Raw genomic sequence first — 129,410 nt, 5'->3', positions numbered from 1 at the left:
ATGAAAACCCCAAATTCAGTATCTCAGAAAATTAGAATATTGTGACGAGGTACAATATTGAAGACACCTGGTGCCACACGCTAATCAGCTAATTAACTGAAAACACCTGCAAAGGCCTTTAAATGGTCTCTCAGTCTAGTTCTGTAGGCTACACAATCATGGGGAAGACTGCTGACTGGACAGTTGTCCAAAAGACGACCATTGACACCTTGCACAAGGAGGGCAAGACACAAAAGGTCATTGCTAAAGAGGCTGGCTGTTCACAGAGCTCTGTGCCCAAGCACATTAATACATTAATAGAGAGGCGAAGGGAAGGAAAAGATGTGGTAGAAAAAAGTGTACAAGCAATAGGGATAAATAAATCAACTTTTTCATGATATTCTAATTTTATGACCAGCACCAGTATATACAGTATATACAGTGTATCACAAAAGTGAGTACACCCCTCACATTTCTGCAAATATTTCATTATATATTTTCATGGGACAACACTATAGACATGAAACTTGGATATAATTTAGAGTAGTCAGTGTACAGCTTGTATAGCAGTGTAGATTTACTGTCTTCTGAAAATAACTCAACACACAGCCATTAATGTCTAAATAGCTGGCAACATAAGTGAGTACACCCCACAGTGAACATGTCCAAATTGGGCTATAAGAAGATTGCTAACACCCTGAAACTGAGCTACAGCATGGTGGCCAAGGTCATACAGCGGTTTTCCAGGACAGGTTCCACTCGGAACAGGCTTCGCCAGGGTCGACCAAAGAAGTTGAGTCCACGTGTTCGGCGTCATATCCAGAGGTTGGCTTTAAAAAATAGACACGAGTGCTGCCAGCATTGCTGCAGAGGTTGAAGACGTGGGAGGTCAGCCTGTCAGTGCTCAGACCATACGCCGCACACTGCATCAACTCGGTCTGCATGGTCGTCATCCCAGAAGGAAGCTGACGCACAAGAAAGCCCGCAAACAGTTTGCTGAAGACAAGCAGTCCAAGAACATGGATTACTGGAATGCCCTGTGGTCTGACGAGACCAAGATAAACTTGTTTGGCTCAGATGGTGTCCAGCATGTGTGGCGGCGCCCTGGTGAGAAGTACCAAGACAACTGTATCTTGCCTACAGTCAAGCATGGTGGTGGTAGCATCATGGTCTTGGGCTGCATGAGTGTTGCTGGCACTGGGGAGCTGCAGTTCATTGAGGGGAAACATGAATTCCAACATGTACTGTGACATTCTGAAACAGAGCATGATCCCCTCCCTTCGAAAACTGGGCCTCATGGCAGTTTTCCAACAGGATAACGACCCCAAACACAACCTCCAAGATGACAACTGCCTTGCTGAGGAAGCTGAAGGTAAAGGTGATGGACTAAACCCAATTGAGCACCTGTGGCGCATCCTCAAGTGGAAGGTGGAGGAGTTCAAGGTGTCTAACATCCACCAGCTCCGTGATGTCATCATGGAGGAGTGGAAGAGGATTCCAGTAGCAACCTGTGCAGCTCTGGTGAATTCCATGCCCAGGAGGGTTAAGGCAGTGCTGGATAATAATGGTGGTCACACAAAATATTGACACTTTGGGCACAATTTGGACATGTTCACTGTGGGGTGTACTCACTTATGTTGCCAGCCATTTAGACATTAATGGCTGTGTGTTGAGTTATTTTCAGAAGACAGTAAATCTACACTGCTATACAAGTTGTACACTGACTACTAAGTTATATCCAAGTTTTATTTCTATAGTGTTGTCCCATGAAAATATATAATGAAATATTTGCAGAAATGTGAGGGGTGTACTCACTTTTGTGATACACTGTATACACTGTATATATATATGGTGGTGGTGTGTTAGTGTGTGTTGTGCTGGTATGAGTGCTGCTGGAGTTTTTAAACACCACTGTCACTGCTGGACTAAGAATAGTCCACCAACAAAAATATCCAGCCAACAGCGCCTCGTGGGCAGCGTCTTGTGACCACTGATGAAGGTCTAGAAGATGACCAACTCAAACAGCAGCAATAGATGAGCGATCGTGTCTGACTTTACATCTACAAGGTGGACCAACTAGGTAGGAGTGTCTAATAGAGTGGACAGTGAGTGGACACGGTATTTACAAACTCCAGCAGCGCTGCTGTGTCTGATCCACTCATACCAGCACAACACACACTAACACACCACCACCATGTCAGTGTCACTGCAGTGCTGAGAATGATCTACCACCCAAATAATACCTGCTCTGTGGTGGTCCTGACTATTGAAGAACAGGGTGAAAGCAGGCTAAAAAGGTATGTAGAGAAACAGATGGACTACAGTCAGTAATTGCAGAACTTCAAAGTGCTTCTATATGGTAAGTGGAGCTGATAAAATGAACAGTGAGTGTAGAAACAAGTAGGTGGTTTTAATGTTATGGCTGATCAGTGTGTTTTGTTTATGCATTTTCTCCCCTTTTTCTCTCGATTTTTTTAGTGCGTCCAGTTACCCGATGGTGTCATGCTTCCTCTCCACTAATGCCAACCCCTGCTCTGATTTGAGAAGAACGAAGCTAACCCACGCCCCCGTATGCATTTTGTCACCCACACTAGGCGAGTGCATATATACCGTATATATACATATATATATATATATATATATATATATATATACAGTGTATCACAAAAGTGAGTACACCCCTCACATTTCTGCAGATATTTAAGTATATCTTTTCATGGGACAACACTGACAAAATGACACTTTGACACAATGAAAAGTAGTCTGTGTGCAGCTTATATAACAGTGTAAATTTATTCTTCCCTCAAAATAACTCAATATACAGCCATTAATGTCTAAACCACCGGCAACAAAAGTGAGTACACCCCTTAGTGAAAGTTCCTGAAGTGTCAATATTTTGTGTGGCCACCATTATTTCCCAGAACTGCCTTAACTCTCCTGGGCATGGAGTTTACCAGAGCTTCACAGGTTGCCACTGGAATGCTTTTCCACTCCTCCATGACGACATCACGGAGCTGGCGGATATTCGAGACTTTGCGCTCCTCCACCTTCCGCTTGAGGATGCCCCAAAGATGTTCTATTGGGTTTAGGTCTGGAGACATGCTTGGCCAGTCCATCACCTTTACCCTCAGCCTCTTCAATAAAGCAGTGGTCGTCTTAGAGGTGTGTTTGGGGTCATTATCATGCTGGAACACTGCCCTGCGACCCAGTTTCCGGAGGGAGGGGATCATGCTCTGCTTCAGTATTTCACAGTACATATTGGAGTTCATGTGTCCCTCAATGAAATGTAACTCCCCAACACCTGCTGCACTCATGCAGCCCCAGACCATGGCATTCCCACCACCATGCTTGACTGTAGGCATGACACACTTATCTTTGTACTCCTCACCTGATTGCCGCCACACATGCTTGAGACCATCTGAACCAAACAAATTAATCTTGGTCTCATCAGACCATAGGACATGGTTCCAGTAATCCATGTCCTTTGTTGACATGTCTTCAGCAAACTGTTTGCGGGCTTTCTTGTGTAGAGACTTCAGAAGAGGCTTCCTTCTGGGGTGACAGCCATGCAGACCAATTTGATGTAGTGTGCGGCGTATGGTCTGAGCACTGACAGGCTGACCCCCCACCTTTTCAATCTCTGCAGCAATGCTGACAGCACTCCTGCGCCTATCTTTCAAAGACAGCAGTTGGATGTGACGCTGAGCACGTGCACTCAGCTTCTTTGGACGACCAACGCGAGGTCTGTTCTGAGTGGACCCTGCTCTTTTAAAACGCTGGATGATCTTGGCCACTGTGCTGCAGCTCAGTTTCAGGGTGTTGGCCATCTTCTTGTAGCCTTGGCCATCTTCATGTAGCGCAACAATTCGTCTTTTAAGATCCTCAGAGAGTTCTTTGCCATGAGGTGCCATGTTGGAACTTTCAGTGACCAGTATGAGAGAGTGTGAGAGCTGTACTACTAAATTGAACACACCTGCTCCCTATGCACACCTGAGACCTAGTAACACTAACAAATCACATGACATTTTGGAGGGAAAATGACAAGCAGTGCTCAATTTGGACATTTAGGGGTGTAGTCTCTTAGGGGTGTACTCACTTTTGTTGCCGGTGGTTTAGACATTAATGGCTGTATATTGAGTTATTTTGAGGGAAGAATACATTTACACTGTTATATAAGCTGCACACAGACTACTTTTCATTGTGTCAAAGTGTCATTTTGTCAGTGTTGTCCCATGAAAAGATATACTTAAATATCTGCAGAAATGTGAGGGGTGTACTCACTTTTGTGATACACTGTATATATATATATGTATATAGATATATATGCGAATCAGCCTTGTGTACGGAGAGACACACCCTGATCTACGCTCTCTGTCCCCGCCTCTGTGCAGGCTGAGCTGAGATTTAATACGATGTACGAAGTATTGTGCTAGTGTGTGTTTTTATCGCTGCATGTTCTTTTGTAATGAAAACTGATGTATAATACTTGATGAAAAACAAAGTAGACATCAGGTTTTTTTTACTTTTTTATTGTACATTAGCCATTGCTTTGTACATCACTCACCAATTGGCAGCTGGATTTTACACATAACATTCCTAATGCAACTATTATGTAAATGTAAAAAACACAGGACACAGGAATGAGCATCATGCCATTGGCATTAATCAAAATAAGTAAATTTGATTATTGTTAACATAAAGCATTACATAAAACAATTTCTAAGGTATGTACAAGCTTGGAAATGAGGAATGTGGTTTGTGTTTTTGAGGTGCATTTTGCTAGTGATGCCAGGATCAAATTATCATACATTTTAGGTGTCTATAAGTTTCACTTTATTTCCTGTTATTGTAATACAACCTCAAATTACAAAAAGTTGGGACCGTATGGAAAATGCTTTGGAAAGTATGGAAAGTGCGTATGGAAAGTGTTTTGTTGATATTCATTTCTTTGCAGACAGTATGAGCCCACTATCTTGCAAGACAATTAAAACCACATACTGCACACATTACAAAGGCATGACTGCAGAATAAGAGGGTACGGGTGCTGAACTGGCCTGTCTGTAGTCCTGACCTGTCCCAGATAGAAAATGTGTGGAGACTATTTAAAGGAAAAATGTGCCAATGACAACCTGTATTGTTGCACACCTTAATATGTGTTTGCAGAAAGAATGGGACAAAACACCTTAAACACTTCAGTGCTTGGTATCAACTGTTCCAAAACGTGTTGCGAGAAAGATTGGGAACATTACAAAGTGGTAAATGCTTCATCATCCCAACTTTTTTTGGAATGTGTTGCAGGCCTAAAAGCAGGAATGGATGTTTATTAACAAATAAAATGAAGTTGACAAGGCAAAACATGAAACAAAAAATTGTAAAGTACAGCTGGTAAAATACACTGATCAGCCATAACATTAAAACCACCTCCTTGTTTCTACACTCACTGTCCATTTTATCAGCTCCACTTACCATATAGAAGCACTTTGTAGTTCTACAATTACTGACTGTAGTCCATCTGTATCTCTACATACCTTTTTAGCCTGATTTCACCCTGTTCTTCAATGGTCAGGATCCCCACAGGACCACCACAGAGCAGGTATTATTTAGGTGGTGGATCATTCTCAGCACTGCAGTGACACTGACATGGTGGTGGTGTGTTAGTGTGTGTTGTGCTGGTATGAGTGGATCAGACACAGCAGCGCTGCTGGAGTTTTTAAATACCGTGTCCACTCACTGTCCACTCTATTAGACACTCTTACCTACATAGTTGGTCCACCCTGTAGATGTAAAGTCAGAGACAATCGCTCATCTATTGCTGCTGTTTGAGTTGGTCATCTTTTAGACCCTCATCAGTGGTCACAGGACGCTGCCCATGGGGTGCTGTTGGCTGGATATTTTTGGTTGGCAGACTATTCTCAGTCCAGCAGTGACAGTGAGGTGTTTAAAAACTCCATCAGCGCTGCTGTGTCTGATCCACTCATACCAGCACAACACACACTAACACACCACCATCATGTCAGTGGCACTGCAGTGCTGAGAATGAGCCACCACCCAAAGGGGGCTAACAAAGCATGCAGAGAAACAGATGGACTACAGTTAGTAATTGTAGAACTACAAAGTGCTTCTGTATAGTAAGTGGAGCTGATAAAATGGACAGTGAGTGTAGAAACAAGGAGGTGGTTTTAATGTTATGGCTGATCGGTGTAATTATAAATTAGTGATCACCACATTGTACAGAAAGTGGGGCAACAGTTTGGGGAAGGCCGTTTTCTGCACAAAGCTAGGTTCATAAAGACAATAGATAGTTTGGTGTGTATAAACTCCAGGGGCCTGCACAGAGCCCTGACCTCAAACCCACCTAAGCATCTTTTGGATGAACTAAAACATCAATTGCAAACCAGGCCTTCTATTCCAAGTCAAAACATCAAAATAATCTGCATCTACAGCAACAATGACAAACAAGATTATTTACAGATTATTTGCTGTTATATACTTATACTATATACTGTTATTATATGTATTGAGTACTTGTGGTGCTGGTAGCCATTTCTGAAACAGACATGCTTCTAAACCATCTGCCACATAGCGCAGAGCCACAGAAGGGCACATGTTTTGTCAAAAATCTTAAAAGATCCTTTCTGAACCTCACTCCTACAAAGGCATACAGGATTGGATTAAGGCAGCAGTGGATTACGCCAATGCTCTGAGTCACCAGCAAGCCCTGAGCCAATGTACTGCGAGCCAGGCAGGTTGTCTGTGTCACAATGTCCAGCCTTATCAAAGTGTCCACAAAGAGGGTGATGTTAAAGGGTAGCCAGAACAAGCAGAAAACCAGGGTCACCACTATGGCTAGGCGAATAGCCCCCTGCTTTTCAAGGCTCTGCTGACTGTGGTAAAGGGTGATTACTATAGTGATGTAACAGTAACTCATGATAACCATAGGCAAGAAGAAGCACAACAGGTTAGTTAGCAATCGACTAATGAGTAGCCAGTGGTGAGCATGAATGCCATGGTTGTTAAAAAAGCACTGTATGTTATTTGAGTCATTCCTGCTCGGTGCAACAGAGAGAAACACCATGTTGGGCATTGAAATACCCATACAGAAGAGCCAGAGCAGAGCACAGATGAGGTGGACACACTGGGGCCGTCGGGTATGGAGACTGGAGATGGCATGCACAATGGCGAGGTAGCGATCAAAGCTGATGAATGCCAAAAGCAGACTTCCACACAGTTGGTTCAGGTAGTTCAGCATGCCTATCAGCTTGCACATAAAATTGCCAAAAACCCAGCTGGTCAGCAACTGAGTAATGGCAAATGGCAGGGTAAAGAGCAGAAGCAAGTCAGCCACAGCCAGATGTAACAGGTAGATTTCAGTCATCCGGAGGTGAGCACGACGCTGGAGGAGGACCATCAGGAGGACACCGTTTCCTATGAGGCCCAGGAGAAATACCATGCTGTAAAAGAGGGGCTGTAATACTGTATTATACAGGTGCATAGACTCTTCTTCACCGTCACAAGTGTAGTCACCATCAGGGTAGATGTATGAGACATTTTCGTAGTCAGCAGTGAAGTCAGTAAAAAGCTGATGAGAAAGCACATACATACATATTTACAGTTTCGGCATTTAGCAGATGCTTTTATCCAAAGCGACTTACAGTACTGTGACAGTATACAGTCTAAGCAATTGAGGGTTAAGGGCCTTGCTCAAGGGCCCAACAGTGGCAACCTGGCAGTGGTGAGGTTTGAAACGGCAACCTTCTGATTACTGGACCAGTACCGTAACCACTAGGCTACAACTGCCCTATAATGAGCTATAAGTCAAATCTAGTGCTACTATGGTGCTTGCTTCAGGCACCAACAAATTCTAATGAATTAGGCTAATAGAGGGTAAAAATGTGAGGAATTTTAACTAAAACACAACCTACACACATCAATTCTGTTTGCTTTTAGATTAAAACTAATAAAAAGTCCATGGGAGGGACCTGGAATATTTTCTTGACATGTGAGATCAAGCTACTTCATACTTTCCCCAGTTGTCATCCCAATCTAGTTGTATCCAATTACCTGATTGCATTACGCTTTCTCTCTACTGATTTTGACCTCCACTCTGACTGAGGAGAGCCGAGACTAACACGCGTGTGCAGTACCCGACTGCATCTTTTCACCTGCATGAGGCGAGTTCATATGTGTATCAGCTTTGTGTACGGAGAGACACGCCCTGATCAACGCATTATCCCTCGACTCTGTGCAGGCAGGGGTTGTAATTGCATAAGTTATGAAGAATCCCCTCTGGCAAATCCCTCACCCCACCTCCTCAACAACAGCCAACCACTGTTCGTGTAGGCGCCTGGCCTGCCGGATGGCAGAGCTGAGTTTCGAACCGACAAGTTTGAAATGTCAGCTCTGGTGTGCTCGGTGTTTTACCGTTGCACCAGCTAAGCGCCCGCTGAAAAAGCATATGTGAAAACCCCTCACTGTTTTCGGCAAGAGCAGTTCTGGTGGCTTTGGCTCATTATCAACAGACTTCCTTTTGCTGAGGTGGATCAAAAGATTTTAAATCATGCATTTGTCACTTAGCTCAAGCAAGCAGTCAGAAAAGTACGTGAATAAACTAACAGAAATAATAGCAGCGCTATTAGAAGAAAAAGTATCCCAGCTTGTTTGGAAGCAGGGGTCAGAGTGCAGGATCAGCCATTGTAAAGTGTCCCTGTAGCAGAGAGGGTTAAGGGCCTTGCTTAGGGGCCCAACAGTGGCTGCATAGCAACTGAATGATAGCCCAAAGCTCTACCCACTAGGCTACCACTGTCCCTATTATTTTTTAGGCTAGCCATCTGAACCTTTAAGACCCCCCTAACATTGTGAGTTTTACTTTGCAACTGGTGACAAATGTAAAATGAAGTGCAGAGCTGAACCGTTATAATGGGTAATCGTGGTCAGCATTACAAATCTACTCAATGGACAATGGTCACTTAAAAAGAAAAATGACAAGGCTCCTACAATAATCTTGTATAATCACATACTGGGGGAAAGGGGGTTTATAGAATAAAATGACATGAAATGTTAGTAAGCTGTTGGGCCACTACTCGTTTACATACGATTAGATTAAATAAAGGAAAATAATTTGAAAACTATTTAAAACTTAAACAGTAACTAATCACACAAGGGACAAGGGTGTGTTATTATCTGGTAGTGTTAAGTGCTCTTTTAAAATTCCTATATTTATAGTTTTAAAATAATTAAGTATTGCAAAATGATTCTTATTATAAATAATAATAATTATCATTTAAAATTATTATAAGTATTAATAATTATAATAAATTGTGAATACAGAGGTTAGCCAGCTGACAGGAAACCCTGCAAAGGAAACATTCTCATCCTCCCTTGTGTTAAAAAAAAACAAAAAAAACATGTAAAATATTTTAAAACATGTATAAATATATATTTTTTATTTTTCTGGTGTATTTGTTTATTTATCTGGTTGTAATAAATAATATATAAATATACAAAATATTTATAAAATATAAAAATCCTGAGCTTTTTTTTCCTTCAGTAAAAGTATTCTATTGCAATATTAAAACTGTCTGTGCATAAAGTGTATTACAGTATTTATAATGCCTTTATAAGGACTACATTAATACATGTTGACAAATGCTGAAAAAATATAGCATTAATTAATATTTACAAATGATTTATGGTGATTTTAAACATTATTTAATAATAAAAAATGCATATCTATTTTAAAAAAAGAGTAAATAGCTGTACTCACCTCAGAAAACTTAATATGTTCAGTTAACTGATTCATCTTGTTTTTGATAATTAACAAATTTGATATTTCCTAAGAGTGAACCCAGACACCTACCACAACATCAAAACTTCAGCCAAGCGTGTTTCCAGGAAGCATTTTTTTTTCAGCTGCAGTGCTGTTTTGTTCTTTTTTTTACCCACTTATTGTTCCGCTATTGTTCTGTGATTTTTTTTAACTACAATAATTCAAATAAGCTAATGGTGAACATGAAACTGTAAGCATGTATGAACGTTTTTCATTTTCCGTTAAACGTATTGTACCGTATGCTGGAAGAAATCCAGCTTTTGGGTTAACCAAAGATTTCATTTTTATTGCATACATATTACATTTGGTGAACGATGCACAGCTCATTTAAAATGTGTATGCCAACTCAGTTAATAATTCTAGATATCAATCTGTGCAGATATTGTAAATTCCAAATGACAACTGATGAAAGGCATAAGCAATTTGTTTAACTATATATAATGTGTTCAAGACCTTAAAGTTATAAGTTGATATACAGTATCTATATCTGTAGGAGTTATGCACTTGTGTGGAAAAAATACATCATAATTTCACCGTATGCTCACAGGAACATTTATCTAGATGGTCAGAGGTATAAATAAGATGAATCAGCAGCTTTTGGGGCTTGTTTGTTCACACTCAATACTTGATGGTTCTTTTGTTTTGGACAGATTTTTATCTCAGTTTTTACCCCTAGACCTCATCAAAGTACTATTTTTCATGTTCTTTTATCATGTTCACACTCAATACTTGATGGTTCTTTTGTTTTGGACAGATTTTTATCTCAGTTTTTACCCCTAGACCTCATCAAAGTACTATTTTTCATGTTCTTTTAATAGCACAAAGAAATTCATTTATAATAAATTATAATCACTAACAAACAAATAGAAAATCACGCCACTAAGTTAACTTACATTTGTATTTACTCTGTGTATATGTACTGCTCTCTCTACGTGTTATACTTCCGAAGCGTTAACATAGATTAAACAGCCAGCCAAACTCTTTTTAAGAGCCAGGAAGATGAACGTTCTTGTTCCTTTAACCCTCCTATTACCTTCAAATTTACTAACCTTTTATCCTTGGGGTCAATTTGACCCCAGCAATTTAAACCTCCAGAAAATGATTATAATTAAAATTGTTACCCAAGTTTATGTCACATACATTATGTTTGTTTGTTGACCACTTAAATAGCCTTTAAAAGCACCGCACCCACCCCTCTTATACATCCAGAATACCTGTTGTGCGACTATGGAGAAATATGCAGATCACCATAAAATCCTAAAATTGGACCTAAAATTGGAAGTAGAGATATTTTTGGTGTTTTAATGGATTTAATGTGTTTTAATGGATTTATATAATTTCTAAGTACATATTTTTGTTTTCTATAACATTTGGAATGTACTGTATAACAATTTCTGTTAGCAAGAATAGTAACATGTATTATGTTTGAGGTTAATTTCACACACACAATTTCAAAAATTTAGAAGGATTTTATTTGTAAAACAGATCATCATCATCGTATTGTCTAGGGACAGCGGCCACGAAATGCAACCAGACATTCATCCACAGTCACGTGGGGGCCTGGATTGTAAAATAGGGTAGTCGCTGAACCCACTTGTCCCATACATCCCATATTGCTATTGTTTGTCACGCTCTCGTCGACCCTGCCTTGTTTCTCTGTCATCAAAGCGTATGACATGGAAGAAAACATGGGATGTGTTTAGAGACATGGTGGCTGGAAATATTGCCCTTCCAGTGCCAGCAGCCCGTAACCGATTATCAATTTACATTACATTCGAGTCATAAACATCTCAGAATCATACAATACTTACATTCATTGCTAGTGATGTTGCAAGTGACACCGTAGCTTGCGTAAAAAAAAACAAAGCAGTGGTTGTATAGCAGTGTATCGATGCTTGATTTGTTTAACCGCAGTCACGTGACCAGTGACGCCTGAAGCTTCGTTCTGTACGAAGAATGTGACTGCTTTGCCCCGGTTTAAAAGGAGCGCGAACCCCCTCTAGGGTTTCGACCTGTTTCGAGCGTTATCATTGGTAGTCGCGGTAGTGAAACTCTTTCTATTGAGTGGAACCAGCAAAGAAAAGAGGGAGGTCAGAGGTTTGGGAACATTTTCGCCAGATATCCACCAATAAGGTAAATGTTAATTATTGTTATCATCATAATCATCATAATTTAAATAATATGAAAAATAGGACTGATAATTTGGGGTGGAAAAAGAAAAAAATATTTTTTTGCTTTCTGAAAGGTTAATACAACAGGTTGTAACAGATGAAAGTAGTATAAACTTATGCAAAAGTAGCGACCATGCTTTCGCTATTACATTCGGACCTCCTGCTGTGCAACAACTTTTTACCTCCGTGGGCGTCAAACAAAGGTTCCGCTGTCAAATATAAACGAATGTAAACAAACACTTCAAGTTTTTTAAGTTATTTAAGAACATAAAACATATATAATCAGAACACTCCCCGTCTGGCATTTAATGCCACTTTAGATTTAACAGTCCGCTCTTGACCTTTGGCCTTCTTTAGGCAAGAGTAGGACAACATCCGTAATAGGTCTGAAAAAAGTCTTTACTTTTCCTTGTGATGCAGTGTTTATTTCAGTCTTTCTGACCTTCCCATCTCTGCTTGGAAAGGTGGCAGTGATCAGACCCATAGGCCACTCGTTACGGGGAGACTGCGTCTCTTTAAGCAACACAACGTCCCCGACCTGAAGATCTCATGTTGCTGTGTGCCATTTGCGCCTTGGCTGAAGAGTGTGGAGGTATTCTTCTCTCCATCGCGTCCAGAACTCATTTGCCAGAGCCTGCACTTGTCTCCACTGACACTTTAACAGATCCTTTTCAGTAAAAGTGCCGGCTGGAGCAGACACCCCTGGCTTTTGAGTTATCAGCATAGCAGGAGTCAGCAACAGCTCTCAGTAGGGACTCCAAAGTGGATATAGAGGGTGCTCAGATCTTGTAGCGACTTTTTCCACATTTCCCACTTGTTCAGCTGGTCTGCAAGGAAGTTCAGCATCCCATTCTGGGGCCTCCGTGCTTCTATCTGGAAACTGACTGCTTTCCTCCCAGCCATTTTAGTGGTGCCAGCGCAGGTCCTCATCAGATAAGGAGCAGGGCTACCGTGGATGACAAAGAACTGGAAAAACTCAGACCTGGCCAGCATCTTCGGTGTTCTTTTAATAACCTTTTACATTCTTTGAGCGGCTTCATTTTAAAACCTCTACATTTTTCCAGAAGGTGTGGCTTGTTATGAAGTGGACAGAACTTAGCTGGTTCATTTACCTCATTCTCTTTTTCACGTTCGTCGGCTTTTGCAGCCACGTCGGTTTTGTGGACAGATATGGCAGTCCTCGTACCCTCGTGTCTTCCTGCAGCTCTCTCGTTGCGGTGATGACCATGGTTGTTGTTGGTCAGGATAAAGCTGGGGTCATTCCTGGCCTTTGCTTCACCTCGGACAAAGTCAGCAAAGAAAGAGAATGGGGGAAAGCAGACTTTGTGATGTTCTTTATATCTGGAACCAGCAGAAAGCCATTTCTCTTGTAGGTTCTGTGGCAGGTTTTCGACAATGGGATTGATGCCTCGTGGTGTATCGAGATAGCTGAGGCCAGGTAAGTACCCGTATGTTTTTGCTAGGAGTAGCTCTATGTGCAGGTCACTTAGTTCTCTCAGCTTGATGTTTTCTTTTCAACTGATGTAAGGGAAACCGTCCAGCCGCTTGAATAGAGCACTCTCTATTACTTCAGGGGTGGCATAGCACTCTTGAAGTCTTGTTCAAGATGAATACAATGCAGCTTGGGGATCAATGACATAAGCTGCTCGGATTCTCTTAACGTGGTCTGAGGACTCTTTTCCGAGCCACTTAATAAGCAAGTCTAGCTCTTCACTGGCTGTTAACTCTAGGCCCTGTGTTGCGTTAAAAAAGGAGGATTGCCATGCTCTAAAACTTTTGGGCCGATCGTCAAATTGATATAGCCCAGTGGTTAACTCCCTGCGAGCCAGATATTTAGCAAAGTCTAGCATATCAGAGGCCTGAGTGACAGGAGGGCTCGGTGTTATTCCTAGGTGAGTGGTTTAGGTAGCTTACGTACTTACATGGGGAGCAATCTTGCTGCTGACGGGCTCTGGATGGACAGTGAGAGTACGGAGTGGGAAGCCGAGGTGAATGTGGCTGATTCTCCGACGTGGGTAGGCACTTACTTTGTCGTGTGTCTGAATAAACAGATCGGGCATCGCGGGGGGATGTATGGCTTACCACGGAGGCTTTTCTCGACGCTGGTGACTCTTTGATACGGAGAGGAGACTAGTCTGGAGGGGGGGCATCGGGGTTGAAGCTAACCTGTGCCAGTTGTTCCACGTACGTCTCCGTCCACTGCTGTACCTCCAGAGGTGTGACGCCACTCCTTGGACTAAGCATGTCCTCACACTCCATTTCTGCTGCCGCTTCTAAGACTTTAGGCTCTGCATTGGCAGCAGCCGCTGTTTTTTCAAGTCCAAGGGCTTGCAAGCTTGCTTCCAATGAAGCCTTTTCCAGAGCCAATCTAGCTTTCTGCTTCTTTATTTCTAGCTCTTGTTGTGCAAATGCAGCTCTGGCGTGCGCGGCTTTAGCTACAGCTCTGGCTCTTGCGGGCCCACCAGCTACTGAGCACTTGGAAGCAGATGTGTGCCTAGATCCGGACACCGATTGTGCATTTTCTACTGAATAGTTCTCCATATCTGTCGAATTAATCGTTCTGACAGTATGACTTTTCACTGTACTGCTCTCTCTACGTGTTATGCTTCCGAAGCTTTAACATACAGTAGATTAAACAGCCGGCCAAACTCTTTTTAAGAGCCAGGAAGATGAACGTGCTTGTTCCTTTAATTACTCAAATCAGAGTGAAACTACAAATCAGAGTGAAACTACAAATCAGAGTGAAACTACAAAAAAGGCTCAAAATACATTCCATAATCGTAACCGATCGATTATCAATTTACATTACATTCGAGCCATAAACATCTCAGAATCATACAATACTTTGCTTTCTGAAAGGTTAATACAACAGGTTGTAACAGATGAAAGTAGTATAAACTTATGCAAAAGTAGCGACCATGCTTTCGCTATTACATTCGGACCTCCTGTTGTGCAACAACTTTTTACCTCCGTGGGCGTCAAACAAAGGTTCCGCTGTCAAACATGAAATTGTATAAAACAGTGCAAGAGTAATGTAAACAAACACTTCAAGTTTCTAAAGTTATTGAAGAACATAAAACACATATAATCAGAACAGTATATGTTTTGTCCCAGCAGTCTGGGAAGGTGGGGTTGGTGCAGCAATATATTATGCTAGCCCACCATTGCTGAGAACCAGGTTCGAATCTCAGTAAAGCTTTTGCCCGACCAGGTTTCTAAACAGACATAATTGGCTATGTTTGATGAAGTGGAGGTGGCCAAAGTCCTGTGATATATTGGTGCCATGTCCAGTGTGTTCCTGCCTTGCACCAAATGTTTCCAAACCAAACCTGCTGCAGCCTTTATATGAGGGTTCTTCAAAAAGTTTCCACACTGTATTTATTAAGAATTTCTACGATGCCCAGGTGGCACACCAGTGCAGAGATTCTGAACTCCTCGGTTCGAAACTCTGCGTTGCCACCGGTTGGCTGGGTGACATCCGCTAGCACACCAGTGCCGAGATTCTGAACTCCTCGGTTCGAAACTCTGTGTTGCCACCGGTTGGCTGGGTGCTATCTGGCAGGCACAATTGGCAGTGCCTGCAGCAGATACTAACTGGCCACCGGATCTGCAGGGTGGGGGCCGGACTATGTGTGGGGTGGGATCTTCATACGCTGTGTAAGGACCCTGATTGGCGGAAGAGACACCTGTGCAGAATGCAGAGGCAAGAAGAGGAGGGCTGTGCACGTGTCAGAAGAGGCGTGTACAGCGACGTACTCTCTTCGGATGCAATCGGGTATCCCTCAGTAGCGGAAGACAAATTGAGTGTGCTAATTGAGTGCACAAATTGAGTATAAAAAAGCCAGTATCTCCAGAAATCAGTGGATTTGTACCAACTTTGTATCAGTAACATATTCTAATAGCTGGTCCAAACACATTTAACAAAACAGTTGACCTCCCATACCTACATGCAGTCATTACGTGTGACAGACATGAACCCTTTTCACTAATACTTAATTGCACAACCTTTGACAACAATGACAGCCTCCAAACATTTTTCTAACCATCTGTAAGCTTCTTGCACCTGTCTGCTAGTAGGTTCTTTCACTCTTCCACTGCAGTTCTCTCAAAATCTTGAATATCTGCAGGGTTTCTTATCCCAGTTGCAGATGCCAGCTCGTTTTGAAGATTTTTCCCTTTCTAACCATTCTTTTGTACTTTTGGATGTGTGCTTTGCATCATTATCCTGCTGTAGGACCCTTTTTTTTACTCAAACCTACTTTTCTTACACTTGGGAGCACATTTCACACTAGAATGCTCTGATAATCTTCTGATTTCAGTATTTTAGTAACACATTTAAGGCCTCCAGTCCAAGAAGCAGCAAAGCAGCCCCACAACATTATCTTCCACCATGTTTCACTGTATTCAGGGTGCACTTCTGTTTATAGGCTTTATTTCGTCGTCTATAACCAACAACGGTGTGCATTACCCAAAATCTCTAGTTTGGTTTTGTCTGTCAGGGGAAAATGTTGATGTCAGGATGCTGAGGTCTTTGGGCTGCAGTATTGTACTGTATATAAATTTTAAGGTCTCACGACAGTCATTCATTGAGGTTGAGATCAGGGTCCTAACTGGGCCACCTAAGGACATCAGTTTACTTTATTTTGAACCAAGTTGGAATGTGGAGTGAGGATTGATGTATGTGACCCTTGTTGTTCAGCTGTCTGATGGACCTGGGAAGAAGCTGTCTTTGAACCAACTGGTTTTCTAGACTTCTTGCTGCTTGGCAGCTGTGAGAACAAGACTTGGGTAAGTGGAGACCTTTATTATCCTCTTGTTCTTCCTCAGACAGTGGCTGGTGTCTAATTCCAGGAGGATTGGCAGCTAGACTTCAGTACTCTACTGTAATGTACTCCTCAAAAACAGACCTCAGTCTGTGAGGTTAGGTGGTTAGGTGTCCTCTAGCCCTACTCTGAACACTGGTGTTCCATAGAGCCATCTTCTTTTCCCTGTTCACCCATCATTGGGTGCCGATGCATGGATCCAACATCAGCATCAAGTTTGTAGACAACACCACAGTGGTCAGCCACATCAGTGACAATAGTGAATTGGCCTACAGGGAGAAAATTCAGCACCTGGTTGTATTTACATATCTGAGGATCTTTCCTGGACCCTCAACACCTCATGTCTAGTTAAGGAGGCACAGCAGCATCTTTACTTCTTAGAGAGACTTTAATAGGACCACCTATCTCCTCAAATCCTCACAAGCTTTTCCTGCTGCACCATCAAGGGCATACTGACCAGCTATGTGACAGTGTGGTTCAGCAGCTCTGCTGTGGTTGACAGAAAGGCCCTACATAAAGTGGTGAAGACTGCTCAGTGCACAGTTCCCTACAATCAAAGACCTTCACCACCAGCGCTGTGTGCACAGAGCATGCACGATCATCAGGGACTCCTCACATCCCAGCCACACCTGTATAACCTCCTGCAATCTGAAAGGAAATACAGTAGCAGTAGAGTTTATTTTAAATTGCTTTATTTATTATTTGCATATGCACATACACCGATCAGCCATAACATTAAAACCACCTCGTTTCTACACTCACTGTCCATTTTATTAGCTCCACCTTTTTAACCTGCTTTCACCCTGTTCTTCAATAGTCAGGACCACCACAGAGCAGGTATTATTTAGGTGGAGGATCATTCTCAGCACTGCAGTGACAATGACATGGTGGTGGTGTGTTAGTGTGTGTTGTGCTGGTATGAGTGGATTAGACACAGCAGCACTGCTGAAGTTTTTAAAAACAGTGTCCACTCACTGTCCACTCTATTAGACACTCCTACCTAGTTGGTCCACCTTGTAGATGTAAAGTCACAGACGATCGGTCATCTATTGCTGCTGTTTGAGTTGGTCATCATCTAGACCTTCATCAGTGGTCATAGGACACTGCCAATGGGGCGCTGTTGGCTGGATATCTTTGGTTGGTGGACGATTTTCAGTCCAGCAGTGATAGTAAGGTGTTTAAAAACTCCAGCAGCGCTGCTATGTCTTATCCACTAATACCAGTACAACACACACTAACACACCACCACCATGTCAGTGTCACTGCAGTGCTGAGAATGATCCATCACCCAAATATTACCTGCTCTGTAGTGGTCCTGGTCGAGTCCTGACCATTGAAGAACATCATGAAAGGGGGCTAACAAAGCATGTAGAGAAACAGATGGACTACAGTCAGTAATTGTAGAACTTCAAAGTGCTTCTATATGGTAAGTGGAGCTGATAAAATGAACAGTGAGTGTAGAAACAAGGAGGTGGTTTTAATGTTATGGCTGATCGGTGTCTAAGTTCACGAATATTCCTTTCTTTGCACAGTGCTACTATTTACACTTCTGGTGGATGCTAACTACATTTCGTTGCTTTGTACTCGTACTGAGCAATAACAATAAAGCTAAATCAATTTGTCTATCTATTTATCTGTCTGTCTGTCTATTTTTCACTCTGTCTTTCTGTCTGTCTATTTATCACTCTATCTTTCTGTCTGTCTATTTATCGCTCATTCTATCTGTCTGTCTGTCTATTTATCATGCTATCTTTCTGTCTGTCTATTTATTGCTCTGTCTATCTTCCTGTCTGTCTGTTTATCGCTTTGTCTATCTGTCTATTTATTGCTTGGTCTGTCTATTTATCGCTTTGTCTATCTGTCTATTTATCGCTTGGTCTGTCTGTCTATTTATTGCTCTGTCTATCTATCTGTCTATCATTCTGTCTATCTGTCTGTCTATTTATCGCTCTGTCTATCTTTCTGTCTGTCTGTTTATCGCTGTGTCTGTCTGTCTGTCTATTGCTCTGTCTATCTGTCTGTCTGTCTATTTATTGCTCTGTCTATCTGTCTGTCTATCATTCTGTCTATCTGTCTGTCTATTTATAGCTCTGTCTATCTGTCTGTCTGTCTATCATTCTGTCTATCTTTCTGTCTATTTATCACTGTCTATCGGTCTGTCTGTCTATTTATTGCTCTGTCTATCTGTCTATTTATCACTCTGTCTATCTGTCTGTCTATTTATCGCTCTGTCTATCTGTCTGTCTGTCTATCATTCTGTCTATCTTTCTGTCTATTTATCACTCTGTCTATCGGTCTGTCTGTCTATTATTCTGTCTATCTGTCTGTCTGTCTATTTATCGCTCTGTCTATCTGTCTGTCTGTCTATTTATTGCTCTGTCTATCTGTCTATTTATCACTCTGTCTATCTGTCTGTCTGTCTATTTATCGCTCTGTCTATCTGTCTATTTATCGCTCTGTCTATCTGTCTGTCTGTCTATTTATCGCTCTGTCTATCTGTCTATTTATCGCTCTGTCTATCTGTCTGTCTATTTATTGCTCTGTCTATCTGTCTATTTATCGCTCTGTCTATCTGTCTGTCTGTCTATTTATCGCTCTGTCTATCTGTCTATTTATCACTCTATCTGTCTGTCTATTTATCGCTCTGTCTATCTTTCTGTCTGTCTATTTATCGCTGTGTCTGTCTGTCTGTCTATTGCTCTGTCTATCTGTCTGTCTATTTATTGCTCTGTCTATCTGTCTGTCTGTCTATCATTCTGTCTTTCTTTCTGTCTATTTATCACTCTGTCTATCTGTCTGTCTATTTATTGCTCTGTCTATCTGTCTGTCTATTTATCGCTCTATCTGTCTGTCTGTCTATTTATCGCTCTGTCTATTTATCGCTCTGTCTATCTGTCTGTCTGTCTATTTATCGCTCTGTCTATCTGTCTATTTATCGCTCTGTCTATCTGTTTGTCTTTATTGCTCTGTCTATCTGTCTATTTATCGCTCTGTCTATCTGTCTGTCTGTCTATTTATCGCTCTGTCTATCTGTCTATTTATCGCTCTGTCTATTTGTCTGTCTGTCTATTTATCGCTCTGTCTATCTGTCTGTCTATTTATTGCTGTCTATCTTTCTGTCTGTTTATTTATCACTCTGTCTATCTGTCTGTCTATTTATTGCTTTGTCTATCTTTCTGTCTATTTATCGCTGTGTATGTCTTTCTGTCTGTCTATTCATCACTCTGTCTATCTGCCTGCCTGTCTAGCTGGTCATGTGTCAGGTGACCAGCGGTGGGCGGGTTAAAAGAAGGAGCCATGTTGGTCGATCGGATTAGATCCCTAGTAATATCTTATAGGCCTAACGCTTCACGTAGCAGTTTGGAATTAATAAATCTCGAACCTGTCGATGAGCTTTAACTAATTTGGTAAGTTGTGTGAAATTAACGTCTCTGGAGAACCTAGCTGAATATGTTAACTGCAAAGCAAGCGCATTTTAAGCTTTCATGTAATGAAATAATGAATGTTCCAGCGTCCAGTTCAGCTGTTCAGTGCCTTGTTTTGCAGTGCTCTCGCTTTATTTAGACCGGTAGCGGTTTTAAACACTTTTCTCTTTGTACGTGTTTAATTGTTTTGTCTTTATTAAACAACATTATGTTGATTATGTATATTTGCGTGTTTAAACCATAATGACAAACGATCCTTTTGTTTATATTGAAAATTTGCGCTATGGAATCTCAGCTGATTCGCTATGCGGCCTGTGTACTGGTTAGCTGATTAGTAGCTAGCTAACAGACATTAGCTAACTGTTCAATTGATAACTAGACCTACGTAACTTCCACAGGTTTAACAACTCTAACTGGTTTTAGCTTTAAATGTAAACTATAAGAAGCGGAGTTTCGTTTTACATTTAGTTTTACATTTTTTTATTGTCATGACTTGCTAAATCTGGAGACTGTTTTGTTTTACGTAGCGGTTTATGATGCTAGCGGTGCTAAACCATCAAAAAGAGCTAACTAGCTAAGCGTTAGCACTCTGCTAGCTAAACTAATATCTTTTAAAGTAATGAAACGAACTATGAGCTGTATGGTAAGTAGCGGGTAATGTGAGTTATAACATACACGTCAAGTAACCGAACGAATTTATTTAAACGTGATAAAACGTTCACTGAAGACGGTTGCAAGATAGCATTAAGCCTATACGTTCTGACAGTCAGCAGCTTGGTTGCACATGCTAGCTGACATTAAGCTCTGCTTGACATAAGCTCTAGGGCTAATTGGTTTCAGGTATTAATGATGTTGACTGCTATTTACCTATTTAAACCTATTTATTCTGCATTTGGTCAGTGACTTAATGGTGCATGATTCCGTTGCTAGCTAATCTTAGCTTAGGCCTTGTTTTTCAGCTGTTTACTTTCTTCTGTCCTAATCACTGCTAAACCTCTCTGCAAACTATTCGTTTTCGTTCTGAATTGCATTAAATACATTGTAATGTTAGTGAATGAGCAGTAAAATTGAGGGGGCAAGGATTTTAATTAAATGTAAATTATGGTTCAGATTAAATGATGCAGTACTGATTCCTGATGACGTCCTTTTTTATGTTTAGTTTTGTGGCTCATAGCAAGACTGTTAACACCGGTTTAAATTCATTATGAAATGATTAACGCTAGTCAGGAAAAACACAGGGCTTCTGCAAAATGACATGCATTTATTTGAATGGCTGTCACATCTGACTGATGTCCGTACCAAGGACAGCTTGGTCGTCCACATTGGTTGTGGCACATTGTCGTGTCACAGCTGGTCTGTATGTTCTGCACCACTCAATCATTTAGTTTGATCCCCTGGTGAGTACAGTGTATAAAATGTATATACAGGTCACATCAGCTTTTCTATTGTTTTTGGTTTGATTACTTTATTGATCCCCGAAGGGAAATTGCGGTGTTGCAGGAGCAATATAATCAGTGTTTCCTGTCCACAGCTTCAGTCAGTCAGACTCCAAACTCAACCATGGCCAAGACCAAAGAGCTGTCGAAGGACACCAGGATGAAAATTGTAGACCTGCACCAGGCTGGGAAGAGTGAATCTACAATAGGCAAGCAGGTTGGTGTGAATAAATCAACTGTGGGAGCAATTGTAAGAAAATGGAAGACACAAGACCATTGATAATCTCCCTCGATCTGGGGCCCCACGCAAGATCTCATCCCGTGGGGTCAAAATGATCATGAGAACGGTGAGCAAAAATCCCAGAACTACACGGAGGGACCTGATGAATGACCTGCAGAGAGCTGGGACCAAAGTAACAAAGGCTACCATCAGTAACACACTACGCCGAGAGGGACTCAAATCCTGCAGTGCCAGGCGTGTCCCCCTGCTTAAGCCAGTACATGTCCAGGCCCGTCTGAAGTTTGCCAGAGAGCATATGGATGATCCAGAAGAGGACTGGGAGAATATCATGTGGTCAGATGAAACCAAAAATGGAACTTTTTGGTAAAAACTCAACTCGTCGTGTTTGGAGGAAGAAGAATGCTGAGTTGCATCCCAAGAACACCATACCTACTGTGAAGCATGGGGGTGGAACCATCATGCTTTGGGGCTGTTTTTCTGCAAAGGGGACAGGACGACTGATCCGTGTTAAGGGAAGAATGAACGGGGCCATGTATCGTGAGATTTTAAGCCAAAACCTCCTTCCATCAGTGAGAGCATTGAAGATGGAACGTGGCTGGGTCTTCCAGCATGACAATGATCCCAAACACACCGCTCGGGCAACGAAGGAGTGGCTCCGTAAAAAGCATTTCAAGGTCCTGGAGTGGCCTAGCCAGTCTCCAGACCTCAACCCCATAGAAAATTTGTGGAGGGAGTTGAAAGTCCGTGTTGCCCAGCAACAGCCCCAAAACATCACTGCTCTAGAGGAGATCTGCATGGAGGAATGGGCCAAAATACCAGCTACAGTGTGTGCAAACCTGGTGAAGACTTACAGGAAACCTTTGACCTCTGTCATTGCCAACAAAGGTTATGTTACAAAGTATTGAGTTGAACTTTTGTTATTGACCAAATACTTATTTTCCACCATAATTTACAAATAAATTCTTTAAAAATTAGAGATGGAACGATCGATCGGCTATAAATCGGTATCAGCCGATTTTTAATCAAAATATGCTATCGGCGATATTTCCCAAATGTAGCCGATTCGATCGTGTGATATATAAAGACCATGTTAAGCTTAACAGCTCAGTGGCTTGATCCAGACTTTGAGCTACAGAGCACCAACCATCACATCACCATTCATCAACAATCGTACAGAAACCATCGTGAAAGCTCTTCACGACCTAAAATAACATAATTAACGTTGTGCATCATACATAGTTCAGGATCATCTGCTCTGACTGACAGAAAACTTTTAGCTCCACAAACGGAACGAGTCTGACTCGGTTACAGATCTGTATTAATAGCAGTTTAATTAAGCTTTTTAATGAAGCTTTTTAATGTAAGAGAGTCACACAAAATGTTCTGTAGTAGCTGGTGTTTATTTAAAACCACGACATTAATTAATAACAGTAAACACTGAGAGATAACTGAGAAAAGAAACTTACGCTTCGCATAAAATGAATGGACTCATGAATCACTTATATCGATACTGTGAACAGAGCGTCTCTCTTAAAGGCACACACACGTCAATGCTTCTGTCAGCGGTTTATTTTCACTGTTCGTCCTATTTTTAAGTTTTTTTCAGACTGAACTGTATAACATCTAACGTGCGTGTGTGCGTGGTCAGTTAGACTAATGAGATGTCTCCTGTGGGTGAAAAATGAATTGCTTTAGTTAGAGATGTGCTTTAGTTAGGTTTTTGGCACCGATTCCGATCTGCGATCTCCTTTCAGGGACATCGGCCGATAGCCGATTGCGATCGGGGGGAGGGGGGGTTGGGGGGGTTTAGCAGTAAATAAAATAAATAAACTTAAAAAGAGCCTCACAGTGAAGATAAACCGGAGCAGCGCGCGCGCGCGTGTGTGTTTGTGTGTGTGTTTGTGTGTGTGTTTGTGTGTGTGTTTGTGTGTGTGTTTGTGTGTGTGTTTGTGTGTGTGTGTGCCCTTAGAAGAGACGCTTTGTTCACAGTATCGCTATAAGTGATTCATTGATTCATGAGTCGATTCATTTTCGCCAAGCGTAAGTTTCTCTTCTCAGTTATCTCTCCGTGTTTACTGTTATTAATTAAATGTCGTGGTTTTAAATAAACACCAGCTACTACAGAACATTCTGTGTGACTCTCTTACATTAAAAAGCTTAATTAAAAAGCTTAATTAAACCGCTATTACCACAGAGCGGTCACCGAGTCAGACTCGTTCCGTCTAAGGAGCTAAAAGTTCAGCAGATGATCCTGAACTAACGAATTTGGTAATGAATAAACTTTTGCCTCGGATTGGCTCTGTAACATTTTCTGTTCTCATCTACATCACAAGTAAGAACCGCTTACGATTTACCAAAGTGAACCAGGAGTTTATATAACGTGCTGATAGAATCGGCTCAGATGTGACCGGGTTGAATTATCTTTTTAAAGTAAATATTACAATCAGCAAAATTACATCGTATGTATGATGCACAAAGTTAATGATGTTATTTTAGGTCATGAAGAGCTTTCACTGTGGTTTCTGTACGATGGTTGATGAATGGTGATGTGATGGTTGGCGTCTGGATCAATCCACTGAGCTGTTAACTTAACATGATCTTTATATATCACACGATCGGATCGGCTACTTTTAGGAGATATCGGCCGATCGCCGATAGCATATTTTGATTAAAAATCGTCCGATACCGATTCATAGCCGATCGATCGTCCCATCTCTAGCTTTAGTTTTTGAAGTAAAAAAATCTCGCAATGCCGCCACACCCCCTGGTCAGGCACTCGCGCCCCACAGGTTGAACAGTGTGCAGAAAAAGCGTAGTGGTGAGAAAATCAATTTATTACTATTCGTTATAAATTATAGGACGAATTTATTACTATTTGTCGGGCAAGCTGTAGCCTAGTGGTTAAGATACTGGACTAGTAATCAAAAGGTTGCTGGTTCAAGCCTCTCAACTGCCAGGTTGCTGCTGTTGGCCCTTGAGCAAGGCCCTTAACCCTCAATTGCTCAAACTGTATACTGGAATGTAAGTCGCTTTGGATAAAAGCGTCTGCTAAATGCCAAACATGTAAATGTTGTTGTATAATTACTCTTACCAGTAGCTGTCACTGTATATCAGAGAGAGGGGACAGTGAGTGAGAGAGAAGAAGGAACTTGTAAAGTATTCTTTTTTTTTTTTTTGTGCAATTACACCTACAAAATACAACACTACTGAAATAAGGAAGGAAATAATAGAGAAATACTGATATGTGGTGTGTTTTTTTATGTACAGTACTACTGTGTATTGTTCATTATTGTTTATGACAGGAATTTCTTCTATAATTTAAGATTTAAAGGAAAATATACTTGTATTTATAACAAAGACCATTTAAGACAGAAAGGTTAAGCGGGTGGTTTGGGAGGTCTGGCACAGATTAATTCTTTTTACATTTTTCTTATGGGAAAAATAGGTTTAACTAATGAACATTTTGACTTAACAGCCCTTTGGAACCAATTAAATTCGTAAGTCAAGGGTCTACTGGACACGTAAGATATAAAAAAAATATATAATATAAAAAATAAGAACATAAGACATCTAACAGAACAAAAACTAAAGGGGGGGGGTTTAGACTATAATATATTTAAGTGGCCTATTTTATTAACGTTTCAGTATAATATTCTTCTTAAATGCTGTCACCTCGCTCTAAGAATATCATTCACACTCAAAGGTATAACTGTAGCTTTGCCCAGGACATTAATTTACAAGCCTTTTAAATTATGCATTTATATGTCGAGTGCTTAAAATAGGTTGCTGGTTCAAGCCCCACATCTGCGCCCTTGAGCAAGGCCCTTAATTCTCAATTGCTTGCAATGTACAGTGTATCACAAAAGTGAGTACACCCCTCACATTTCTGCAGATATTTAAGTATATCTTTTCATGGGACAACACTGACAAAATGACACTTTGACACAATGAAAAGTAGTCTGTGTGCAGCTTATATAACAGTGTAAATTTATTCTTCCCTCAAAATAACTCAATATACAGCCATTAATGTCTAAACCACCGGCAACAAAAGTGAGTACACCCCTTAGTGAAAGTTCCTGAAGTGTCAATATTTTGTGTGGCCACCATTATTTCCCAAAACTGCCTTAACTCTCCTGGGCATGGAGTTTACCAGAGCTTCACAGGTTGCCACTGGAATGCTTTTCCACTCCTCCATGACGACATCACAGAGCTGGCGGATATTCGAGATTTTGCGCTCCTCCACCTTCCGCTTGAGGATGCCCCAAAGATGTTCTATTGGGTTTAGGTCTGGAGACATGCTTGGCCAGTCCATCACCTTCACCCTCAGCCTCTTCAATAAAGCAGTGGTCGTCTTGGAGGTGTGTTTGGGGTCATTATCATGCTGGAACACTGCCCTGCGACCCAGTTTCCGGAGGGAGGGGATCATGCTCTGCTTCAGTATTTCACAGTACATATTGGAGTTCATGTGTCCCTCAATGAACTGTAACTCCCCAACACCTGCTGCACTCATGCAGCCCCAGACCATGGCATTCCCACCACCATGCTTGACTGTAGGCATGACACACTTATCTTTGTACTCCTCACCTGATTGCCGCCACACATGCTTGAGACCATCTGAACCAAACAAATTAATCTTGGTCTCATCAGACCATAGGACATGGTTCCAGTAATCCATGTCCTTTGTTGACATGTCTTCAGCAAACTGTTTGCGGGCTTTCTTGTGTAGAGACTTCAGAAGAGGCTTCCTTCTGGGGTGACAGCCATGCAGACCAATTTGATGTAGTGTGCGGCGTATGGTCTGAGCACTGACAGGCTGACCCCCCACCTTTTCAATCTCTGCAGCAATGCTGACAGCACTCCTGCGCCTATCTCTCAAAGACAGCAGTTGGATGTGACGCTGAGCACGTGCACTCAGCTTCTTTGGACGACCAACGCGAGGTCTGTTCTGAGTGGACCCTGCTCTTTTAAAACGCTGGATGATCTTGGCCACTGTGCTGCAGCTCAGTTTCAGGGTGTTGGCAATCTTCTTGTAGCCTTGGCCATCTTCATGTAGCGCAACAATTCGTCTTTTAAGATCCTCAGAGAGTTCTTTGCCATGAGGTGCCATGTTGGAACTTTCAGTGACCAGTATGAGAGAGTGTGAGAGCTGTACTACTAAATTGAACACACCTGCTCCCTCTGCACACCTGAGACCTAGTAACACTAACAAGTCACATGACATTTTGGAGGGAAAATGACAAGCAGTGCTCAATTTGGACATTTAGGGGTGTAGTCTCTTAGGGGTGTACTCACTTTTGTTGCCGGTGGTTTAGACATTAATGGCTGTATATTGAGTTATTCTGAGTGAAGAATAAATTTACACTGTTATATAAGCTGCACATAGACTACTTTTCATTGTGTCAAAGTGTCATTTTGTCAGTGTTGTCCCATGAAAAGATATACTTAAATATCTGCAGAAATGTGAGGGGTGTACTCACTTTTGTGATACACTGTATGTATAAATCGCTTTGGATAAAAACGTCTGCTAAATGCCAAAAATGTAAATGTATGCTTTCATCTTTGCACCATCAAGTTATTTAAACGGAATGTAAATTTTTACCCAAAACACCCGAAAAAAAGGAATGAATTTAGCAATTTGAAAATTGACCGACTGTGCACAAAATATGAAAACTGTACTAGCCAGGAAATAACTAAAGGTGCTGAACAGGCTGTTAAACTATAACAACAAAAAAAATCTCGTTGCTTATGAGTAGCTGATTGCATTCAAGATACCAGCTCTTTGCAGTCATCAGCCTGGCATTTTCAAATTGTGTATTAAAAAAGACAATGTTATTATAAAGCAAAGTCAACTGTTTTTATTCATATGTGTATGGTTATGTTGTGAGCTATATACACATGAGAATGTACAGTGTATCACAAAAGTGAGTACACCCCTCACATTTCTGCAGATATTTAAGTATATCTTTTCATTTGACAACACTAACAAAATGACACTTTGACACAATGAAAAGTAGTCTGTGTGCAGCTTATATAACAGTGTAAATTTATTCTTCCCTCAAAATAACTCAATATACAGCCATTAATGTCTAAACCACCGGCAACAAAAGTGAGTACACCCCTTAGTGAAAGTTCCTGAAGTGTCAATATTTTGTGTGGCCACCATTATTTCCCAGAACTGCCTTAACTCTCCTGGGCATGGAGTTTACCAGAGCTTCACAGGTTGCCACTGGAATGCTTTTTCACTCCTCCATGACGACATCACGGAGCTGGCGGATATTCGAGACTTTGCGCTCCTCCACCTTCCGCTTGAGGATGCCCCAAAGATGTTCTATTGGGTTTAGGTCTGGAGACATGCTTGGCCAGTCCATCACCTTTACCCTCAGCCTCTTCAATAAAGCAGTGGTCGTCTTAGAGGTGTGTTTGGAGTCATTATCATGCTGGAACACTGCCCTGCGACCCAGTTTCTGGAGGGAGGGGATCATGCTCTGCTCAGTATTTCACAGTACATATTGGAGTTCATGTGTCCCTCAATGAAATGTAACTCCCCAACACTTGCTGCACTCATGCATCCCCAGACCATGGCATTCCCACCACCATGCTTGACTGTAGGCATGACACACTTATCTTTGTACTCCTCACCTGATTGCCGCCACACATGCTTGAGACCATCTGAACCAAACAAATTAATATTGGTCTCATCAGACCATAGTACATGGTTCCAGTAATCCATGTCCTTTGTTGACATGTCTTCAGCAAACTGTTTGCGGGCTTTCTTGTGTAGAGACTTCAGAAGAGGCTTCCTTCTGGGGTGACAGCCATGCAGACCAATTTGATGTAGTGTGCGGCGTATGGTCTGAGCACTGACAGGCTGACCCCCCACCTTTTCAATCTCTGCAGCAATGCTGACAGCACTCCTGCACCTATCTTTCAAAGACAGCAGTTGGATGTGACGCTGAGCACGTGCACTCAGCTTCTTTGGACGACCAACGCGAGGTCTGTTCTGAGTGGACCCTGCTCTTTTAAAATGCTGGATGATCTTGGCCACTGTGCTGCAGCTCAGTTTCAGGGTGTTGGCAATCTTCTTGTAGCCTTGGCCATCTTCATGTAGCGCAACAATTCGTCTTTTAAGATCCTCAGAGAGTTCTTTGCCATGAGGTGCCATGTTGGAACTTTCAGTGACCAGTATGAGAGAGTGTGAGAGCTGTACTACTAAATTGAACACACCTGCTCCCTATGCACACCTGAGACCTAGTAACACTAACAAATCACATGACATTTTGGAGGGAAAATGACAAGCAGTGCTCAATTTGGACATTTAGGGGTGTAGTCTCTTAGGGGTGTACTCACTTTTGTTGCCGGTGGTTTAGACATTAATGGCTGTATATTGAGTTATTTTGAGGGAAGAATAAATTTACACTGTTATATAAGCTGCACACAGACTACTTTTCATTGTCTCAAAGTGTCATTTTGTCAGTGTTGTCCCATGAAAAGATATACTTAAATATCTGCAGAAATGTGAGGGGTGTACTCACTTTTGTGATACACTGTATGTATATACATATACATATGTATACACACACATACATAGACATGCACCTGCCCCATTTTTATTAAATTTGGGACATTTTGTAAAATGCCATAGCAGCAAGAATCTGTGATTTGTGAATACCCTTAAATTACAATATTTAAGTTTTTCACTGACCAACATGTATTTTGTAGTTCTAGACAAATTTAGCTGCTCAACAATCCATGGTCACTAGCCTGCAGGCAGGCCAAACAGCCACACACACACTCTGAATCTAGGAAGCCCTGCTGTTTTGGTGTATGCTATATGGTGCCTGTCATTGTCTTGCTGAAATAACCATGGACTTTCCTAGAATAGTCGTTGCCTTGATGGCAGCATGTTTTTGTCATGTCCCAGTATATGCTTCTGTGCCAGTGGTACCTTCACACATACACAAGCCACCCATGCTGTGGGCACTGATGCTCCCCTAGACTATGACAGATGTTGGCGTTTGCACCTTTTGTTGATAACAGCTCAGAAGTTTCTTTTCAAAGTCCTTAACATCTGTTATTACTCAAAACAAGCTGAAACAGTGACTCGTCTGACCACAGCACACATTTAGCGGTGCTTCTGCTTTTTTGCATAATTTCTTGAGGTTGCATTTTTTGACACAGTCACTGACTGTTAAGTAATAACGGTTTTCTAAAGTGCTCCCAAGCTCATGTGGCTATATTTATCACATCAGCATGATGGTTTCTTATGCAGTTCCACTTCATGAGCTTCAGTGTCTTCAGTATTCAACAGTAGTTCCTAGTCTTGCTCTACATGGATTAAGATTTTACCTTATTCCTTAAATTTTTTCACCATGTAGATGAAGACCTAAAATATTTACCATTTTGCCTTGAATTTTTTTTTTCTTAAATAATTGTGTAAAACCTTGGGTATAAGGGGAGCCTCATCCATGAAAGGTTCAGTCTTTGCAATCACTTCATCTTGGTGGTGGTGTTTTGGAAATTAAACAGTAATGGTATTTATATGTATATATACACTGATCAGCCATAATATTAAAACCACCACCTTGTTTCTACACACGTTGTCCATTTTATCAGCTCCACTTACCATATAGAAGCACTTTGTAGTTCAATTACTGACTGTTTCTCTGCATGCCCCCTTTCATGCTGTTCTTCAATGGTCAGGACTCGACCAGGCCCACTACAGAGTAGGTATTATTTGGGTGGTGGATCATTGTCAGCACTGCAGTGACACTGACATGGTGGTGGTGTGTTTGTGTGTGTTGTGCTGGTATTAGTGGATAAGACAGCAATGCTGATGGAGTTTTTAAACACCTCACGGTCACTTCTGGACTGAGAATAGTCCACCAACCAAAAATATCCAGCCAACAGCGCCCTGTGGGCAGCGTCCTGTAACCACTGATGAAGGTCTAGAAGATGACCAACTCTAACGGCAGCAATAGATGAGCGATCATCTCTGACTTTACATCTACAAGGTGGACCAACTAGGTAGGAGTGTCTAATGGAGTGGACAGTGAGTGGACACGGTATTTAAAAACTCCAGCAGTGTTGCTGTGTCTGATCCACTCATACCAGCACAACACACACTAACACACCACCACCATGTCTATAACTGCACCACCCAAGTAATACCTACTTTGTGGTGGTCTTGTGTGGGTCCTGACCATTGAAGAACAGGGTGAAAGCAGGTTAAAAAGGTATGTAGAGAAACAGATGGACTACAGTCAGTAATTGTAGAACTACACAGTGCTTCTACGTATATGGTAAGTGGAGCTGATAAAATGGACAGTGAGTGAAGTAACAAAGGTGGTTTTAATGTTATGGCTGATCGGTGTATATTTAAATGTCCAATCCTATTTTACTTTCAGCACCCCTCCCCTAACACACAATGTATATTTATTTATACAGGCATTGCAGATTGCACTCACAGTTAGCATTACACACCCTTAAATATTTCAAAACAGGAGTGTACATAACATAAAATCTCAGGTACAGATTGTGTGCTTGGCTGATTATGACCGTGTGCTCATAAACTGAACGTTGGCTTTCTTGACCACAGTGGCACAAGTGGATTGTAATTGTGGTTACAGCTCACATCTGAACTTGAATGAAGACACTACAGACTTTGGTAATACTTCAGTTTCTCAACAACTGTTTATCATGTGTTAAGGACAGTTTAATTAGTATTATATTTTTTGTAAGTGGCACCTGTTAATTTTTGCGCTAATGTATATGTGTAGCACCATTAAGATTTATTCGAGTACAAAGTGTTTTTTGAAAGGAAAATTACATTAAGCATATGTTCAGATTATACAGTTATGTAATTTATCATTGCCAATTTGTGACATTGTGTTGTGCTGCAGTCCCTATTTGATCTCATTATAGTGCCACCACTGTAAATACAGGCACTACAGGTGTTTTCATATCTGTGGAAAATTACAATGTGCTGAATAAACACAGACTTGGTGGCAGCAATTGTAATTCAGTTCTTAATAGGTAAATGTTAGGCGTAAGCTCTGTCCCTTCAAATCTGAACTTAAAGTGAAAAAATATACGTGTGTGTAGAATGAACCGTGGATTTTTTTTGGTAAAATGTGATGACATTTTGTTTTCTTTACACAGGTTGAAAAAAAGCATCATTCTGAAAAGTAACAAGTGGATGCGAAAAATATCTGAAGTGACTGTCTGGTTGTTTAGCCTCTGACTTGTTTTTGAGGCTATAATTTTCAGCGGGTGGAACTTTTTTCAAAGAATTCCAGTTTATTTTCTGTGTGCATAATCTTCAGCGGATTCCTTGAGTGACATTTGCATTCGCAAAAGACTGCTATCTTGAGGAACCTGTGAAAGTTATTTTTTGGACTTTGTGTATTGGACTGTGGAAAGGACAACTTTAAATCGTTTTGAAAGCTTGTTGAACAAAAGAAGATATCTTCCAGTGTTTAGTTCACTCTTCTGGGGAGAAAGAAAAAACAAACTGAGCATACATGAGTACAGCCAGAACAGAAAACCCAGTTATTCTGGGCTTGAATCCAAATGGCCAAATGAGAGGCTCTGTGAAGCCAGTAGGTGGACCTGGTGGGGGTGGAGGGGGCACTCAGATGACGCAGCCCACTCAGATTAAAGCTTCCAGCACAATCAACAACGGAAACTCTCAGCCTGTGACAACAGCAAACACAGTCATTAAGTAAGTACAGTTTTAGGCATAATACTACATTGTGATTGTGGGGGCATTATTTTTGCTAATCTTTTTTTTAACATGCCTTGTCTATGTATTACACCTATGACTCCATCACTTTCCTTGGAATAGCTATTAAATAATTAACTACATTTTAGAAATCAAGACGAGAACATTTTCTAAATATATTGTTTTAATTATGTTTTGTGATTTTAAGGTTGTGTTCTCCTAGAAATCACGTTGTGACTTTTTCTGCACATTTGTAAGCACATTACATCAAGTAATCTAGCAAATTAGATAGTCTGCGTAAGTACAGGGGTCGGAGGGGAAAGACATTGTTTACACATCTTGGCCTTTACAGTGGAACATTCATATTAGTAAAACTCATATAAAAAATATTTAAGAGCATTAGAAGCTTTACATTAAAGCTTACATTACATTAGTCTCTGTAGCTGCAATTGTACTCTGCTTGCACTGTTAATAAATCGTACCATAATTTCACATCCAGACACATTAAGAGAGACACAGCGATTAAATAAGGGAAGTAAATGCGGTTCATGAAACCTGTCACAGATAATCCTTACTTAAAATGTAATAAATTATAATTTTTTTTGTCTATCTGTCCAGCATGGTGGCTCGGTGGGTAGCACTGTTGCCTCACAACAAGAAGGTCTTGGGTTCGATTCCCAGGCGGAACAGTCCGGGTCTTTTCTGTGTAGAGTTCGCATGTTCTCCGTGTCTGCGTGGGTTTCCTCCGGGAGCTTCGGTTTCCTTCCACAGTCCAGAGACATACAAGTGAGGTGAATTGGAGATACAAAATTGTCCATGACTGTGTTTGACACTAAAGACTTGTGAACTGATGAATCTTGTGTAACCAGTAACTACATGTCCTGTCATGAATGTAACCAAATTGTGTAAAACATGACATTAAAATCCTAATAAATAAAATTTCTGTCCATCTGTTTATCACCACTTTGAAATGATTTTGTCATATCGGTTGCAGATAATCTTTAATAAATAAATGATCTGCAACAGCACATAAATAACCCCCCCCATTACATTGGCCCAATTTGGATATATCTGATTGCTCTGTGCACTCAGGCAATTCTCAATACTTGCGTGACTCCATCGTTGACTGAAAAGGACCACGCTGATGTGCACTGCCACCTATAACAATAAAACATATTCTGATTGAATGGAAAGTACACCAAGGAAAGAGAACAAGTGCACATGCCTGAAACCATAAAAGAAGTTCTTACACAAGACGACATGAGAACAGTCTTAACTTGCCTCACAGCCATAAAAATAAAGATGAAAATATTGAATGGACCAAAATATAAAGACGGATACATAATACCTATTGTTGCCATTAAATGACACACGTGTTAAACATGTTGTTAAAATCCAAACAAACATCCTTGCTCTTTTGTTTGCGATTGTGGGCTGGTCTTCAACTGCATTGCTCGAGTGCCATGATGATTGTTTTTCAGTTATCGCCTGCCAATGCAGATAACATGATTCTCAAGTTCTCAACTTGCATCCCCATGCTAAAATCATTATGTACTAATCTTGGACATATGGAACACAGCTGACAGATGTTTTGGTTGATTTTTGGATTTTTGGTTTTGACTTATTTACAGGTTTACAGTTTGACAGCTAGGACGTCATTTTGTTTAGTCAGATCAATGTGTATATTATAAACATATATATATATAATCTGAGTTATGTATTTTCAAAGGCATAATTCACATTGATAAGCTAATATTGGAGTTTAAGCTTTGATAGCTATATATTTTCTTTTTCTGTGGTTTCTTGGGTAAAAGCATAACACATTATTTTAATGTCTATTTTTGTGCTTAAAACTTCTTTAGACCTGGGGATGACTGGAAGAAGAATTTAAAGCTTCCCCCGAAGGATATGCGCATGAAAACTTCTGTAAGTCCATAAAAAAAAATTCAATTATGCCAAAATTTGCAACAACTTTCTAAGCATGGATCAATTTTTTTTTTTTTTTTTACTTAATTTATTAATCTGATTGTTTTTTTATATATAAGTAACCTTTTAGGTATAATTGTTTTTGAGCAAAACATTGACATGGAGGTGCTTCTTAGGTTTATGATCACATGCTATTATAAGGGTGATGTCTTCCATGGTTATTTAAGCAAGACAATGCCAGGCCTTATTCATCCTGCCTGCAGTTCAGATCTGTCTTATTGAAAATGTGAAATAAAAACAGTCCTCAATTATTTAAAAAAATTGGTCTAAAAGAGCGCATCTAAAGAACAACACTCTACAAGGTCTATAAACTGAAATGAAAATGACCTACCTTTCCTGCCATGAATATAACCTCTGTAAGCATGGCATAAAGCATCAAAATAAATAAATAAATAAATATCATAAATGCCATTAATTTAGCCCTTGATGCCGTCATGTCATTTCAATGCTTTGACTTTCCTGTCTACAGGATGTGACGGCTACCAAGGGAAATGAATTTGAAGATTACTGCCTAAAACGAGAACTGTTGATGGGCATTTTCGAGATGGGATGGGAGAAACCATCGCCTATACAGGTGTGTATAAACCAGATGTTAATAAATAACTACTAACATAGAAATGTCTTGATAAACAAAACTATATTCCTATTTTAAACCTTTTCACTTACTGCTTGATCTAAACTTAGCAAATAGTTTTAATGATTATTTTTAAAATACACACATGCATACATGTTGACTTAATAAATTATATATAGTTGAACATTAAATTATATAATTATAGTGAAAATAAATCTGATTTTTTTACTGTTCTCTCTGTAAAATCTGATTTCTTTGTGGTATTGTTTAAGTGATGTTAAGGGTGTTAAGGATGGTTTGATGCACAGGTTTTTTTTTTTTTTTTTGGTTTTTTTTAATTAAGTGACTAAACTAGCCAAAATGGTAAAAGAGGATCTGCTCAGACTTGATGATAATAATAATAATAATAATAATTGACTATGGCTTCATCCTGAGCATGTAGTTTGTATCCTGAGGTGTTGATCTGCTGGCTCATCTGTTTTTTGTCTGTTTCTTGCAGGAGGAGAGCATTCCTATTGCTTTGTCTGGAAGGGACATTCTGGCTAGGGCAAAGAATGGCACAGGCAAGAGTGGCGCCTACCTCATTCCCTTACTTGAACGTATTGATCTAAAGAAGGATAGCATACAAGGTAAGCATTTTTAGAACAAACTTGCTATTTATGCTAAAGATACATACATAAGCAGGACAGTTAGAGATTAAATGCTTATTTTACAACTGTTTTTGTCATTTCAGCGGTGGTCATCGTTCCCACTAGAGAACTGGCTCTACAGGTAAGCCAGATCTGCATCCAGGTCAGCAAACACATGGGTGGAGTTAAGGTCATGGCAACCACAGGTGGAACCAACCTCCGTGATGACATTATGAGGCTTGATGAGACAGGTGTGTGATTATTTTTATTAATGTTTAATTTGTTGTACTAAAAAAAATAAAAGTTGGCTCTTTTGTGAAAATGTTGACACTGAAGTAACTGCACAGTTTACTTGACGGATTTGTTTTTTTATGCAGTACATGTTGTCATTGCTACTCCTGGAAGGATTTTGGATCTCATCAAAAAAGGTGTGGCCAAAGTTGGCCAAGTGCAGATGATTGTATTGGACGAGGTTAGTGCTGGACAAAAGCATTCTTTTTTCTGCATATAGTGTACAACAGTGTTTTTCAAGCTTTTTCAACCATCATTTTGTCCATGAATTTTACTGTGACCCAGGCAACACAAACAATGCATCAAAACAAAATATACTTACATTTAAATTGGTGGCAATCTGGTTCCACTTACAAGGTGTAATGTAAAGCATTCACAAGGGGGTGTTCAGGTACAGGTAATTTGTTTATTTAATTAATATTTTGTTTGCGACAATTATTATTATTTTTTGAAAAAACACTGCTGTACAAGCAGTTAAGCAGGAGATGTACAAAATTAGCTCTATGTAGATACAGCTTCATGTAGATAACAATAGCAGATATTTTGACCTAAAAGAGAAATAATAATAAAATCCTGTTTGTATCTATTATGTATGAAAGCTTTTTGGTAGTAGTGAGCTACCTGTCTAGCTGTAATACTAATGTTTACCATCCAGCATAGCAATGTAGCAGTAAGTTGTGTCAAAACAAAAAAGTTGGTCAGCTAGCAGCATTGGTTGGTTCGCCAGCTACATTTGTTTTAGCATAGCTTGGTTTTTGGTAGAGATGCATGAGTACCGATACTGGTATCGGGTATTGGCCCGATACCGCGCTCATTAACTTGTACTCGTACTCGCAAACGAGGCTCCGATACTAAACATCCGATACCGTGTACCTAGTGCACGTTGCTGCGTTATGCCTGGTTCACACTACACGATTTTCTGATTTGTCAGGTCGCTGTACAGTTCACACTACATGACTGAATCTTTTGCACTCGGTAGTCTTTGTCGGTGTATATTTCACACCACACGACTGATCGGTGATAGGGGGTTTCACACTACACCATCTATCACCAACTGGAATCTCAGGCGAGCTTCTCTGATCTCCCAAACTACGTTTTTTTTTGTTTTTTTACAAAAACATTCATGAGAAGTGATGAGGGGTTTGATACCACGTCCAAAAATGCACGTCAACAAGTAGCGAGTGATCAAAGTGTTTGTGTGCTGATGTGCAGCGTAAAATCAAAGAGGAAAAATAAATGAATCTGAGTGGATTTGGCAACACGAACAGTATGGATGTTCTGTAGTGAGTTGGAGGTTAATAAATATTTTTGCAATGCAGTGTTGGTGTTATGTTTTGTAGAGAATCAAATCAGAAATACTGTAAAGCGTGTGCCGGTGTATTCTGATATAAACTATATTAAGCCCCTGTCCCACCTGTTTACACTCCTCTCCTGCGTTTCCCCTCACACCGTATCCTGCGCTCTTGAGAGACGAGTTTTGATCGCCGAGCGAACAGAGTTGCTCCCGAGCCGGCAAATCTAGCGCTGAGCTCTGGAGCAACTCGGCGTTTGCTCGGCGATCAAAACTTGGCTCTCGATCGCCAGGTGTGAACTATCCAACAACTCGATTTATTTTTCCTCCTTGATTTCATCACATCAGCGCACAAACACTTTGATCACTCGCTACTTGTTGACGTGCATTTTTGGACATGGTATCATTAAACTTCTCATCACTTCTCACGTGTGTTTAAAAAAAAAAAAAAAACGGTATTCTAAATATGTATCGGTATCGGCAAGTACAAAAATACATGTACTCGTACTCGGTTGGGAAAAAATGGTATCGATGCATCCCTAGTTTTTGGTACTTTAAGCAACAATATTTGTCAAAGTTTCATAACCTGCTCTAGACACTGTACACATATTTATAAGTTAGAATTTGATCCAACAAACAGCATTAGTCATTGATTTATTAGTGCTTATTCATTCATCGTTTAAGTAGAAATGTAAATATTAAGATTGTCTGTAATGTCCACCAACATGTTTCATTTATGTTTCATTGTGTGTGCGTACAGGCAGACAAACTCCTGTCTCAGGACTTTGTGCAGATGATGGAGGAGATTTTGAGCTTTTTGCCTAAACAAAGGCAAATTCTGCTGTATTCTGCAACCTTCCCACTAAGTGTACAGAAGTTTATGGTAAGTATGCTTATTAGGGTGTGAATTGTCAGAACAAAAACATTCCAATGTTCTCAATGTATGCAAGTAACTCCTTTTTTCTTAGAGAATCTGTAATTTGATAATTCTGTTGAATCTTTAAACTGACAAGTACAAATAATTGACACTTAATGTTTGTTGACCACTAGGCCTAATTCTGCACATACAACACCAGTGCTTAATTGACAGAATGCATGTTCTTGACTGGTCCACCAGCAGTCCTGATCTGTTTCCTATTAAAAATGTATGGTGCATCACGGAGAGAAGAATAAGACAACAGTAACCATGGACTGCTGTGCAGCTGCAGTCTTGTATCACGTGGGCAAACATTTTACTTGCAAAACTGCAACCAGTAGTATCCTCAGCCTACCAACTATAATGGACTAGTAATTGAAGGTTGCTGGTTCAAGTCCCACCACTGCCAGTTTGCGCCAGTTTGCCACTGTCAGGCCCTTGAGCAAGGCCCTTAACTTTTAATTGCTTAGACAATATATACAATCACAGTACTGTAAGTTGCTTTGGATATTAGCGTCTGCTAAATATACTAACTTTAATGGTTATTGGGTTTGAATTTCACTAAACTGGACTGTGAAAGTTTATGCACCTTACCAGATATTAAATGTTTCAGGTCTTCCAACTAATTTTTTATAAAATAAAGACAACATGGGTAAACACAATGTAGCTTTTTAATGTTAATTTTTACTGATAAAGATTGTCGCTAATAACCTGTTGTGCCACCCATGGCATTAGCAAATGCAATCAGATGTTTGTGATAACTTGTGATGAGTTTTGTACATTGCTATTGAGGAATTTTGGCTAACTGCTTGAGCTTTAGTCCACAAAACGCTGGGCAAACTTTCTTTTTTTTTCTTCTTTTTTTTGATTTTCTATTAAAAAGCAGAATTCATGGTTCCATCAATTTCAAGGTTTTAAATGTTTAAATCAAATGTTTTATTGCCTTTATAGTAATGCAGATTGTTTTTTTTCCTGTTGGCCTTTGTCCATTGTAGACCTCCTATCTGCAGAAGCCTTATGAGATAAACCTCATGGAGGAGCTAACACTGAAGGGTGTGACCCAGTATTACGCATATGTGACAGAAAGGCAGAAAGTTCATTGCCTTAATACTCTCTTTTCTAGAGTAAGTTGGTCTTCTGAATATTTGCAGATACCTCAATCTGCTGGATAAGAGTGTTTTAAAAGATGCTTGTTTTCCCCTCTCTGTTTTTAGCTCCAGATCAATCAGTCCATAATCTTCTGTAACTCATCCCAACGAGTGGAGCTCCTGGCCAAAAAGATCTCACAGCTGGGTTATTCTTGTTTCTACATTCATGCCAAGATGAGACAGGTAAACATCTGTCTAGGAATTCCCTTCCTGTAGGTTAACTTCTATCATTTGGGAATGCACAGTTAGTGTAGTTACCAACTTCTGTGTTGCAACCACTGGTGTAGCTCCTGTGTGTTAGACATACGGTGCTCCAGTACTTGCTTATTTTTTGGTGGGACATTGTGGAACAGCGCAGCAGTTTAAAATATTTGTTTGTCCCAGAGAAGGTGCTCACCATCCCATACTATAATTACACTGGCATAGGGCCACCTCTGAATGGCTCAAGATAAGGAAAATTCAGGTCCTGCCTCAAGTCTTTTAGGTATTAGTTAATTGGATCTGTCTTATCATATTAGCTGATTATAAAGGTAATTAAAATTAATGATTTCCTAACTGTCTATTTTAAACATTAGAGAATTATATTCTCTAACATAGTGGGTGTAAGCACAGTATTCAACCACTTGTTTTCCCCATCCAATGTACAGCATGTTGGTTTTAAATTTACATGCAAATGTTCTTGACCTTGTAAGGCTGCATAAGTTACATAGTTATAAATTAATAAAGTAATATAATAATGTAAAAGTACCCATTCAGCAAACAGTTTATTGCTGCTTATAAAAACACAGCCCACTTCTCTGGGCTCAAGCTCATACAAGGTGAACAGAATTGAAACGTGTTGTGTTCTGACAGGTCAATAGTTAGTATAGTAGCCAGCATCTGTCATTGTATAGGGGTGTGCATGTAATAGCATGGGTAACTTGCATATCTGTAAAGACAGTGTAAATGCTTAGGGCTATATATTTTTACATGAGATGTAATTGCTGTCATCTAAAACATCATACATACCTCACATAATTGTGATTGGGTGATTTAGCAGTCTTTGTGTTTACAGTTTACTAAACTTTAATATTGATTAGTCACAATAATTGGTACAAATACAGAATTGGTTTAGCTTATTTTACAATTTAAAATGCCTTTCATCAAATCAGAATAAACTGTGTACTTTTAAGAAGTTTCTAACATGGTTTACTACCAGCAGTGCTGTGGTTATTAAACAACTAGGAAAATAATAGAGGTACACCATTTCATGAATCTAGCCCAGGCTTTTATTTATTTATGTTTTTTTAAATTTTCACATAGGAACACAGGAACCGCGTATTCCACGATTTCAGAAATGGCTTGTGCCGAAATCTTGTCTGCACAGGTATGTGATTATCAGATTGTCTTCTTCTCATTTTTGGTTTAAGAGCATTGTTAATATTTTAACTCTTTTGTTCAGATTTGTTCACGAGAGGAATTGACATTCAAGCTGTGAATGTGGTCATTAACTTTGATTTTCCTAAACTGGGCGAGACATACCTTCATCGTATTGGCAGATCTGGTAAGTGGGGGAGAAAGTACTTTATAAATTTTAAATCAAAATACAACTTCTGATTGTTATTTAGTTTGATTATATTGATATAAAGTGTGCATGTATGCTATTGTATTATATATTTATCTTTTTCCTTAGGTCGTTTTGGGCACTTGGGTTTGGCCATTAACTTGATCACTTATGATGACCGCTTTAACTTGAAGGGCATTGAAGAGCAGCTGGGAACAGAAATTAAGCCCATTCCCAGCAGCATTGACAAGAGTTTATATGTGGCAGAGTATCACAGTGAAAGTAGTGAGGAGGTCAAGCTGTGAGAAGAGGTAAGACTAGCGAAAAATGGCATGAAATGAATGCTCTGTACTGATAAAGGTTAGTACATTAATTTGAAAACACAAAGTGTACAAACTTGTGACTGGAGTATTGGAGTAAATCTGCATTTCATCCAATTTAGAAGAATAATTCTACACAACAAATTTAGGATCTAAAAGCATATGAGTTCAGAATGATCTTCAGAACATACTCCATGTATAGATGTAAGATACTGTTTTTGTCTCTAAGAAACATCCAAATCCTTATTTTTCATAAGAGGATAAGAGAAAGCATAAAAGAAATGAGGGGATTTATTACATTGGCTCTAGGGCATTGCTGATCTTGTAACCCAACTTTAGGTCATGTCATACACATGCAGCAGGTCATAACAGGACCATAGTGAATTCTGTAACAACCCTTGATATGCTTCAGAACCAGCAAACACCAGGATACAGTTTTTTTGTTTGTGTGTTTGAGCTGTCATAAAAGCTGAGAGTAGACATTTACATTGCACCAAATGGGCAATGGGTATTAGATTTTCAGAACTAAAAGTTCTAGATATATCGTCAGGGGTATTGCCTTTAAGTTCCAAGCTTCTGGTGCAGCAGCAAACCTACAGGGGTTGGACAATGAAACTAAAACACCTGGTTTTAGACCACAATAATTTATTAGTATGGTGTAGGGCCTCCTTTTGCGGCCAATACAGCGTCAATTCGTCTTGGAAATGACATATACAAGTCCTGCACAGTGGTCAGAGGGATTTTAAGCCATGCACATGGTCCTCCAGAATGGTTCGGTAGTCCTTGGTAGTGACGCGCCCATCTAGCACAAGTATTGGGCCAAGGGAATGCCATGATAAGGCAGCCCAAACCATCACTGATCCACCCCCATGCTTCACTCTGGGCATGCAACAGTCTGGGTGGTACGCTTCTTTGGGGCTTCTCCACACCGTAACTCTCCCGGATGTGGGGAAAACAGTAAAGGTGGACTCATCAGAGAACAATACATGTTTCACATTGTCCACAGCCCAAGATTTGCGCTCCTTGCACCATTGAAACCGACGTTTGGCATTGGCACGAGTGACCAAAGGTTTGGCTATAGCAGCCCGGCCGTGTATATTGACCCTGTGGAGCTCCCGACGGACAGTTCTGGTGGAAACAGGAGAGTTGAGGTGCACATTTAATTCTGCCGTGATTTGGGCAGCCGTGGTTTTATGTTTTTTGGATACAATCCGGGTTAGCACCCGAACATCCCTTTCAGACAGCTTCCTCTTGCGTCCACAGTTAATCCTGTTGGATGTGGTTTGTCCTTCTTGGTGGTATGCTGACATTACCCTGGATACCGTGGCTCTTGATACATCACAAAGACTTGCTGTCTTGGTCACAGATGTGCCAGCAAGACGTGCACCAACAATTTGTCCTCTTTTGAACTCTGGTATGTCACCCATAATGTTGTGTGCATTGCAATATTTTGAGCAAAACTGTGCTCTTACCCTGCTAATTGAACCTTCACACTCTGCTCTTACTGGTGCAATGTGCAATTAATGAAGATTGGCCACCAGACTGGTCCAATTTAGCCATGAAACCTCCCACACTAAAATGACAGGTGTTTCAGTTTCATTGTCCAACCCCTGTATGTCATCATAGGAGAAAGTCCAAAATTTTGTTCAGATGCCTTACAAGTCTCATCAGGACAAAAAAAACCCCCCTGTGTTACTGCAAAAGACTTACAGCATGATCTGATGAAGGCTAGAATGACTTAACCAGTGACTTCATGGCCAGACCCCACTAAGCACATGACTCTTGCTCATGAAGCGCATAGGGGTCAGCTGGAATATGCCAGAAGGAATTTGGACAGGCCTTCGGAGTTCTGGAGTGAGCAATCAAAACTGGAACTTGTGTGTTCATGTGGGTCAGCAGTGAGACTGGTACAAGAAAGTTATTATTTGTTTACGAGTTCATTTTATTTAGGATTAATCCATGTATTTTGTTCAACAATCTGTTATTCAAGCTAAAATTATAAAGGGGGTCATTTTAAAGGCACTGTATGAGCAATTCTTGTCTCCTTGATTGTCCAGTTTGGGTGACCATGAATGAGACAAAATGATATTCACAGTTGTTTAATGTTTTTACATTTTTCTTTCTTTTTACAGGTTGTTGGTCCCCAGCTTTCACCAGACCCTTCACCCATTTCCCTTTTTCTCATTGTGTCTTGGGGACTTTTTTATCTTTCATATGCCCCCCCCCCCCTTCCTTTCCTTTTTTGTGCCACCATAAGTAAAATTCATTAAAGCAGGACAGTTATGAGGGGGAAGAAAAATCATGGCTATTTAAAAGGACTGCTGCACTTCTCAACATTGGAGGTCATAAAGGACTGTATGAAAAAGAGAGAAATGAAAAGAGAGCAAAAGGCACTTTTTTTAATTTTATTTATTGTTTGAAGAAAGTGTGATTAATCCCCAAACTGTACATCTGCTGACCTTCACACCCAGGTCTTTTCATCCTGCTCTGCAGCACGGCTTCTGTTTCCATGGATTTGGTTACTTGTATGAAGTGCCTTAACAGTCAAACTTGTTAAATGTCATTTTTTTCTTTCCCTCGTCATCTGGCACCAGCCATAATTTGGAACCTTTCTTTTTGTTTTTATCTTCAGAGAAGTTTTTTTTTTTGTCCCTTGGTGCTTTTGTGCATTGACTAACGAATAGACCAAGTAAATTTTGTGGCGAGTGCTGTCACAAAAGCATATCTATGAAATAAGTGGGGCTAAACGTTTTCCTGAAAATCTTTTGTTAGTCCCAAAACTGGCTTGTGTTGCACTTTTCTCATTTGTCGTCATGGAACATCTTCGTGCTTCTAGAGACCCAGACATCTTTTTTTTTCTTCAGTGCTGCAATACTGCGAGAGACTTACTTGAGACTCAAGCCAGCCTTTCCTCTTGCCATGCTTCCCTGGTCAGATCAGTGTGGAAACCTTTTTTTTTCTTCATTATTGTTCCTGTGCAATTTTTTTTTATTCCTTTTGGGTGGCTTAACCATGTCCTAGATGTGCCATTGAAAGCCAGTTCGGCACAGTGTAAACTTTGTAAATACTTACTTTTCTTTTAAATGAATTATTTTTAAAACAAGCTGAAGGGCTGGAGGGTTATGTGAGCAATCAAGATGCGGTATTCTGCCAGCACTGGAAGGCATTTGCGCAATTGGCCCTTTTTCCATTTTTCTCATCCTTCTTAAATCAAGTTAAAGATTTTCTGTTTTTAAAATTTGGATTGGATGTGTGTTAAAGTAAAATTATTTTGGTTTCCAGCACTATATAACTTTAGAGTAATATAAAGTTTGAAAGAGCAAACTTGAAACTTCTGAACAAATGCCTCGATTGGATCACAACCCTACCTGTGTTGATGCATGAACGTCATCTTGATGTAGCTCAGTTAAATGTTTATTTGAAAGACCCTTGAAAAAGGATCTGCCCTCCACTCCAGCCTTTGCTTGTTTCGCTGACTTCCAAGGCACTTGTTGGGTCCTTGGTCAAAGTGGAGAAAAATTTAAATATGTAGTAAAGATTCTTGCTGCAATGCAGCTATAATTGGCAGTCTTTTAGGGTGGGGGGTGGGTTCAAGTATGATTTATGTTTACCGTCATTGGCACTAGTTCACGATGCTTTCAGGTAAAGAAAATATGTACTTTAAGTGGAGAGATCATTTGAGTTCCTAACAATATGCTACAATGATGATTGTGACAAAATGTAGCGATAAAGAAAAGTTGCAGAACATTGTAAACCAGCTGGTTGTATATATAATGTCCAGTTTCTCACAAGAAGCTGACGAATCAGAATGAAACCTTATCAGTCTGTGCTGCACTTAATTTTTTGGGACTGGGCCATAATACTTGGCTGTAGTGACCTGCTGTCTTTAACCCTATATGGGCCAAAATGTTAATGGGTGTTGGGAGGGAGGGTATAAGGGTATAGAACATTGGTAAAAAATAATGAGTGCTAAGAACCAAAATGTGTTCATTGTATTAAAGATCTTTGTCATTTTGTTTAAACACTAAAATGTGGAAGGATGTTCGGGGGGGGGGGGGGGGGGGGGGGAACAGCATTTTGTACTCAATAAGGTGATGGTGGCTTTTGAATTTTGCCACTTAGGCTTGGGAATGTGGGTGGGAGTCTTATAACTTGTGGTCTTATTGTAATCTCAACTCCCCTTTCACTGTGCAAGCTGATGCCAGTGACTAAAAGTTGCCTGACAATCCATAGGCATACCAAGTAAAGGTGTAATGGTGAGACGTTCCTTTTTGTTGGGTCAGCCTTGTACGCTAGGTGGTGTTGCAGCTGTAGTTTGCAAATGCATCTACCAAGATTACACATTGGATACTTTGATAGTAGGATTTTAAACAACTCAAATCCGTGAAGCTGGAGCACCAGTTAGTGACATGGCTTGAACTCTGACTCTTATTCTCTTTTTTACAGTGGGGTTAAAATACACACATGGCACACTTATTTTAATTGGCTTTTTTTTTGAAGGGGGGGGGGGGGATTCTAAAGAATTTAAAAGCTATCTGTGTGGCTTTAGAAGAGAGAATAAGAGTTATATCAAGATTTGGCAGCCGTCTTGCTTTTATTTATTTATTTATTTTTATTTTATTAAAAGACTACAGCATATCTCTTGAGTGTTGAAATCGATCGTCACCTGTATGTATTTCCATGTGTAATTAGATGTGCTGTAGTCTTTTCTATAGTGCGTTTATATGAAGATTGAGCTGGAGAGCGTCTCGCCGTTATTATAATTCGACTACATTATCACTTTCCCTAAAAGATCTCAAGCTCAATCTTCATCTTCAATTTAGGGTGGTCGGGAGGGAAGCTGCTGCCCTGATGCATCTTTACCTTTGCTCCAAAACGAGATCTTGTCATTCTGGAGGACTGCAATAATAGACGTTTAGTGGGTTTTCCCTACAAACCTGAATTTTGTTTGGTGAAACAAATCAACAAATGAACTTAATAAATCAGGTGGAAAAAAGCAAAGAAAAAGCTGCAGTTCAACTTCTTAGTGATCTGACGTGTGAACAGCTGGATGGTGTTTTTGGTTGTAAAGGAATAAAGGTAAAGATGAATCAGTTGGGATGATTGGGTGGGTAAGCAATGTAATTGGAAATGAAGAAAATTCTAAGGCAGTTTATGGGAGCAGGAAAACATGGTACAATGTGCCCAGAATTTCTTTTTTTATTATTAATTGAGACATTGAAAACCAAAAGATATTTTTATTTCTAAATTATACATTGGGATTCAAGTTTCCTCAGTGATGCTAATGGACAAATGTGAAATATGGCTAATTAAAATTTGGTTTAAATAAAGCTCACTGATGTAAAGCTATGTGGTGGTTTTGATTTGTTATTGTGTTAACTCATCTTTTTCTCGACTGAACCTTTTTTTTAATGCATTGTTTCCATCAGGTTCAACTATGAATGATTAAAATTGAAGGTAATGTAAAAATTGTGCTATTTTAAATGTATGCCAGTTGCCTTAGACCTGTAATTTAATGCACTATCATTCCTATTCATTCATTCAGAAATCTAAAGTGATTTATAACAAGAACACATTCAATAAGGACTGCCTATAAAAATTTTAACTGAGCATTTTACTACAGTTTGAGGACGCTGCAAAGTCTATGCACGTTTTTACAGGGAACAGTTGTCTCCACCATGTGGTAAATTAGTGAAACTAACAGTACATTACTGTCAAGATCATGGTGGCATTCATTCCTTCTGTATGACATGGCGTTTTTAACCTTTTTCAGTGACCTAATTCTATTTGTTTGCTCATTTTGGATCACCTACTAACAATAGAATTATAAATGTGATTAGAGAGTGCATAAATGTATCAACATACAAGAACATTTTTGGAATTGTTGAATGACATCAGGTTAATTAGGAGTATGTGTAGGGCCTTGGGGAGGACTGGCTCATTTAGCCAGTTTACATTTCTTTTTTTTTTTTATGCATTTTCTCCCTCTTTAGCGTGCCCAATTGCATCATGCTTCCTCTCCGCCTATGCCGATCCCTTCTCTGACCGCGGAGATCTAAACTAACCCATGCCCCCTCTGACACATGGGCAGCAAGCCGTATGCATCTTATCACCCATACATTGACGAGTGTTGTGCCACCTAGCGTTGTGTACAGAGAGACACACCCTTAGAGCACTCTTTCCTCATCTCTGTGTAGGCGCCTCTAATCAGCCAGCAGAGGTCGTAATTGCACCAGTCTGACAGAGAGAGACCCGTATCCGGCTTAGTCCCGCCCATCTGAACAACAGGCCAATCGTTGTTCATGTGAACAAGGCAGAGCTGAGATTCGATACGATGTATTCGAGATCCGAGCTCTGGTTGCAAAGTGTGTTTTTACCCCTGCGCCACCTGAGACTGTATGCTTAATTTAATTTTCACAACAAATCACATCACTTTCCTACCATTTTAATGCCATTAGCAAAAATGTTTTTAGTTAAGTGCGTAGCCACTGATGCATCGCTGCTTTCACATCATCACATGAAAATCTTCTTCCCCTTAAAGCTTCTTTGAGTGTCTAAAAAGGTGGAAATCAGATGGTGCTAAATCCGGACTATAAGCTCTCTGTCTGTCACGACCAATTACTACTCCCACCCTCACCGTTTCCACTAAAAAATATAAAAGTGTGGAAATCTGTGATATCTTGTGTCAAGGCATTACCAGCAGGTCCCTTAAACTTTATGATGTGAACTGAATAGTCCTACAGTGCATCCTGTTGATGTCTTTTTTTTTTTGTGCATAAGCATAGTACGCTTGTCCTGTTCTCCACATGATACTGGGGAAAAAAACAGAATTCGTTAGACCATGTGACCACCTGCACTGATGTCATGTCCGGTGGCGATGGACTGCATAGCCTTTGGATGGTGGACAGGCACTTTCTACTGTCCGTCAGGCTACCTGTGACCATGTAGCCTGATAGACAGAAGAGTTCTGTTGGAATGCCATAGCGTTTATGTTCTTTGGCATCAATGGCTTTTGGCTGCTCGAAACTTGGCTTGTTTCTCTCCAGACCAACTATGGTAAGTACCAGTGGTGGCTGCTGGTCTTTCAAAGAGGGGAAGCTCATTGTCGGCTTACATTATAAAATTTGTCAATTTATTTATACATAAATTCTGCCCTCCGTTCCTTTTTAAGAAAATGGCCTGAAATGGGTTGCAGTTTGTCTTTCGACTTCACTCGCAAAATCCGCGATGGGACTGAAGCTCCCAGTGATTAAGTGATGGTGTAGATCTCAAAATAGCTGTCAATCAAAATGGGATTCGGCCTTTCGACTGATCCTTCAATCATCTTGCAGAAGCTCCGCGTCCAGACCCGCCTACAGCTCCATTCACCCCCAGAGACGCTCAGTGTCCGGGGGCGGGACAAAATCGTGGCATTTATCCAATGACCGGCGAGTTTCGAACCAATGAAAAAAACCATTCCATGCAGTCCCATTGAAGAGAATAGACGCTCAGCTTCTGCGGGCAAATGCATTGATGCTGCGGGAATGTATGAGAAGTTAACAAAATCGAGTCAGTCGATTTGTGATAAGTAGCCGATTCTGAACGAACTCGTCTTCGAGATGAACGTGTTCTAACGCATTTGTAGTCAATGAAATGTTAACACAACTGTACATATTTGACCATTTAATTTTTGACATTCTAGGGGAAGCTGAGCTTCCCTTGCAGTCTTAGAGAAATCGCCACTGGTAAGTACTCACCACAGCTTCCTGTGAAGACACTTAAGAGTTTTAGAGATAAACCTACCACAACCCTGACCGGATCAAATTGGTAAGTAAAGAAATGAAAATATAAATTATATAAAAAAAAAACATTATAAACTATTAATTGAAATCATTAAGAAATGTTTCCAAACTGTGGGGTATTTTGCTCACCGTTTGAACCTTGCCCATCCTTGAACATATAATTTCTTATGAACTTGAATGATTAGGTATTTCATTATTTAACTTCAAAAAAAGTTTAAATGTAAAATTATACTGCGGTTACTTTAAGTGTTTCAGTAATTTTGGTTAAAAACAGTAAAGACCTTTCTAATGTGTGCTTACTGAGCATTAAGGGAAACCAAAAAGACATGTAGTCTGGGAGGAGCTTAACCTGAGGACTTATTAACACTTGTTATTCATAGATCATTTTAGATATGTTGGCCGCTGCTGTTCTATGCAGTCACACAGAGTCTGCAGACAACTGATCAGAGCTGGTTAGTGTAATCCTGAATTGATTTCAGACAATGGCCTGCTTATGGATCATTTTACTCTCTCTTCTGAATGCAGCTGGTGCTGCTCTCCCACCGCCATGCGAGAGGTAAGGTCTTTATTCTTGTAAACATTGTGTTAATCTGTTTGATTTACTGTAATTTGCTTAACATAACATATACCTCTGTCATTTACAGCAGCGCTTCCCAACCTTTTTTGCAGCACAGACCAGTTTCATATAAGATATACTTTGACGGACCGGTGGGGGCGGGAGGATTCAAAATAGAATAACTATAGAATGGAAATTTGGTGGGAAACTGGGAACTTTAAGGTTTTTTTTGCTGCAACGAGACCTAGTGGTGGTTAGAGACACTAACACTCAAAGAGTATTGGAAATGTAAAGTTTCTTGTAGCGATTTATAATTATTTATTCTTTCTCTGTGGCCTGGTAATAAATGACCAACGGACCGGTACCGGTCCATGGCCAGGTGGTTGGGGGACCTCTGATTTACAGTGTAAGAGAACAAGTTTAACCACTTTTCTTTCATTTATCTTTTTATCTTTTTCCAAAAAATTTTCTAACCATGTATGCCAAAACAACTGGTATGATTATTTTTTATGTTTTACCGTTTCATTCTGGTAAGGGTTACCGTAGGTCCGGTTTCTGTGGGATCACCGGGCGTAATACACTAACACCCCAGACAGGACACCTATCCATTGCGGGGCCTTGGCCGCCCCTGTAGACACAGCCGATCGTGTCTGTATTTAGACACTCAACAAGCCGATTGCGCCACTGGGGATTCAAACCCGGGACTCCAGCAGTAGTTGGATAGCCCTTATTTATGAGTGCCACCTGAGTGCCTGGTGTATTAATCTGCAATTTACACAGACAGCTGTTCCAAACAATAGGCAATCATCTGCATTGCAAACATCTCTGTTCTTTCACCCAGTGCAAAACCTACATGGTAAAAACAAAGCACAGCGAATGCACCAAAGCAATTAGACAAATCAGAAGCAAAACAGAACACTTAGTGGGAGCATCATGTCAACAGCACTGAGCCATTACATGTCCGCGAAAGAATTAAACATTGGTAGGTCTATTTATTTGTAATTTATATAGCTCATTTGGAAGCTGAGGATAGAGTGCAGGAAACCTAACAAGACAAGGATTTGCATTTAAAAAAAAAAACAAATTGATGAATTTGTGTCAGAACTGAATATAAATCAGCTTGAAATGAAATCATCTAGCAGCTATATAGTATTTTTTTGTGTTCTGCTTTAAATGTGCATTGTACTGTATATTTGTATATTCACACACACTTCTCTCTTTCAAGCTCTCACACTGATTCAACTCACTGTAGCTTATACAACCCTGTATTTATTATAGTTCTTTATCACAGTTTTTTATCTGCACTGTGTATACTGTGTTGCACCCTGATCTTGGAAAAATTTTGTTTCATTTCAGTGTCTACTTGTGCATCAGCTGCCAGCTGATTGCATTTCAAGCTGATTTGTATTCAATTTTGGCACTAAATCAGCATTTGTTTTTAAATGCAAATCCTTGTTTTTCAGTATAGAGGTCAAGCGACTTGAGAACAATGAAATAGAAGTTTTGCTTTTATTTTGTCATCTTTACCGCATGTCACTATGGAAAAGCAATGACGTGTGTTGCATTTCACATTCATCCACTGAAGTAATTGCATTTCAAGTTGTCACTGGTTCATCTCCATATACGTTAGCCCTGCACCTATGAGAGTTACAAAATAAATCAAATTTGCAGGATACTATATACTGTGGGGTAAAAGCCATGAAAAGCCATGAAAAAATGGAAGAAATTAATAACAAAATATAAAATGGATGAAGTAATATAGTATAAAGAGAAAAAACAATAAATATCTGCAGCCTGAAGTGGGAACAGAGGACAAGCAAGAGATAGGCAAGCTGCCTCCAGGGCCAGAGTTTAGCAGTTTAAACTGTATTAATTACAAGCATCACACTGCCTCCGCCGGCTTGCCTTCTTCCCATAGTGCATCCTGGTGCCATGTGTTCAGGTAAGCAATGCACATGCACTTGGCCATCCACGTGATGTAAAAGGCCACGTTCTTCTATTGCTCCGTGGTCCAGTTCCGATGCTCATGTGCCCATTATCAGCATGGGCATCCTGACTGGTCTGCGGCTATGCTGCCCCTTACGCAACACACTGCGATGTTCTGTGTATTCTGACATCTTTCTATCAGAACCAGCATTAACTTCTTCTTTAACTTAAGCTACAGTAGCTCGTCTGTTGGTTCGGACCACACGGGCCAGCCTTTGCTCCCCACGTGCATCAATAAGCTTTGGCCGCCCATGACCCTGTCGCCGGTTTACCACTGTTCCTTCCTTGGACCACTTTTAATAGATACTGACCAATGCAGACCGGGAACACCCCACAAGAGCTGCAGTTTGGAGATGCTCTGACCCAATCGTCTAGCCATCACAATTTGGCCCTTGTCAAACTCGCTCAAATCTTTACGCTTGCCCATTTTTCCTGCTTCTAACACATCAACTTTAAGGATAAAATGTTCACTTGCTGCCTAATATATCCCACCCACTAACAGGTGCCGTGAAGAAGAGATAATCAGTGTTATTCACTTCACCGGTCAGTGGTCATAATGTTATGCCTGGTCTGTGTATGTATATATGTACTGTATATTTACACACACACACAACTTTATCCAAAGTTACTATTGTCTGTAAGAGCTGCCAAAAGAGTTTTTTTTTTCCACACAAAACACCTTGTTGCTAAAATATCAAGCAAATTATTATTTCAGTTTGTGACAACAGCAATTAATGAGGAAAAAGTTGGCAGATTATGAACTTTTCCACTAACATCATCTAATGTTCTTTACTGAACTGTGATAAGCTTTATAATCAGTATATATTTTAAAAGCATGAACTTTGAACCATGATTAAAGCTGTTGAGAAAGAAACATTATTATGTTGTTATCATCTCAACCTGGAACATGGTGTGGGTGGATGTACAGACTAACTGCTGTGTTGCCTGGTTATCTTTGTGTGTAATAGCAAAATCTACTGTACTGGGGAGCTCTTGAGACAAGTACAGATGGCCAAACTGTTTGATGACAATAAAGCCTTTGTGGATATGAAGTTGACTGCAGCACCTGGTGAGAGAACTGTTTGGTTTGTTTTTCATTCTTTTTATCCCTGATACACTATATGTACACGAAAGTATTGGTACACCCCTTCAAATGTTTGAATTATTGTGTTTCAGCCACAGATGTTGCCAACAGATGTAATAAATCAGTTATATAAGGGACATTATGTGGTTCCTGCTTAGGAAATGCCCTGTCCTGTTCAAGCATTACTTTATCCCTGTGCACAAAGCAAGGTTTATAAAGAAATGAAGAAAACTCCAGTGGCCTGCACAGAGCCCTGACCTCGGCCCCACTGAACAGCTTTGTATTACACTGCCTAACATCAGTGCCCAGCCATACCAATGCTCTTTTGACTAAATTGGCACAAATTCCCACAGAGATACCTCAAAGTCTTGTTTGAAGCCCTTTGAAGAGTGGCTCTTGTTAAAATCACACAGAGGTCACTCTATTTTAATACCATTTCTTTTCAAAATGAAATGTCCTAGAAGTTCATGGTCACGTGTCCAAATACTTTTGGCCATATAGTGTACCTTATACACAATGAACTGTAGATCTGCACTTAGAAGAGTTTAAAATAGTCTGTCTAGTGTTATTTACATGTTTTTATGTGTGTATGTGTAAAATACATACATAGTAACATACTGTATACACATAGATAATTAAGGGTGTATTAATGTCGTGTGGTGTTCTTCACTCAATAAGGAATGAATTAGATGCTTATAAATGTTTTATTCACTATACATTAAATCTATTCAGTGTGACCTTTGGGGACATTTGAGGACCTTCATTAGTATGCCCATAATTGGGGTCTGTTATGCCAAAATTAAGAATAATCACTGATAATTGCTCTTATTCAAATTATTAAGCATGAATTATTAGGTAAATGTACATTATTAGTGTGTAATAATGATTCATGTGGATTCTAGATACTGCCAGATTTATTGCTGTATGTAAGTTTATTGGGTTAATAAAAGTCACTAATAGACCACCCTGCATGCTCTAGGCTGTGACAGGTTTATTGCTGTATGTAAGTTCACTGAGCTATTAAGAGTTTAATAAGTCACTAATATGAAGCTGAGCTGCACTGCACTCGTCAAAGTGTGGGTGACTATGCATACGGCATGCTGCCCACGTGTCGGAGGGTGTGGGTTAGCTTTGTTCTCCTCAATCAGAGCAGGAATCGGCATTGGTGGAGAGGAAGCATGACACAATCGGGCAATTGGATGCACTAAAAAGGGAGAAAAAGGGGAGAAAATGCGTTTAAAAAAATTAAAATCTGTAATTTGTTAAATTGTTTGAACTTTTAATTACCTGATTAAAGTACAAAGAAAACTTTTTCAATGTTTCAAAGTTGGGATAGAGACTAATAAGACTAAGATTGTAACACTGTTCTGGAAGGTTCCACAATTAGCAATTTAACTAATAACACATAGGGTCATCCAGGCTTGAGTATAAAATGAGCATCCACCAAAGTCTTGCACAGATGGGTTTTTGGTTCACTGATTTGCACCAAACTTTGTGATAGAATTGTCAGTCAGTTCAAAGACAGTGCATTCTCAGTGCAAGATTGCAAAGAATTTAAGCCTTTCACCATCTACAGTTCATAATATCCTGAAAAGATTTAGGTAGTCTGGCGAAATCTCTGCTGCTGAATGTGCGTGACCATCGAGCCCTCAGGTGGTATTGGGAGTACTTTGAAAAATCCATGGTGACCTAACACAGTTCGCCTTTGTATCAGGAACAGCAACCTGAAATTGTATTTTGCAAAAAGAAAGCCATACATTAATTTTGTGCAAGTTTTCTGGGTCTAAAGTCATCTGAGATGGACAGAAAGACAGTGAATACTTGTTCTGTGGTCAGACAAGTTTACATTTTAGCTTGGTTTGGGGTAAAACTGACATCAGATTTTACGTGCAAGACTATACGATCTATAGCATAGTAATAAATTAACACACATCCAATATAAAGGTAAAACAATCACAATAAATAAATGAGCTTTTAACAATGCAGGAACCAACTAAGGCTTCACAAAGGCTGCTTTATATCACCATGTTTCACACATAGGAAATGTGAAACTCAGCTGAGACTCATTCCCCCATGTGGTATTCACTTACCATGTCTGAATATACTTTCAGTAATGTTATCAAAAGTATTCAGATTGGATATTGCCAACAGATATTATGTAAAAGTATAAGCAAAATGCAAATATGTATTCTGGTGTTTCTTGTGTACCTCTTGGCTATAACTATTGTTACTGTTTATACATCCATGATGCCTGGGCCTTCTATTAGGTATCCTAGGCTGCTTGCCTAGTTTGATTTTTTTCTACATCATGCTACAGCTTTATTCTTAAAATGTAATCTAATCTTTATGCTTTTCATTTTGAATCCCTCTAGATGTTGTTGTAGACATCTTTTCTAATCTAACAAAAAGCTTTCCAAATGAGACTGTACCTCTCTCTGAACTACGAGTGTTTGTGAGTAATTACTTTGTAAATAATGGAAAAGAATTTGAGCCATGGAGTCCTCCAGACTGGCCTGACAAGTAAGACATTACATCATTTGGTGAAGTGCATTACATACATTTAAAGTCATAAGTGTACATACATCTTAGCCACATTCAATTAAACTCACTTTCTGAGTGGCTCAGAACTTTAAATACACTTGGTTAGTATTTGGCAGCATTGCCTTTCAATTGTTTAACTTGGGTCAAATGTTTCAGGTAGCCTTCCACAGCTTATCTCTTTTAGTTGCAACTAAGTCAGGTTTGTTGGCCTCCTTGCTCACACACACTATTTCAGTTCTGTCCATAAATTGATTGAGGTCAGTGCTTTGTGGTGGCCACTCCATTACCCTGACTTTTTTTTTTGCCTAAGCCTTTTTGCCACAACTTATACTATGGGTCATTTTTTTTATTTTAAAGACCAATTTTTATAAGCTTTCTACAAATAGTTGGGTCAATCTTTTAATGATCTTTTATTTCATTGCAGACAGTCTGGTCAACCTTATTTTAATTTTTAATAAACATCCATACCTTCTTGTCAGGCCTGCAACACGTCAAAAAAAGTTGGGGCGATAGATCATTTACCACTTTGTAATGTTGCCATTCCTCACAATATTTAAAATACATGGGAGTAATGTGTTCCAGGTGTTATTTTGTCCAATTCTTTCTGCAAGCATGTCTTAAGGTGTGCATTATGAGGTTGTCAGTGTTGCATTTTTTCAGTTTCAGAATTCTCCACAAATTCTCTATTGGGGACAGGTCAGGACTGCAGGCAGGATGTCCCTGGAAAAGATGATGTCTTGAAGGCAGCATATGTTGCTCTAAGATCTCAATGTACTTTTCTGCATTAATGTTGCCATCACAGAAGTGTAAATAACATAACATAATAATAACATAAGGCTTCTTTTTTGCACAGGAAAGTTATAAGTGGTATTTGTGCATGTAACTCTGTATTGTGGTGCTTGACAAAGGTTTGCCAAAGTAATCCCTCACCCATGTGGTTATATCAGCTATTGTTGAGTGGCGGTTCTTGATGCAGTGCTGTCCGAGGGATTAAAGTTCACAAACATTCAGCTTAAGCTTGCACGCTTGGTCTTTAAGCACTGAAATTCCTCCCAATTACTTGAATCGTTTAGTGATATTATGCACTGTAGAGGAAGAAATATGCAAATCCCTTCCAATCTTACTTTGAGGTACATTGTTTTTAAACATTTCAATCATTTTCTCAAACATTTGTTGACAAAGATTCATCAAAGACTCAGCCTTTCCTGGATGCTGCTTTTGTACCAAACCATGATTATAATCACCTGTTGACATCACCTGTTTGGAATTACATCATTATTTAGTTTTTTTTTCATGATTTAGTTCATTCTTAGCCCTAAATTGCCCCATCCCAACTTTTTTTGGAATGTGTTGCAGGCCTGAAATGCAGGAATGGAGGTATATTAACAAATGAAATATCTTGGGTTCAAACTGTCTGCAATCAAATAAAAGTCAAAGTAAATGTAAGGAACACTGCATTTTTATTTTATTTGCATTTTCCATTCTGTCCCAACTTGTTTCTGATTTGGGGTTGTATATTTTTCTCATCAAAGTACAATCAGCTCTAGGAGAAAAAAATAAAATCTCCTTGCTGAAAGGTATAATTGCTGCATGAGCCCATGGTGTTTAAACTTGATTATTATCATTTAAAAAGATTAATGTGGTACCTTTCACTGTTTAGAAATTGCTCTTCAAGATGAACCATACTTGAGTTCTGTGATTCTTTATTCTGATGCCATGGTGTTTAAACTTGCTTATCATTTGAACAGATGAATGTGGTACTATCAGGTGTTTGGAAATTGCACTCAAGTATGAACCAGACTTGTGGGGGTCTGCAAGTCTTTTTTTTCTGATGTCTTGGCTGATTTCTTTAGATTTTCCTATTATGTCAAACAAACCTTGAAAGTAGACCTTAAAATACTGCCACATGTACACAACTCAGATGATGTCAATTAGCCTTTAAGAAGCTTCTAAGCCATGGTTTCATTTTCTGGAATTTTCCAAGCTATTTAAAGTCAAAATTATTAAACATCTGACCCACTGCATTTTGATATAGTGTAGTATAAGTAAAACTATCTGTTTGCAAACACCTGTAAAGAAATTGCTTTTGTCATGTAGAAAGTAGATATCATAAACTCACTAATAGTTTGTTGCCAAAAATCTGTGGAGGGGATAAATAAACTTAAACTTAACTTAAAACTTAGTACTTAGTACTAAAACTTAAAAAATGAACACTTACATAGGAATAATGCTGTGGATGCCATTTTTGTAGGCCCAAAATTCTGGAAAAAATTTCAGACCCAAATCTTCGTAGCTGGGCTGAGACGTTGCATGGTTTGTGGAAGTCACTTGGACGAAAGGTCAGTACTGTTGCATTCCATTGTTTGCTTAATTAAATTTTTTCTGATTCTTTTCTCTCTTTTTTGTGTTCACAGATCAGCAATGATGTCAGAGACAATCCTCAGCTGTATTCCATGATATACTCCCCATACCCAGTCATTGTACCAGGTGGACGTTTCACTGAGTTTTACTACTGGTAAGTGGTTTACTACGGTGGCCCGCTGAGTCAAAACACGATAACATTTACAAAACAAACAAAAGCTGACAACACAACAACATTAGGGAAAAACGCGAATACAAAAAGAACAACACAACAACATTAAGGAAAAACACGAATACAAAAAGGACAACACAACGAAATTAAGGAAACACGAATACAAAAGGACAACACAACGAAATTAAGGAAACACGAATACAAAAGGACAACACAACGAAATTAAGGAAACACGAATACAAAAGGACAACACAACGAAATTAAGGAAACACAAATACAAAATGACAACACAACGAAATTAAGGAAACACGAATACAAAAGGACAACACAACGAAATTAAGGAAACACGAATACAAAATGACAACACAACGAAATTAAGGAAACACGAATACAAAAGGACAACACAACGAAATTAAGGAAACACGAATACAAAAGGACAACACAACGAAATTAAGGAAACACGAATACAAAAGGACAACACAACGAAATTAAGGAAACATGAATACAAAATGACAACACAACGAAATTAAGGAAACACGAATACAAAATGACAACACAACGAAATTAAGGAAACACGAATACAAAATGACAACACAACGAAATTAAGGAAACACGAATACAAAATGACAACACAACGAAATTAAGGAAACACGAATACAAAAGGACAACACAACGAAATTAAGGAAACACGAATACAAAAGGACAACACAACGAAATTAAGGAAACACGAATACAAAAGGACAACACAACGAAATTAAGGAAACACGAATACAAAAGGACAACGCAACGAAATGAAGGAAACACAAATTCAAATCCTACAACGGAAATGCTCCCGGTCACTAGAGGGCACCTCTATCATTTTTTATCTGTATGAACATTGCAGCAAAGAAAGCAAGAAGCAGAGCAGCGTAGTGCAGAGAATCTGGATTCGGTTTAACTTTAATGTTCAGTGATATAATTCTTAATAAAATTGAGCTTTTTAGTGTCGGTGGTTTGATTGTATAGCACCTTTTTGTTTTTTAAACATCAGGCAGCAATTAGCTTGCCAAATGTTTTAATATAATTGCAAAATCAACTAACTTGAGCTTTAACCAGACTGTGCCACGCTTTTACAGTTTAACATGTTTTAATGTCATAAACCTTTTAACAGTATATTTACAATGTATTAGTTAGTTATCATTAAGCATTTTAAGCGTATGTATTCATGCCCATTAGTTTAATATTTAACATTCTTTTGACATTCGGCATTCTGGTTTAAATAAGTGCTTGAAAAAACACTTAAGACTTATTTTATGAATTCTTACACATGAAAATAGGTAACATACTTAAAAAGTTATTTCATTTTAATTTTAAGATTACGTCTATTTACTTAAAAAAAAAAACTAATGGAAAAACTGAGTCGTGTTCATAACATTTTGTGCATTTTTTTCAGAAAAAGGAATCCATTAAAGTGTCATATAATTTGATGTATTAATGTCAAACAAATTTTTATATACACATCGGTTTCTTTCACCTATTACAAACCTTGTACAAAGCATTACAAAAATGTATTTCTTTTATAAAAAAAATAAATAAATACATCTAAATCTTGTATTATTTAATTAGATTAATGTCAAACCATTTTTAGACACAAATGGACACACCTGTAAAATATAATTATCATACAATTATTGATCTTAACTAGAAATTAAAATAAATGATTTAATAATGTAAAGAAGTTTGTAGGTGAGGGGTATGTACTGTATGTGTATATATAAAATAGTTTACATTAATAAATGTAATCATGTCAAATAATTCTATAATTTACAATTATCCTATATGAAATAAGGTAATATATCCGTTATTTGTCATGTATACATATACAGATGTACAGTACAATGAGCATAAATTTTTTTTATCTTAACTATAAATTTAAAAGAAAATATAACTAAAAATGTAACAAAAAAGTTTGTAGTAAATGGGAAACACTGAGGTTTATACTAATAAATAAAATTACGAGACCTGCATAGATTAATTCATCTCCAAAATAAAATGATCAGATTTATTGATCTTTATTTAAAATTAATATAAAATAGTTTGTAGTAGGTGAGAAACATTAATGTGTTTGTATGAAAATGGTTTGAAATAAATTTATCAAAAGCTCAATTTTATTAAGAATTATATCACTGAACATTAAAGTTAAACCGAATCCAGATTCTCTGCACTACGCTGCTCTGCTTCTTGCTTTCTTTGCTGCAATGTTCATACAGATAAAAAATGATAGAGGTGCCCTCTAGTGACCGGGAGCATTTCCGTTGTAGGATTTGAATTTGTGTTTCCTTAATTTCGTTGTGTTGTCATTTTGTACTCGTGTTTCCTTAATTTCGTTGTGTTGTCATTTTGTATTCGTGTTTCCTTAATTTCGTTGTGTTGTCATTTTGTATTCGTGTTTCCTTAATTTCGTTGTGTTGTCCTTTTGTACTCGTGTTTCCTTAATTTCGTTGTGTTGTCCTTTTGTATTAGTGTTTCCTTAATTTCGTTGTGTTGTCATTTTGTATTCGTGTTTCCTTAATTTCGTTGTGTTGTCCTTTTGTATTCGTGTTTCCTTAATTTCGTTGTGTTCTTTTTGTATTCGTGTTTTTCCTTAATGTTGTTGTGTTGTGCTTTTTGTATTTGCGTTTTTCCTTAATGTTGTTGTGTTGTCAGCTTTTGTTTGTTTTGTAAATGTTATCGTGTTTTGACTCAGCGGGCCACCGTAGTTTACCACCAGCATAAGCTCAAACTTTCATCTTTGCACTTAATACACAGTCGAGCCACATTTTTATGACCACTTCCAACTTTTGACTGCGGCATGTGTGGCATTAATGAGCTGGCTTGGTTGGTATACAGTATAAGGTGTGTGATAGGCTGTCTGCACCAGTGGCGATTTCTCTAAGACTGCAAGGGAAGCTCAGCTTCCCCTAAAATGTCCAAAATTAAATGGTCAAATATGTACAGTTGTGTTAACATTTCATTGACTACAAATGCGTTAGAACACGTATATCTTGAAGACGAGTTCGTTCAGAATCAGCTAATTATCACAAATCGACTCGATTTTCTTAACTTACAGTGGGGTCAAAAAGCATTTAGTCAGCCACTGATTTTGCAGGTTCTCCTACTTAGAAAGATGAGAGAGGTCTGTAATTTTCATCATAGCTACACTTCAACTATGAGAGACAAAATGAGAAAAAAAAATCCAGGAAATCACATTGTAGGATTTTTTAAGAATTTATTTGTAAATTATGGTGGAAAATAAGTATTTGGTCAATAACAAACAAGCAAGATTTCTGGCTCTCACAGACCTGTAACTTCTTCTTTAAGAAGCTCTTCTGTCCTCCACTCGTTACCTGTATTAATGGCACCTGTTTGACCTCGTTATCTGTATAAAAGACACCTGTCCACAGCCTCAAACAGTCAGACTCCAAACTCAACCATGGCCAAGACCAAAGAGCTGTCGAAGGACACCAGGAAGAAAATTGTAGACCTGCACCAGGCTGGGAAGAGTGAATCTACAATAGGCAAGCAGGTTGGTGTGAATAAATCAACTGTGGGAGCAATTGTAAGAAAATGGAAGACATACAAGACCATTGATAATCTCCCTTGGGGTCAAAATGATCATGAGAACGGTGAGCAAAAATCCCAGAACTACACGGAGGGACCTGATGAATGACCTGCAGAGAGCTGGGACCAAAGTAACAAAGGTTACCATCAGTAACACACTACGCCGAGACGGACTCAAATCCTGCAGTGCCAGGCGTGTCCCCCTGCTTAAGCCAGTACATGTCCAGGCCCGTCTGAAGTTTGCCAGAGAGCATATGGATGATCCAGAAGAGGATTGGGAGAATATCATGTGGTCAGATGAAACCAAAATGGAACTTTTTGGTAAAAACTCAACTCGTCGTGTTTGGAGGAAGAAGAAAAACCCAAGAACATCATACCTACTGTGAAGCATGGGGGTGGAAACATCATGCTTTGGGGCTGTTTTTCTGCAAAGGGGACAGGACGACTGATCCGTGTTAAGGGAAGAATGAACAGGGCCATGTATCGTGAGATTTTAAGCCAAAACCTCCTTCCATCAGTGAGAGCATTGAAGATGGAACGTGGCTGGGTCTTCCAGCATGACAATGATCCCAAACACACTGCTCGGGCAACGAAGGAGTGGCTCCGTAAAAAGCATTTCAAGGTCCTGGAGTGGCCTAGCCAGTCTCCAGACCTCAACCCCATAGAAAATTTGTGGAGTCCGTGTTGCCCAGCGACAGCCCCAAAACATCACTGCTCTAGAGGAGATCTGCATGGAGGAATGGGCCAAAATACCAGCTACAGTGTGTGCAAACCTGGTGAAGACTTACAGGAAACGTTTGACCTCTGTCATTGCCAACAAAGGTTATGTTACAAAGTATTGAGTTGAACTTTTGTTATTGACCAAATACTTATTTTCCACCATAATTTACAAATAAATTATTTAAAAATCCTACAATGTGATTTCCTGGATTTTTTTTCTCATTTTGTCTCTCATAGTTGAAGTGTACCTATGATGAAAATTACAGACCTCTCTCATCTTTCTAAGTAGGAGAACTTGCACAATCAGTGGCTGACTAAATACTTTTTGGCCCCACTGTAACTCATACATTCCCGGAGCGTCAATGCATTTGCCCGCAGAAGCTGAGCGTCTCTTCACTTCTATGGGACTGCGTTGAGATTTTTTGTTTTTATGCTCCGAAACTCACCGGTCATTGGATAAATGCCTCGATTTTGTCCCGCCCCCGGACGCTGAGCGTCTCTGGGGGTGAATGGGGCTGTGGGCGGGTGTGGACGCTGAGCTTCTGCAAGATGATTGGAGGATCAGTGGAAAGGCTGAATCCCGTTTTGATTGACAGCTAGTTTGAGCGCTACACCGTCACTTCTCAAACTCAAACTCAAAAGAAGCTTTATTGGCAAAACAAATAGGGACATTCGTATTGCCAAAGCAATACACTTCATTAGTCATTTAATCACTAGGAGCTTCAGTCCTATCGCAGATTTTGCGAGTGAAGTCGAAAGACAAACTGCAACCCATTTCAGGCCATTTTCTTGTATAAGGAACAGAGGGCAGAATTTATGTGTAAATAAATTGACAAATTTTATGATGTAAGCCGACAATGAGCTTCCCCTCTTTGAAAGACCAGCAGCGGCTACTGGTCTGCACATATACCCCCTGTTGCTGTCATTGTACAATTGTCTTCCCTGGGGCGGATGGGATCTTTCAGCAAGACAATGCGACGTGTCACACGGCTAGAAATGTCCGACACTGGTTGAAAGATCACGACCAAGACTTCCAAGTACTACTCTGCCCCCCTAATTCCCCAGACTTCTCAGTTGAGCATCTGTGTGACCACCTCAATCGTCGGGTTCACTCTATGGATCCTCCCCCACGCACCCTCCAGCAGCTGTGGGATGCACTGCAGTCAGCAAGGCTCCAGATACCTGTGACAACCTACCAGGACCTTACTAAGTCACTCTCAACCCGTCTAGCTCCTGTTCGTGCTGCACGGTTACTCTGGATATTATCTGGTGTTCATTATAATGTGACTCAACTGTGTCTCAGTCAACTCTATGTGCTGGTTTCTGAAGGGGGAAATGTTAAGAAGTAACAACAGCTCACTCATAAAGTGGTATCCCACACAAATTAAGAAAATGTTGTGCTTTAGCACTGGGTTATCCAGTTTTATATAAGACATATATATCTTTGCAACACTATTTTCTGAGTTACACATTGTCTTATTGGATTAATAATTGTTTATCAGAAGCTTCTTTCAATGTTAAGTGTGAAAAGACCAAGCATTAGTTTGGGTTGTATAAGGCTCACCAATTTTTGGATTTTGAAGCAGTGTAAAACATAATTTATCATTATGAAGTCTTATGGATAAATCCAGTTTTTTTGGTTGTATTTACCATCACAGTACCTTTATACCAAAAGCAAAGTTCATTAAAACCCACTTAACACATACACCAATCAGGCATAACATTATTACCACCTTCCTAATATTGGGCTGCCAAAACAACCCTGACCCACTAAGGCATGGACTCCACTAGACCCCTGAATGTGTGCTGTGGTATCTGGCACCAAGATGTTAGCAGCAGATCCTTTAACTCCTGTAAGTTGCGAGGTGGGGACTCCATGGATCGGACTTGTTTGTCCAGCACGTGGTGTAACCATCCACATGATGTAAAAGTCTTACCACTTTAGTGTCTGTCTAATGTTTAATAATTGTGTGGATACATAAATAAGTTTACTAGAAGAATGGATGGACTTCATAATAAATAACTGTAGCTTTCAAGAAGCACAAACTAATGTAATGTTAGAACTCCACATAATGTTATATTAAATGAATGAATATGTTTGTTGTTAGGGACTCATATTGGGTGTTAAATGGTCTCTTACTGTCTGAGATGACGGAAACTGCCAAAGGAATGATCCAGAACTTCCTTAACATGGTAGACAGGTGAAACAATTTCATTTATAAAATATAAATTTATAAGTCTATAGTATTTAAGGCATGACCATAAGCAGTTGTTTTTTTTCTAATATGCAGGTATGGTTTTGTACCAAATGGAGGAAGAATTTACTATGAGCGACGCAGCCAGCCACCCTTCCTTTCTCTAATGGTGGAGAGTTACTATAATGCCACTAACGACATCGACTTTATCAGGTAGTGGTTTGTTCACATTTAAATCTATGTACATTATAAGTTGTTAGGTATTTTAAATAACTATACGATAATGCTCTATGTAGACAGGCTTTACCAATGTTGGAGAAGGAGTACAGATTTTGGATGGAGAATCGCTCCATTATTGTTGAAATGGACAAGGTCAAACACACACTGAATCACTATAATGTACAAGTAGGCCAGCCCAGGTAAGAGTCCATGCTGCTATTGTATTTCTCTAATGTCATAAAAAAGGCTAAAAGAGCAGCTAACACATTTTTTACCTTTTCAGACCAGAATCTTACACACACGATGTTGAGCTGGCAGAGGGTTTACCTCCAGGTACAGATTTCCCAGCATAACTTTGGCTTTGTATGTATAATGATTTGTATGTAAAAATATGAACCAAAGGTATGTATGCATTGACAGTAAAATCTATAAAGACAGCACAAATTAACATGAACACTTTGCAGTAAAAAGAACGTCATTTTATTAATTCTATAGAATTTTTATTTAATTTACAGAAAATATTTCCAATGTTTTCACTGATAAACTTGTATTTTGTGTGTGTGTGTGTATATATATATATATATATATATATATATATATATATATATATATATATATACAGTGTATCACAAAAGTAAGTACACCCCTCACATTTCTGCAGATATTTAAGTATATCTTTTCATGGGACAACACTGACAAAATGACACTTTGACACAATGAAAAGTAGTCTGTGTGCAGCTTATATAACAGTGTAAATTTATTCTTCCCTCAAAATAACTCAATATACAGCCATTAATGTCTAAACCACCGGCAACAAAAGTGAGTACACCCCTAAGAGACTACACCCCTAAATGTCCAAATTGAGCACTGCTTGTCATTTTCCCTCCAAAATGTCATGTGATTTGTTAGTGTTACTAGGTCTCAGGTGTGCATAGGGAGCAGGTGTGTTCAATTTAGTAGTACAGCTCTCACACTCTCTCATACTGGTCACTGAAAGTTCCAACATGGCACCTCATGGCAAAGAACTCTCTGAAGATCTTAAAAGACGAATTGTTGCGCTACATGAAGATGGCCAAGGCTACAAGAAGATTGCCAACACCCTGAAACTGAGCTGCAGCACAGTGGCCAAGATCATCCAGCGTTTTAAAAGAGCAGGGTCCACTCAGAACAGACCTCGCGTTGGTCGTCCAAAGAAGCTGAGTGCACGTGCTCAGCGTCACATCCAACTGCTGTCTTTGAAAGATAGGTGCAGGAGTGCTGTCAGCATTGCTGCAGAGATTGAAAAGGTGGGGGGTCAGCCTGTCAGTGCTCGGACCATACGCCGCACACTACATCAAATTGGTCTGCATGGCTGTCACCCCAGAAGGAAGCCTCTTCTGAAGTCTCTACACAAGAAAGCCCGCAAACAGTTTGCTGAAGACATGTCAACAAAGGACATGGATTACTGGAACCATGTCCTATGGTCTGATGAGACCAAGATTAATTTGTTTGGTTCAGATGGTCTCAAGCATGTGTGGCGGCAATCAGGTGAGGAGTACAAAGATAAGTGTGTCATGCCTACAGTCAAGCATGGTGGTGGGAATGCCATGGTCTGGGGCTGCATGGGTGCAGCAGGTGTTGGGGAGTTACATTTCATTGAGGGACACATGAACTCCAATATGTACTGTGAAATACTGAAGCAGAGCATGATCCCCTCCCTCCGGAAACTGGGTCGCAGGGCAGTGTTCCAGCATGATAATGACCCCAAACACACCTCTAAGACGACCACTGCTTTATTGAAGAGGCTGAGGGTAAAGGTGATGGACTGGCCAAGCATGTCTCCAGACCTAAACCCAATAGAACATCTTTGGGGCATCCTCAAGCGGAAGGTGGAGGAGCGCAAAGTCTCGAATATCTGCCAGCTCAGTGATGTCGTCATGGAGGAGTGGAAAAGCATTCCAGTGGCAACCTGTGAAGCTCTGGTAAACTCCATGCCCAGGAGAGTTAAGGCAGTTTTGGGAAATAATGGTGGCCACACAAAATATGGACACTTCAGGAACTTTCACTAAGGGGTGTACTCACTTTTGTTGCCGGTGGTTTAGACATTAATGGCTGTATATTGAGTTATTTTGAGGGAAGAATAAATTTACACTGTTATATAAGCTGCACACAGACTACTTTTCATTGTGTCAAAGTGTCATTTTGTCAGTGTTGTCCCATGAAAAGATATACTTAAATATCTGCAGAAATGTGAGGGGTGTACTCACTTTTGTGATACACTGTATATATATGTGTATATATATAAAAGAAAATGTAGTATTTGATATCTTCAGCGTATTTGTGTTTAGCACTGTGTTCCATCCGCCTTCCTATTTTTAAGACTTTTTAATGGTTTGGGATCTGACAACACTATTTGTTTCAGTTTTGTGGAATCATTGCAAAGCCCAACCTCGGCCACTAAAAGGAAGGGCTGCCCCCAACACCTTGCCACTGTGGTCCCACCTTTTTTTTTTTAAGTGTGTTGCAGGTGTCACATTCTATTGTTGTTTTTTATATTTCTTATATACAAATTTGTCAGTTTGTCAGTGAAAACACTGAACATGGTTCTTTGTACTTTTATCAATTAAATAAAAGTTCAAGTGATTTAACAAATTTGTCTTGGTATATTATCGTTGATGCAATGTTAAAATCCATTAAGCATTGACAGATTAAGTCTGGTATGAGCCAGTTTGGCTAGGTCATGAAAGCACTTTCATCTTTTTGATTAATCTGGATTAATCTTAGCTTTATTATTTAAGTTATTATCATTATTGTCTTGTAAAGTCCACATTTGGTTTATGGCCGATGAGATTAAATACTCCTTTATTATGTTCCAGTACATTGATTTATTGATGTTTTGTAAAATTATGAGTAATGCCTGATTATCGTTTTCAGAAAAGCTGTGTCATTATGATACTAACACCTTCCTACTTTGTGTTTGTGCTGAATTATTAACATAAGGACCTTTTTGTTCAGATTTTATTCTTGGTTTCTCTCTCCCTTTGTTTAATTTGTCTTAATCTAAAAGCTAAATGTAGTTAAATCTTGCAGCGTTGTTTAACAATTTAGTAATATAATAATTGTGAACTTTTTCTAATCAACAGCACCAGCATCTTGCAACATTAATCTTTAGAAATGTATTTTATGTGACCTTTAAATATACATCTTATATATACAGTGCCTTGCAAAAGTATTCAGCCCCCTTGAACTTTTCAACCTTTTGCCACATTTCAGGCTTCAAACATAACGATATGAAATTGTAATTTTTTGTGAAGAATCAACAACAAGTGGGACACAATCGTGAAGTGGAACGAAATTTATTGGATATTTTAAACTTTTTTTAGAAATAAAAAACTGAAAAGTGGGGCGTGCAATATTATTCAGCCCCCTTGCGTTAATACTTTGTAGCGCCACCTTTTGCTGCGATTACAGCTGCAAGTCACTTGGGGTATGTCTCTATCAGTTTTGCACATCGAGAGACAGAAATTTTTGCCCATTCTTCCTTGCAAAACAGCTCGAGCTCAGTGAGGTTGGATGGAGAGCGTTTGTGAACAGCAGTTTTCAGCTCTTTCCACAGATTCTCGATGGGATTCAGGTCTGGACTTTGACTTGGCCATTCTAACACCTGGATACGTTTATTTGTGAACCATTCCATTGTAGATTTTGCTTTATGTTTTGGATCATTGTCTTGTTGGAAGATAAATCTCCGTTCCAGTCTCAGGTCATTTGCAGACTGCAACAGGTTTTCTTCCAGAATGGTCCTGTATTTGGCTCCATCCATCTTCCCATCAATTTTAACCATCTTCCCTGTCCCTGCTGAAGAAAAGCAGGCCCAAACCATGATGCTGCCACCACCATGTTTGACAGTGGGGATGGTGTGTTCAGGGTGATGAGCTGTGTTGCTTTTACGCCAAACATAACGTTTTGCATTGTGGCCAAAAAGTTCGATTTTGGTTTCATCTGACCAGAGCACCTTCTTCCACATGTTTGGTGTGTCTCCCAGGTGACTTTTTATAGATATCTTTGAGAAATGGCTTTCTTCTTGCCACTCTTCCATAAAGGCCAGATTTGTGCAGTGTACGACTGATTGTGTCCTATGGACAGAGTCTCCCACCTCAGCTGTAGATCTCTGCAGTTCATTCAGAGTGATCATGGGCCTCTTGGCTGCATCCCTGATCAGTCTTCTCCTTGTTTGAGCTGAAAGTTTAGAGGGACGGCCGGGTCTTGGTAGATTTGCAGTGGTCTGATACTCCTTCCATTTCAATATGATTGCTTGCACAGTGCTCCTTGAGATGTTTAAAGCTTGGGAAATCTTTTTGTATCCAAATCCGGCTTTAAACTTCTCCACAACAGTATCTCGGACCTGCCTGGTGTGTTCCTTGGTCTTCATGATGCTCTCTGCGCTTTAAACAGAACTCTGAGACTATCACAGAGCAGGTGCATTTATACGGAGACTTGATTACACACAGGTGGATTCTATTTATCACCATCAGTCATTTAGGTCAACTTTGGATCATTCAGAGATCCTCACTGAACTTGTGGAGTGAGTTTGCTGCACTGAAAGTAAAGGGGCTGAATAATATTGCACGCCCCACTTTTCAGTTTTTTATTTCTAAAAAAAGTTTAAAATATCCAATACATTTCGTTCTACTTCACGATTGTGTCCCACTTGTTGTTGATTCTTCACAAAAAATTACAATTTCATATCGTTATGTTTGAAGCCTGAAATGTGGCAAAAGGTTGAAAAGTTCAAGGGGGCTGAATACTTTTGCAAGGCACTGTATATATATATTTGTAGCAAAACTTTCAATCAAAATCAAAGTGTAGCAATACTTTGATTTTATCCTATTTAATCTATCTTTATTTATGCTTTATAAGACATTTCATATTCCGATGTGGCACAATGTCAAAAGACATAAGTAAATAAGAAGTTTTATATATACACAAAAGTGTAGTAAATAACAAAAACAGTGGTTATTGTTTTAATCTACTTTAAATTAATATTAAGCAACTACAGAAAACCTGGATTTCTGTGTTAATAAATAATGAATGTATTGGTTACATTTATTTAAAAAAATTCTCCTTTAGCAGCAAAAGCAGTGTGTTTGCGTGGGTTTACTCCAGGTTCTCTGGTTTCCTCACTCATGTCCAAAAACAGTCAGTCAGGCTAATTAAAGGTACTAAAATGCCCATAGTGTGAGTGCCTCTGTGTGTGCGCCCTGTGATGGACTGGTGATCTGTCCGGGGTGTTTCCTGACTTCGCCCAAAAAATCTGACCCACCGCAACCCTGACCAGGATAAAGTGGTGGTAAAACAGACAATGAATAAACAAAGGGAAGAGTTTTCCTATGTGGTGCTGTTCGTACAGTAGTAGTTTGTGTGTTGCATTGGTGCTTAATATGTACTGTACTAAACGTTGCTGAGAATTTGTCAATGGTAATTATAGCAGAAATGGCAGAAATGTTTTCTGAGACGTGTGTGTGTGTGATGGCTTTCTTAGATGCTCAGGATAAGATATATACAGAGCTGAAAGCAGCAGCTGAGTCAGGGTGGGATTTTTCCTCACGCTGGTACATAAACAGCGCTGGCCAAAACAGTGGCTCATTCAGGGACACCAGCACTAGCCACATTGTGCCTGTCGATCTCAATGCCCTCATGTGTCGCAATGAGCGCCTTCTGGCCACCTTCCACAGGCTTCTGGGTGAGTAACATAATGCAAGCATGCATTATATTATTTTAACGGGATATCTTCATAGTTGTATAAAAAGTATAAAAATGATTTGCTTTATTAAAGAATTAACAGCATATGTAAACAGGGGCATTTGTGTCATTGTGATCCTGACTGTAATAAAGTCTTTAGTAAATGAATGATGCAATAAATGAAGAGAATAGAGAATATATGCACAGAAAAATCAATTATTTTATTAAAAACACTGAAAACCTTTACCAACGTTAACCCACTTAATGTAGGTAACCTATAACATCTATGCCACATATACTATTATTTATCCGGTGTTATTTGAATAAAAGATTTTATGCATCCAGAGGGATACTGTGGTGACCCCAAAATATAGGAGCAGATGAAAAAAGTCATTACTGTATTTAAGTGCAATAAAAGGGGAGCTTCAAAAAGTGCCTGCAGCTGATACTAATTGGCCACTGTATCTGCTTTTGGGAGGGGACGACTGGACTATGTGTGGGTGGGATCTTCATATGCTGTGTAAAGACCCTGATTGGCAGAAGAGACACCTGTGCAGAATGCAGGGGTGAGAAGAGGGGGGCTGTGCACGTGTCGGAAGAGCCCTGGTCAGCGATGTGCTCTCCTTGGATGCAATCAGGTATCCCTCAGCAGCGGAAGACAAATTGACTGTGCTAAATTGGGAGGAAAATGGGGAGAAAATGCTGGGAATGCTGGGAAAAATGCAAAGGAAGGTGACTAATTTATAAGTGCTGTAATTTGTTTTTTCCAATTCTTAATAAATATAGTTAAAAAAGTGTGGAAACTTTAAAAAAACCCCTCATATATTGAGTATTGACATACAGGCAGCGGTTGTTCTGTGGTTAAGGGTACTGGACAAGTACCCAAAAGGTCACTGGTTCAACCATGTTACAAATGTTGGGCCCCTGAGAAAGACCATTAAACCTCAATAGCTTGGATTGTATTAAAAAATGTAATTTGCTTTAGCGTACGCTAAATATAATATAAACTTTAAATGGCTACTGCATGTGCACAAGCTGATAGAATAAAGTAGGTTACTTTTACATTTGGTCAAAAATAAAAATTAAACAGCTAAATACCCTTTTAAATGTAGGTACAGGTGGCATAGTGGCTTAGTGGGTAGCACTGTCGCCTCACAGCAAGAAGGTCCTGGGTTCATTTCCCAGGTGGTTCGATCCAGGTTCTTTCGGTGTGGAGTTTGCTTGTTTTTCTAATGTCACTTGACTGAATGTCTTTGGATTGTGGGAGAAAATCGGAGTTCCTAGAGGAGACCCACACAGACATGGGGAGAACATGCAAACTCCACACAGAAAGAACCCGGACTGCTCCATCTGGAAATCGAACCCATGACCTTCATGCTGTGAGATGACAGGGCTACCCACCGAGCCACCCATAACTCACCAACCAAAAACCAGTAAATTCTTCTACTCAGTAGTATTTTCTTCATCTATGTACAGGTATTGGTATATTAAGTGGGTTTTATGTGCATCATTTTTTCTGTCTTATGCTTTATTTCTTGCAGGTGATGAGAAGAAGGCACTTGTTTTTGATAATGCAGTCTCTTCCAGGATAAAGGCTATAGAGAGTGTGCTATGGGATGGAGAAAGGGGAGCTTGGTTTGATTACAATTTTTTAAGCAATAACAGCCACCCCGCTTTCTACACATCTAACCTAAGTCCTCTTTGGGCACAGTGCTATTCTCAGCCTAGCATGGGTCAGCTGGCATTACAGTATCTCACAGTAAGTGGAGACATTTGTTTTTTGTCTATAGCATCCCCAAAATTAGGAAAAAGTTGGGACAGTAATGAAAATGCAAATAAAAACCCTGCAGCGTTTTCTTACATTTACTTTGACATGCATTATTTGATTGCAGAAAGCATCAACTCAAGATATCTCATGTTTTGTCTGTTCAACTTTTCATTTGTTAATGTACCTCCATTCCTGCATTTCAGGTCTGCAACACATTCCAAAAAAAGCTGAGACAGGGACAATTTAGATAAAAATTAAATTATTATATGGTTTCAAACATGATTTTAACAGTTGGTTGTAATCATGATTTGGAACAAAAGCAGTATCCACAAAAGGCTGAGTCTTTGATGAGCAAAGATGGACTGAGGATCTCCAGTTTGTCAACAAATTAGTAAGAAAATTATTGAAACAATGTTATTAAAAAAATACTCCCTCTACAGTGCATAATATCATTAAATGATTCAATGATTAAAGAAATATGGAAAATTTTCAATGTGTAAAGGTCAAGGGTGCAAGCCTAAGCTGAACGCCTGTAATTCCCTGTTCCTCAGATGGCACTGTATCAAGAATCGTCATTCATCAATAGATGATATAACCACATAGGCAAAGAATTGCTTTGACAAATCTTTGTCAAGCACTACAATACAGAGTTACATGCACAAATGTCACTTAAAACTTTACTGTGCAAAAAAGAAGCCTTATGTTAACCATGTCCAGAGTCGACGTCAAGTTCTCTGGACATTGAGGCATCTCGGATGGACCAACACAAAGTAGAAATGTGTATTGTGGTCAGATGAATCTGTATTTTAGTAGCAGTACAAAGTGGTAAATGCTTTACAGTCCCATTTTTTGGAATGTGTTGCAGACTTCAAGCCACACACCTGCAAAAATGGAAAAGAACCCAAGTGCAATATATTTAGCCAAGGTAGAACAGTACTGTGGCTAAACAGCCACTAACAAAAAAGGGGACAATTGCAGGGTGGCCAAAATAATGAACCGCCTGAGCACCCACATGGATTACGCTAAGAATAAATACTGTAGGAAAGGCTTTGTCACATAGACATGCTTATTACATGTCCTTACAAGTGTCCTTATATAGTGTCTTGAATGATGTTTACTTTAATTTTGTATGTTTGTTGATAATAATGGTATGCACCAAAGAATCTACCAAATCTTTAATGCCAGGTTGCTCTAAAATGTGTAAACTATGTTCAAATATAAATAAGTGACCAGCAGATGGCACAATTTACCCAGCAATAGAACTAAACATCTTTTTCATTTGTTATCATTTCTACTGTTGGTATTGCTAACGTATTTGATACCTTGCTAATGTATAGTATTAATTGCCAAAGCTCAGGTTACACAATATTCGAATATTAAAAGGAATTATACAAATAAATAGATGAAATAATTACAAAACACTGTAAAATGTGTTCGTGTTTTTGCACAATCATTGATGTATTCACAAATAGAAGCAAAACACGTCCATTTTATCAGCTCCACTTACCATATATATATATATATATATATATATATATATATATATATACAGGGGTTGGACAAAATAACTGAAACACCTGGTTTTAGACCACAATAATTTATTAGTATGGTGTAGGGCCTCCTTTTGCGGCCAATACAGCGTCAATTCGTCTTGGAAATGACATATACAAGTCCTGCACAGTGGTCAGAGGGATTTTAAGCCATTCTTCTTGCAGGATAGTGGCCAGGTCACTACGTGCTGCTGGTGGAGGAAAACGTTTCCTGACTCGCTTCTCCAAAACACCCCAAAGTGGCTCAATAATATTTAGATCTGGTGACTGTGCAGGCCATGGGAGATGTTCAACTTCACTTTCATGTTCATCAAACCAATCTTTCACCAGTCTTGCTGTGTGTATTGGTGCATTGTCATCCTGATACACGGCACCGCCATTGGATGCACATGGTCCTCCAGAATGGTTCGGTAGTCCTTGGCAGTGACGCGCCCATTTAGCACAAGTATTGGGCCAAGGGAATGCCATGATATGGCAGCCCAAACCATCACTGATCCACCCCCATGCTTCACTCTGGGCATGCAACAGTCTGGGTGGTACGCTTCTTTGGGGCTTCTCCACACCGTAACTCTCCCGGATGTGGGGAAAACAGTAAAGGTGGACTCATCAGAGAACAATACATGTTTCACATTGTCCACAGCCCAAGATTTGCACTCCTTGCACCATTGAAACCGACGTTTGGCATTGGCACGAGTGACCAAACGTTTGGCTATAGCAGCCCGGCCGTGTATATTGACCCTGTGGAGCTCCCGACGGACAGTTCTGGTGGAAACAGGAGAGTCGAGGTGCACATTTAATTCTGCCGTGATTTGGGCAGCCGTGGTTTTATGTTTTTTGGATACAATCCGGGTTAGCACCCGAACATCCCTTTCAGACAGCTTCCTCTTGCGTCCACAGTTAATCCTGTTGGATGTGGTTTGTCCTTCTTGGTGGTATGCTGACATTACCCTGGATACCGTGGCTCTTGATACATCACAAAGACTTGCTGTCTTGGTCACAGATGCGCCAGCAAGACGTGCACCAACAATTTGTCCTCTTTTGAACTCTGGTATGTCACCCATAATGTTGTGTGCATTGCAATATTTTGAGCAAAACTGTGCTCTTACCCTGCTAATTGAACCTTCACACTCTGCTCTTACTGGTGCAATGTGCAATTAATGAAGATTGGCCACCAGACTGGTCCAATTTAGCCATGAAACCTATACTATATATATATAGCACTTTGTAGTTCTACAGTTACTGACTGTAGTCCATATGTTTCTTTTCATACTTTTTTAGCATTCTTTCACCCTGTTCTTCAATGGTCAGGACCACCACAGAGCAGGTATTATTTAGGTGGTGGATGATTCTCAGCACTGCAGTGACACTGACATGGTGGTGGTGTGTTAGTGTGTGTTGTGCTGGTATGAGTGGATCAGACACAGCAGCTCTGCTGTAGTTTTTAATACCGTGTCCACTCTATTAGACACTCCTACCTAGTTGGTCCACCTTGTAGATGTAAAGTCAGAGACGATCACTCATCTATTAATGCTGTTTGGGTTGGTCATCTTCTAGACCTTCATCAGTGGTCACAGGATGCTGCCCACTGGGTGCTGTTGGCTGGATATTTTTGGTTGGTGGACTATTCTCAGTGACAGTGAGGTGTTTAAAAACTCCATCAGCATTGCTGTGTCTTATCCACTCATACCAGCACAACACACACTAACACACCACCACCATGTCATTGTAACTGCAGTGCTGAGAATGATCCACCACTCAAATAATACCTACTCTGTAGTGGTCCTGGGAGAGTCCTGACCATTGAAGAACAGCATGAAAGGGGGCTAACAAAGCATGCAGAGAAACAGATGGACTACAGTCAGTAATTATAGAACTACAAAGTGCTCCTATATGGTAAGTGGAGCTGATAAAATGGACAGTGAGTGTAGAAACAAGAAGATGGTTTTAATGTTATGGCTGATTAGTGTATGTACTGTACTATAAGCAAAGCTATATCAAAGTATTGTTATGTTAATAGTGTGGATGTACATTGAGCAGTAAAGTGCTCAAAATTGAGCTTGTTGGACATCCCATTACATGGGCATTGATATAAAGTTGGGCTCTTCTCTCTCCATTATTATAGAAAAGCTTTTTACAGTATATTAATTGTGTCTGTGGGAATTTGTGCCAATTAAGATAAAAAGATTATTTGTGTGGCCAGGCACTGCAGTTGGACAAAAGTAAAAATGACATTAAAATATCACAAATATGTGTAGTGGCAGTGAACTTAGGGCTTAGTTTCTTCACACCAAACTTGGTTTACAGTTGCACAATCGTAACAGAACAGAAATGAGCCTTTCCCAAACTGTTGCCACAAAGCTGGAGGCATGTAATTTCTAATGGGCTACAGAATCATGCCCACTTGCCATGCCATTATGGCTAGCAGGGGGCTTGGATGCGAGATGACTAAAGGATCTGCGACTGTCAGTCAGACTGTCTCTATGCATTAATTTGCTACAGCTGGGAGAGATCTTTATAAACCAGCTTTGTTGACCACATCAGTGTGAGCTCATGTATTTTGTTGTATGGTGTTTGTGTTTCCAAGACCTGCATGTTCTGAAAGGCTGGTACTTATGTTTCCATTGGCTTTTATGACTGTATTCTTTGATCTTCTTTTTGTGGAATTAAAAAAAAATTGTGTAGCGGCAATTTTTGGCTGTCATGGGCGGGTGAGTGGCATCCAGAGTCTGCATGATGGCTCTTTTATGAGCAGACTCCACAGATGAATCCACACTGAACCCGACTGAATCGGCATCAGTCTGTGAAGTGGCTGCTCTGCTTCTTTTTTTATTTTCTGCGTCTTGGGTTTTACTTTGTTCATTTTATTTTATTTTTTAGCCAAAAACATGTTTGGGGACTAAGTCAGCATTCACCTTTTTAAATCTATGTTTTCTGTTGAGTTTCCTGTGAGTATTGTGACATTTGCTTGGGCAGCGTATGCTTATGTCCCTGTGAGCCAAACATCATCCTGTTCTGAGTGAGCATGTGGAGTATAATGTCCCCTGCTCAGAGTAACATATTTGCTTGTATATATATGCTTGTATATTTGCAGTGTTGTTCTACATTGGTTAAGTATACTGCACTTGAGTTTACATCTTACAAACTTGCAGGTGTGTGGGGCTTCACCTGGTGTGACCCACTCAGTAACTCTAGTTATTTTATACACCGACTAGGCATAACATTATGACCACTGACAGGTGAAATGAATAACACTGATTATCTCTTCATCACGGCACCTGTTAGTGGGTGGGATATATTAGGCAGCAAGTGAACATTTTATCCTCAAAGTTGATGTGTTAGAAGCAGGAAAAATGGGCAAGCGTAAGGATTTGAGCGAGTTTGACAAGGGCCAAATTGTGATGGCTAGAAGACTGGGTCAGGACATCTCCAAAACTGCAGCTCTTGTGGGGTGTTCCCGGTCTGCAGTAGTCGGTATCTATCAAAAGTGGTCCAAGGAAGGACCAGTGTTAAACCGGCGACAAGGTCATTGATGCACGTGGGGGGCGAAGGCTGGCCCGTGTGGTCCGATCCAACAGACGAGCTACTGTAGCTCAAACTGCTGAAGAAGTTAATGCTGGTTCTGATAGAAAGGTGTCAATACACAGTGCATCACTGTTTGTTGCGTATGGGGCAGCAAAAGGGGGACCAACACAATATTAGGAAGGTGGTCATAATGTTATGCCTCATCGGTGTATATAATTGATCTTATTTGTCTGTGAGCAATGGGTTGAAAAATACATGAACTTAACAGTAAATAAACATACTTTTGACAATATAGTGTAGTGTTCATATGTAAGGCTATTTCATTTATTTCTTTTTAATGGAAAATGCATTTCATTTGATTTGAGCATTTAATAAAATGATGCAGATGTGTATCTGTGTATTATTCATGCATGCAGACCAATTCTTTTCTCCTTAGGGATTGTTTGTATCACCCAGTTCTAGTCCAGGTTTACATAACTTTGCATAAAAAAAACTCTGTTTTATATGTATTTATTAGAACACCCCCTCTCTCTTTCTTTAAAGAAAAGTGGAGGTTTGAACTACCCTAATGGTATTCCTACCTCCCTGAGTGACAGTGGTCAGCAGTGGGACATGCCTAACGCCTGGCCTCCGCTCCAGCACATGCTCATTGAAGGTAGGTTAACACTAAACAGCTCTTCCATAACACACACTTGTGTTATTTACTGTGTTATTTGTTCAATTCTTTTTTCCCTTGTTTTTTGTTCATGTACTTATTCATTTTACATTCTGTGTTATTTAGTATTCATTTATAATTTTCATAATTTTGTACTGATTGCAATTAGTTATATTTATGTGGATTTATGTGTAATGCGCCATAACATTAAAACCACCTCCTTGTTTCTACACTCACTGTCCATTTTATCAGCTTCACTTACCATATAGAAGCACTTTGTTGATCTACAATTACTGACTGTAGTCCATCTGTTTCTCTGCATGCTTTGTTAGCCCCCTTTCATGCTGTTCTTCAATGGTCAGGACTCTGCCAGGACCACTACAGAGCAGGTAATATTTAGGTGGTGGATCATTCTCAGCACTGCAGTGACACTGACATGGTGCTGGTGTGTTAGTGTGTGTTGTGCTGGTATGAGTGGATCAGACACAGCAATGCTGATGGAGTTTTTAAACACCACACTGTCCACGGTGGCTAAGTGGGTAGCACTCTCGCCTCACAGCAAGAAGATCCCCAGGTGGGGCAGTCCGGGTCCTTTCTGTGTGGAGTTTGCATGTTCTCCCTGTGTCCGCGTGGGTTTACTTCGGGTGCTCCGGTTTCCTCCCACAGTCCAAAGACATGCAAGAGAGGTAAATTGAAGATACTAAATTGTCCATGACTGTGTTTGATATAACCTTGTGAACTGATGAATCTTGTGTAATGAGTAACTACCGTTCCGGTCATGAATGTAACCAAATTGTAAAACATGACGTTAAAAATCCTAATAAACAAACAAACACGTCACTGTCACTGCTGGACTGAGAATAGTCCACCAACCAAAAATATCCAGCCAACAGCACCCCGTAGGCAGCGTCCTGTGACCACTGATGAAGGTCTAGAAGATGACCAACTCAAACAGCAGCAATAGATGAGTGATCGTCTCTGACTTTACATCTACAAGGTGGATTAACTAGGTAGGAGTGTCTAATAGAGTGGACAGTGAGTGGACACGGTATTTAAAAACTCCAGCAGTGCTGGATCCACTCATACCAGCACAACACACACTAACACACCACCACCATGTCAGTGTCACTGCAGTGCTGAGAATGATCCTGCGGTGGTCCTGCGGGGGTCCTGACGATTAAAGAACAGGGTGAAAGCTAAAAAAATGTATGTAGAGAAACAGATGGACTACAGTCAGTAATTGTAGAACTTTAAAGTGCTTCTATATGGTAAGTGAAGATGATAAAATGGACAGTGAGTGTAGAAACAAAGGAGGTGGTTTTAATGTTATGGCTGATCAGTGTATGTACAGTGGATTCAGAAAGTATTAAGATCCCCTGACTTCTTGCACACTGTGTTGTGGATTAAATTCTTAATGGATATAATTGCCATTTTTACCCAATCAATCTACTTTTTACCCATCAATGTACATGTAATCACACATATTGATTATGTTAACAAATCATTTACGTTGTCATTTTAATTATGCTTAATTAAGCTCCCAAGGAGGTTGACGGAATTGTCCTTCTGTATATATCAAAATTTCTGTTTCAGGCCTGTCACAACTTGACTCAGCAGTTGCCAAACAACTTGCCTTTGATTTGGCTCAGCGGTGGATTCGAACTAATTGGGTGGCTTATGTAAATTATGATGCCATGTTTGAGAAGGTAATTCTCCTGTTCTGATCAATGTAATAGTATCATGATTTAAATAGTGTTTACAGTAATTTTTATTATACTTGAAATTGGAAAAAGTGACATGCATTTGTGCTGTTGTGCTGAATCTATAATGGTATTTTGGAGCAGTGCTGCAGCGGTTGTTGAGCTTGTGTTGTATTTGTTGCAGTATGATGTCAGTGGAGATGGCAAACCTGGTGGAGGAGGTGAATATGAAGTCCAGGTATGAATACAAAAGTCCTGTTTGTATACATACAAATTCTGATTTTATATTTATTAGTAGAGGCATTATTTTAGTGTCTTTAATAATCAAATTTAAAAACATATAAAACAGTAAAAGCCAGTTAATTGCTATAGACAAGGTGTTATACAGTGTTAAAGGGTGTCTATAGAGTTAATCTATTTACAGTTGTGGTCAACATTATTGGCACTTCAGAATATTAAGTACACCATGTAAAATATTTCCTGAAATAGTGTTAAGTGAAACATGTAATCTCATTTGTTTGATACAGAAAAGCAAAAGACACAAAAATAACAAAATAAAAAAAACAACACCAGGACATGATTAATGGCACCTTTTCAGTTTGAAACAAAGGGCAAAATCAGACCAAACCTGTAATTAAATCAGAAAGTAGACTCACTTGTCCCCATCTTGTCAGCTGTCACATGAATTTCTGCCTATACATAGTACAGTAGCTTTGATGCATGAAAAGTTCAGTTTTATTTTCTGTTCCTTGTTCAGAATAACTTTATGTGTACGAGCCAAAGAGGACCCCTCTGATTAACAAAAGGCATAAAAGAGAGCAACTGAACTTTGCCAAAACCAACATAGACAAACCACAATACTTCTGGGAAAATGAGATAAACCCAAGATATTTTATATTTTGTCTGGTCAACCATTTTTGCATTTAAGGCCTAAATAAGTTGGGACAGTAAAGCATTTACCTCTTGGTAATGTTGCCATTCCTTCTCATAACAATGAAGTAAAGTAATGAAGTGTTTTTTATGTGTTATTTTGTCCCATTATTTTTGCAAACACGTCTTAAGGTGTTCAACATTACAGAGTTGTTCTATCATTTAACCACAATATAAGTTTTCACTTTGTGATTGTTTATTTCATCCACCCCCTGAGCCCAGAGAACTCGACACTGCTTCTGGACATGATTAACATAAGGCTTCTTTTTTGCACTGTAAAATTTTAAGTGGTATTTGTGCATGTAACTCCATATTGTAGTGCTTGACAAAGGGTTGCCAAAGCAATCCCTTGCCCATGTGGTTATATCAGCTATTGACAAATGATGGTTAGGCTTATGCTCTTGCCTTTACACAATGACATTTCTCCAGATTTCTTTAATTATTTAATAATGATATGCACTGTAGAGGGAAAATATGATTTTATACTGTCTGCAACAAAATAAAAGTAAATGTAAGAAACACTGCACTTTCCATACTGTCCCAACTGTTTCTGATTTGGAGTTGTAAATGAAGCCTACAAAGAAAACTGCACCCTACCTCTACAGTAAAACATTGAGGAGGATCCATAATGGTCTGGAGTTGCTTTACTGCTCCATAATCCATAATGTTATGGATCCTCCTCAATGTTTTACTGTAGGTAGGGTGCAGTTATCTTTGTAGGCATCATTTACAACACCAAATCAGAAACAGTTGGGACAGTCCCAACATGAGTTACCAAACAATAAAATCAGATGGTTATTAGAGCAAATTTTAAGGAAAATTGTGCTTCCAAGTGTAGAACAAAAAGGGGTCCTACAGCAGGATAATGACCCGAAGCACACATTCGAATATACACGAATGTAATATAAGGATGGTTAAGAACGGGAAAAAAATAAGCTGGGAACATCCAAGAGCTTGAAACAATTGCAGTGAAAGAGTGGAAGAAACTATCAGGAGACAGATACAAGTAGCTCACAGATGGCTACAGAAACTTTGGAGTCTGTCACTGTTGCCAAAGCTTGTGCAACTAAGTATGAGTGCCTTTAATCCTGCATATGTCAAATCAAGTCAAGTCAAATGTATTTGTACAGCGCTTTTACAATGGACCTCGTCTTAAAGCAACTTTACAGACTTTAGGACCAAAAACTCCTGATAAGCAAGCTTAGGGCATTAATGGTAAACTCCCTACATATTACAAGGAAAAAACCTGGAAAGAAACCAGACTCAACAGGACCCGTCCTACTTGAGTGGCCAAGAGGCTAATGAGTTCATTAGAATTTGAGTGGCATGTCTGAGCTATCTCGTAGTAAAAAAAACACAGATGATGTATTTAAAGTATGATATGGACAACATTGTTAATAATATGAAGTCAACAGTGCATAGTGTGAGACTCTGGAACCCCTAATTATTACAGCTTAACTGAATGAGGGAACCTCCTTGGTTTATAAAGATTAATTAAACGCCTGAGTAAATAAGTATGTTTTTAATCTGGTCTTGAAGATTAAACCAAGATTGAATCACAAACAGAGGTGGTGGATTTATTCCAAAATTGTGAGGCCATGTAAAAAACGCTCGTCTTCATGCTGGGAATTTTTTAATTATATGAACTGTAAATAGGTCGGCACCTTGTGAACAAATTAAACATGCTGGGTTGTAGTGCTCAATAAGTTCACTTAAATACTGTGGAGCCAGGCCAGATGAAAGAAAGCAACTCTAGGAATAGTACTAATGTGTGCATCAAAGGAGAGGTCTGAATTCATTGTGATACCCATGTTTTTTACAGCTGAGTCACAGAGAAAGCATTAAAGTTAGCCAACTTATTACTCGCGGCCTTGGATCCAACAAGTAATACCTCTGACAGATAGTATTTCAACCACAAGACTACATGTCCTTAAAAACCTACTGTACCTTCTAGCCCACAAAGTTGAATCAGTTCATCTGGACACAAGTTTGTTGTAGAGATACGTTTCGTCACTCATCCACGTGACTTCTTCAGTCTGAGCTGGTGGTGAATACCCAAAAATGCCCAAACACTGCTATAGTGGATCGAAGGGAGGAGAGGGACAACCGCTGTCTAAGCTCAAACCAGTGGTGATTCCGTATGTGGCGTGAGTAGCGGAACAATTGAGACGGATATTCTCCAAACACAGCGTTTCGCATTTTGCTTTCAAACCCCAAAACATCCTATGGCAGAAATTAGTTCACCCTAAGGACCAGGTCCACGACACAAACAGAGTAATGTAGTGTATGCTGTTAGGTGCCAGAAGGATTGCCGGGAACTGTACATCGAAGAAACTAAACAGCCACTGGCGAAGCAGATGGCCCAAGATAGAAAATCGACCTCTTCTGGTCAGGACTCCACGGTTTACACTCACCTGCAAGCCAGTGGCCACTCATTTAATGATGAAGATGTGAGGATTCTAAGAGTCAAAGAGACCATCTATGTAAAGAGGGAACGACCATCCCTGAACCGAGCGGAGGGCCTGAAAGTACATCTGTCACCATCTTACAATGCCATGATAGGAGCTATACCCCAATCATATGTGAAAGACACACATGGCCATTGTAATTAATGGTAATTGTGATTTGCATATGGACCTGATCACCGGTTTCATTGTTATGCAATGGGCGGTGATCAGTCGTTATGCAAATCAACTGCATATAAGATTGGGGTATTCACCACCAGCTCAAACTGAAGAAGTCACCTGGACGAGTTACGAAACGTATCTCTACACCAAACTTGTGTCCAGATAAACTGATTCAATTATGTGTACCTGGATTATTGAGCGTGCATCAAGAGATGTACCTTCTAGCCTATCCACCTGATCACCGGTTTCATTGTTATGCAATGGGCGGTGATCAGTCGTTATGCAACCATTTAACCATTTAATTCTTCATCAGACAGCATTTTATTTTAGGTGCAGCAGATCCAACTAGGGTTGACAACTTTCAGAACTGGAAATAAGGAACACCCTGGGCTGGCGGGTTGGCGGAAGGCATAGGGTGGGGGGTGGGATGGCGGGTGTTTACCTGAGCGGGAGCGGGCGAAGGCAGTTAGGGTTGCACCTATAAAAAATATAACGGCTCTTACACCGTCATAGGAACATTATCAAAATGTTTTATTTAGGCTGTTTAACATTTACAGCGGGGAAAATAAGTATTGAGCGCATCAACATTTTTCTCAGTAAATATATTTCTGATGGGGCTTTTGTCATGAAATGTTCGCAAGATGTTGGAAACAACCTTAGTAATCCACACATACAAAGAAATTTAAACAAATAAGTCCATAAATGAAGTCATGTGTAATAAAGGTGAATGACACAGGGAAAAAGTATTGAACACGCTTACTGAAATGTATTTAATATTTAGTAGAAAAGGCTTTGTTGGTAATGACAGCTTCAAGACGCCTTCTGTATGGAGAAACTAGTCGCATGCATTGTTCAGCTGTGATTTTGGCCCATTCTTCCACACAAACTGTCTTTAAATCTTGAAGGTTCTGGGGGCCTCTTCTATGAACTCTGATCTTCAGTTCTTTCCATAGATTTTCAATTGGATTCAAGTCGGGTGATGGACTGGCCATTCTAGCAGCTTTATTTTCTTTCTCTGAAACCACTTGAGAGTTTCCTTGGCTGTGTGTTTGGGATCATTGTCTTGCTGAAATGTCCACCCTCGTTTCATCTTCAGCATTCTGATAGATGGCAGCAGATTCTTATCAGCAATGTCTCAGTACATTTCTCCATTCATCCTTTCTTCAATTATATGAAATCTGCCTGTACCATATGCTGAGAAACAGCCCCACACCATGATGTTCCCACCTCCAAACTTCACTGTTGGTATGGTGTTTTTGGGGTGATGTGCAGTGCCATTTCTCATTCAAACATGGTGTGTGCTATGACATCCAAAGAGTTCAATTTTGGTCTCATCTGACCAGACTATATTCTCCCAGTATTTCATAGGCTTGTCCAAATGTTGTGCAGTAAACTTTAAACAAGCTTTAACATGCTTTTTCTTCAGCAATGGAGTCTTGCGCGGTGAATGTGAATAGAGACCATGGCGATTGAGTGCATTGTACTTATTGTTTTCTTCGAAACAACTGCACCTGCTAATTCCAGGTCTTTCTGAAGCTCTCCGTGGGTAGTCCTTGGCTCTCGGACAACTCTTATGATTTTTCTTTTGACTCCCCTGTCAGAAATCTTGCGAGGAGCACCTGGTCGTGGGCGGTTCATGGTGAAATGATGTTCTTTCCACTTCCGGATAATGGCCCCAACAATGCTCACTGGAACATTTAGAAGTTTAGAAATACGTCTGTAACCAATACCATCAGTATGTTGTGCAACAATAAGGTTGTAAAGGTCTTGAGAGAGCTCTTTGCTTTTACCTATCACAAGATGCTTCTTGTGTGACACCTTGGTAAGGTTGTAAAGGTTTTTCCCTCCTCCTGCCTTATCTTCCCTGCTTGGCTTTTCCTGTATCGTCTTGTCTCGTCTACTCTGCTCTACAGAGATTTTTCTAGCACTGCTCCTCAAAGAACAAATTATGGAATTGGTTAAATGGTCTCTGAATGCTATTGACACCATCTTCTCATCGAGAAGTTCGGGTTCGGGGGAACCCACATGCCCCGACGGAACGCAGTTGGCAGGATACGCGATGGACTCGTGGGGGAAGTGGGGAGTCGTGTGCCTGGCACCTCTTTCGTTGGAGGACGCAGAGGATGTCTACACATTCGGAACTTTGATTGTGGGGTTTCCGCTGATTGGATTAGGCGTTATCCTGCTGTATCGGGAAATTAAGAGTTGGGTCAGTTGTCAAAGGTCCCCAGAAACTGCCCAATTTGATTGATATGGTGGGCAGAGCCGTTGGAACTCGGACTGCGCATATTAATCGCACTATGGAATCGATCATGGAGAAACTAACGGATTTGCGAAATGAGTCGAATCAGAGACGGATTAATTCAGAGAGTCTGTGTTAAAATTTTACAGTGCTCAGACAAAACAATAGTCATTTCTTCTCTTGGCTCCCCTGTTATCAGCAACCTAGCTGATAAGGAAATTCCTCCGGAGGATTTGCTGCTACGTACCTACCCCGCATCCACTGACTGTTTTTCATTCTGGGCAGTAAGCGCTGTATACTGCCATGTTATCGCGAACTTTGTACAGACTTTTTCTTGCTGCAGAAATGAAGGACAGAACTCTTTCCCAACCCCCTCACCAAACGTCTCCACTCTCTGCTTCTTAGCTTAATTCCACCAATACAGTAGTTGGTTACTTTTCCGACCCCCCCATCCCATCCCTAACCCGTGGCTAGTTGTGTGATGTTTTTACATGTGCTTGTGTGCTGTATGGGGCTGTTTTTTTCGTGTTACCAAAATGTAACAATCTGGTTGCTGTTTTTTTTTTGTGTTCATTTTCTTTCTTGTTTCTTCGAAAGATGGCGCCGGTGAGGTGGCTGCCGTCAGACTGCTCCGAACTACTGTGGCGGCGCAGTCTCAAAAGCATTTCACTGCTAGTTGTACTGTGTGTATGACCATGTATGTGACAAATAAACTTGACTTGACTTGGTAATGAGAAACCTTTTTGTAGGCCATAAATTAGGACTAAACCAGCTGATATTAATTTGCACTGATAGGGGCAGGATTGCTTTCTAAATACTGACAGATTTCAGCTGGTGTTTTAGCTTTCCATGCCTTTTTGCACCTCCTTTTCTTCATGTGTTCAATTCTTTTTAATAATAAAAAGAATGTTCATCTTCACACTGACATGCAGCCCCGGTTCTGGACTGCGTTGCTTAGGGGGGCAGTGAGAAAAGTGCCGGCCCTGCTTGTGTTACTTTACTTTCGCCCTACACACGGCGTTACTAAAACTAAAAGTGAACATTACTTAAAATAATAACCAAACACTTTCTAATTCCCATGGTAGCAGCAGTTTCCTTCTGTTTCATACATGTCGCGCTGTCTCAGTCTAATCTGCAGCATTTCTCTCCCATTAATAAAAATACGGAACATCACCTTTAGTTTCCAAATAAGGAACGATTACATGTGACGCAGGAAGTCATTCAAAATGCATTACAGTGCCTGCAATATGAAAAAAAGAGCCTTAACATGAGTCTATGAGAGCGATCTGGGGCAAATTTCAGTTAGAGTGGAGTTGCCCCAAAAAGGGGTGGTACTGTATGGAACACAACTCCACGCTGATTGGACTACGATATTCAGAGACAAGACTGACTCCAGAACAGTCACAGCTAGTTTAACACTGGTTGAATGTGATAGAAAAATTTCTTCCCTTTCGCCCTTCGGTGGTGCGTCGCCCGATCGCCCTAATTAATGAGCCGCCCCTGCATTTGAGTCAGGATTACGTTTCTTAATCAGGGATTTAATTACTGCATATTTAAAAGATTTAAGTACATAATTAAGGCTAAGGAACTTATTTATTATAGTAAGCAAATGTTCTATGATGGCAGAAAGTAATTGTTTAAGTAAGCAAGTTGAAATAAGGTAAATTAGACATAATGACTTTTGTGATGGTGGTTTTGTCAAAGAAATTTGCTCAGTTCGAGAGATTGGATTAAAAAAATGTAATTGGATAACATGATTGGAAAAGTCACTATTAGCACTCGTGCTGCTCAGGGTCTATTGCTTCATAAAAGGGGCACACTGACTTTCATATCATTGGAGTATATAACAATCAGTTTGCCACTGTATCAAAAAGGAATCAGAATTATTACTTGTCAGTTTGTCACTGTATCAAAAAGGAATCAGAATTATTGCTTGTACAGTCAGTTTGTCACTACAAGCAATAATTCAGATTCCTTTTTGATAGTGACAAACTGACTGTACAAGCAATAATTCTGATTCCTATTTGATAGTCAGTTTGTCACTGTATCAAAACGGAAACTGAATTATTGCTTGTACAGTCAGTTTGTCACTATATCAAAAAGGAAACTATAGAATAATTCTTATTATTCTATATCAAATAAGATAAATATAGATTTGTCTTTTATAAGTGCATGTTTATACACTGTAAGGAAATCTTTGCTATCTGATACACTTTCAGTGTAGTGTAGTGTAGTGCAATTCTTGTGCTGTTTAATTTGGAGCATTTGTGGCCATTATACCAGTGTTGTGTATACATTATACAAGTATTGTTCTAAATACAAATTCTAGGTGTTGTCTGTTGGAGCTGTTCAGGCTCTGTTGGTGATATAGTCATTCATTTTGATAGGTTATGAATGAACGTTGCTGCAGTAGCAGATGTAGTAGTGCATTTAAATTGATAGCAATGTGGTAAACACACTAAGGTATGTTTACAATGGTGAGTAGGTCCCATTACATTCATGGTGATAACCACATATTTTATGATAGAATCAAATGTAATTTCAAGTCGATCATGTTTATTTTTATAATGAATATTAAATTCTTCAATAATTATTGCCTTACAAGTTATTATTACTAAATAAAGAAAGTCAGCAAAGTAGGGGCCAGGAGGCTGTTAAATAGAAATGAGTTTAGACACATTTTTGTATCTCATGGAGATTGATTAGCAACAAGCAATTCAAATGAGCTCCAGGTTGTTTTTACTTTAAGGACCATGTCATTGTCATAAATTGTGGCTGGCTACTCCTGCTCCACTACCATTAAGACTCAGTTTATGTACATAAATGCATCCAGGAGAAGAATTCTGCTTCATTTAAACCTAAATACTCATTAGGACTAGTCCAGGTTTCAGTTAGACAGATTGTATTTAGATAGTTATCCCTGATCATTTTATTTACAATTATGGCTTTAGACGCAAGTGATGTAGTGTTTAGTAGTCCTAATTTTACTCTACTTTGTTATTGTTTTTATTAGGATAATTTGGGTTATTATTAGTTAGGTATTTTTAGGAGTTAGGAGTATTTTTGTGCTATTATTCTGCACTAAGTAGAACATGTCTGTTAGTACCTGTGTGCCTAGGTTACTGGGGTGAATTCCTTCATGTCTAAAGAAAGAAAGACAATTCCAAAAGAGAGAAAAATAACAATAAAAACTAACTTTCATGAGTAACGTATTCTGTTTCCAGCCATGCAAACTCAAGATGTGGCTAAAGCAACCAATGTGGCTTTTCCCATAGTTGAAATCACTTTGGAAACAAACACAGGTTTCCACAGGACTCAAGACAACTAAACAGCTTGTTAAAACCCTGTTTTAGGATCTCTGACTCCTGGTCTTGGATATTGTTACATGCAATGTGAATAATCACATTCTGCACAGAAGTGTACTTGTTTCTAATTGGGAAGCTGTAGAAGAATGTCTGCAACTCCAGATAATGAGTGGACAATGATCATACTTCTTGAGTGTTTCTGATGATAGAATCTCCTACAATCAGTTTTGCTGGTGAGTGATGTTGCTGGTTGTGATGAGGCTCTGTGTACATTCTGTCCAGAAGAAGAACGCAGGGTTAAGGCCACCTGTAATTGCAGTGGTGGTGGTAGGCCCTGGGTAGTAGCGTACACCTTGCTCCTTTAAACCTTCTGGGTACAGCTCAGTGAAAGGCTCACAACCAGGTGTGCAGCAGGCAAAACAGCTGTACTGAAGCATGTAAGACAGTCCTCACATTCTTTTAAGATAGAGAATCTGTTTCATAGTTTGATTCCACAATGTTGGGTCAGGAGTTGAGGATGGCCATCAGTTTTTTTTTCCTGTGGGCTGTCTTTCTGACATGTGTGAAACAGCTTACCAGCTTCAGTCAAGCATTCAGTTCTGGCCAAGGATTCGCAGCCTGGATAGAATCAGTTTCTTTGGTTGTGTCCAGAGCAGCTACAGCGGCACTATCCTTGGCTGTAGCTACTACTTGGCCGTAATCAAGTAAGCCCTAATTATCTTTAATCTGATGCAATGAAGTTATCCTGCCTGCACAGCTGAAGCAGCCAGTTGGAGTGGAGAGTGGAAGCATATTAGCTCTTGGCTAACAACAAACCATGCTACTTTAAGCGAAACGACAGAGATGGGAAAATTATTGTGTGTTGCAGTTTAATGATCCAATCAGCAACCAATTTCATGTGCCAAGTCACACACTGAGCCTGTCGGTGGTGGCTAGTGCTAGTGGCAAGTGTTATGACAAATGGTGTAAAACAGAGAGCACACTAAACCGGAACTAATGCTTCTTCTTTATTTCTGACTGCATGTATGTTGACAGGTCAACTTTTTTGTTAAATGTATTTGGACATGCTGTTAAAATATTGAAAAGAAATGAATGAAAATTGATACTAAATAATAAAGAGTGCCATTAATGTTGACCAAAACTGTACATTTACTAACAATTTCAAAAATTCACTAGGGAAAAAGTATTTAACACTTTTTTCTGCGGTCACATTACATAATAGGCTGTTGACTATAAATCAGACTGAAACAGATTTCCAGATTTCTCCTTCCAAATATTCAAAGCAACATGCTCTGCCTAATTTATTCTTATTAAATAAAATCCAAACTAATAGAAACTACACTATATTGCCAAAAGTATTCACTCACCCATCCAAATCATTGAATTCAGATGTTCCAATCACTTCCATGGCCACAGGTGTATAAAACCAAGTACCTAGGCATACAGACTGCTTCTACAAACATTAGTGAAAGAAAGGGTTGTTCTCAGGAGCTCAGTGAATTCCAGCGTGGTACCGTGATAGGATGCCACCTGTGCAACAAGTCCAGTTGTGAAATTTCCTCACTACATAATATTCCACAGTCAACTGTCAGTGGTATTATAACAAAGTGGAAGCGATTGGGAATGACAGCAACTCAGCCACGAAGTGGTAGGCCACGTAAAATGACAGAGTGGGGTCAGCGAATGCTGAGGTGCATAGTGCGCAGAGGTCGCCAACTTTCTGCAGAGTCAATCGCTACAGACCTCCAAACTTCATGTGACCTTCAGATTAGCTCAAGAACAGTGCGTAGAGAGCTTCATGAAATGGGTTTCCACGGCTGAGCAGCTGCATCCAAGCCTTACATCACCAAGTGCAGTGGAGACGTGTCCTCTGGAGTGACGAATCATGCTTCTGACCTCACAAATGTGCTTCTTAAGGAATGGTCAAAAATTCCCCTAAACACACTCCTAAACCTTGTGGAAAGCCTTCTCTGAAGAGTTGAAGCTGTTATAGCTACAAAGGGTGGACTGACATCATATTAAACCCTATGGATTAAGAATGGGGTATCACTCAAGTTCATATTCGTTTGAAGGCAGATGTGTGAATTCTTTTGGCAATATAGTGTATAACCCAAAGTATAAATTAAATGTAATACATAAAACAATAATTACATTCAAATAAAAAAAATAAAAACTGTAATAGCACTGTTGTATATTTGTTGTTGCAGTTGGGGTTCGGTTGGACCAATGGTGTTGCACTGCAGTTGCTGAACCAGTACGGTGATAGGCTAACTTCTGGGGGAAGTGTAGTAACTTGTACCCTTCTGAGGACATTAATTTACCCACTTGCTTATTTCCTATTTTCATTTTGGGACCTCTGATTACTTTTATTTTAAATGGGCCTTAGATGGATCTAAATTCTCTGACACCTGTAAGGCACCATTAATTATTATTATTTTTTTTAATTTATTGTTAAAATTGTTTAAAAATTAAACAGACTATATTATAGTCGGTCAGAATATATTATTCTGATATAATAAATGAAATCAAAGTAAAGTAGAAAAAATAAAGTTTATAAAAGCTTAAAATAAATAAACTAACAAATTATGCTGTTAATGTACAGTATCTCTTTGCATCAGGAGATATACATTATCAGCCATAACATTGAAACCACCTCATTTCTACACTCACTGTCCATTTTATCAGCTCCACTTACCATATAGAACTGTTACTGTTCTTCAATGGTCAGGACCCCCACAGGACCACCACAGAGTAGGTATTATTTAGGTGGTGGATCATTCTCAACACTGCTGTGACACTGACATGGTGGTGGTGTGTTAGTGTGTGTTGTGCTGGTATGAGTGGATCAGACACAGCAGCGCTGCTGGAGTTTTTAAATACCGTGTCCACTCACTGTCCACTCTATTAGACACTCCTATCTAGTTGGTCCACCTTGTAGATGTAAAGTCAGAGACGATCGCTCATCTATTGCTGCTGTTTGAGCTGGTCTTCTTCTAGAACTTCATCACTGGTCACAGGATGCTGCCCACAGGGTGCTGTTGGCTGAATATTTTTGGTTGGTGGACTATTCTCAGTCCAGCAGTAACATTGAGGTGTTCAAAAACTCCAGCAGCACTGCTGTGTTATCCACTCATTCCAGCACAACACACACTAACACACCACCACCATGTCATTGTCACTGCAGTGCTGAAAATGATCCACCACCTAAATAATACCTGCTCTGTAGTGGTCCTGGGAGAGTCCTGACCATTGAAGAACAGCTTGAAAGGGAGCTAACAAAGCATGCAGAGAAACAGATGGACTACAGTCAGTAATTGTAGAACTACAAAGTGCTTCTATATGGTAAGTGGAGCTGATAAAATGGACAGTGAGTGTAGAAACAAGGAGGTGGTTTTAATGTTATGGCTGATCGGTGTATGTGTATACAGTGTATCTGTATGCCCACTAATGTACTGCTTTCCTGTTCATAACAAGTTCCACTGTTAACGTTCCTTTTCTTTGTAATTGTTTTTTCTCATTTGTCAAATTCATGTAAAATTGAAAATAAATGGGTAAATAAATACAGCAAACAATTGCATTTGTTTATTTGTATTATACTGGTTTGTAACTACTGCTTCCACCAGCACCTGGGCTCAGCATTATAAGTCATGCTTAAAGCTTAGGGCGGTGCTGAGTCCTTGCATTGCTTTAGACTAAACTGGTAAGGTAGATGGCCAGTGTTGCCTCATCATTTGTTTCAGATAGCTCTTTCATCTATATACAGTGCTGTATTGCCCCTTCACAATTTCTCTTTTTTGCATATTTGGGCATTTTTGCGCTTTAACCGTCATGCTTATCCACTGAGCTTTCAATCTTTGCTCATATTGTCATGCTTTTCTCTGAATGAATTGCTCTGTCAACAAGTTTAATACCCCTGCAGGGTGTTTGGATCTCAGAGGCACTAATGGCTGCCTTTCAGGAGGGGTGGTCACAGGAGAGCAAAGATGAGTTGGCCACCTGTCACACGTATGTTTCAGACCATCAGACTATTTTAATATCAAAGATAACATGTAAACGCAAAATGCTTTTTCAAATGATTTTATTTATTAAAAAAGTAATTTCCCCCTTTGTCTATTAAATCAACTAGTTTACTGAATTCAATTGACAACTGTATACACTTACTAACCACATTTAGGCATGATTAGTGCCAGACCTGTTGAATCTAAACATCACCTAAATAGAAACTATCTAGAGAAGTAAACAGGCTATAAGTATAAAAAAGAAAGACACTGGCTAAAGTGGCATTCATAAGAGAGTTGCAATGTGCAAACCACTGCTGACCGAAACAAAACACAAAGACTTGCATTTGCCAAAACATCTACATGACCCCCCAAAACTTTTGGGTTAATATTCAAGGGGATAATAAGTCAAAGTTGGAAACTTTTGGAACACATGGGCCCTGTTATATCTAGTGTAAAGTTAGCACTGCAATCACCTATAACGTCATACCTACAGTTAAACATGGTAGTTCTAGTGTAATGGTCTGGGGCTGTTTTGCTTCTGCAGGACCTGGACGACCTGTCATAATAACAGAACAAGAATTCTGCTCTCTATCAGAAAATTCTGAAGGAGAATTAGCACTGGTATTTTTACTCCAGCCGTCATGCTCAAACATTGGTCATATTGTTATACTTTTCTCTGGATGGTTCCTTATGGTGGGCTACCAGCATTTGTCTGTTTAATTGATGGGTTCACAACAGAGCTGTGAAAACACCTTTGACTGCCTAGTTTGGAAAAAAGGATCAGGTTCATAAATCCTTAATATTCTGCAGGGGTAGATAATCATTATGCCAACAAGTTCCATACCCTAGAAGCCAAGAGTGGCTGGATCTCTGAGGCACTAATGGCTTCCTTCCAGGAGGGGTAGTCCGATGAGCTCTCCATCCATGGAGCTCCTGTATGATCTGGCCATCTTATCAGACAATTGCCTTTAGGAAAGTGAGCTGCAGTGTAGCCCGCACAGACCAGCAAGTCTTGCCGTTCTGCTTCTACCCACTTAACTAATGAAGTACCCATACAGCTCGAGGAGTCCTTGCCCGAAACTGGAACTCAGCATTTAAAGAAGCCAGGAATCTTACCACGGTAGGTCAATGCACCCACAATCGCTTTTTTCAGAGCTCCCATTAAAAGGCAGGGCCCGTCTTAGTGAGGGAGACCTGTGATTCACCAGTCCCTAGACCTTTTTTCCGCCAGCTTGCTATTTAGCCCAAACTGTGGAGTGCTTTCCTCTGATGCTCTACACTGTATCGAATCCTGCCGCAGGCAACTGTTTTTTCCCTTTTTTTATTTTTCACTTTAGCCACTTGGTTAGAGTAACTCTTGTTGTTCTGATTATGTTTAACCACTGCACTTTGGTCCAGAATCAGCTTGGTGATGAGTTATTTTATAGTCTTTTTCAAAACCCGTTACACTTTTGGACAGAATACAAGGTTATACAGATTGGTAACCTGATCAATTTAATAGAAGATATCTAAACTGATAAAAGTCTCTTCCTTCGCCCCAATTCACAGAGTGCAATTGTTTAAATGGTATTAAAATGTAAATCATATACGATGGCTTTCACAGTCATAAGAGCTCAGCCCTGTTTTCATGTTTTGGACTGATGTTCAGCAGCTTTCTCTACCATTATCAAAACAACCAAAATATTTTATGCCTTTTGTCCAGTATTATATACTAAGGCAGTTTTCTGGCAGCTTAGATTACAAAAATTACCTCAGTGTTTCTTTTTTTAAGGTACTTGATGCATTTTTCTCCCATTTTCTGACAATTTAGCGTAGTCAATATGTCCTCCACTGCTGGGATCCCCGATATTGGTGTTCACGCCTCCTTTGACCTGCATGCAGCCCTTAAAGGAACCCTTTTCCACCCATGCACTCTGCACAGGTGCCTCTATCTGCCAGTCAGGGTCCTTACACAGCTTTTAAAGACCCCGCCCACATATTCTGGTGATCCCTCCCTGCAGGCACTGGCAATTATGCCCACGTGATGGTGCCCAGCGGACCGGTGGCAACGGCGAGTTTCGAACCGAGGAGTTCAGAACTTCGGCGCTGGTGTGCTAGCGGAATATCCCGCTGCGCCACCTGGGCGCTACCTCAGTGTTCCTTTGTCTTTGTCATTTTGTAAGTATTTTTACTTCAATTTGAATTTTTACTTTTACTTAAACTATTTAAGCTTACCTAAACTTGTCATTGATCACAGAAGACGAAAGCCAGCACTAAGAGTATCAACATGAGAAATGTATCATAATTCAAGTCAATCAAAAACAAGTCAATGACAATTAAGGCAGTTAAGACTAAACTAAAACCTATTTTAAGTAGGTAATAGCATTTTTTGCACCCATTACCTTTGACCTCTTTGATCTCTTTTATCTTTTTTATTTTAAACACTACATCGTTAACCTTATCTATAATTAAACTTTAACTCTAGTGCCTCAAGTGACCAAGTACTGCTTTAGTAAGTGTTTCATCCTGGTCAAATCACAGTCATTTAGAGTCATCTACCCTTAAAAAATCCTGGCACAAGGCAAAGGTGTATCCTGTCATTTGCAGGGGGCTTAGGCCTACAATATGGCAGTGGTAACTTAAAAGTAGTTCTCTGTTAACTGTAAGCTGAGGATTTAAGCCCCACCAGTGCCAGGTTGCCACTGACAGACTCAATGATGTTAAGATCAGGGCTCTGTAGGGGCCATTTCATCACTTCCAGGACTCCTTGTTCTTCTTTACGTTGAAGTTCTTAATGAAATTGGCTGTACGTTTGTGGTGGTTGTCCTGCTGCAGAACAAATTTGGAGCCAGCCAGACACCTCCCTGATAGGACTGCATGATGGATAAGAATCTGCCTGTATTTCTCAACATTTAGGATACCATCAGTCCTGATCAAATCCCCATCTCCATTTGCTAAAATGCAGCCCCAAACTTGCAAGGAGCATCCACCATGCTTTACTCTTCACTCTTCAACCCTTTGGTGACCAAACTGCTTTCATAGCCAAATATTTCAAACACCCCAGTTCCTATGTTTTCTAGCATAGGTAAGTCGCTTGGCCTTGTTTCCATATCGACAGGCCACTTCTGGCCAGACCTCTCTGAACAGTAGATGGGTGTACCTGGGTCCCACTGGTTTCTGCCAGTTCTGAGCTGATATCTGCTGGTTATCTTCCGATTTAGAAGAGAAGCATGATATGTCTTGGCCAACAACTGTGTCTACGGTCTTCAATGTTGCCTGTTTTGTTGTTTTCTTCAAAAGGGCTCAGACAACAGATTTTGAGACCCTAGTCTGCTTTGAAATCTTTGCCTGGGACAGTCCTTGATAATGCAGTATAACTACCTTGTGTTTTGTTGCTGTGCTCAGTCTTGCCATGGTTAGCTTAATGTCTGTTGTCTACATATGTTTGAGTATATAATGTATGTTTTAAAGTATAATTATGCTTAATAACCATACAGACAATTTTATGACCTTTTTTGTTCATCTTAGCAAAGTAAGGAGACTATAGTTATGTAAAATTAGATCAATCAATAGTTAGACCTCTTTAACACTGTCTTATCAATGCACTTCAAAACTTCTGTCTCAAACAGAATACTTTATTATGGTAACAATAATATTTATGGTATACTAACTCTGTATTTTATTTAGTACAGTAGTGTATGGTTATGGTACAAAATCTGCTTCAAACTCTCATTTGTGTTGGGAATAGAAAATATTACAGGTGGTTCTGATTCCGCAAATAATTGTTCTGTAATTTTTATTACATTCTACCCAGAGTGCATGTATTTCCTAGTTCCTTTTTTATGAAAAACTGACTTGGTGTGTGCTATGAGTCTTCAGTAACAACAAAGCTGAACTTTTGCATTAAAAGATTAAAAAGAAAGTGGCCTGCAGCTAAATTCCCAAAAAATTTACATTGATCCCAAAAATCATTTAGTCTATTATTGCTATTTATCTGCTATTGGAGCCAGAGGACCAGTTTGTCATTTCATTCATCAACTGTTAGTTCAATTACAAAATCAATATGTTTGTGCTAGAAGGGCTTAGTGGCTGATTTTGTGTCTCTTCTAGTTTGAGACGTCTTTTTGTCTGATGTCCACTGCTGCAGATCCTTAAACACTAAGTAATAAAGTACTAGACTTGACTAACTGTGTTTGTACTTTCTTAAAACTCTGCACATACAAAAACACACAAAAAATATCTTTACTTTTATTTATATAATGTTTTGTCAAAAGAAGAAGCCTCACAGTGTATGTATTGTCTATATATCTGGGACTGTTGTATATATTTAACAAGCTTGAAGGACCATGGCAGGCCTGCTGTATCTCTACACTTTTTGTACTGGATTCTTGACCAGACAGTAGGGGATACCTGTTGTAGTGAGTAGGAGTTGACTTCTTCCAGAGAGTTTTTAGTGTTTCCTTGATGTTGTTATACTTATGTTTATATAGTTTGTTCCTTTTACTTGTTTAATAATTAGTTTAGTCTGTATAGCAGTTCCTGTTAGCATTTAGCATAGGATTTAGTATAGACTTATCCTAGCGTTCACTTAACCTGTTGCAAATGTAATGTCCAACTGCTGTTTTATTCAATAATTTAAAGACTTATCATATAGTTGCACACTATATTTAATCATGATTGAATAAGTAGGTGTTCAATAAAGATCTATATATCAAATATATAACCTAATCATTTATGAATATGCTGCTTGTCCTCTCAATTTACTGAATAGTGCACAAATTTAGTTATATTTTCTCATGCATTTGTTGACAAACTGGAGATCTGATCCTCTGGCCATCTTTGCTCATCAAAGACTCAGCCTTTCCTGGATGCTGCTTTTGTAGCAAACCATGATTACAATCACCTGTTTGGAATCCCATAATTATTTAGTTTTTCACCTGCTGTACTTCTTCACTTTTTGTACTGGATTCTTGACCAGACAGTAGGGGATACCTGTTGTAGTGAGTAGGAGGTGACTTCTTCCAGAGATTTTTTAGTGTTTCCTTGAGGTTGTTATACTTATGTTGTTATACTTACTCATTATACTTACTTGTTATACTTACTCATTACTAGCCCTAAATTGCCCCTGTCCCAACTTTTTTGGAATGTGTTGCAGGCCTGAAATGCAGGAATGGAGGTTTATTAATAAATGAAATGAAGTTGAGCAGACAAAACATGAAATACTTTGGGTTCAAACTGTCTGCAATCAAATAAAAGTCAAAGTAAATGTAAGGAAAACTGCATTTTTATTTTATTTGCATTTTCCATACCGTCCCAACTTTTTCTGATTTGGGGTTGTATTATAAAAAAAAAAAGTCTTCTAAACCGTATCTTAAATTAAAGTGGAAGATACAGAGTAAAAGCACAAAGATGATCACAGAATGAAAAACTTGTCTTAAACTTTTTTATTGCTTCTCTCTGGTCTAGCTCTCTTGAGCCCCATTAGGGCTGAGATGGTTCAGTTGCTGAGAGGTACCTGCGATTTTATCTCTTATTGGTTACTCGTTCTTACAAACAAAGTGTACCAAAGACTGTTTTTCAAAATAATTCATCAAAGGTTGAAGTAAAAAGTTATAAGACTTTTGTAGGACATGGGGGACTATCTTGTTTTTACATTGCATATGGTATTCATTTCTGTGGTTTCCTGGCAGGTGAACTTGAAAAAAGAATGAATTACTGGCAGGTTGTTATTATCATCAAATAAGAACTTTCTCAACGTTTGGAATTATGAACAGCAGTTCAGTAAGAAAAGTTCTCACGTGCTGTTTTGAAAATAGCCCTAGTCCAGGGGTGACCACACTCTTGTGGCTTGAGATCTACTATTTTCAGTTGACAGGTCATCGTGATCTACTTTTTAAAAAGGTTGGCCTCATCATTATTCAGAAAAGCTTTGTAGCTTTTTAAAATGCGCTTCAGTTTCCTAGATTGATATTCAGCATTACAGGGCAAGCGACTGAAAAATCACACTAACCTTATTCTGATGACTTGCACTGAATGGTGTCAGCCAGGTTTATGTAGTCTGCACAATAGCTGCTGATGCCAGTTGTGTTCATCAGTAAGGGTGGACCGATATTTAGACTGAATTATTTTGTGTGGGAAAAGGCTGATTTACACAAGTAGGTTGATCCAAAAATGTCTGGCTATGTTTGGATATTTTTCTCAGCCAGCAAGTTCCAAAATTGTCCAGCAGAGGCCCTTGACTGCATATGAATGTCAGATTGTAGGGTATAAATTTCATCTTCAAGAGCAGATGGGTCCATGTAGAACAGCACATCAGCTTCAGCTGTACCATCAAATGGACAGCACAAGAATGTTGCAATCGGCTCAAGCAAACTTAAAAAAATCTGCTACCATGTTCTGAATTTGTTTAATGTACCTTGCACTAGTCAGTTGTATGCAAGATATGCCCCCTGCTTTTCCAGCTCCGGTGACATGTTTTGGAACTTCCGTATGTTGTGACGCTGCAACTTATAGGACAATATAGGACAATAACTCCAGTTTTCATTTGAAAGCGTTCACGGAGATGATCACGGCCACCACACATTTGTCTTTGCATTGTAGCTCTAAATTAAGGTCATTCAACAAGTTGGTTAGATCCATCATACATGTCAAATATAAGAGCCACTGTTTGTCGTCCAGCTGGGTGTATTCTCTACCGCTCTAGATGCGAAGAAACTCTTTGATGTCAGGTAAAAGATCCAGAAACCTCCGCAAAAATTTGCCTCTACTAAGCCACCTGACATTTGCTTCTTCCACTTACGAACGAAACAGCCGTCTTTGCAGTGGTCTTGCCTGAATGAATCGTTTTTTGGTTTCTTTGTGCTTGGTTGTGCACTTGTCTTCACAAACAGTGTAGGTTACCAAAGGAAAAATGCAAAATGGCGCAAACTGGCTACTGATGAATGAAAACTTTCTATATTGGCAGTGTGTTCGGCGGGCTGAGGCGTAGCTATGGTAGCAAACAGTAAATTAAAGAAACAGTGGGCACAAAGCCCCACTGAACATCTTTAGAATAAAGTGAAACATCAGCTGAGGCTTTGTTGACCAACATCAGTGCCCAGCCTTACAAATGCTCTTTTGTCTGAGTGGAAAGAAGCTACGAGCTTGGCACACTTGTTTCTGGACATTTTTGCCCATTCCTCTTGGCATAACCTTGCAAGCTCCATCAGGTTGGATGGGGAGTGTCAGTACACAGCCATTTTCAGCTCCTTCCACAGATGTTTGATTGGATTCAGGTCTGGGTTCTGGCTGGACCACTCAAGGACATTCACAGACTTTCTCAGAATCTCCAAATAGATCCTTTTCCAGATCTATGCCTTGACACAATCCTGTTTCTGAGGTCTGCAAATAATTCCTTTGACCCCATGACTTGGAGATTGCTCTGATATGCACAGTCAACTGTGGGACCTTATATAGGCAATCCCCAATCATGTCCAATCAATTACATTTACCACAAGTGGACTCAAATGAAATTGTAGAAACATTTCAAGCAGTATCAGTGAAAACAAAATGCATGTCATATCAAAGGGTGTGCACACTTATGTACATATGATATTTTACATTTTGATTTTTAATAAATTAGCACAAATGTCTAGAAACCTGCTTTCACTTTGAATTTTGTGACAAAAAAGAACTCTATTATAATCTATTGAAATCTATTATAGAATAAAAAGTGGAGAAGGTGAAAGGGGTGTGCAGACTTTCCGGCTTGACTGTACATTATACTGTGCAAGAATGCAAATTATTAATACAGTAAATGAGTCTGATATAGTGCGTGAGTTCAAGGCAAGAGATTGTATAAGTAGAAAATGTGTGTGTGTGTTTTATGGGGTGTCCATTAATTCAGACTTGTGTTCAGGAGTCTGATGGGAGAAATGTGGAAAAAAAATCTGTTGCACAATCTAGCACTGAGGGACAGAATGCTCCAATATATTTTACCAGAAAAGCAGTAGACTAAATAGTAAGAGGGGTCTGAAGGGTCATCTACAATGCTGAAGGCTTTGCGGATGCAGCGTGTGGTGTACATGTCTGTGACGGATGGTAGAGAAACCCAGATGATAATTTCAGCTGTCTGCACTATTTGCTGGAGAGTCTTGCCATCAGGACAGTGCATTTTCCAAACCAGACAGTGATGCAGCGGCTCAGGATGCTCTGTATAGTGCCCCTGTAGAACATACTGAGAATGGTGGATTCTTAGCTTCCACAGTAAATAGTAAAGATGCTGTGCTTTCTTGGTTATCTTGGGGTTTATGGTCCAGGTGAAGTGCTCATAATGGTCTCCACATAGGAATCACTGATACTGAGCGAAGAGTGATTGCTCGGTGCTTTTCTAAAGTCAACTACCAATTTGTTTGTTTACCCACATTTAGAAATAGGTTATTGACATTACTTTACACTGATCTGCCAGTCGCCGCACCTCATCTATCTCTGTTTTCTGACTAGTTATTGTTACTAATGAGACCCACCATGGTCTTGTCATCAGCAAACTTCATGATGTTGTTTGAGCAGTGCATTGCTGAACAGTCATGTGTCAGCTGAGTGAACAGCAGTGGACTAAGTATACTGCCCTGTGGGGTGCCAGTTCTCAGTATGTTGGTGCTAGAGATGCTGTTTACCATTCAGACTGACTGAAGTCCCCCAGTCAGGAAGTCTAAGATCCAGTTGCAGAGGGAAGTGTTCAGACTCAGCAGGCATAGCTTGATGGTGTTGAATGCTGAACTGAAGTGCATGAACAGCATTCTAACATATGTGTCTTTTTTGTCCAGGTATTTGAGAGTTAGGTGAGGTGTGGGGGCGATGGTGTTATCTGTGGAGAGGCTGTAGTAATATGCAGATTGCAGAAGTCAAATAAAGGAGCTGCATGGTCTTACAATGGTATAATACAATGTTAATCACCAGATCAAATGATGAAGCTACACCAGTAATTATCTGAAGTACATGGTGCATATGTAAGGCATATAAATGTGCTTAATTTCACAGACCTTGTTTTTAAAATTACAGATCTTTAAAGAAATGATATAATAAATGGAAGCTACAATACACAGCACAGCCTACCTTAATGGATGAATGTAAACCTAAAACATCCAGCAATGGTGTGATGCAAGAATACTCATCCATGTTTTGACACACCCCCCTCTGCGTCCACAGAATTGATTGGGAGTTTACCAGAAAAGTGTTTTTAGCGGCTAAAGACTTTGACATCTTGGACATCTTGGACATTTTGACTAACTGAATTGCCGTAGGATTGCTAGGACTGCCTCATAGTGCAAATTAACCAGTAAACCGAAAACGTTAAATCACTAAACACACACCTTAAATTTTGAATTTCCCAGCAAATTGCATATTACACGGGAAAGGGCTCATATCACGGTCCATAACATGATTTTTACGGTCGTGAATTAGGTAGGGCCTCACATATAAACTACAAAGTTAATTACAATTACAAAAAAAAAATTACTTTTCAGGTTAGACTATGAGTCCTATGTGATTTAGGTCGGTAAATGACAAAGAACAACCTGTGTGAAGTAGCTTCTATGGACATGGGAAAGTTATGAAATCAAGATCTAATGTGACAAAACCTGAGCATTTTAAAAGTGTTACTTTCATTGCACTGTTTTGATGATAAGAGAAAGTCAGTAACCTGATGCAGAAAAACACGACATTTACAGAATGAGAATCGCAAGCTGGTGCCAAGAAGATACAAGCTGACAGACAGGATGAGATGCCAGCTGGTGTAGTTGCAGTGCTGCCAGCCACTGGACAGGCGATGCCTGGTTATAAAAAGTAAATGGAAGTCAATACAAAAGAAATTCTAACTATTTTAGTTAGTTCAGTCCTTACCAAGTACAATCAAATGTATCAATTTACCAGTGGCGATTTCTCTAAGACTGCAAGGGAAGCTCAGCTTCCCCTAGAATGTCAAAAATTAAATGGTCAAATATGTACAGTTGTGTTAACATTTCATTGACTACAAATGCGTTAGAACACGTTCATCTCGAAGACGAGTTCATTCAGAATCAGCTACTTATCACAAATCGACTGACTCGAACTTCTCATACATTCCCGTAGCGTCAATGCATTTGCCCGTAGAAGCTGAGCGTCTATTCACTTCAATGGGACTGCATGGAACGTTTTTCTTTTCATTGATCGAAACTCACCGGTCATTGGATAAATGCCACGATTTTGTCCCTCCCCCGGACGCTGAGCGTCTCTGGGGGTGAATGGAGCTGTGGGCGGGTCTGGACGCTGAGCTTCTGCAAGATCATTGGAGGATCAGTCGAAAGGCTGAATCCCGTTTTGATTGATAGCTATTTTGAGATCTACACCATCACTTAATCACTGGGAGCTTCAGTCCCATCGCGGATTTTGCGAGTGAAGTCGAAAGACAAACTGCAACCCATTTCTTGGTATTTGCTTGGTGAAATTACTTGATCATTTCCATTGTGTAAATAAAACACACTCATAGTATTTGTTTCAGGACACAGGGCAGAATTTATGTATAAATAAATTGACAAATTTTATGATGTAAGCCGACAATGAGCTTCCCCTCTTTGAAAGACCAGCAGCCGCCACTGCAATTTACTCATAAGTAAAATATTTTAAGAAATAACCCAATGAATTCATAATTGTTAATGGCTTAAAAGGCACACATCACTAACAAAAGCTGTGTGTGTGCATGTGTATCCAACTTTTTTGGACAAAGAGACAAGACCATCTTTATTTAAAACATCTTTATTTAGACTATATGCAGTTATATACTTGCTCTCTTATTTAACATTTACAGCTTCTATATATAGCATTTCATTCCCACATAATCAATTTTGTATTTTAAATTTAAAAGAATGCTATACTATATTTTACACGATTTAATGACATAAATAGATAGCAAAAAAGGATCTGCTTGTGGTACTGTGCCCTTTCTCCATGGCCCATTGTCAGGCTTCTTTCACCTCTACTCTCAATTGATCATCTTTAAACCATTATTATCTAATTAAGGATGATTAAGAAAAGATTATTAGCAGTTGCATGAGCTGTCACTACTGATTACTGTGATGTGGGTCTAATATCGCTGGTTACCACAGGAGTCATTGCTTTACAACAGAATTAAACACTAGAAGGATGTTAAAGAAGATAAAAGATCAATTTTTTTAAAGACTTGTATTATGATTTACTTTAATGTAAGTCATTTTAAAGATGAAAACAAAGCAAAAACTGGGTGGCATGTTTAATAAACAGGTACTAAGGGTCACTGTGAGATGTTTCTTTTTTTACCTGCATGGTTTTCTCTTCAGCACAATGGTTTCATTATCCTCCCCACAACATGTGGAAGGTAAACTGGTTCTTGATGTAAATAAGTGGGTAAATAACTGACATGCTGCTTTATGATGATGACTTTTCCAGGGTGTATCATTGCCATTGTTTCAGGGTGCTGCCAGACCCACTATAATCCTCAGCAGGATGAAGTAGATAAATCTTTCACTGCATCAGTTCCAGATCTTCAAGATCATTGCATATGCTCAAACAAATAGGGTGTAGGATAATCTAATTTTGCTGTAGCTCTATATCAGTTGATATTAGACTTTGTTTACACAGTGAAAGCCTCATGTAGTTTATTCCAAGCTGCAAGATTTCTCGTACATTCCATGAGATTATCAAACTTAAAAAAGTAATAAGAATAGGGGTCACTGTCTGCTGTCTTACTCTTATTTTGCTTGTGGCGCAACCTTTTTGAGTGTTTTGCAGGCAGCAAATTCTACATCTAAAGATTTCTTACCCCACCCTGCAGTCTGTGACAAGCCAAGCTCTCAAAAAGCAGTACAGCACAAGAACATTCTACGCCTCGTATTTTCAGTCCTGAGATGATGAGCACCCCGACCACACTAAACTCATGTCATCCGCACAGGGACATCAAAGAACAGGTAAGATGGTACAAATACACTGGATATAAAAGCCTACACACCATTGTTAAAATGCCAGGCTTTGTTATGTAAACAATCAGACCAAGATCAATTTCTTCAGAGATTTATTTCCACCTTTAATATGACCTGTCATCTGTAGGTTAGTCTATAAGTCATTTCTTGGTCTCATACACAGAATGATTGGGTTGATGCATGCATATTATCAGTTTTACAATAGCCTGCTCCTGCTGTTGCTCTAAATGTTGGGATATAAAGGATTCTCATGAAAACGTCATACAACCTCAAATCAGAAAAAGTTGGGACAGCATGGAAAATGCAGATAATAAAAAAGTTTCTTACATTTACTTTGACTTTTATTTAATTGAAGACAGGATAAACCTGAGATATTTCATGTTTTCTCTGGTCAACTTTGTCTCATTTATTAATAAACATCCATTTCTGCATTTCAGGCCTGCAACACATTCCAAAAAAAAGTTGGGACAGTAAAGCATTTACCACTTTGTAATGTTGCCATTCCTTTTCACCACACTTAAAAGACGTTTTGGCGCTGAGGATACCAAGTGATTTAATGTTTCAGCTTTTATTTTGTACCATTCTTCCTGCAAACACGTGCAACAGTACGGGGTCATCTGGAAAAGATGACATCTTGAAGGCAGCATATGTTGCTGTAAGAACTTAATGTACTTTTCTGCATTAATGCTGCTATCACAGAAGTGTAAATGACCTTTGCCAAGGGCACTGACACAGCCCCATACCATGACAGATCCTGGCTTTTGGACTTGTTGCTGATAACAGTCTGGATGGTCCTTTTCGTCTTTAGCACACAGCGTCCATTTTTTTTCAAGAAAGATCGACTGCTGATTTATCTGACCACAATACACGTTCATTACTAGCCCTAAAATGCCCCAGTCCCAACTTTTTTTGGAATGTGTTGCAGGAATGGAGGTATATTAATAATTGAAATAAAGTTGAGCAGACAAAACATGAAATATCTTGGGTTCAAAACTGTCTGCAATCAAATAAAAGTCAAAGTACATGTGAGGAACACTGCATTGTTATTTTATTTGCATTTTTCATACTGTCCCAACTTTTTCTGATTTGGGGTTGTAAAACAACAGTAACAAACAACAACAAACAAGTTGAGTGATGTTAAAGAGAAGAAAAGTGTAGTGGAGACGGTGCTTACTGAAAAAAAAATGTAATTGCAGTCATCTACTGGAAGAGAGATTGCAGAGCAAAAATCTAGTCATTTAGATTAAGGCATCTAGGAAAATGGATTAAAAGGATGAGGATGAGATTAAAAATCAGATATAATAGCCAAGATTTGTTTATATCAAAAATTGCAAAAGTAGCAGTGATGCTTTTAGCTGTGGATCTGTCGGCAGGCTGCCCACTGTTGCCACTTCTCCATCTCTTGGAGCATTCTCCACTTTTAATTGATACTGACATAAACAATGTTTCCAGAAACCTTGCATTAACTTTAATGGCTTTTCCAATTACCCTTGCTGGCAGATTTAGTTCGGGGCATTAAAAAGCCAGAAAATTAATTATTACCCACTCTCCCATGTGCATCCAGCCATATGATGAATTTCTCTCCTTCTCTAATAGTATATTATTGAGGATGGGCATTAGGCTGATAGTTGGAACAGATGAAAGTGATGGAGGATATTACATGGATGGAAAGTGAGTGACAGGAAGTGTCAAATTGGAATTTAGGAAGAGGAGTGAGAAAGAAGTGTAAATTACCGGTTAAAATTAAGGTCCTAAGGACTGTTAAAATGTCTTCAAAATATATTTGTTGAAAACAGCTGGTATATTAAAAGAAAGTATTGGATGAATAATGATGTTATTTTATCAGGTTTTTCTGGGACATGCTCCAGCTTAAGAAAAGAACGGTTTAAATCCATAAAACCAATATAAGAGTTTAGGTAAATACTTAATCTGTGAAAAAGTAAGTTGTATTTTTAATAAAGCCTTTACATACTTGTAACATGTCACATGACAAACTAAGGCTTAAAGTAGGAAATAAAACATGAGATGCATAGGTTTGGCTACACTAAACCGCCCCTATGTATAAGTAAGTAAGCATGTGTGGGTGTAATTTAATTTTAATTTTAACAACCGCTTTATACTGGCCAGGGTCACGGCTGGGCCGGTGTTACTAAGGAACACTGGGCGCAAGGCAGGAATACCCTTGAGAGTAAGCCAGATTAGCAGGGCTTCAGTCAACTCTACAAGACAAAGCCTCATGTCTGTTTAGATGTCTAGCCAGAGCAACAGTGAGATCCATACCCGGGTCTAAGGTAACAGACCGCTACACCACATGAGTGCATGTATGTGTCTGGTGCTCTGCAATAACTGCATTGTGTCTGTGTATTTTCCCCATGCATCCAGTGCTTCCAGGTGGTGCTGGACCCAGGGCAACTCTGACCAGGACCAAGGACCAAAAGGTTAGTGATAATAAATCAATAATTGAATAAACCAAATTTAACCTTAACAACTGCAGCTTACTATTACATATGCCATTGGTAATTGGTCGTGTCTGACAAACTGAGAGAGAGCTTATAGTCTGGATTTAGCGCCATCTGATTTTTACCTTTTTGGACCTCTCAAAGAAGCTTTAAGGGGAAGAAGATTTTCATGTAATGATGATGTGAAAGCAGCGGTGCGTCAGTGGCTACACACTCAACCAAAAAAATTTTTTGCTAATGGCATTAAAAAGTTGGTACGACACTGGGAAAAATGCATCAGAAGGTGACTATATAGAAAAGTGACGTAATTTGTTTTTGAAATTTTTAATAAAGAGTTTAAAAAAGTGTGGAAACTTTTTTAAAAAACCCTCGTACCTGGATTGTTACAAAAAAAATTAAATGACTAAAAATTAGATTGTGAAATCCTTTAATTTTTGATGAACCATACATATGCTAACTATAATTTGATGATAGTGTTACAGATGGATAATGTAATTTTAGTTTACTGCTCTAAATCTTGCCAGAGCATCACACTAGAAGTCTGCCATTTGTCAGTGCTGGAAATTAATGTCGCTAGAAGAGTAATAAATGTATTTGTCTTTCAGTTTAAATACATTATCAGTAGCATTTAATGATTAATGTCAAGTGGCTATAAGCAGACATCTGTGCAGGCCACTGGAGTTACTCCACAACAAACTTATCTTATCTTGTCTTGTCTACATGGACATTTACCCCCCAAAACTGCTTAATTTCTTGGAAGCAACAAGCACTTGAAAACGTCATATAAATTATGGAAAAAAAAACAATTAAACTCTACTCCCTAATAATCACACACGCTAACCACACGCTATACACACTATACAGAAAAGAAAGCAAATCAACCCCCTACTTTGATGTTTAAAGACAGCAATTTTTGATGTCTTTAGCCATGATAAGAGCCATAATAGCTGACATGGCATAAAGAATGAAATATACAAACAAACATGGACCTTTGTGCACAGGGGCACAGTCATGCTCTAGTAGAAAAGAACATTGTTCAAACTGTTACCACAAAGTTGGAAGTACCTGAACTTTAAATAATTTAACTATAAATAATTAGTGTCCATATACCGTTATTTGTGTTTAAAACCTGTCTATAGGATGCCCAGGTGGCGCAGTGGGATATTCCGCTAGCACACCAGCACCCCAGTTCGAAATTCGGTCGGTTGGGCGCCATCTGGCAGCAGATACTATTTATACCCACATATACTTGGCCACCGTATTTGATAGGGTGGGATGACCGGACTATGTGTGGGTGGGATCTTCATACGCTGTGTAAGAACCCTGATTAGCGGAGGAGATGCCTGTGCAGAACGCATGGGTGAGAAGAGGCGTGGGCAGCGATGTGCTCTCCTCGGATACAATCGGCTATCCCTCAGCAATGGAAGACAAATTGACTGTGCTAAATCGGGAGGAAAATGGGGAGAAAATGCATTAAAAACAAACAAACAAGAAAAAAACCTATATGCTTTTAATTTGTGATTTGCTAATTTACACAATATATAAATAATATATGTATATTTAAAACATTAAATGGATCCAAAAACAATCTTATTCATAATTTATTTATATATATATTTTTTTATATTTTCTTTATGCATTTTCTCCCTTTATAGCGCGTCCAATTGCCCGATTGCGTCATTCTTCCTCTTCACCAATGCCGATCCCCACTCTGATTGAGGAGAACGAAGCTAACCCACGCCCCCTCCGACACGTGGGCAGCATGCCGTATGCATTTTATCACCTACACTTTGACAAGTGCAGTGCAGCTCAGCGTTGTGTATGGAGAAACACACCCTGAGAGCACTCTTTTCTCATCTCTGTGCAGGCGCCATCAATCAGCCAGCAGAGGTCGTAATTGCACCAGTCATGGGAGAGACACCCCATCCGGCTTAGTCCCGCCCATATCTGAACAACAGGCCAATCGTTGTTTATGTGGCCGCTCAGCCTGATACGATACGATGTACTCGAGATCCCAGCTCTGGTTCCAGCGTGTGTTTTTACCGCTGCGCCACCTGAGCGGCATAATTTATTTCACGGAGTTACAAAAGACAAAATCTGCCGACTGATAAGGCAAGTTACTTTAAACACATTTGCAGCATTTGCTGCAGTAAAAATGTCCACTGCAGAGACTGCTACATTTTACAAGTACAGCTTTAATGGAGCTAAGATACATTTTTGTAGAAAGCCTTGTAGTCTTACACATTTTGCAATGTTGCTTGCCTAGCATCTGTAATGTTTTTTTTTCTTTCATTACAACACTTTTGCTCTTTTTTGATCCACTCTACCAGTTTCTTTCAACACAATAAAGGTAAGATAAAGTGGCAGAGATAGGTTAAGATAAAGATGTAAAGAAAAAATACAGATACACAAAAAGTAGGCAAGACAATGGATAAATGGAAAAAATCCTAAGCTTGAAATATTAGTTTAAAAGCCTAAAACAAAAGTCTCTAATCCTACATCACCTAAGCCTGCTCACTGCCTTCTCCAAAAGCATTTATATTTACGCTTTAAGTGCAAGTGTTAGATTTTTTAAAAACGATGTCAACCATGCTCCTAAGTGAAAGCAGTGGTCTAGTCAGAAGACATAAAATGCTGGACAGCATTTTATGTGGTGTAGAACCCATTACAGTATTTTTTAAAACTTGATCCTGTACAGGGAGGGCTGCATAATCACTACTATAATAGTGTGATTATGCAGCCCTATATAATAATCAAATAGTTCATGGAACTGCAAATCAGCTACAGACAGGTGCTTCACAAAAGATTGCTCAACGTGCTGGAAGACACATGATGGAATGTAAGACAAAAGCATTGAATCACTCAAAACGAGCAGTAAACAGCACCACATATAAATAAGCGGTAAACAGCACCTTAATCATCTTCGTTTCTACAACACACACAAACCTTTATTGTGAAAGAAGCACAGATTGAAGATGGGTGTCTAAACTTTTCGCACAAGCACTGGAAAAATCAACACAATGATCTCAAAATGTTTGAAAAAAGAACGGTTACAAATATGATCCCAGGAACACCAGACACACTGGAGAATATGGAGGTAACCCCAAACATAAAGCCTTTTTCGATTTCTATTAAAGATGTTGAGGGTGTCTGCATGTCCTCCTGACTTGAATCCCAAGAAATCTATAATAGACTATCTACAGAACCTTTTTACTATAGATCAGGGGTGTCAAACTCATTTTCACCAAGGGCCACATCTGCGTTATGGTGCCCCTCAAAGGGCTGATTGTAATGTATCCTGCTGTGATTGCAGTCTGGACAATTTGTTATTTTTCTTGGAGGCTAAATTCTGAGCCAAATTTATACTGTATATTTATGATGTATATCTACATTTATATTGTACTCCTTTACCACAGACACGGCCTCATAACACAAGAGAAGTACCGTGGATTCACTTTCCCATCTTTCATTAAATTACCTTCCTTCTGCTTCAATTTTCTCTTCTTGTACAATTTGGGATTATTTGTAAATATTTCTCAACATCACTTGTTGGAAAACAACCTCAGTTAAACGCTGATGTGGAAACACTGCCATCTAGTGGTGGGAAGAGGTCACTTTGTGGGTCACAAAATCGGCATGCATTGTGGGAGATGCAGTTTATATACGATTTGACAGTGTATTTTAAGAAAATCATACATGTATAATCTTAAAGTGGTAATTGGCAGCAGCAGCTGCACAACAAAGTAATAAGGTCAAAAGACTTGATGTGGTGCAGCGGGATATTCCGCTAGCACACCAGCGCAGAGATTCTGAACATCCTGGTTTGAATCTCGGCTCTGCTACTGCTTGACTGGGTGCCATCTCATGTGCACAATTAGCAGTGCCTGCTGGGTGGGGAAATGACCGGACCAAGTTGGTGGGGTCTTCAAACACTGTGCGGGGACCCTGGTTTGCATGTAAGCAGCAATATACCCTCCTTGAACGCAATCAGGGATCCACAGCAGTGAAAGACAAATTGACTACGCTAAAATCAGGAGAAAAAAGGAGAAAATGCATAAATAAATAGAAAAAAAGAAACTTGATGTGTTTCCAGTTTAAGTGAGTGCACTTACAAACCCCATTTCTGGAAAAGTTGGGACTTTGGTAAATACAAGAATTTCATTATTTAATAACTATTTTGAATTTCAAAATATGAACAAATTTAAAATGTGATGCCTCAAAAAAGTTAAGACAGAGGTATGTTTTCCATAGTTTTACATCACAATTCCTATTAAATACACTTTTTTAATGGTTTGAGATTAGAGAATACTAATTAATTTATAACCAAATCAGAAAAAGTTGGGACAGTATAGAAAATGCAAATAAAATAAAAATGCAGTGTTCCTTACATTTACTTTGACTTTTATTTGATTGCAGACAGTTTGAACCCAATATATTTTATGTTTTGTCTGCTCAACTTCATTTCATTTGTTAATATAGCTCCATTCCTGCATTTCAGGCCTGCAACACATTTAAAAAAAAAAGTTGGGACGGGGGCAATTTAGGGCTAGTAATGATGATGTGAAAAAATAACAATGTGATTCCAAACAGGTGATGTCAACAGGTGATTGTAATCATGGTTTGGTACAAAAGCAGCATCCAGGAAAGGCTGAGTCTTTGATGAGCAAAGATGATCAGAGGATCTCCAGTTTGTCAACAAATGTGTGAGAAATTTATTGAATTGTTTAAAAACAATGTACCTCAAAAAAAATTGGAAGGGATTCGCATATTTCTTCCTCTACAGTGCATAATATCATTAAAACATTCAAGGAATCGGGAAGAATTTCAGTGCGTAAAGGCCAAGGGCGCAAGCTTAAGCTGAACACCCGTGATCTTCGATCCCTCAGATGGCACTGCATCAAGAACCACCACTCAACAATAGCTGATATAACCACATGGGTGAGGGATTACTTTGGCAAACCTTTGTCAAGCACTACAATACAGAGTTACATGTACAAATGCCACTTAAAACTTTACTGTGCAAAAAAGAAGCTTTATGTTAAACCATGTCCAGAAGCGGTGTGGACTTCTCTGGGCAATGAGGCATCTAGGATGGACCATCACACAGTGGAAACGTCAATTGTGGTCTAGACTGTTATCAACAACAAGTCCAAATGTCAGGGTCTGTCATGGTATGGGGCTGTGTCAGTGCCTTTGGCAAAAGTCATTTACACTTCTGTGATGGCAGCATTAATGCAGAAAAGTACATTGAGATCTTAGAGCAACATATGCTGCCTTCAAGATCCAGGGACGTCCATGCATTTTTCAACCAGACCAATGCAAAACCACATGCTGCACACATTACAAAGGCATGGCTGCGGAAGAAGAGGGTACGGGTACTGGACTGGCCTGTCTGCAGTCCTAACCTGTCTCCAATAGAGAATGTCTGGAGAATTTTGAAATGAAAAATGTGACAACGACGACCCCGTACTGTTGCACATCTTAAGACGTGTTTGCAGGAAGAATGGGACAAAATAAAAGCTGAAACCCTAAATCACTTTGTATCCTCAGTGCCAAAACGTCTTTTAATGTAAGCAACATTACAAAGTGGTAAATGCTTTACTGTCCCAACTTATTTTGGAATGTGTAGCAGGCCTGAAATGCAGGAATGGATGTTTATTAATAAATTAAATTAGGTTGAGCAGACAAAACATGAAATATCTCAGGTTCATCCTGTCTGCAATCAAATACAAGTCAAAGTAAATGTAAGAAACTGTGTGGTTTTTTATTATTTGCATTTTCCATGTTGTCCCAACTTTTTGTAATTTGGGGTTGTAGTTTTGCGAATGGAACTGTTGCCCATTCTTGCTTGATACAAGCTTTCAGCTGTTCAACAGTATGTGGTTGCTTTTGTCTAATTCTACTCTTTATGATTCATCATATATTCTCAATAAGGAGCCAATTTGGACTGTAGGTGGGTCAGTAATGCGCACATACTGTGTTTAAGAAGCCACACGGTTGTAGCACATGCAGAATGAGGTCTGGTATCGTCTTGCTGAAAGAAAAAAAAAGGTCTATTTTTAATCCTAATATATGCTTTTTCATACTGTATATGCAAGTCACCCACTGATGCACCCACATTTTGACAGATGTTGGATTTTGCATCTTTTGCTGATGATAATATGAATGACAGCACATGTTTTACTGCTGTATAAAATTAGCTTTGCCCCAAAGAACTTTTCTGCACTGAATTGATGTATGGCTTTATATTAGTGCAGTAGAGTTTGAGGTTGCATTTCTTGATCTAGCTGTGTACTGTGTGAAGTGAGAATTGCCTGTGGTCCTCCGTGTTGCCTGATGCTGGAGACTGGGGGAGAGGTGCGAGGAAGCAGAAGTGTACGTCTGTGCTAGGCTAAAGTTTAACCCTAGTCGGCAGGCTCTACTATTGTTATTCCTCATTAATACATTCTCTTTTGACAATAAACTGAACTATGTACATTCGACTCCAGCAAACTGCCCAGTGTGAGTACAAAGACTGCTGTGTTCGTTTTTCTAAATTGTGGCTTAGGAGCAATATTCCAGACATTGCCATTCAGTACAGCACAGTATAGCACAGTATAGCTCTAGAGCATGTGTTTTCACATTAACACACAACAGTGCAAGAACTCTGCTGTTACTGTTCTCTGCTGGTGGAGTTTGTGATAGTCATAGGTAGACCTTTTTAATTATTACGAGAATTTACCTTCGTGCTCAGAGTTGTGGTGTCAGAGTCAGTAAGAGAGGTTTTATTGTAATTTCAGCTACATACAAGTACATATTGAAACGAAACAGCGTTCCTCTAGGATCACGGTGCAACACGGTACAAAAAGTGCAAGACAATACAAAACAGTGTAAATACAACAATAAATACAAAAAATCCTATAATAAATAACTACAAAAGATATTCCTAATTATCCCTAATATAAACAAGTAATTAGAAGACAGGACTAAAGACAAGTGTTAGTACATGATGGTGAATAGATGGTACAATGGTTCATGAGGTAGTGACATGTTGTACATTAGCAGCGTAAAATTGGCAATGCCGATAAGGTGCCTAAAAAGTAAATAAGGTGCAGAAATTACTTGTTCAGTTCCAGGAGGTGTGCAAAAAATGCAAGTAACATAGTCAATACAGTTTAGTGTGTGGCAGCAGAAAATTTCCGGAGGAAATTGTTATAGTACTGAATTGAGGAGTCTGATTGCCTGAGGGATAAAACTGTTACACAGTCTGGTTGTGTTAGTCCGGATGCTGCGGTATCGTCTCCCAGACGGGAGCAGAGTAAAAAGTCCATGTGATGGATGGGTTGGATCGTCCACAATGCTGAGAGCTTTGCGGATGCAGCGGGTGTTAAAAATGTCCGTGAGAGATGGAAGAGCGACCCCGATGATCTTTTCAGCTGTCCTCACTACTCGCTGGAGAGTCCTGCGGTCCGACGCAGTACAATTTCCGAACCAGACAGTGATGCAGCCGCTCAGGATGCTCTCGATTGTTCCTCTGTAGAACGTGGTGAGAATGGGGGGTGGCAGATGAGCTTTCCTCAGTCTTCTCAAAAAGTAGAGACGCTGCTGGGCTTTCTTGGTGATAGAACTGGTGTTGAGGGTCCAGGTGAGATTCTCCTCCAGATGAACACCGAGAAATTTGGTGCTCTTGACGATCTCAACAGATGAGCCGTCGATGTGCAGTGGGGAGTGGTCCCTTAGTGTCGTTCTAAAGTCAATGACCATCTCTTTTGTTTTATCCACGTTCAGAGACAGGTTGTTGACTTGGCACCAGTCCGTTAGATGTTGTATCTCCTCTCTGTACGCTGACTCATCGTTGTTGCTGATGAGTCCCACCACAGTTGTGTCGTCTGCAAACTTAACGATGGAATTCGAGCTGTGCATTGCTGTACAGTCATGCGTAAGCAGAGTAAACAGCAGTGGACTGAGCACACAGCCTTGGGGAGCGCCGGTGCTCAGTGTGGTGGTGCTGGAGGTGTTCTTACCGATCCGGACGGACTGAGGTCTCTCAGTCAAGAAATCCAGGATCCAGTTGCAGAGAGAGGTGTTCAGGCCCAGCGTGCTCAGCTTTCCAATTAGATGCTGAGGAATGATGGTGTTGAATGCTGAGCTAAAGTCTATGAACAGCATCCTGACGTAGGTGTTCTTTCTGTCCAGGTGTGTAGAAGCCAGGTGAAGTGTAGTGGATATGGCGTCGTCCGTTGAGCGGTTAGGACGGTACGCAAACTGCAGTGGGTCCATGGTGGGAGGCAGTAGGGTCTTAATATGCCTCATGACTAGTTTCTCGAAGCACTTCATGATGATAGGCGTGAGTGCTACGGGACGATAGTCGTTGAAGCATGACACAGATGACTTCTTTGGCACGGGTACGATGGTGGTCTTGAGGCACGTTGGAACAATGGCGCTGCTCAGGGAGATGTTGAAGATGTCAGTGAATACATCTGCCAGCTGGTCTGCACATCCTTTGAGCACTCGGCCAGGAATGTTGTCTGGTCCAGAAGCTTTCCGTGGGTTGACTCTGTGCAGAGTTCTCCTCACGTCCGCTGTGGTGAGACGAAGCACCTGGTCGTCACAAGGATCATCTTCCTCGCCAACATGTTGTTCTGCGCCTCGAACCGAGCGTAGAAGTCATTCAGCGCATCTGGAAGGGAGGCATCACTGTCACAGACGGGTGGAGTTGTCCTGTAGTTGGTGATGGCCTGGATGCCCTGCCACAAGCGCCGTGTGTCACCGCTGTTCTGGAAGTGGCTGTGGATGTTCTGGCCATGTGCGCGCTTTGCTTCTCGTATTGCCCGGGACAGTCTGGCTCTCGCTGTTCTCAGAGCCGGCTGGTCACCTGCTTTAAAAGCGGAGTCTCGGGCCCTCAGCAGTGCACGCACCTCTGGAGTCATCCACGGCTTCTGGTTGGGTCTGGAAGTGATGGTTCTAGTGGTAGTGACGTCCTCAATGCATTTGCTGATGTAGCAGGTCACTGAAGTCGTGTACTCCTCTAGATCAGTGTAATCGCCGTATGTTGCAGCCTCCCTAAACATGTCCCAGTCAGTGCACTCAAAACAGTCCTGAAGAGCAGAGATGGATCCTTCTGGCCAGGTTTTCACCTGTTTCTGTACAGGTCTGGAGCGCCTGACGAGTGCTCTGTATGCTGGAATTAGCATTACAGAGATGTGGTCTGAGTATCCGAGGTGGGGGCGGGGCTCCGCCCGGTACGCACCGGCAATGTTCGTGTAAACATTATCCAGCGTGTTCGCTCCTCTCGTAGCAAAGTCCACATGCTGATGGAATTTAGGGAGAACAGACTTGAGATTTGCATGATTAAAATCCCCAGCGATAATAAACAGTCCGTCTGGATGAGTGTTCTGCAGTTCGCTGATGGCTCTGTAAAGTTCGCTCAATGCTTCCTTCGCGTTCGCGCTGGGCGGAAGATACACCGCGACAATAAGCACGCTGGTGAATTCCCGTGGTAAATAAAAAGGTCTGCATCTAACAATAGCAAATTCCACCATCGGAGAACAGTACGCCACAACAAGCACAGAGTCCTTGCACCATTCGGTGTTAATGTAAACACAAACGCCTCCTCCTCGTGTTTTACCGGACTGAGCTGCATTTCTATCGGCGCGATACGATGCTAGCCCGTCTAGCTGAATGGCACTGTCTGGAATGTTGTCGCTAAGCCATGTTTCAGTGAAAATTAAAACACAACAGTCCCTGTACTCACATTGAGTTGTTCGCTGAAGCCTGATACAGTCCAGTTTATTCTCCAGAGAGCATGCATTTGCGAGGAATAACGATGGTAGAGCCGGCCGGCTTGGGTTAGCTTTTAGCCTAGCACGGACCCCGGCTCGCTTTCCACGCTTCTGCTTCCTCGAGCACCGCTTGCGGCGCCCCCTCCCCCGGTCACCTGCTTCAGGTTACACCGAGGACTGCAGGCCTGGTTCGCGAAGTAGGCAGAATTCATGCAGAGTTTGCTGCAGATCATCTTGCAGGTTGGTTTCTGACTGTTTTCTCAATTGTAGCAGTGTCTGGCGGTTGTAAACTAAGTCAAAAGTGGTTTCCATACGTTTATAAACAAAACTGTCCTAAACAAACTTACAAACTTTTCCTGAAAACAACAAAAAAACACCGTTTTTCGACCCCAGAGCGGCCGCTGCGTGTTAACGTGCCGCCATCTTGGATCTAAAAGTTCCAAAAGGTGTATCCCCCACTCCCCTAGCACAAATGCAAAGGAGGCACTGTGTAAACTGTATGGAGCTCTAAACAACTTCTACACTTATTTTGAGGCACATAAGACATGGTTGCGAGGAAGACTATCCTGCTTCCCAACAACCAGGTGCTTTGTCCCACCACGGCTTATGTAAGGAGAAATCTACGCAGGGTCAACTCATGGCTAGCATATTATCCAAGCGCCTGATTGGAAAGCGCCTGAGCTCACTGGGCCTGAACACCTGTCTGTCCGAATAGATAATAACACCTCAAGAGCACTGGAGCTCCTCTATTGCTACTTACTTTGCTGACTCACAGCTGTACACCATACACAGTCACTCACACACATACACACACTCATACACACACAAACATACAATCATACATACACACTTGAGCACACATACATGAACATACACAAACTCAAACTCGCACACACTTGTACACAGATGCACACTTCCACATGCACACACATACAGTATGTACCCACTCACACACACATACACAAACTCACACACATACACCCACACACATTCACAAACTCTTTCTCTCTTCCACACACACACACACACACACACACACACACACACACATTCTGCTTGATAGCTGCTATACAACCTTCTGCTGCTACTTATATATCAAAATATGTTGCACTGTGTACTGGCCAACACCCTTTTGGCCCGTCTTTCTCATTTTTTTAGGTTAAAAATGTCACTTGTATTTATTAAACTTAAACTTAATCAGTTTCTAGACTTGCCTTACATGGACTGAGATTTCCTTGTATTCCACACTATTATGTACAGTACTGTAGATTGTAAAGGACTTTAATTATTTGCAATCCTGCATTGAGAAATGTTCCTTTTGAAAGTTTTCTCACAAAGTTTTGCACAAATAGGTAAATAAGGTCTGGCAGTATAATCTTGCCTGGGTGTGGCTTTGACATTGAACCCAGTTGTCATTGAACCCAAATGTCAAATGAATTTGGTTATTTGGTTGATTTAGTAATTAGGGGTGCAATTACTATTGCTAATCGAGGCAATAGGTTTTAAATAAATCTTTATCCTCAATAGATAGAATGATATTTTAAAAGATTCAAATTTGTTTTTGTTTAATCATGTATTTATATTGAAAGAAAATGTGAAGGTGGCAAATACTTTTTAACAGCACTGTATGCCATTTACACATATGTAAGTCAATCACTAGTGCATGGGCACTAATGCTCCCCATATATCATGACAGATGTTAACTTTTGCTGATAACAATTTGGACGGTTCTTTTCAAACTTTGATCTATTTTTCTAATAAACAAGCTAAAGTGTGGACTTCAACGCACATTTCCTCTCTATTTTGGTTATTCTGAGATGAGCTGAAGTAAGCTTGGTCCAAGAAACTTGACAAAACTTGGCAGCATTTCTGCATATTAGGGCTTTTTTGCATGATACAGTTTCAGGTTGCATTGTGATAACAATTTTAAAATACTCCAGAGCCCATGTGGCTTTATTTATCACAGTAGCATGATGGGCATGAATGGCACAAATTTTTAACAGTCGTCTCTGGTCTGTCCCTACACAGACTAAGATTTCTCTGTATTCGCAAAATCTTTTCACAATGTTATCTACAGTAGATGGTAAAATGCCTAAATTATTTGCAGTCTTGTGTTGAGAAATATTTTTTTTAACTGACTGGCAATTTTCTTACAAAGTTCAGCATCCAGTGGTGAGACACGTCACATCTTTGCTTAAAACACTGAGCTTTTGCTGCCCTAATGTATTAACAAATTACCTCCTAGAATGTTTGAAATGGTAGAACTTTGTAAATAAAAAAAAAATTACTTTTATTTCGCCTCTATTTTGACTTGTTGCATGCATCAAATGTTATATTTGTTTATACTGGTGCAGTGGGATATTCCGCTAGCACACCACACGGTCTTCTAACACTGTGCAAGGACCCTGATTGGCAGATAGAGGCGCTTGTGCAAAGTGCATAAAGAAAGGGTCCGCTAAGGACTGCGCACTGGTGAAGGAGGCATGAGCAGGAAATATACCTTCCTCAGATGCAATTGGGGATACCCAGCAGCGGAAGACAAATTGACTACTCTAAAAATTGGGAGAAAAATGCATAAATAAATAGAAAAAAAATCTAGCTGGTCGGCCAAAACATTGTTTCTTCTTTATATTTTTGTAACTTAAATGAAGATTTAAGAGAAATATTTATTTTTTTAAGAGAGAATTTTGTTTTATAGCATTTTAAAATTAGTGTTTGTAAACAAATAGAGTTTGAAAAATAAATTTTGGAGAGGCACTCAAGGTGGCTCTATTGTACAACTAATATGCTGTCCTGCCACCAATCTTTTTTATGTTATGCACCAATGAACATTGTTATCATCAACATTTGTCCTCGATAAACAGCTGAGGTGTCATTTAAACAGATTAAAAGATTCAAATCTAAGCATTTTATGAGGCACAGTATGTTACATTACAACAACAGTGATTAACTGAGACAAGCTGCAGTTTTTAATCTAACTGGTATATAAATAATGTTTCTCAAAAATTCATAAAGGCAGTAAAACTAATTTTTGAAATGCCAGAAAATCAGGAAAAGCTGTCTCGTCCCAAATTTTTTGGAATGTCTTGCATGTCTAAAATGCAGAAATGGATTAACAGATGAAATGTAGTTGCCCAAACAAAACAGGAAAATATCTCGGGTTTTTAATAATTATAAAGGAAATGTTTCTGCGCTCAAACATTTTGGCAACCCTATCTAAGGAGGTGACAGGTACATAAGAAAGTCATGAAAGCATGAAATTTGTTGGAACTTTATGCAAATGCTTTGACTGGTGCCGAAATCAGACTAATGATATTTCCTTTCAGTCCAGCTAAAACTAAAATGCCGATCAATTTGTGTCCCAGCTGAACATGGATTCATAAACATCCTGATGTTGGCTTTTGTGACCTTTAATCTGGTTCCCTAGCTAGCCTGAGGCATTGTGCATTTGGTACTAAATGCTGCAAGCATGCTGATAAGAAGGTGTGAAATAGTGCCAATTTGCATATTTAATAAAGCAGTTTTAATGTAATAAACATGAGTAAATAAGGTCAGTTGAGCAAAAACTCTGAAAACTGCTAATTAGGCTAAGGGTAAGAGGGGTTAGAGATGCATTCATTAATAATTGCAGCATTAGAAAGGAATACATTTTTTAACCCCTTGCATTACCCAAAGTTTTTGGATATATCAATTTCCCCTGTGCAGTATGATTACCTCTTTTACTTGCATTACATCTTCATTAACAGAGGAGGGCAAATAACTAGAACACACCTCCTCTGACACATGTAAAGCTGTTAGCCACCTATATACACCAGCCAGTGTTGGATCCTTAAAGAGAACCCTAACACATTTGAAGGATCAAAACGCCACCCTTAACTCTGTCTGTTAGCACCCAACCAGCATCGTGACACCACTCAAACTCGTTCTTTAGACTGCTGTGTCTCATTAATACTAAAGTTTGAGTCGCTTACAGCTGTCTTCATTAAAATATTAAATGAAGAGCCGCTCAGGTGGTTCAGCGGTAAAACATGCTAGCACACCAGAGCTGGGATTTTGAATACATCATATCAAATCTCAGCTCTGCCATCCGACTGGGCGGCTACATGAACAACGATTGGCTGTTGTTCAGAGGGTGGGACAAGCCAGACCAGGGTTCCTCATAACTGATGCAATTACGACCTCTGCTGGCTGATTGATGGCGCCTGAGCAGAGTTGGGGAATAATGCTGATCAGGGTGTGTCTCTCTGTACACAAGGCTGATCCGCATATGAACTCACCTCGTGCAGGTGAAAAGATGTAGTTGGTACTGCAGGGGGCGTGTGTCAGTTGCGAAGCTCGTCAGTCAGCAGTGGAGGGTCATATAAGTAGAGGTGAAGCGTAACACAATCAGGGTAATTTGATTCGACTACAAACAGTTGGATTAATGAACTTAATTACCTGATTTAATGATTTTATAGTGGCAAAGCAGAAGTCTCAGGTGTTAATTTCCAGTTACTGTCTGTCTAAGAAATGTTCTCTTTATGTCTAAGTGATTTTCTGGGTACATTGGTGCTCATGTTTCTGGGCACATGAGATTCACGTCCTTCTTTTTTTGCCATTTTGGTCGACAGAGACAGCACTGCGTGTCACTTTTTCAAGCATTAATTCGCCTTCAGGTGGAAACTCTTCTAAAAATCATGGTATAATCATTTCTTTGAGACTGTGATGAGCCATTATTAGTCAAATAAGGCCTAAAAGCTAATGAGGTTCTTAGTCTTAACATTATTTGCAAATTACACAATTACTATTAAATTCCTATATTTTTATATATTTAAGTCACTGTGCGTTAAAATAAATATTAATTCTGCATTTCTTTCCTATTTTTATTTTATGCATTCTCTCCTATTTTCTCCCAATTTAACGTAGTCAATTTATTTTACGCTGCTGGGGATCCCTGATTGCAGCCGAGGTGGGTATATTGCTGCTCACGCCTCCTCCGACCCACGCGCAGCCCTTTTGCGGAACCCCGCCCTGCATTCACTGCCAATTATGCCCGCTAGATGGCACCCAGCCAACCGGTGGCAATGCCGAGTTTCGAACCGATGAGTTCAGAATCTCTGCGCTGGTGTGCTAGCAGAATATCCCGCATTGCCACCTGGGCGCCAATTGTGCATTTTTTAAAATAGTTTTTTGTATATAGAGATTGTGTTTACCTTAATGTGTTACCAAAATGTGTACTTTGGCCAGAGCTGTCTGAGGTTAATTTGTATTAGTCTATGATGAAGTGAAAATATCTTATAGTTGATGCAAAAATTGTCTGCATGTAGTTCCAAAATAAAAAGCTTGAACGTAGGCCGCTTAGGTAAAAACACGTGCTAGCACACCAGAGCTGGGATCTTAAATACATCATATCGAATCTCAGCTCTGCCATCCGGCCTGGCTAAGCGGCCACATGAACAACGATTGGCCTGTTGTTCATATAGGGGTGGGGTATTAAGCCGGATAGGGACTCCTCGTGACTGATGCAACTACAACCTTTGCTGGCTGATTGATGGTGCCTGCACAGAGGCGGAGAAAGAGTGTGGATCAGGGTGTGTCTCTCCATACACAAGGCTGATTCACATATATGCACTCGCCTAGTGTGGGTGACAAAATGCATACGACTGCTGCCCACGTGTCGGAAGGGGGCATGGGTTAGCTTTGTTCTCCTCAAATCAGAGCTGGTGTCGGCATTAGTGAAGAGGAAGCATGACGCAATTGGGCAATTGGACGCGCTAAAAAAAAGTCAGGAGAAAAAGGGAAAAATGCATAAAAAAATATTTTAAAAAAGCTTGAACATAATTTTATATTTTTTTAAAGAAATTAAAAAAGACACTTTAAAGAAATCCCAAAGGCAAATAAATAAATAATATGTAGTTACAATAGGCATGATCATTCTTTTTTATTTACAATAGACAATATCTTACAGGATCTCCCATATATGTCAATATTAGAGTTAAGCAAAATCTGCAAAATGAACTGTTTTCTAATCACCTAATAATGAGACAAAAATACATTCACCATCACAGAATCATTGAGATAAAGTCATCACTAAAGCAGGCTCAGTAAAAGCTCAGAAACAAAGGATTAATTATATTTATTAGTTTAATTTCAATATTTCTGAAATTTCATTGACATTTGTATGTGTAACATGGTGCTAGCCGTTCATGAGCTGCTTCACGTTGTGTCACTCTGCGTGGCCTAGTTTGACTGGCAGTTGGGGACAAGGAGACGCAGTAGCATGTAGATCTGTCGACCTCTCTCACAGTTGACAATGATCTGTGCCTTTGTGTTTCTCTGTGCTGCCTAGTTTGGCTGGCAGATAGGGCATGGAGGTTCAGTTGCTTGTGATCTTTCAATCTCTCTTGATTGACAGTCAATGGCATCTCATAAGCATTAAGTCAGATGGTTTGTCTTCTCTGCCAGCACTTTTGTTGGCACACTTGTTGGCATGCTCGGTCCAGTCTGGTTATTGTTTTACTGTGATGAGGATTGTTGGCATTCTTTTGTTTTCTGGGAACTCGCCCTGCTGTTACGGCATGTTGGGCCTCACAGGGAAACTGACCTGGGAGAGCGGATTGCCCTGGATGCAGCTTGACATCGCTTTTCCAGACCTAAATATGGCACTGATATGCACAGTGGGGTGCAAATTTGTTTGGTAAGGCAATAGCTCCTTATCTGAACATTTTGTCCTTACAGTTAATGTGTTAGAATCAGGAAAAATGGGCAAGCATAAAGATTTGAGTAAGGGCCAAATTGTGATGGCTAGACGACTGGGTCAGAGCATCTCCAAAACTGCAGCTCTTGTGGGGTGTTCCCGGTCTGCAGTGGTCAGTATCTATAAAAAGTGGTCCAAGGAAGGAACAGTGGTAAACCAGCGACAGGGTCATGGGCGGCCAAGGTTCACTGATGCACGTGGGTAACGAAGGCTGGCCCGTGTGGTCCGATCCAACAGACGAGCTATTGTAGCTCAAATTGCTGAAGAAGTTAATGCTGGTTCTGATAGAAAGGTGCTCATACTGACCCCTGTCCACCGCTGAAAGCGCCAACAATGGGCACGTAAGCATCGGAACTGGACCACGGAGCAATGGAAGAAGGTGGCCTGGTCTGATGAATCACATTTTCTTTTACATCACATGGATGGCCGGGTGCGTGTGTGTCGCTTACCTGGGGAACACATGGCACCAGGATGCACTATGGGAAGAAGGCAAGCCGGCGGAGGCAGTATGAGGCTTTGCGCAATGTTCTGCTGGGAAACATTGGGTCATGCCATCCATGTGGATGTTACTTTGACACGTACCACCTACCTAAGCATTGTTGCAGACAATGTACACTCTTTCATGGAAACACTATTCCATGATGGCTGTGGCCTCTATCAGCAGGATAATGCGCCCTGTCACAAAGCAAAATGCTTCAGGAATGGTTTGAGGAGCACAACAACGAGTTTGAGGTGTTGACTTGGCCTCCAAATTCCCCAGATCTCAATCCAATCGAGCATCTGTGGGATGTGCTGGACAAACAAGTCCGATCCATGCACGCCCCACCTCACAACTTACAGGAGTTAAAGGATCAGCTGCTAACATCTTGGTGCCAGATACCACAGCACACCTTCAGGGGTCTAGTGGAGTCCATGCCTCGATGGGTCAGGGCTGTTTTGGCAGCAAAAGGAGGACCAACACAATATTAGGAAGGTGGTCATAATGTTACACCTGATCGGTGTAGTATATAGTATTCACAATATAAGTGGTAAAACATTGATTAAATCAATATGAGAAGCAGAAATAAACTGCCACCAAGATTTTGAAAATGTGCATCAGTCACCATATAATCAATCTGATTATATAAGTTTTATCTGATAATCAGATAACTCTGGAGGACGCTGATTAGAAATAATCCTTATCTGACGAGAGTGAGGTTGGCGTTCCTGGAATATTTAAATTTGTAAACATTAATCTTTCAAATTTAATCAAAATTGGTCGCATACTTTGCCAACCACATAGGGGACATTAACTCTGCTTTTAGCTGTAATATTTAAGCCAGTATACTGATGTAGCTTTACACAAAACTCACTCGCAGATCAAATGTGACATTCCATGAACTATTCAGGTTCACCATTCTTGGCTCAATTGTTTTTGCTAAACCTTGCACTTTCTCCTGTATGGCCATTGCTTTGAAAAGTCTGTATAGTAAATGTCTGGTGTATTGATGAGTTAAGAGGCAATTTAAACCCCTTCGGCTTTGATGGCAGGCAAGGCATTGATGCCGCTGATTGAGCTATTGCATATTTCTTGAAAGAGACAGATGATTTAGTGGTCACTGAGTGCACAGTATGTTAGGAGTTTTTATGAGGAAATAGCACACATAATGGAACGCTTAGATTTGGGGCTTTTTTGTTTGAAAACAGAGCAAAACACTTTTAGGTCTAGGATCTGAAGTGGTCACTGGCTTGCTTTCTTTGTTACACTAGTTTGTGAATGGCCTAAATGTTCCTAACATACACAGATCAGGCATAACATTATGACCATCTTCCTTATATTGTGTAGGTCCCCCTTTTGCTGCCAAAACAGCCCTGACCCGTTGAGGCATGGACTTCATTAGACCCATGAAGAGGTGCTGTGGTATCTGCCACCAAGATGTTAGCAGCAGATCCTTTAACTCCTGTAAGTTGCGAGGTGGGGCCTCCATGGATCAGACTTGTTTGTCCAGCACATCCCAGAGATGCTTGATTGGATTGAGATCTGGGGAATATGGAGGCCAAGTCAACACCTCAAACTCGTTGTTGTGCTCCTCAAACCATTCCTGAAGCATTTTTGCTTTGTGGAAGGGTGCATTATCCTGCTGAAAGAGGCCACAGCCATCAGGAAATATTGTTTCCATTAAAGGGTGTACATGGTCTGCAACAATGCTTAGGTAGGTGGTACGTGTCAAAGTAACATCCACATGGATGGCAGGACCCAAAGTTTCCCAGCAGAACATTGCCCAAAGCATCACACTGCCTCCGCCGACTTGCCTTCTTCCCATAGTGCATCCTGGTGCCATGTGCCACGTGCACCCGGCCATCCACATGATGTAAAAGAAAACATGATTCATCAGGCCACCTTCTTTCACTGCTCTGTGGTTCAGTTCCAATGCTCGCATACCCATTGTTGGTGCTTTTCCGTGGACAGGGGTCAGCATGGGCACCCTGAGTGGTCTGTGGCTATGCAGCCCCATACACAACAAACTGTGATGCACTGTGTATTCTAACACCTTTCTGTCAGAACCAGCATACATTTTTTTCAGCAGTTTGAGCTACAGTAGCTCGTCTGTTGGATCGGACCACACAGGCCAGCCTTCGCTCCCCACGTACATCAATGAATCTTGGCCGCCCATGACCCTGGGGCCGGTTTACCACTGTTCCTTAGGCCAGTATTGCCCTCATCCTAACTTTGTTTGGAATGTGTTGCAGGCCTGAAATGCAGAAATGGATGAAATGAAATGAAGTTGACTCTTTGTGATTTGTGGTTGTAGAACAGTTGATTTTCAATTCCTTTTTGTAATTCTAACTTTTATCCTTTCGTTTAGCTCATTAAATTAAGATGTTTAATGACTTGTACAAAGACAATAATGCTAAATGCTAAATGCTCTGCGACAAACAAGTTCTCGAAAAAAAGAGGAAAGGAAGAAAACAAACCAAGGATGGCTATAAAATAAGTTTGACAGCCACCATACCAGGGAAGCTCACATCCAGCTTGGTTCCAAATGCAGGGCCTGCTCTGACTGTCACGAGTTCCTAGAAAAAAAGATAGAGTGCTGACATCTTAGTTGGCAGAAAAACAGTTGAGCCTGGCATAAAAAAAGGGTCATTTCCGGTTAAAAAACAAAAGATACAATACAACATGTGCACCTTCATACCCCCTGCGGACCTTAATGGCATAGCAGATAGCCATGACACTCCCTCCTGCAGTTCCTAATTCTCTGACAATAGTTTGTGGATACATTTTTGGAAAAATGGGATGAGAGGGGAGGGACAAACGTTGATAAGGCTGCTGTACCATCACTAAAAAGTAAAAGTACAAGTAGCAGTAGTAGTAATAGTAATAGTAGTATTAAACTAATAAATGTGTGATTTGCAAAGAAATGGCTACAAATAAACTTGATAAGGCTAACATGAACATGGCAACTGTGCGAATGTACAAATGTACAAAGAATATTGTTTCTATGTCAGAGACGTCATTTGAGATGACAACATAATCCACAGGCCATGCAGTTCATCTTAGTGCAGCTCAGGGTTTAAATATGAACCTCCATCATCTTCTAATGATGTGCTGTGTGACAGATATTGGCGGCCTAGAGGGGAGATTGTGGCTTTCCCTGGCCTAGTAAAGGAGAAGCTGACAAGTGGAATCAGGAGAAATGTTGCCTTTAGCCCCACCATGCAGCTACTGACAGCTCTTTGATTTTATGCCACTGTTTTTTTTTTTTTTGCAGAATCTTTGTGATGCTGATGGGTTAAGCAAATCTGCTATAGCTACACTGATCAGCCATAACATTAAAACCACTTCCTTGTTTCTATACTCACTGTTCATTTTATCAGCTCCACTTATCAAATAGAAGCATCTTGTAGTTCTACAATCTCTACATACCTTTTTAGCCTGCTTTCATGCTGTTCTTCAATGGTCAGGACCCCCACAGAGTAGGTATTATTTGGGTGGTGGGTCATTCTCAGGACTGCAGTGACACTGTGGTGGTGTGTTAGTGTGTGTTGTGCTGGTATGAGTGGATTAGACACAGCAATGCTGCTGGACAGTGTCACTGCTGGACAGCGCTCCGTGTTCTGTGACCATTGATGAAGGTCTAGAAGATGACCAACTCAAACAGCAGCAACAGATGAACAATCATCTCTGACTTTACATCTACATGGTAGACCAACTAGGTAGGAGTGGACAGTGAGTGGACACGGTATTTAAAAACTCCAGCAGCGCTGCTGTGTCTGATCCTCTCATACCAGCACAACACACACTAACACACCACCACCATGTCATTGTTACAGCAGTGCTGAGAATCATTCACCACCTAAATAATACCTGCTCTGTGGTGGTCCTGTGGGGGTCCTGACCATTGAAGGACAGTGTGAAAGCAGGCTAAAAAGGTATGTAGAGAAACAGATGGACTACAGTCAGTAATTGTAAAACTACAAAGTGCTTCTATATGGTAAGTGGAGCTGATAAAATAGACAGTGAGTGTAGAAACAAGGAGGTGGTTTTAATGTTATGGCTGATCGTGTATATGTGTGCATGCTTTCACTAGGTACAAGTTTTGCTTTAATTATTCTTTATTTGTGCCTACCACTTGAAAGTTAAATAATTAAATGCAACAATCACTTTTTGATCTCCTACACCTTGTCTTTAGTACTCGGGGTGAAAGGAAAATGTAAAATGTACACTGCCACAAAATGTAAAGCATTTTATTGGTCCTCTAGTCAGAGATCAGTAAAATCTGTTCACATTAGCCACTCAGGACGGCTACATGAACAATGATAGGCTGTTGTTCATACAGGGTGGGGAGCCGGAGAGGGACCTCATAACTGATACAATTACAACCTCTGCTGGCTGATTGATGACACCTGCACAGAGTAGAGGAATAATGCGTTGATCAGGGTGTGGCTCTCCATACACAAAGCTGATCCACATATGAACTCGCTGAAGTAGATGATGTGAAGTTTGCCCCCCTTCAATTCCACCAAACTCTTTATGGTGCCTCTCTCATTTTAGCTGTAGCCAATCTTTTTCTGCTGCCTTTTTTTGAAATGGCTCTTAACCTCCTATTACACTCAGAAGTATTTCTGCAGTCTCTGGATTAGGTAGAGCCCTTTGAATTGGCTGTGCACAGGAAGGCCCAGGAGATGACCCAGAACTGCTGCAAGGTGAAGCTTGTACAGGGGATGTAGGTTGAAGTGGGGTTAGACTCTTTTAAACAAAATCTATCCCCAGAGATCCCTTCATTTGCTGTTGGGCCGTGTATTCCCAGTGCCTCTTTTCCTCTTGTAGGCTGGTGTAGATACTTCACATTAACAAGTCTTAGCCCTTTCTTTCCAGAGTTGTGCCCCTTTTTGTTTTGGCTTGAGTAAAGTTTTTATTTTAATGCCAGATCTTTTCATAGCACTACAGGCACTTATGTTCGTGGCAATATCCTCCTATTTCTTCTTTTTAATTTTTTGTTGAGCTTCCCTCAGCTTTATAAAAGAGTATATTTTCCATTTTCTTTTAGCATTTGGCTGAGTTTGTCTTGGAAAAAAATGAGTGTGCGCTGCTGGTTTGCCATGCTTTTGGACTGACGCATGAAAGGTTAATTGTGCACCTATTTATATGCTTGATATGCATAGATAGGATATGTAGGTAGAAAAGGTAGGATTTTTTTCCCCTCTGTTTTTATACCAGTAATGTAAATACTAAGTTAATAGTTTTTACTTAAATTATTTGCCTAATTATGATGATGGTATAATTATGAGAAAATGTATGTCAGTTTGTAGTTTAATTTTCAACTGCCGGTGCTTTTCTAGCACAGATGCAGAAGCGCCTCAACAAAAAAAGTTAGACTAAGAAAGCTTTTGGGAATCAGTCACAAAGTTTGTAAAGTTGTGTCTGGCACCACCATCACTTTGCCAGGATCTGGCCATTTCTCCAAACTGGATGATCAGTCAAATACATGGTT

At 39.9% G+C, this 129,410-nt stretch overlaps 3 protein-coding genes across 3 annotated transcripts; 2 read left to right on the top strand and 1 right to left on the bottom strand.

The window, feature by feature from the left end:
• Positions 1 to 6,487: 6,487 nt before the first annotated feature.
• Positions 6,488 to 14,517, bottom strand: LOC134323545 (C-X-C chemokine receptor type 5). Its single transcript, XM_063005083.1, has 3 exons — positions 14,143 to 14,517; positions 13,089 to 13,352; positions 6,488 to 7,558 (listed from the first exon to the last, which is right to left on the bottom strand). Exons 1-3 carry the CDS (start codon positions 14,515 to 14,517, stop codon positions 6,488 to 6,490), a joined length of 1,710 nt encoding a protein of 569 aa, XP_062861153.1.
• Positions 14,518 to 20,144: 5,627 nt separating this feature from the next.
• Positions 20,145 to 43,926, top strand: ddx6 (DEAD (Asp-Glu-Ala-Asp) box helicase 6). The gene is made up of 14 exons (XM_063005272.1): positions 20,145 to 20,206; positions 32,060 to 32,621; positions 34,484 to 34,547; positions 35,077 to 35,181; positions 35,681 to 35,810; positions 35,915 to 36,061; positions 36,188 to 36,282; positions 38,153 to 38,275; positions 39,304 to 39,432; positions 39,523 to 39,639; positions 40,759 to 40,822; positions 40,898 to 40,999; positions 41,129 to 41,310; positions 43,452 to 43,926. The coding sequence occupies exons 2-13, from the start codon at positions 32,422 to 32,424 to the stop codon at positions 41,302 to 41,304; spliced, it is 1,452 nt and encodes a 483-aa protein (XP_062861342.1). The 5' UTR covers positions 20,145 to 20,206; positions 32,060 to 32,421; the 3' UTR covers positions 41,305 to 41,310; positions 43,452 to 43,926.
• A 5,656-nt stretch (positions 43,927 to 49,582) lies between these two features.
• Positions 49,583 to 90,890, top strand: treh (trehalase (brush-border membrane glycoprotein)). Its single transcript, XM_063004528.1, has 15 exons — positions 49,583 to 49,656; positions 52,611 to 52,711; positions 55,099 to 55,246; positions 57,519 to 57,606; positions 57,682 to 57,782; positions 64,208 to 64,300; positions 64,391 to 64,507; positions 64,591 to 64,713; positions 64,797 to 64,846; positions 70,032 to 70,232; positions 71,773 to 71,990; positions 77,615 to 77,726; positions 79,320 to 79,432; positions 79,611 to 79,664; positions 90,738 to 90,890. The coding sequence occupies exons 1-15, from the start codon at positions 49,583 to 49,585 to the stop codon at positions 90,888 to 90,890; spliced, it is 1,746 nt and encodes a 581-aa protein (XP_062860598.1).
• Positions 90,891 to 129,410: the final 38,520 nt, after the last annotated feature.

The sequence above is a fragment of the Trichomycterus rosablanca genome, chromosome 11 (genome assembly GCF_030014385.1).
Source record: "Trichomycterus rosablanca isolate fTriRos1 chromosome 11, fTriRos1.hap1, whole genome shotgun sequence".
Lineage (NCBI taxonomy): Eukaryota > Metazoa > Chordata > Actinopteri > Siluriformes > Trichomycteridae > Trichomycterus > Trichomycterus rosablanca.
The sequence above is the reverse complement of the archived record's forward strand: the minus strand, read 5'-3'. Positions and strand labels throughout refer to the sequence as shown.

Bases quoted from the DNA above. Each gene is read 5' to 3' on its own strand.
- treh (XM_063004528.1), top strand. From the start codon at position 49,583: ATGGCCTGCTTATGGATCATTTTACTCTCTCTTCTGAATGCAGCTGGT. The intron at 57,783-64,207 runs GTAAGTGGTTTA...GTTTGTTGTTAG, and splicing joins TTCACTGAGTTTTACTACTG to GGACTCATATTGGGTGTTAA. The intron at 77,727-79,319 runs GTAGGTTAACAC...TTTCTGTTTCAG, and splicing joins CCAGCACATGCTCATTGAAG to GCCTGTCACAACTTGACTCA.
- ddx6 (XM_063005272.1), top strand. From the start codon at position 32,422: ATGAGTACAGCCAGAACAGAAAACCCAGTTATTCTGGGCTTGAATCCA. The intron at 34,548-35,076 runs GTAAGTCCATAA...TCCTGTCTACAG, and splicing joins ATATGCGCATGAAAACTTCT to GATGTGACGGCTACCAAGGG. The intron at 39,640-40,758 runs GTAAACATCTGT...ATTTTCACATAG, and splicing joins TTCATGCCAAGATGAGACAG to GAACACAGGAACCGCGTATT.
- LOC134323545 (XM_063005083.1), bottom strand. From the start codon at position 14,517: ATGGAGAACTATTCAGTAGAAAATGCACAATCGGTGTCCGGATCTAGG. The intron at 13,353-14,142 runs GTTAGCTTCAAC...AACCTGCCACAG, and splicing joins ACGTGGAACAACTGGCACAG to AACCTACAAGAGAAATGGCT. The intron at 7,559-13,088 runs GTAAATGAACCA...CTTTCTCATCAG, and splicing joins AACGTGAAAAAGAGAATGAG to CTTTTTACTGACTTCACTGC.